Source organism: Patella vulgata, chromosome 7 (assembly GCF_932274485.2).
Source record: "Patella vulgata chromosome 7, xgPatVulg1.2, whole genome shotgun sequence".
Taxonomy (NCBI): domain Eukaryota; kingdom Metazoa; phylum Mollusca; class Gastropoda; family Patellidae; genus Patella; species Patella vulgata.
In genome coordinates, this window is record NC_065885.2 from 21,236,020 (window position 1) to 21,352,646 (window position 116,627).

General features: G+C 34.1%; 4 protein-coding genes across 5 annotated transcripts; 2 read left to right on the top strand and 2 right to left on the bottom strand.

Moving 5' to 3' along the window:
• Positions 1 to 2,179: 2,179 nt before the first annotated feature.
• LOC126826744 (ubiquitin conjugation factor E4 B) lies at positions 2,180 to 25,024 on the bottom strand. Its single transcript, XM_056102506.1, has 26 exons — positions 24,869 to 25,024; positions 24,306 to 24,429; positions 23,657 to 23,780; positions 21,918 to 22,008; positions 21,267 to 21,409; positions 20,824 to 20,967; positions 20,002 to 20,149; positions 19,379 to 19,479; positions 19,040 to 19,157; positions 18,540 to 18,680; positions 18,075 to 18,191; positions 17,849 to 17,953; positions 17,598 to 17,711; positions 17,132 to 17,221; positions 16,300 to 16,405; positions 15,118 to 15,359; positions 13,633 to 13,760; positions 12,384 to 12,482; positions 11,644 to 11,876; positions 10,020 to 10,146; positions 9,583 to 9,724; positions 8,582 to 8,716; positions 7,786 to 7,977; positions 7,012 to 7,186; positions 6,607 to 6,753; positions 2,180 to 5,037 (listed from the first exon to the last, which is right to left on the bottom strand). Exons 1-26 carry the CDS (start codon positions 24,890 to 24,892, stop codon positions 4,961 to 4,963), a joined length of 3,387 nt encoding a protein of 1,128 aa, XP_055958481.1. The 5' UTR covers positions 24,893 to 25,024; the 3' UTR covers positions 2,180 to 4,960.
• A 46-nt stretch (positions 25,025 to 25,070) lies between these two features.
• Positions 25,071 to 35,726, top strand: LOC126826742 (solute carrier family 35 member E2A). The gene is made up of 7 exons (XM_050555781.1): positions 25,071 to 25,098; positions 27,875 to 28,317; positions 29,276 to 29,411; positions 30,274 to 30,522; positions 30,832 to 30,885; positions 31,838 to 32,041; positions 32,745 to 35,726. Exons 2-7 carry the CDS (start codon positions 28,044 to 28,046, stop codon positions 32,950 to 32,952), a joined length of 1,125 nt encoding a protein of 374 aa, XP_050411738.1. The 5' UTR covers positions 25,071 to 25,098; positions 27,875 to 28,043; the 3' UTR covers positions 32,953 to 35,726.
• A 5,717-nt stretch (positions 35,727 to 41,443) lies between these two features.
• LOC126827658 (RING finger protein 207) lies at positions 41,444 to 56,735 on the bottom strand. 2 transcript variants are annotated; one of them, XM_050557103.2, is made up of 16 exons: positions 56,668 to 56,735; positions 55,040 to 55,333; positions 54,219 to 54,330; positions 53,348 to 53,492; positions 52,727 to 52,808; positions 52,427 to 52,502; positions 51,411 to 51,583; positions 50,533 to 50,674; positions 50,027 to 50,127; positions 49,419 to 49,520; positions 48,996 to 49,164; positions 48,522 to 48,707; positions 47,652 to 47,703; positions 47,408 to 47,525; positions 46,307 to 46,387; positions 41,444 to 44,064 (listed from the first exon to the last, which is right to left on the bottom strand). In XM_050557103.2, exons 2-16 carry the CDS (start codon positions 55,228 to 55,230, stop codon positions 43,884 to 43,886), a joined length of 1,911 nt encoding a protein of 636 aa, XP_050413060.1. In that variant the 5' UTR covers positions 55,231 to 55,333; positions 56,668 to 56,735; the 3' UTR covers positions 41,444 to 43,883. The 2 variants fall into 2 exon arrangements, with proteins under 2 accessions (XP_050413060.1, XP_050413062.1); XM_050557105.2 differs by lacking the exon at positions 46,307 to 46,387.
• A 12,461-nt stretch (positions 56,736 to 69,196) lies between these two features.
• LOC126827665 (protein Wnt-4) lies at positions 69,197 to 93,364 on the top strand. Its single transcript, XM_050557116.2, has 4 exons — positions 69,197 to 69,846; positions 72,234 to 72,472; positions 74,858 to 75,135; positions 91,815 to 93,364. The coding sequence occupies exons 1-4, from the start codon at positions 69,761 to 69,763 to the stop codon at positions 92,280 to 92,282; spliced, it is 1,071 nt and encodes a 356-aa protein (XP_050413073.1). The 5' UTR covers positions 69,197 to 69,760; the 3' UTR covers positions 92,283 to 93,364.
• Positions 93,365 to 116,627: the final 23,263 nt, after the last annotated feature.

The window sequence follows — 116,627 nt, forward strand, 5'->3', positions numbered from 1 at the left end:
ATCATCCAGTTAATAACGACCATACCGGATGTTCAACCACTTAGAAGTCGATACAGTCCTATCATACAGAAATCATTCATAATAGTTGACAGTAGTGACCTGCACTTTCATGTTGTCCAAGATGTTAGTTTGTATTGAATTACTTTTACTTTAAAGGGGTGTATGGCGGGAGAATGTTACGTGTGTGTTAATATGCGTATGTATTTTCTGAGTTAAGAAAATGAATTTGAATGGCCACCATTGCTTAGTCATACCACGACAATTCTCATCCCACAAAACAAACAATTACATAAATTATGATGAAATCCAATTAGTAAATCTTAAGTACGCTCTCGTTGTGTTATAGGGTGAATAAGCCCGGTCATAAATCAATTATATTATCTGTAACTATATCCTGGCATTAGATCGTAACCTAGGATATCCTCCATGAGACAATCAGAATTAAAATCACGATTTGCTTCGAATACTGGCGATAATATGCTTAATGGTGTCTAATGGACAAAACTTGGTTGTTGATTCGTGATTTGGTTTTGGTTTTCATTAATTTTCTGAAGTATCCCACTTAGTCCTAAATATTATGATTGGTTGTTTCCACGTGCGCTATCGGTTATCAGAACTAAATTTGGAAAAAAACAGATTCTAATCGTCTGCATTGTTGATAAAGCAACATACGTGTAACGTGCGACAATTTCTTCCAGACTCTGCTTTTTTCATAAAATCATGGATACCGAAATATATATGAGTGTTTTTACCATTCTTAACTACGAAAATGTTCCGAATGCTTCGCATTATATTATGGCATACATATTTCCTGTTATAGCTGGTTTGGCGATTTTAGGAAATACGTTATTTGTGATATCCATATTTTCAGACAGTCTAAGACGAAAAACTACTGGTATTCTATTAGCATCGTCAAATATATCTAGTATCGTCTTCACAATGGCATCTTTAGGAATTGTTTACTATCCCTGGATATTTACTGAGAAGACGGCAACATTTGGAAGTTCCTGCAATTTGATGGTGTTTTGTTATCATGCATTGGCAACATGGTCCGTACATTTGTTAAGTTGTGCTTGTGTGGAACGATACATTGCTATTTGTCACCCGATGTCTAAGTATGCTATTACCTCAAAAAGTGTGATTCGCCAAAGTCTGGAAGTGCTTTTGGGAACATTTCTCGGTTCGATGATACTAAATTGTCCAATGTTGTGGTTTTCTGGATTGGCGGTCATGGAGGAAATGCCAAGTTATGGTAATCTGACATTTTGTTATTACTTTAAAGATAATTGGTATATGTGTATTCATGAATATATAGAATTAGCTTTTTACTCCATATTACCATTTTTTGTAATAAGCTTTTGCAACATTGCCATATTGAGGAAGACATATTTTCACAAGAACCTGATGAGAAGCTTTGAAGAAGATGACTGTCGCTCTAAACCCATTGTCATTTCCAGATTGCGACGGCCACAAAGATCGTCGACTTTTAAACTGGCCACCATCCTTATGCCAATTTCATTTCTTCATTTGATATTTTCTCTGATTGTGGTTATAGCTATTATATTAGAAGCTGTCGTTACAAAGAAACCGTGTGATAAACTGTTATTATTAACCGTTAGCTATAACGCTGCTCAGTTACAAGCTGGATATCACTTCTACGTTAACATTGCTGTATCAAAAGTTTTCCGAATTATTTTTTGCAAGTTGTTCCAGTACAGCAAAATTTGTAAGCACGACAATAATTGTAACCAACGTGGAGTTTACAAATAAATGATAGGAGGTACCAAGTGATCCAGAAAAGGTATAAACATACTGTACGGCATTTCATACGATTTAACATTAACTGGGTCACGTTAAGATTCGTAATGCGATTCACGTGCTGTCATACCATTCGAATCTCAATTCATATAGGGTAACCAGGTCAAGTATTTCGACTGAAAAATATCGGATTTCAATCAGACTGAAATGGCAATAGAACTAGATTCTACCAAACTGTATAGTATTTGTAAAGATATCCGTATTTTTGCCATTAACTATTTTAACAGAAATTAATCACTTATTTAGTTTTTTTTACAGTTTAGTTTATTGTGTTTATTATCCAGTTCTGATTATCATATCGGGCTTTTTTATAAAATAGAATAAGATTCTCATTTGCTATATATGAATAAAAACAAGTAAATATATTTGGATCATATCCACATTTATTACAGTTTAATGATAGATAATAATACATATACAATCCAGTTTTACATTATATGTTTATTATATACATTGAAAATAAAAAAAAAAAATTTGTATCATAACTAACTAAGGGTAACGTTGGCACGCCACCTTTTCTGTGCATCTCCTCACATACCGATTTCTTTTATTTGATCAAATCAGTGACCATATTTAATAAATTTGGACCTTCTACCTGCTCTCCTTTTTGTCTGCCAATTCAACAGAAAATATAATGAAATAGGGTTTAACGTTCTACTGTTCTGCATCAACTGGGCTAATGAAGACAGCCAATTCAACAAAGCAGTGGAAATGGGAATTTTAATTTTTAAAGCCTAATTAAAGAAGTGTAAAAGATAAGGAAGTGGTACAATTTTCCAGAATGGCTGAACAGAATTTGTTCTTTATTGTCGTAAAGATGAGCCAAAAAATAGTAATTTCCTGTCATATTTATGCCCCAGTGTATACAGTGCCTGTATATATAAATACAGTACCTGTAGATATAAATACAATGTTTGTAGATATAAATACAATGTTTGTAGATATAAATACAGTGTTTGTAGATATAAATACAGTGCTTGTATATATAAATGCAGTGTTTGTATGTATAAGTACAGTTTTTTCAGTAAATAAATAATCTATTAATATTAAAAAAGTAATATATATGAGAATTATACAAAACGTTACATGAGATTATTAGAGTAAACTATCAAATGCCAGCATATTGTCAGTTTACTCCTTAAAATCAAAATGAATGCCGGTAAATTTTTAAAAAATAAAGGTTTTCTTCTTCAATTATGAAAATTAAGCATTATTAAATCTAGTTTTCATAGTATTTGTTTCTTAATGTTTCTTCTCAATGTGGACAAATTCGGGAGAAATCTGACAAAATATTATCTCTGTTAGGTATTCATCTTTGATACATTGTAGAAAAATTGTTTTGTTACAGATAAAGAATGTACCCAAGTTTTTTTTTTCTAAATGCAAAACTAGCCATTGGTTTGAAATAAAGTGTTGAATTAGGGTTTACTTAAGTGATCACTTTAATTTTTTATCCAAAAGCAAGGACGTCATGCTCCTTTAAAACCTAATTACCTTGGGAATTTAGTTGATAGGAAAGGTCAATTCTATTCAAAACCATAAGCAACATTGCTTTGTTATGCTTGTAGATAAAGCATGCACCAACATTTTTTACTAAATGCAAAATTAGCTATTGGTTTAAATGGTAATTATTTGTTGTGCATTAAAACATATTTAAAGGACCAGGACATTTTGATTTGGGTCAAAATAGAGTGTTGAATTAAGGTTTACGATAAATGGTCACTTTATTTATCCTAAATCAAGAATGTCATGCTCCATTAACCTAAATGTGACTTAGGAATTTAGTTGCTAAACTTCAATTCTATTGAAAAACATAAGAACTTTTTATCTATATTTCTCCTCTATAAGGTAAAAAAGTATAATATGCATTTGGTCTTTGTGCAAGAACTGGTATTGCAAACTGTATATTGCTTATAAACGTCATATATCCTTACTATTCGGCACACCTCGGAAGACTCTGCCGAATGATATCCTTACATGCCCCTCATAATAAAAACAATTATCAAGAGTACTTTGGTGATGTAGGTATATAAACTGAAGTAACAATAAAATTGAAAGTCAATTCTTTCAAACATGGGGCTTGTTGATCATAAAACATTTGTTTAAACTACCACATTATCTAAAGGCTACCAGAATTTAAGGAAACATTACCCAACTTCCACATTTCCTAAAAGGCTACAGAAATTCAAGGAAAAACAAAATGCACATTGACCTCCCCCACACCTCCTCTTATAAAAAATGTTTCAAAGCCAACGGCTAATAAAGTGAATCTTACCAAACAATAGAGTATGACTTTCACACAAACTTCAAGAGCCCTTATTTCTAAATGCTAATCTACTCGAAAAAAATAAGGTTAATATAGTTTCATCTTTTATCGAAAGTAATATTTGGGTATAAAAGTACAAACTGGGCCAAATCCCGAAATACGTAATTTACAATTTAGGTTTTATAATTCAACTACTATGAGTATGAAAAGACATGATGATTTCTTAAATACAGGTAAGATCTAGAAGGCAAACATTCTTGGAAACTTATTAGCTCTCAACCCTGGCTCTCTGACAGCAAAATCATTTGTTTTTTGTTGCTGAATACTTGGGAATTATTTCATTGACCAATTAGATCATTTTTTCATGTAGAAACGTGTAAGGATTTTTGTTTTATCACACATGGCCAAATAAATATATGACACAATGTCTTAAAACAAATGATTTCGGTATCATCAACCAAGACAGGCAGAATGGTTTTTCCAAATTTACAAATGCATTCTGAACATGCAAGGACAATATCAAAATCTAAACTAAACAAAATGCTTGTTACAATTCTAAAAACATTCAATTTTTTTTTTAATAAATAAATATTTTTAAATACGATTAAAAACATAAATTAATAAATAACCTACCCAAAATCAAATATTTTCTTCTTTTTTCTTATTTTAAATAGTTAAAAGTATGAAATAATTTACACTGCTACAATTCTACATGCTAAATAGTTCAGCCCGACAACAAAAGAAAAAGAAAGAAACACTGTTTTTTTTTAAAAATATAACAATATTCCGCACGAAAGAAACAATTTCACAGCATCATACATTCTTTATCTTACATCACAGACACACACACCATTATTATTGACTATTATTATATATTCATGAACTTTTCTTCTTTTTACACGATTGTTCTTTTTCCCTTCTCCAATCATCAATACGCTTTTTTAAGTTAGTGGCTGGAAAAATAAATGAAAAATCTGTTTAAATATCTTGAAAATTGGACATTCCTTAGCTGTTGATATCAATGGTTTGGTATTAAATGACTGGTATTGTTTCATTTTCTTTTTGATTGAACATTCTCATTTCAATTTGCTTTTACCCAACATTGAGAGATAAATAACATTTTATAGCCATTTTGGGCATTTTAATCAAATACATGTACACTCATGAACATGACAAACACCAGTTGTATCATACATAGTAATCTCTTATTCTATGTTCATTCTTAGAATGTCAAAAATATGACAGTACAAAAGTAGGAAAGAATATTCAAAATTAAAAAGATAGGTTGCCAGGCAACAAAACATACGCCCACAGCAGCTATATTGTCCGGGCAGTCAACAAGAGATGTCACATACTTTTACTTTTTTCGGTAATGAAACATTTATAATACATTAAAATCTGATTAAGAGTAACAACTCATTAAGTAATTATCAGAAAACCATTAGAATTTGTTTGGTTTTTATAAAGTTCTTCCCCATGCTAACGTTTAGTACGAAACTTTTAACATCATGGATTTAGCTGTTCAAGTCAAAAAGATTCATTGAAAATCAATATACATGTTTGTCCCAAGACCTTAAACTCTGTGTATCAATCTGAAGTCAATCGGATGATAACTTTAGCCTCTAGAGCGTCAATAGGCTTCTTCGTCTCATGACCTTAAACACAGTGTATAAATTTAAAGTCAATCGGATATTAATTTTAGCCTCTAGAGCGACCACAAGATTTTCCAAAGTGATCAAGAGCCATAACTCTGGCAGTAATTATCGGAAATTGATGAAAATCAATAGACTTATTCGTCTCATGACCTTAAACACTGTGTATATTTTAAAGTCAATCGGATATTAACTTTGACCTCTAGAGCATCCACAAGATTTTTTGAAGTGATCAATGGCCATAACTCTTGCAGTAATTATCAAAAATCGTTGAAAATCAATAGGCTTCTTCGTCTCATGACCTTAAATACTGTGTATAAATTTAAAGTCAATCGGATACTAACTTTGACCTCTTGAGCATCCACAAGATTTTTTGAAGTGATCAAGGGCCATAACTCTGGCAGTAATTATCGAAAATCGCTGAAAATCAATAGGTTTCTTCGTCTCATGACCTTAAACACTGTGTATAAATTTAAAGTCAATCAGATATTAATTTTAGTCTATAGAGCGAGGCCGAACGGACGGACAGACAACAATATACGACCACATTTCAATGTGGGCGAATAAAAATATTGAAATTCTATATGGTTCTTCCAAGTACTATATGACGTTTTCAAGTTTTTAATATAACTTTTAACGCAAACGGGGACATATCTCTGCTATTTGAGAATAAAATATTGTTAGGGTCCTTTCTTATCACCCAATGAACAATCACTACAAATTTGAAAAACATCTGACATGTTGAGTGTTCAAATACCTGGTTTATTTTTTAAGTTCCCATTTTAACTGTACTTTGACATATAATCCTAAAATTCTTCAAAGATCTTACATTTATCAAATATTTAGAATAATCAAACAATATCTATTTACCTGGAATGAGCTTATCTTCTGTTAATTCCTGACGATTAAAGGGGTCGGTTTGAGAGTTAAGTAAATGGCGGATTATGATGGGACGATCCATGATATTTCCACTGGGTAGTTCCACAGGGTCAGACATCAGGGTATCCATCAATGGATCTAAAATACAGGAATTACGAATAGTCAGAAATTAAATTATTTTTCTGCAACTGATTTTTTTTTTTTTTACAAATTCTGATTATTACTCTTCTACTACAATGGAAGAATGTCCTTCTTTGCTTGGAAGAGTGAAAACCAACCAGCCAGTAACCCTAACCAAAGTATTATATTAGTATAGCAATAAGAATGTTAATAGGACATTAAACCCCATTTCATTTCAGTATAGTATGTTAAGTATAACTAACTGCACAAATTTACCTTTAAAATCATCTGGTATTTCGCCATAATCTAGTTCAACTTGATTCTTTTTCTCCAGTACTTGTTCTATTTTTTGTTGTAAACTACGAAACTGTTCTATTTCACTGGTGGTTTTAATACAAGCTTTTGTCATCCTAGCTATAGCATCATCAAATAAAGCTTTACTATAGGAGCGCTATAAAACATAATATTACTATGTTAATATATATAATATGATCTTTTAAAAAGCAAGATCTCTTTCAGAAATAAAGTTAATGGGCGTATTGCTCTAGTCTTTGGAATCTCACATGGGTCTAAAAGCACATATTAATGTAATACAAATGTATATAAAATAATTAATCTTGAAAATATTGTAATTTCGTATCAATTATGTCTATATGTTTTTTCATTATTATTTTTGTCCTTTGGTAATTATCAGCCATTACTACCGGTAATTACTTCTGCATTGTCTTGGAGGATATGATTTTCTTTGTTCATTACAAATGACGCCCGAAGCCATAGCGTACACGACTCGTGTACTGATTTAAAAATGTTGATACTCAAAAGTAAGAAACATAATATACTATCGCCCTTTTTTGTTCTGCAAACAATTTTTTACTTGTCTGTTTTCTAGGATCATTGCACTTTCTAACAAGATTATTTCCACCACAAAAATATGTTGGGTGATAAAATTACTCCATGCTTAAAGTATAAGTGTGTATTTTTTTAATATTCGAATTGTAGTTCTAATAACCTCCAGGAAACACCCTTAATAAAACAGTTCATAATATATACCTCATCATTGCAGTTGGCTTCAACAAATTTTTCACAATCTAAATGAAGATAAATATCAGTTAGACTATTTAACAACTTCTTTGGTTCCCAACCATATTTCTCTGGAGTTTTAACTTTTAAACTTTTACATTTGGGACCACACAACTGTTGTAGATTGAAATTCATCATAGCTGCTAATCTATCTGCTAATTCCTGGTAACAAAAAATATAAAGTGTGAAGCCCTTAAAATATTATTCAATACCATAATTTCTTAAAAACATCTTATACTTCACACAGTGCTTCCTGTGTTAGCTTTACACCCAAAATTACTGTACTCGTCCAGTTAGGGTTTTTGTGTGTGTGTGTGTGTGTGTGTGTGGGGGGGGGGGGGGGGGGTTGATATGAAATCGAGAATTATAAGGGCAAGAGACAACATCCGTTTAAAGGGAATAATGTCCTAACTGAAAGAAAGTAAGAGCTTTGGTTATTTTAAAAACTTCTAATCTGAGCTAACAAATTATCTCACACTTTGCATATTCTGTGGGAAACGCTATCATATGCTTTGATGTTAACCTATTCAAAGTTCTGGTTAATTTCCATTTCATTTCTCTCATGCTGTCTGACTGATCGCTGAAATGCCTCTTAAAGCCAGACTCACTTTACATAGCTACATTACAATAGACCTAAAAATAAATTCATAATCCAATATTGCAGCCATCAAGTCATTATTTAAGCCCCCTTGACCACACATGATGTCTGTGTTAAACAAGAATAATCCAGTATATAAAATCGCAAATAACGATTGTGTTTACTTACAGGTCTTAAAAATGGTTCTTTGATTTCTGTAGTTAAATAATCAAACATATCAACTGTTTCTGAAGCTAGTGTTAAATAGCTACGACATTGTCTTTCATCAACTGATAAATCTTTTTGTTTCTGTTGTTGTTGATCCTAGAAAATGAGAGTTTATTAAAAATACACACAAGTTTAAATGTTGAAGTTTTATTTTTATGTTTGCTACAGTCATACTTCAAACTTATTCATTTATCTATTATTTAATTAAAGAGACTGTTTAAATAACATAAATGAAGTATTCTTTTCCATAATGTGATCTATAAGATCTGAAGATTCCTAAAAAAAAATTTAAATTCCTCGCATAATTTAGTTTTCTTTACAAGAACAAATAACATATGCTGGTTTAAAATCATTAAAGATACATATGGGAGATTCGATAACGAGTTGGCAGTTCTCATTATAATAGTTAAAAACTAGATAATGTAAAGGCAATTTGCTGAAAATTTCATTCAAATTGATCCACTATGAGTATGAACCAGGAACTAAGCGATTGTAATTTCCGCCTAGCCTCGACCATCATTACTAAAGTCAGTACGATAAACAGCATAGTCTTGATTGTCCATTTAATCGATAAATCGTGAAGGAAAGTTATGCAGTAAATCGGCTCATAATCCACTAAAAATCGCAGGTTACCGATGCCATCTAGAGTTGAATATGGTCTGGATAGGTTAATTAATGTCTAATTAATAATTTAGATAACATAAAGAAAGACCTGCAATAGACAGATTTAGCTCTTGCATAATGTATGTACATCAACATATTGTCTTTGGTATTTTGAAAAGGAAACTTCTCATTTTTTTATCTTAAAAGGGGTATATTTATCAGGTTTTTGAAGCATATTTTGTTTGTATGATGTATGTGTGTTTGACTTCTTTTTTTTTATGCACCATTAAATCACAACCAGAGCACAAAGAGCAACTAGAATGTCCCTCTGGTAAAAGATTATGTGTTGTTTTACACACCTTAGATAGAGTATTCCATTCTGAGCCATCCATAAGTTCCTGTACTTCATGTATTCTCTTTAAACAGTCTAAACTTTCATCTAGTAAAAACGTTGTATCATTCATCAACATATTCACAAACTTTACAAAATCTTTACCATTACTGAAATAACATCAACATTTATTACATTATTAAAATATAAATTAAACTTTTCACTTAAAGTTCCAGGGCTCCGAACTTTATAAGAATTTTTTAAAAAGAACGAATTTACTTGCAAGTAAGTTGTAAGGGTTCTAAAACCTTTGTGACACATATCATTATGGATTTTAAGAATTGTCTTCGTGGATTCTAATATTTTCTCAGAGATAATATTTAATAACTGAATACAAGTCTGATATAATTAAGGTCTAGAATGTTTCTCTTTTTCTCATCATGTTGAATGACAATCAGTACTTACTTGGCATTAGAAATAAATTTTGATTTATGTATTTGCATACTCCACAGTGATTTAAATATAATACTGAGATGATATCTAACAGTAAATTTATCATAAAACTCTGAACTAGCACCAGTTGTTTCAATCTCTGAAAATATAACAATATTACATTACATACAAGATTTGCTTAAAGCTAGAATGAGCTCAAATTGATTATTGACCATAAGGCTGTGCAAAATATCGATATAATCGATAATCGGTAGAAGTAATTTAGCGATACGATAATCGATATTGAAATTCAAATATCGATTATCGGTATACTTACCTTCTGACGGCAAGTTACGGTCACTTTCACATGACTGAACTTGCCGTAATCTGGCATTAGCAGACGAATGAATGAATACACAACGTCAACACAACAACTATTCCCCCCTCTGCTTACAAACTGGCACATTTTAAATATATATTATTGTAAAAAACTAAACTTTAAGATTAAATACATTATTTTAATATTTTCGTTGTTTTTGTTGTTATTACTAGTTGAAACTGAAATAGGTCACGCACTTTGTGAACAATGACAATCGCACGTGATATATAGTAAAATTAGAATTATCTCCCTTCTTTGTTCTTCATTGATTTGTAGAGAAATCGTCTGCTTTCATGATAAAACTAATTGTATTATTAATGATCAACTCCGCTTTTATTACTAAATCATGTCAGATACAGCCAATACAAAACACGTTTTAGACTTCCAGGGAAAATATCTATATCTCTCATAATTTCGTGAAAGAATTATACTTTTGTTTTCATCTAAATTAACCAATCATAAAAATTCTACTTTGAAAGCCCGTAATTATTTTTTTATTGTCCAATGAATAGACGCCTTCTATTTTATTTTATTCTATTAGTAGTAACACTGTGTGATCGCCAGTCACTTGCAAAGAGAAACCATGTATTGTCTTTGTATTTATCGGAGATATTGGAATAAAAAAGGTTCAAATGAATCAAGAACAAAACTTAGAATAATACTCAAGTTAGTCCTACATTTAACAACTACATGTAATTATTTTACATTAATTGATTTTTTTTACGTACATCGGCACAGTATTAGACTAGGATAATAACACTACTGTAACTCGATCAACACAAATAACAGGTCGGTAAAGTTCAGATTTTTCCGGAAAAATGATAATCGATTATTATCGATAATCGCTGACAAATTATTGCCGATAATCGATATTGAAATTTCATATCGATTCCCAGCCTTAATTGACCATTTAGTTAAACATACATTATGCAAGAGCTAAATCTGCCTATTGCAGGTCTTTCTTTAGGCCTGAAATGTTATCTAAATTATTAATTAGACATTAATTAACTTATCCAGACCATAATCAACTCTCGATGTCATCGATAGCCTGCGATATTTACTGGATTAGGATCCAATTTGAAGCTCAACTTTCATTCATGATTAAATAATGAAATAAATAAACGAGACTATGTTTTTTATCGTATCGACTTCAGTAATGATGATCAAGGCTAGGCCGAAAATTCAATCGCTAAAATATATATAAAAAACTTGTGGATCTGGTTTAGAAGTACATTACGGTACCTCAAACACTGCAAATTGTTCCAACTTTGCAATTACCTGTGTAAAATTTCATGAGGGCAGGAACTAGATAGTTGAGAGCAGTAGAATTATTGAGCAGCAATTCATTGATTTTATCAGCTTTCGGTTGTATAGACGGTTGGAAATAAAATATAACTTCCACAACTTTGGCCTTTAAATGGGGATTAGTTATACAGTCTGAACATACAAATACTATTATAACATCTCGGATCTTATTGATACTGATATCCTCTAACACTGCTGGCTGATTCCTGAAATCAGTTGTAAAATATGTAAGTAAATAAATCCACATCCTTAAAGTAACGGTGTGTGATTTGTATATTGGGAAATATCAAATTCTCATGGCTTAATCCACACTAATATATACTCAGATCAATTAATTAACATTCAATTAAGAAAACAAAATTAAAATATGAACTCTAGAAAATCTCTCGACTTGTTTATCAATTACATTAAATTAAGAAAATAAAATTAAAATATGAACTCTAAAAATCTTACGACTTGCATTCAATTGAATTTAATTTCAACTCAAATTAACTTTTGTAATATTGTAGTCTGCAAGTGATTCCTATATCGCTCAAATCACATCTAGTCTTTAAAGCCAATAATAGTTTTTGTCATATAATTTAAAGTTTCAACATTCCAAACTATAAGGCAAACTGTGATCAGTCAAAAAAATCTAAACCGTTAATAATATTTTTAGAGTTAATATTATACTAGTTATCCATAACAAAAAATATAAAAATCTCTGAACATACTGTAAGACAAATAGAAGAAAATCTGTTAAATCTTCTAGAAAGTATTCTGGCAGTGCTCGAAATTGCATAGGTACATCAGATAGATTGGGCAGACTGGAACTAAAATATATAAAAGAAGCGGTTGCCATGCAAGATATGCCCACATTTTGCAAGAGTGGACAGAGAACAAGCTAATAAAGCTATTTTTCAAACAATTAAGGGCCATAATCCTGTCTGTTAAGTTGTGACATGCGACAATATCCAATAGAACCAAAATCTTTTGGATATATAAAATCGGACAAAAATTGTAACCTCTAAAGGTGGCCACAAGCTAAGAACATGATGTTTTTGTACCATCAGGGGCGATAATCCCTGAAGTTATGGTCTGATATGCGCAAATATCGATAGGAACCAAGATCTTTGCAAAATGAACATACATTTTAAGTTTAATCAAAATTGGATAAAAATTGTGACTTCTGGGGGGTCCAGAACCTTGGTATTACATACTTTTACACTATTTGTGTACAAGGAGCAGCCATTTTGTTGGGCAATTTCGGTCAGATGTCCTTGAAATTGAACTTACCCATCATTAGGAATTAACGCTGATAAATTTGAACGGTTTTTAAAATCGGATAAAAACTGTGACCTCTAGAGGGACCATAAGTTAAAAACATGACATTTCATACAGTCAGGGGCCATAATTCAGGAATTTATGGTTCAAAATGCGCGAATATTGATCTTTGGTTTATAAACATACATTTTAAGTTTCATCAAAATTGGATAAAAATTGTGACCTCTATGAGTGTCTAACAAGCTAAAAATATGATTTTTCGTACAATCATAATCCATGGAGTTATTACGGTCCGATAAATGCCAACATCAAACGAAAGTGAGATATTTGGGATATAAATCTATATTTTTTAGGTTTTGTCAAAATCGGATAAAAATTGTGACCTTTAGAGTGTCCACAAACAAACGTGGGTGGACAGGGTTGATGACAATATACGTCCACTTTTAACAATACAATATTTTAGATTTTCACAATTTTGGGGATTGAATAGACAGAATTATCCAGTCAGACTAGATGAAATGGAAATATATGTTGACAGCAAATGTAATACAGACATCAGTACACGACATGAGCATACAAGTTAGTGCGCTCATGAAACTACAAGACCTGTGTTTATATAATGTAAAAATGTCTTAAAATTAGACAACTATGGTGAAAGCTCTCTAACTTTTATAAATACTTTAAGAATGATAATATTACCTGCTCCTTTGAGGATCAGCCAATGAGAGAAGATAATCTGCTACTTGTGAATAACATTGTAAACAACGCTGTAACAGAAGTGGATCTAATACACCAGCATCGGCACATAATTTACTTTTTTGTAGACGCTAAAACATAATAGGGTACAGTATTTATAACTATAATACAATTCAACCTACATTTACAAAGAATAGATCATTGAGTTAGTGATGGTCCGATAATCGGTTTCAACATCGGTAATTGGTCGATAAGTGGACTATCAGTAAAATCGTTATCAGCCGATTCTCTGCCATTTTGCCGATACTGATAGTGATAGAATTAGAGAATGCAGCAGTGCATCGCGGAAGCCTCTCTTCGAACCCATTTCAATGCCTGCCGATATCGTACATCATCATGCAGTGGACTGAAACAATGGTCCTCTTTTGATCACTGTCGCTGATGTGAAATAGTTCCAAATCTAACTACTGTGAGGCATTTTTTTTCTTCGTTTTATCTACAATACTGGTATTTTCTGCACACTGTCATACTACGTAGAAGTTTTAGAAAAGGCAGGAAAATATCACGTTGTTTACGCTTGATTGGGAGAATATCACATGATTGCCAGTGTTCACAGACGGAAAGCTATCGCTTTGATGTCGTATCATTACCGCATGAACCATTTTGACATCTATTATAGACATAAGGTGCCGACCAATTTTGGGAATTATGTTTAGTCAAAATTTAATAAATGAAAATCTCCACTTTATTTATTATTCATACTGCAAATAATTTTAGTTCACAATAGATAGATGGTGTATATTTTTGACTGCAAAGCAAGTGTGACCCAATTATTTTTTTCCTTCAAAAAAACATGGCATTCCTGTTTGATTCCCGAGGTAAAATAGAACCAGGCGTTTTTCGACTAACAATGACATGTAAATACATCAATTATCATGACATTTGAGACATTTTAATATGTAATAATTTTATATTCACCACTATTGGCCGATCTATTTCCCTGTCAATATCTGATATCGGTAAAACCAATAGTAGCCATATTGGACCATCACAACATTGAGTTAGATTACAAATACCAAACATAACACAGGAAATGTCACAGATTTTGGATACGGTACAAATACAAAAGCATAAGTAAGTATCTCATCTGTGTTCCTCAAACATTAACTTATACCCAAGCTCTTCATTTTGTCCATATTTTCAATACCCATATCTAGATTTATGGCAACAGATTTGTATGGAAAAATGATCACCAATTGGGTTTTATAAGATCAAAGTTATGTTTACAGGAAAACAGATTATGGTTCTAAAAATTAAACTAAGATACTGGCTAAAAAAATTAATATCAAGTCAGGCGGATGTGAATAGTTTGAAGCTTATTCAATATCAAATTATGAAATGGCTTACATATAAGATGACTCTAGAATATCTGGTTCTCTTTAAACAAAAACAAATTCCACATACCAACCATTATTTTTAAATTCTTACTTGTATTTGTGACTTCCAGGTTTTGAGCAATTGCTGATTCCGTGCTGAAGCTGCCGTTTTTTCCCATTGAGATTTCAAACGTTCTAATTCATCAATATTATGGGACAGCTGTCGTACAAATCGTATACGCCGCAGATATTTGACAATTATTGGAATAATAGACAGATGATGAGAATACAAAGTCAGGAAAAAACACTGTGTTGGAAATTTAGGATCTTGCCATGGTGGTGGAGATTGTTTTTCTGAAAATGAAAAGAAATATTATATACTTAAAACAGTTACAAAAATAGAAAACTAATGTCATAATTGGGTAACAATTAGGTACGCAGTTTTTGGGTGCACCATGCTTCGGGAGTTAAGCGGTCTAATGTGAGTGACTTAGATCAGAAGGTCTGTTATTGAGTCAAATGGTGTGGTTTCAAATCTAAGCTGATACAAGGGTCCAACTTTGTGAATTTTCACTGTATCCATAAGTTTCCTACCATTGCTAAAGACAATTACCAACAAAGAAAGACAGTTCAATTTTATTTTAATAATTCACTGGTGCATCATTGGGGTCTTTAGCAGTTGGGGGGGGGGGGGGGCGGGACCTGCGAGGTTGGACAGTCGACTCTAATCCTTGTCATGTACAAGCGGGGAATCAAAACCATGTCACTTGACTCAATGACAGACCTTATGGTCGTCCACCCAACCCCCCTCCCTACCATTTATTGAAATAAAATTGAACCATATGTCAGTCCAAAACGACCGGACATATGTGGAATAGACATTTCTGTGTCTGTCTCTCTTTGCACATATAACAAACTACAATAACAATTGATACACATATGGATGAAGGTCAGGAGAGAAAGAGAGAGAGAGAGAGAGGGGGGGTGTCACTTACACAAACTAGGTCATTGCGGGACCAACATATGGTTCAATTTTATTTCAATAATTCGCTGGCGCGTAGGGGTCTTCAGCAGTGGGAGGAAATCTAAGGATCCGGAGAAAATCCACACCAGGATGGACAGGCGACACTACTCCTTGTGACGTACAACAGGGGGATCTAAACCACGCCAGTTGATTCAATGACAGACCTTATGATACGACGCGCACACGCTAACCATTCAACCATCATTCCACCCCACCCCCCCATACAGAAATAAACATATACCCCACTGTAGTCTAGATAAATCAACTTACTGAGTGTATTTTTCCATTCACTGAGATCTTCAGTAGAACAATTAAAACATGTTTCTGTTGAGAAATCTATTCTACAGTCAGGATGGAATGGATAATATGGATCAACCTGTAAAAACATGTTATTAATACAAAGGTTAAATTCTTATTATATAATAAAATATATATATTTAGAGCAACTGACTAAATAATGACAAAATGCACATTGTGAATAAGGCAATGGGTACATTTAGGTTTAACTCTGCAACACAAGTTTTAATGTTTGCTCTTCATCAGAACCTCTTATATCTTAACAATGACATCTTGTTTGTGGACTTTTAAATTAATTCCGGAGAGGTATGGCATAATCAGGTTCTCAGGACCACAGATGTATTCATTAAATATTTTCATCCTTTTTTGGGAATATGTATTTAAATGTGCCTATATTGAAACCCTGTACATATCATTTGTCCTATCAGCGTTTTGTCCTGCATTATCCTCCATTATCTTTATTTAACCCCTTGACCCTCAAGTCCATGACCTGTAGACTGGATTTCAGTCATAGTTGTTGAGAAATGGCTAACGTAAGCATGTGAGAAGAAACAGTCACTCGTACTGTGGGTAGTACAGCATTGCTTTCCCGGTATATCTCCAATATTCCACCTTGCACATCAGTCAAACCAAAGGTTTCCAGGAGCATGGATTGTGGGCACTGAATTATCACAGAGAGAAATCCAGATGCCAGGTTACCTATTTCTAACTTTGATTATAGATAACATAGTTTTGAGAGTGCTGTTACGTTTCATCTTTATCATGGTTGCCGAATTGTTAACAGCAGCGTTATTGTTTAACTTACCTTACTAACGACAACTTTAAATGACAATTTTTGTAATATAGACAGTAAATTTAACATAAAACCATCTCCACATACTAACTTTTCATCTACCTGTTATTATAAGAAATGTAACATCAATTAATAATCAATTATCGCATGTGAAAAGCATATCTATCACCCCTATTGCCGAGATAGATCAGTGACCACAAAACTGATGCTTAATACCAATTCTGGTCATGTGTCAATACATATCACCGGGATAGAGCCAGATAAAAGTATTGTAGCTTGGAAATTCTGCTGGAAAACTACGACTCTTACCAGTAAATACTCCCTTAAGTGACGCAAGGATTCTTGTTTGAAAGACTTTAACATCAGGTTTCATAATTTACTTATCATTTATCTAAGAACCAAACCAAAAGGCAATTTCATCACAGTAACGTTGCCATAACGATAACAAAGACAATAAAAGAAGAAATTACTTATTTACCTGTAACTGAGATCTGCTAGAATTGCGCTGTAAGGCTGCAGTGAGGTAGACCATAGCGGCATCACGTGTATCACTATTAACTAACATGGCATGTATTATTTTGTGAAGTTCAGTCTGAAATTAAAATATCAAACTATTAGTACAAACTATAATACAAGAAAGGCAATCTCTTTTTTTCAAATTTAATTATTATATAGAATTTTATTCAAAAGGGAGTCAAAATTTGAACACCATTACAGAGAAAGATTTACCCTGGCATATTCTAGCCTGTGACGTAAGGACTGATAGGCTACGTTTAACGTGTCGGCTCGTAACATCTGAGGTGGACCAGCAAAAAACTTCTCAACCACATGAACCTTCAAAAAAATAATTATCATTAAATTTCAAAAACTTTTATACCCTACATATCATTTATTGTAGTCTCAAATAATGAAAAACAAAAAATTGACAATTAAATGAAAATTTAATAGAACTTACATTATCTTCAGCAAAAACTGAGAGACCAAGGAAGGGCCCGAGAAATGAGAGTTTTTCAACCTCCAAGCCACTGGCTTTTGATACAGCAGGGTAATTCCAGTTACCTTGTTCTGTTATCTAAAAATATACACAGATAAAGTGTGGACATCTAGGGATCATTCTAAACTCTAAAAGGAAGGATTTATTACAATTTATTTGGAGTAATCTCCCCTGACATTTGAGAAAGCAAATCAACACCTAAGAGATATACGATTGATTGAATAAAGAGAAAATAAATTCTCTCAATCCCAAGGTAAGTCAAAATCAAATAGCAGTCAAAAAATTCTCCACCGATATCCAATCACCCCAGCTGAACCATGTTTGAATATATATGTAACTACTCTACTTACATTACTTGCTTTAGATGGGACAGAATATTGTGGCTTTTACAGAAAAACATAAGATCTGTTTAAAAATACAACTTACAAGTTTACATATAGGTCTATAGCTAGTACTCTTGATCTCACATAATTCAGCTAATATAGCTAAGGGTTCTCTATAATCGTCTGTATCTAAATATACTGTCTGCATCATACGATGTAAACTTTGTAATAAAGGACTGAATACCTGTTGAAAAAGCGGTTAAAAATAATGAAATAAATCTCAATTTTTTGTAAAAATCAAATGACAAGTTTTGAGGCAAACTCGGTAATAATGAACCGAATATACATCAACAATTATTTGAAAATACATTTTGAATAGATTACGGTATTTGTTTTGAACAGATCACACAATTTGCTATCAAATAATGATGATCAAAAAGAAATATGATCAATATAAGTTTTTACAAATATACGTGCATTGTTAACATTTTACCTGACAACAAATTAACCTATTCAAAACATCTCATGCTTTGATACACAGAAGTAGTACATCCATATATACATACTCTATTTTGAGTTTAAATATTGTTTAACCAAACTTACCCGTGAGAACCCATCCCAGTCAGGGCAAACAGTCTGTACAAGTTCGGGTAAAAATCCTCGAGGTAGATTATGTGACATGAGATAGGGCAGTAAATGAGATGTACCATTAACACAACTCCTGTAAAATATTCATCAATCAAAAAATGAAATAATAATGCAATATCAAAAAATGAAATATACGTGGGCGTATAAAAATTGATATATCTTTAACACAATAGCAAAAATTGAAATAATAATAATACAATATTAAAAAAAATAAAATAATAATACAATATCAAAAGGAACTAGCTACAAATATATTACTAAGACAATGACAGAATTGATCAAATAAAATATTACCTGTTGGTAGAAAATGTTCCTTGTAATACGAGTGATGTTAAACAGACACATTGATTTCTAGCTATTGATAATACATCACTCATTGGTGGAATACTTGATCTCTACAAAATATAAACATTCTAAACATTTAACAAAAACAGAAGTTCTAACTTTTATATTACTAATAATAATGATCTTATTTCTTAAACAGACAAAATAAGGGTTTAGATTTTGTAACTAAGATTAAAACATTAGGTTGATTTAAGCCAATATTAATACAACCCAACCCATCTTGAATATAGTGGGATTTAAGATAAAAAATGATTGAATGGGACACATGGGTCCAGAAAGCAAAAGATAGCTATGCATAAATCTGAATACAGTATTCAAATACCTTAAAATTACCGATACTTATCACCAAAACGATATTCTGCTTTGAATTAGTATACGCCATAACATTAATTTACCGAAAAACAATAAACTGACTCATACATGCATTTGTTTTAACAAGAGTTGGTGACAAATATTGAATACATTATAACATCTGGTTAACATATAATATGTATTTATTAATGAACTTGCCAGATTTTAACTACAATGTTTTATTTTTGATTTTTATCATGACAAAAGCCTCAAAGCTATACCTTGGGTGCTGTTCTTTCTTCTATACCAACTCTTTCATAACAATCTAGTAAATAGTTTATCATATTGACTTCTTTACATTTTACTGGTTCACAACGTGATACAAATTCTCGTTTAGGTACATCAGGTGTTAGCTGCATTGGGCTTATACTATAAGAGATAAAAAAAAATATGTAATACTATGAATGAGTATATAGAAAAACGTAACACGGCAGAGTCAACTCAAAGGTGCAATTTATTTCATTTTATATTACAGTTTGTGACATTCATATTTTCTGTTTCATATGTTTGCGCAATATAGTCTTTGTCAGCGGTGCTGCCATGGCTAATACTTCCTAAAAATCACCGTAAGAAAAGAAAGACAGCTACGTGGAGTGAGCAAATAAAATTTACTCTAGCTCTCTGAAGCATGATAAATACAAATATACCCTATTACGACTCTATTGACTGTTTGTTTATATATCATTGACAAATAAATTGATGAAGACTATTATTATATAAAAATATTGTAAACAGTGTTAATCACATTGTGGTACACACATCTCTGTGGTTAATCCTGAGAAGCATTCCTATTGTACTAAAAACATATCAATAATAAAAAAGAAATGCCATCCATCCACAAAACCAATATTGTGGTGTCAGAACATTATCCAAGTGAATTTGGAAAAATCAGAGTTATATCCCTTCAATTGTCCCAGCATTAATAACCAGTTGTTTCTGAACTATAACATTTTATTTTATTTAGAAAATGTTGTAGATGAGGATTGATTAAAGGCCAAAACCTTGCAAAATATCTCTGCCAACATAACATTAAATTCACCAACCTGCGAGGGCTACTACTGTAGCTTTTCATAGGTGAGACAGCTGGGGTCACGGGTCGTAAGGTCAATAAGGGATTATCAGTACTGCCTTGTATCTTCATTAAAACCTCCATCAATATCTGGTTTATCACATCACGGAAATCTACACTACCTACCAATCGAAAATAACTTCTTCAGAGAATAATCTTATGATATTTGGTATCAATAATGTATTTTGGTGTAAGTCAAGAAATAATAGGAATACGTCGTATATTTAGATCAATCTAACACAACTCCTTAATCTTTCATTATTTTAGTTATAGTTTTAATTAAAAGTTCAAATTCTATCACTTCTGCTGCAGGAATAACGTGGACATAGAACATGCTGCCAAACCAGTGAGTTATAATCATGTGAACCTATTAAACAAATCTTTAAAAAATAAGAATGATTGTAGAGCTCTACAAACCTACCTTGCTGTTGCTGAATTACTTCCCCTAGTTCTGGTAAATGAAGAGTGTCTGTAGTAGAATCTTTCCATGACACAGTAAAAACACGACTAACAGCATTTAATATCTGATCTTCAGTAGCTTCTGATCCAATACTAGTATCCTGTAGGATATAAAACATTTGCTTTATAATATAAACCTGTGAATTAGGACCAGTAATTAAAATACAGGATCTTTACACAATCTAATATTCTCAATAAAGTTACTGTAAATCATTCAAAGAACCACAAAAATTATAACTCAATTTTCATTGCTCACTTTCATAAATATGATTCTCCAGGGGAAAGAAAACAAAACTTATTGATTTTCTATTCTCATGATTAAATTTTAGAATACCAAATGACGCTATTGACAATAAACCAGTGTACATTGTGTTATTTTTACAGACTTCCATGGATTATCCTAAAGAAACAGGTTATTAATAACATCATATTGATCATACTTCCATTATTTTGTCCATTTGTCATTATATATCCAAATTTCTTTATTATTATTTTCTTTTGTAATAAATGTGTCGATTTGTTAGAACTATAAATAACTATAGATAAGATAACAATGAATCACTGAAGCATGTCAACCTTGTTTGTAACAAAAGGTAAAACTTGTCATACCCTGTGTCTTTTAATCTCTGGTTTACTGACTTCACTATCTTCAGTTTCCATATTTTCTATACCAGAGTCTACATCCATCTGACACTGAGAACTTTAAACAAATTAAAATATACAAAGATTACAAAGGTACGATAAAATATACCAAGATTACAAAGGTACAACAAAAATTGTCAGCTATTTGAACTTTCTGTATAAGCTTACATGAAAATGATATACGGTAACAAAGAGTAATCCCTGCTTCTTCAGTGAAACTAAGGGGATACTCAATTGAACATTCCCGCATTAAATTCTTTTGATCGAGTAAGCACACAAATTTAGAATAGCAACGAACTGGCAAACTCAGTTTGAAACTGAATATGATACCATCTCAACCAATCACAATAGCTGTATTTATATCTATATGAAGTGAGGACTTCAACTTTAAACTGAAACTCCTTGCTAAGTTGTTGAGTGTAATCTTACACGGGCTAGCTGAAAGTTTTAAGCCTATTTGTGAAAAACACATACAAAATCGATGGTTTCCATTTATTTTTCTACATAGTCTCATTTGTGTACACACTTTTGCCAACGATGTTGCAAGGTGTGGATGCTGGTCAGGAAGACATTTTCCTCAGCCACTCTAAAAATGTTATTCACAGCTGACATGACACCAGCTTTTCCTTTTTCATTTTTGGAAACAGGTCTCATCCATGATTACAATTCTGGACAAAAAATGATCAGGATCTGCTTCAAAAAATGGCACAGGACGTCCGGAATCGGACACGTTTCTGATCCACAGACAAGAGCTTTGGCATCCATCTTGCAGAATCTTTTGTCATTCCTAACTCGTTGGCGATAATGTATTCTGGCAATATGTTGAGTGGTCAATCGTCGATCAGCCATCACCATGTCATGCACTCGATTAATATTCTTGTGAATGGTTGCTGTTAATGGCCTTTCAGGAAGCTGCTCATCGTCAAGGCTCTCTCTGCCACGTTTAAATCCGCAGCCCACTTCTTTACCGTGGAAAAGGAAGGGGCATCATCTCATAAAGTGGAGACCATATCAGCATGTATCTTTGTTAGGGTTAGTCCTTGCAGTTGCAGTTACTTGATGACTGTCCTATAGACACTTTTGTCCATTTCTGGTGATTTCAGGGAGTATATTCACAAGATGGTCTGATACAAAGACAATAATATCACTACAGTTGCAGTTATTATGTCAATGATTCATTCAATGATTGTACTTGTTGGTGGCAAAAGTTTGTTTCAACCAAATTGCTATATCCTTTTCAGACTTAGAACTTTTCAGCCAGCCCTTGTACATCAATGGCTGTAGTATTTTCTTTTGCTATTAGTAATTACAAGATTCTTAAAACCATTGTTTATCTTCTGTCTTCTGCACTTGCAATCTTCTGAATTCAGAAGTGTCAAAAATTTAGACGTCAAACAGCCAGAGAACAGTCAGTAGATTTGTTTCAAGCAAAACCAATTTCAAACTGTAATTGATTTTGCACTTTAAAATAGTTGTGTCTGGGTGGTCATGTATGATTAAAGTACATTTTTTCTGTGTTTTAAAAGGTTATAACTTATTAAATGCAACATGACCATTTATTTAGTGATGACAAATGTACGCAAGGTGGTATAATTATCAAGATATTTGGAGATATTTTTTTTATTGAGAGGCACTCAACCACAAACAAAGATATTTATGAATCATACATTCCCCAATACATAACTTTACCCAAGGCGTAATCTTACTTTTTCTCTGTACCCTCTGTATCTATTTCCATTGTTTGACTAGGCTGAGATTCCATTACAACTGTATCTAGACTAGGACTGGTAGCTTCAGATTCCATAGAAGCTGCTTCGATTCCTAAACTACCTGAAAACAAAATTAATCATTTACTGCATAATTATAATGTGCTGTTCTGAGGCACAAAAGAGTTCAGCCTACTTAGTAAAATGTTAAAACCTGTTATAACCTGAGGAGTTCAATCCTCTAATTTCTTAAGGATACTGACAAATATCACACACAGCAAATCCTTGTGAAGATTTCAAGTGTTTCAGTGTCTGATGTGCCAAGGTGGAATTGTCTTTCTGCAGTTTCTTCTTCTGAGATGTTTGCAAAACACGTTTCTGGCAGTCAATTTTTAAATATTTTTTGGAGGAGCCCCATACCCCCCATCGAGCTCAAAATAAGTTGTGGGAACGCTTGATCTAGCTAGACACATTTAAAATACCAGAATTCTGAATAGCACAATCAATATTCTGTCGACATAAAAAAAAAGTATAGAATCAACTCAATAAAAATAAGCAACAACCCAATTTCAATGAAGTTTAATTTCCTAATGACTCCAATTCAATTGAATGCATTCATAATCTATCAACATCTTGTAATTTTACATACTAGGAGGTGGATTTCGTGTAGTTTGTGGACTAGCTGAAGGTGATATTGAACTGGAAGTAGTTGGTACTGATACCGGTGTACTAGGTTGGATACCAGCAAGGCGAGCCAATCTTCTTCTCCTCATCTGCATTTAAGAGAAAAAAATATTGGATATAAAGTCCTACAGCAGTATGAGTCATATATGAACTACTACGAAATCCTACACTGGTTTCTTCAAATCTGCTCTTAAAAGCTGCTTTTAATATTGTGATCTAACAAAGATACGCCTATGAGTATGCTGCATTTAACTAAGAATAAGAAAGAAAAAACATCCTTTCTGCCTCTCTGGTAAAATATTAGGGCTAGGCCTAATATATTTATTGGAAACATTTTTTGTGGATTTTCTTGAGTATAGACAATTTGATGGGAACAAAAATATACGAATAAATTTTAAAAAATGGAACTAGATATTAGCCCTATGAAAGAAACTCAGAAACTGCGATTTAGTCTACCAGAAAAAAAACAGAAAAACAAAACGCTGATGTCATTCGAATGCGATTTTGTACAGAATTTTAAATAAACACCTCATCTGGAGTTAGTTCGCTCATTTTGATTTCTTTAGTATGTGATCTATTAATAATTTCTTCTCTAAGTAATCTAAGTGCGTATAGATTAAAAGCTGAAATCAAATACTTGTACAACAAAATAAATGTTCCCAATCATTTTGATTCTATGACGTCAAATCCTTGAACAAGCAGGAAGCTGCTGTAGTTATCTTCCCCTTCGTCTTGACAGATCAGCAAACACGCAAGCTGTAAGTATTTCTACTTGAACATTATCGATACATTAACTATTTATATTATTTAGACAGCAATTCAGCTGCTTTTAAATTGTGAAAATGTTCAAAAGCCAATGACGTTGTTTTAAACTGCAATTTTACTGGACCCAATCCGATCGCTTTCTTGAGTTCATTCATATGCCTGGGTTATCTGGCCACGTTGACGGCTGGATGATGGAAGGTCCTGCCGACAATGATACAATGATCAATCAATGGAATGAAATCATTTGTTAGTACTACTTGTATATCTATGGGGTATTACATTTAAGTATTTCTGTGGTTTCTGTTTCTGATATTTATTCTGGGATTTTATTTAATTAATATCAATTTTCGGTAGGTAGGTACCGTACATTAAATATATCATATCTAGCTTTTGAGAATTACCCCTTAAAGTAGCTAAGTCTCTAAATCTAACTCAATATCGTCCAAAGTCTTCAATAGTGTTGAAAATCGGATCGAGATTTGTGATCCGAATACTTTTGTTGGCTATCTGAATACTATTCGGATAATTCGGAGACGTGAAATTCTTGAACAAAATTACATCAAAATTACATACCGGTACTCATAATTTCTTACTTATTTCAATGTTTATGAGTGTATGCCAAGTATGAAATCGTACTTTCGATTTGCAAATTGTTTGAGCCGCGAAGAAAAAAACGTGCCTACCTTTAGCCGTAATTATTAAGACTATCTATGGCATCGGTCTGACATTCCAAAAAAATCAATGAGGTGAAGGAATTTGTATAGTATAACTACTCCTGTTATCCGCACCCCCCCCCCCACTTATCATTTTGCTCAATCAACACAAATGAAAAAAGTAAAATAAAACCATGTGCCATTTATTCCGACAAGGTCGTTTGCCTCATTCTGATAATCTACTACTATTGAACCAATCAGTGAGTGGGAATATACGTGACCTAGGCCGTTATTAATAAATTTCATTGTGGGAAGTCAAAACACGGTCTAAACTCGTATGCCGTAAACTAGCACCAGGAATGAATGAATATTTTTTTTATTTAGACTACTGTTTTCGTTGCACTGCATTAATAATTTTATTAGTTACTATCACTAAATAATACGCATAATGTTGACATTTATGCTCAGAGCTGCGTACATGATCAATTGCATTGGGGAAAATTTCAAAGTAATCAGACGTAAAAATGGCTAAATATAGAACATACGGAATGTCAGAATATATTGTAACGAATAGTAAACGGATAGTAAAATGATTCGGATAACCCTTATTTTGTATCCGTTAACGAATATCCGAATAGTAGTTTCAACACTAGTCTTCGACATTGAAAACACAAATTATTTGTCACTTTAAATCAACACTTATGTTGTGATCTTACCAGGAAAAGATGAGCTTCTGATATCCAATATTTAAGACAAAATAAACATTTTACCATTGGTACACGAATCGTGTACCATAATGCGTTTCAGTGCCTTGTAACAAGTGACTCGAAGAACGAGGCTAGACTGGAATTGCAGGCGCTAGAGGTTGCCATTCGATTGAGACTTCGGTCGTATTTCCCCGAACAGTTAGAGTAAAAAGCGAAAAGATTGAATGTAAATCAGTTTATATACCTTCATATTACATTATTTTATGTGTTGCACCTCATTTGTGTGAATTTCTAGGTCCCAAATATTAGCGATTTTTAGCTCCTTTAACATATAGTGTTATTATCACATGTATTTGCTCTTTGGTTAGTACCTCGTGGGTTTTCTCCGGGTCCTCCGGTTTCCTCCCACTGCTAAAGACCCCTACGCGCAAGCGAATTATTGAAATAAAATTAAACCATATGTTAGTCCCGAAATGACCTAGTTTGTGTCGAGTGGACGTTAAACCCCATTTCTCTCTCTCTCTCTCTCTCTCTCTCTCTCCTTTGGTTAGTTTAATTCAATCACTGTACATGCAGTGATTATGACATTATTTAACAACAGTAAATCATGTTGCATCACTCTCAAATTTGCAGAAGCTGTAACTCCAAAATTTTTTGTCTTTCCCAAATACAAAATTATTTTATAGATTTTTCGGATTCAAGATCCATAATAAATAATTACTATTTATATGTAATACAGTTAAATCAGGAGTTTTCAATTGGATTGTATGCAAAATTTGAAAGAAATTTTCTAGATTGATCGGTGAACTACAAAGATATAAAAAACCTTTCACATCATAAGTCGTCCAGTACCACCTTACCGATATCACATGTCAGCGAAGTATTTAGACATTTGGTAAATCATAGAACGGTTGAATGCATGTTTTAAAAATTAAATAATTCAGCTGTTGAACAGTGTATTCTCCAAAACTATTGTACCGTTGATAAGATTGGAAAAATTGACAAATCCAGGGCTGTTCCTATTACACTGGCCGTCAATAAAAAATTTGTGGTCACTTTTAATTTGATATGGAGTCAACACATAGGGACTTTTTACCAAGATTTACTTTGAGTGTCACTGTTCAATATCAGTATCTTTCACCCTTTGGTATTGTCAGCTTTAGTATTTTAAATGAAAAACAAGCTTTTATATTAAAGAAACCTATTTACTGTCTATTCACTACCAAGGTAAGATATAAGCATTCTAGTACAAAAGTATGGCAAATCATAGAGCCTAAGTGTACAGTTCTGAGAACTGCATTTAGCAGTTGGTTGCCATTAGTTTTGAAAGAGTCAGTTTATGGTTATTTTGAAGATATGTTAAAGTGTTGTAAATGTAGATAATAGATTGTTCTCTTTTTATATTTCAGATAATGGAGTTCTGAAGATCACCATAACAAATTGAAATGTTCCAGTTTTTTCTGGAAAACTAGTTATATTTTTGTTTAATAAGTTAGACTGAATTGTATTAATTATAATTAACACTGTGCAATTTTAATAGATTAACTTAATTTATAACTTACATTCTTCATTCGCACAATGAGTGAAAATGATAGTCATGAGAGAATTAATCATGTGAAAAGTGAAGATTCAACGACACAAAATTCATCCATGCAAGTACAGATACATTCCAAGATGCCATCCCAACCTCGATTAAGGAGAACTAGCTACAATGCTGATGATCCTGAGAAAATGGGGCTACTAAATGTGCGAGCCATGTCATTTCTTTTAATGTGGTATTTGTTCAGTGCCTTCACATTATTTTTGAATAAATATATTCTTTCAACACTAAAAGGCGATCCATCCTTTTTAGGTGAGCTTAATTTTTATTAAAATATTACTTTACTCCAAGATTGTGGGTTTATTATGAAGAATCACACTTGACATATACCCACCCAATCTAGAAACCTCAGTGCTGATTGTATAATCAATGTCTGACGTCATAGGGTCGAAAGCCGCTCGTACGACCTCTGACACGACCTTCCATTACAACTGGTCAGATCTTCATGTAGTGTAGGACGTCGAAAGTATGAAAAAACGAAACAAAATATAGATCTGTATTTTAATCAGATTAAAACCCACCCTAGAAATTGTTTAAACTAAAATATAGAGTTCATCTGAGACATGTCTTCAGCAGTAGCAACTGACAAAAAAGAATTCATAATTTTCTTGATTGGTTGGAGTTCATTGACTTCATTCCCTTCATTCCTTGAATTTGACACCACAGTTGGCTGATAGCCAAGTATTTTACAAGTGGCATTTTTTTTTTTTTCAGGAATATGAGTTTAGTATAATTATGATTTTATATGACTAATATTAATTTGAAATCTATGAAACTATTCTGGTCCTTATACGCCTTATAAAAATATGCATAGTGTACGCTCTAATCCGAGTGAAAACTATTTTTACCCCACCAAAACGAAATTGTTCAATTATATAACGGATTATGATCCCACTATTGTTGAATTTAGTAAGCCCTCCCAAGAGAAATGGCATCCATTAGCCCATGCCGTACACTGACTCTCCAAAAAAAGTAAAATGTAGTCATATCATTTAGAAGGCTGATATGCGAGTAGATATGTCACAATACAAATAATTTGGCTTTCATGACTGATCCCGACTGAAACATAAATGTCATGTCACATTGGATAATATTTGAACCATTTTAAATCGAAATGGATTCACACTTTTGCAACGACGGCTATACAATTTCATAAGATTTAGTCCCGATGGGTCCCCACATTCTTCATAATAATAATTTGTAATTGCAGGAGCAATGCAGATGGTTATGACCACTGTGTTTGGTTTTATACAAATGTACCTGCCTTTAGGAATGTACACGCCAGTTGATAGAGAAGGGAAACCACCTAATTTTTGGAGGAATATGATTCTAGTTGGAACCATGAGGTATGTTTTATTGTAATGTTTTTTTTCATGTTTTACTGATGGCAAAAAATTAATTTTGAATTAGACTGCACAGAAAAAAAATATTTTGGATTTAAACTGTGCTTGTATGTAAACTTTTGGAGCCACAGTAGCTCAGTGAGTAAGGTACTAGGTCACACTAGTTGATCCTAGTGGTGTAGGAATAAGGACCTTTGTAGGGAACAGTATTTAATTTTTGGCAAGGGATGAATAAACAACATCCTGTGGACATGTTGGCATGTTCCTAAAAGAACCATTGGCAGTTGGTATTTGACGGAGAGTAGTCAGAAATTCTGCTGTCCAGAATCCATCATACTACACTGCATAGTGTATACCCGTCTTCATTAGTCTGGTTGGGGCAGAAAAATAGGATGCTAAACCCAATTCCTTTTCATTTCACGTAACATTTCAGACATTCATGTATCTGTCAGAGGATCCCAGCGATGTAGATCTTTTAACATTCAAAGATTCATTTTGAGCTACACAAATTATAGTTAAATCAACACTCATGCAATAAGCTAGTTGCTAAATTCACAATAATTATTGCTGCCAGAGAGGCAGATTGAAAATTAGATAAAATAAAAAGTATGATATTTAAATATGAATTATTCAGCCAGAGAGTCAGGCTGTATTAAACTGGAAGTAAGATAAAGTAAATAATATGATATTGATTTTCTCTGTTGTAATGTGAAATGAATACTGAACTATTATTTGATTAGTTAGACTGCACACAATGGTCTGGGATAGGTGGCTTTCTATTCTTCTGGATAAAAAAAAATAAAACCTAATCTATCCCTTCATTAGTTTATTGTTATTATTTTTATCTGTTTTCTTATCTTTACAGATTTGGTACAGTAGTTCTCGGTTTAGTGGCTTTAAAATTTGTTGCTGTATCATTTACAGAAACTGTGAAAAGCTCTGCCCCATTATTCACTGTATTTATATCACAAGTTTTAATTGGTGAATATACAGGACCATATACATTTCTATCTTTAATACCAGTTATGTTAGGTCTAGCTTTGTGTTCTGCTTATGAACTCAGTTTCAACATTCAGGGATTTATTGCTGCTTTGGCTACAAATTTGACAGAATGGTAAGTTTCATATAGTAAAGTTTGTTATTAACTTTTAGTCTCAATTTATCGAGAGAGTCAGAAATAGTATTGTCAAATTTCTTTAAAAAAGCGAAATAGTGAGCAGGAAATAAATGTGCATGAAAATATGTAACAATGGAAATAAATGTAAAGTAGAAGCATTTGCCACACTATTAAACTCCCACATTTTGCAAGAGATGGACAGAGAACAAGCTAAAAAAAAAAAGCGTATCTCTCCTTATTTAGACATCATTCTATAATTGTGTAATACATGTACCGGTACTGTATATTTATGTACTATTTTTTTAGTTTACAGAATGTTTACTCCAAATTGCTCATCAGTGGTGATAAATATAAATATACGTAAGTACTTTGATATGGATGGACTACAAATCATTATCTTTATTCAGTAATATTCCTATGTTGAAAACTCATCTTTTCCAATATTAACAAGGGTAATATCAGTTGGTGCATGGCACTTTTCATATGTATTTAACAAGCAGTAGTACTTCCATCTTTTCATTACCTTCATCAACTGTAGAGTTGGGTGCAGAGTATTTGTACACTGCAAAATAATAGTTTTGGAACAGAACAATTGGAAAATATATTAGACTAAGCGATCCTGTTAACCATTAAATATGCCCATCTCATTTTAAGAAAATTCTTTTAATATGTTTTGTTATTTTCTTACAAATGATAAAAAAAAATAACCAATCTGGATAGCCATTAATTGTAATTGAAATTGTTCCTATTTAAAGCGGCTGGATTGCTATTCTTTGGCACATAGAAGTGAACACAGATGGGTCGCACGCATATAATAATGTATTATGAATGAATATAAACTAATTTACATTCAATCATTTCTGTTTTTACTGTAATTTCTAATCAGTTATGTTCGACGCCAAGAGTCCAAATTGAATGGCAGTCTTTGGCATCTGGTTATTACAGTCTACACCGGTAGTATTCTCCTGTAGGGTATATTTAGCCTCCTTCATCGAGTCGCTTCATTATAAATGGCGCTCGAAAGCATTCTAGCACAGGATTTGTGTGCCAGTTTTAAAATATTCATTTTGTCTTAAATATTGGATATCAGAAGCCCATCTTTTCACAGTAATGTGATTTGAATTGTTGATTTGATTTGAATGTTGATTTGAATTGACCAATAAGTCAAGTTTGCAATGTCGAAGACTGTGGATGATATTGAGTTAGAAACTTGCCTCCTTTAAGATCATTCGAAACTTGCCTCCTTTAAGATCATTCAAATCATAAATGTATGTCTTTCAAAAAACATCTAATCAATATTTTATTTTTTCAGGCCTGCTGAATTACAGTTTTATACCTCATTAGCTTCTATGGGTGTACAAATACCTTTTTTATTTCTCATGATGGACACTTCTAGTGTGAAAAATAACATGGACTATACTTTATTTTTAACTTATGTAATCAATGGAATATTTTTCCACTTTCAAAGTATAACAGCTTATGTATTAATGAGTTACATATCTCCTGTTACCCATAGGTAAGTATATATGAATATAATATTATTATTCATGGGGAACAAGCATTAGCAAGTGGTCAAAGAGTGACAGGAACTGTGAAATGACCTACCAGTATTGATAGTGTCATGTTTTAGTCCAAATAACTTCTTTATTGATCTTCAAACAGATTTTGTTGACACTTTTTGTACTGTTTAGTTGGTTTGATTGCACCTAATTAATACATTTTAAGATTTATTTGAGCTCAATCAGGTGAGAATTAACAAAGATTTTTATGTATTATTTTTCTGGTATAATCTAATTTATTTATCAAACAATATACATACATACATATGGCTTGGCTTTAATAGTACTAAGGGGGTGGGGTGGATGGCTGAATGGTTAGCGTGCGCACGCTGTATCATAAAGTCTGTCATTGAGTCGTGGGTTTTCTCCGGTTTCCTCCCACTGCTAAAGACCCCTATGTAATTAAATTATGTAAATAAAATTAAACCATATGTTAGTCCCGAAATGACCTAGTTTGTGTGGAGTGGATGTTAAACCCCATTTTTTTTTTCTCTCTCTCTCTCTCTCTCTCTCTCTCTCTTTCTCTTTAATAGTACTGATATTGGAATATTTATAAAGTGGAAGAAAGCAAAAACAATTTAGTTTATCAATCTACCCCTTTAAAACCAATAAAACCAAACATGTCAAATTACAACAAAATTATTATTTTTCTTATTTCAGTGTGGCTAATACAGTTAAAAGAGCTTTTCTAATTTGGTTATCTGTGGTATTATTTGGTAATCCTGTTACACTTTTAAGTGGTATAGGAACAATAACTGTTACCATCGGTGTTTTACTTTATACGAAAGCGAAGGAGTACGATCTAACGCGATACAATTTAAAACAGCAATATTCATTACAGCAAGGAACAGATACTAAAATAGTGTGATGTGGATTTCAAACTAGAAATTTAAAACATATTTTGTTGTACAGATTTGTATTTATTTTCATTAATCCTGAAAGTGTGAAAGTTCATGAACTATTACATAATAGACACTGCTGCACTTACTCTGGACATTCAAACCCTGTTATCTTGATATCCTAATAGTCATCTAATCTAATTTACTAAAGTGTTTTTTTTTTATATTACAATTATATATATCATTACATTTAAACAAAAATTATTCAAAATGTATAAACAGTCCCATGTGGTCATATTCAAAATTTGCATCATCTGTTAATTCATTCCACAGTCTCTTTTTGGATATATATATTTTTCAAAATGATTTTACAAGTGCATGAACTTGGTGAAGTTCCAGGGACAAATGTGGTGGTGAATATAATTATTCTGACTGTTCCATCCACACTGTGTATATATTGTGCCTGTGAAAGGTATTGTATTGTTATATTATTGGAAATTAAGTTAGGGGGAACAATACCTTGTATGTAAACTTGGTATACATACTGTATATATAAGAATATTTGTATCATATTATTGTGGTGGGATCATAGTGTATGGATCTGTTGCATGTTATTAAGCTTCAATAACTGGTATTAAATACCCCATTATTAACACTTACACTAATTTTTTGAAAAAAACAAACAAGGTATCTTCTCCTTTCAATGTCCATGTGTTTTTTTCACAGATTACAGGTATCTTTATAAAGTTACACAATGTGAGTGAAATTTGACGATACAGGTATACATGTGCTATGTGCATTAAAATGTCTAGACGACATAGGTGACGTATGTTTTGTAGCCTGGCAACCTATTTTGTTAAGTTACAGAACAGTAATGCTGAAATTAGTATGGTTACATAAGAGAATTGCATATTGAAATTATGGTTACACAAAATAAATGTGTATTGAAATTAATATTATAGTTACATAGGAGAAATGTGTACCAGTACTTAAATTATATTTTGTACATTCATTGTATTTAAGTAGATAAATTAAAGGCCACAAAAAACCTATTTTCATGATTATTTTTAATGTTTCTTATATGTAAATTTATACATGTGTCTGTAGCTTGAAAATACATTTGAAAAGCTGTTTTCCAAAACGTGATCAACTTATGCCAATTTCGGGCCAAAAACAGATAGTTTCTTTGAAAATTCCAATAACAAATCATGAAATTATATGTTCAACAACAGATGTAAGAGCTAAATCATCTGTCTATTGCAGGTTTTTCTTTTGGACTTAAATGTTATATAAATTATTAATTAGGCATTTATTGACATGTCAAGGCCATAATTAACTTTCTTGATGCCATCGGATGGCTCTGATTTTAAGTAGATTTGAACGGTTTGGCCATTTAATGATTTAATTTAAAAATGGAGAAGCAAGGCTAAGACTTGAATGACCAGTACGGCAGATGCATACATCTTGTCAAAACTACAACCATTGATAACTTCGCTCAAAATAAAGTAATGTGAATGAAATTTGCTGTATATTTATTTTGCATTATCCATTTTTGAAATATAGCGAGAACGTCCAGCTCTCTAAATCTTACATAATGCCCCTTTAATTAAGAAAGTGAAAACAATGATGTATTTATTCTTTTTGCAAATAAGTATTACCAGGACCCATATTTAAATATTTGTGATGTTTGATTCACCTAATGACTTCGCTCTGTCTCACTACCAAACTTTACATCAGGGCAGCTAATGCTATTAATCATACCTTCATTGATCATATTATCTTAGATATTTGAAAAATACGGCCAACCAGATGCACATGTATAACAAAGTCAAGTTAGTCAATGAATAGTCAAGATATGAATGTCATTACACCTTGTAAAGTTGATAATTGTGTGTAATAATAAAAAAACTTCATATTATATATTATATTAGTTTTAATTACACAATACTCATCTTAGTTTTAAAGAGGCATTGTAACTTTCAACATGAAAATGTATTTAGTTTCATATTATATAATTAAAGAACTGACCTACATGTACTTACAAGAAGTCTGAACTTTTAATAACATCTATCGCACTGATCCGCAGTGAATATTCGCTAGGCGGCTACAATCACTGATAAGGATGACTTTAATGCGACTTAATGAGTCTTAAATATTAACTTTTTTCCACCGACAAATTAAATTCTAAAACATTTTTTTGATGTATTAGAAAAATAAAGACGTTTGACGTATTTGTAGGTAAAAATTATTTCCTATTTAATGTAAATGGGTATTAAAATGACTAAAAGGCAGCATTCTGCCACGAAGCAGTAACGTCTTATGTAAACAATGCATGCGCCATTCAGCCAATGATTGACGCCTCGTGCTGTGATGGCACATGTTAAAGGCGGTCATCTTTTACAGAGATATTAGAGAAGACTCCTAATTCTCTGTGAAACAGATTGAACATCTATGTCATAGACAGAGTGGCAGATCTCATATTTTGCATTTAGTCTCCAAATGATGACCAATCAGAAATTAATTTTTACAGACTGACATAGACTTCCAAAGTTTTAATTCCACTGTATGGCATAGTCTTTTTCTTTTGCACTTTTCATTTTTGTGACATGACCTAAAGCAATTTTCTTTTATCATAGCATAATGTATTAATTGATGAAATATTTTCATGTATGTGATTGCTTTATATTATATCTTATTTAGTAATGTAAATATTTTATTCAAAGGACATTTTCGTAAGGATACAAATGGGAATACAAAAGCTTAATGACATATTTTTTAAAAAAATAAAATAAATATTCTTTATTTTATTTTGTTCTATTCTTTATTTATATTTCCATGTCCTGTTTCAGCTTTACTTATAGGATTAAAGGGAGAGTGGAGTCAGTGGACCCAATTTCATATGTTGTCTCTTCAGTCATTTTCTATCAGTCATTTTGGGCTTCATCAGAACTGTTTAAATTACTTTAATCACATTTAATTTTTATATGTAGAAATATAATAGTATTGGTTTTGGATATGTAGAATTTCCATACCCAGAGTGTGATGTATCTGTTAAGTTGTTTAACATCCAATACATTAAGTATGATGTTATGGACAGGTTAATTTAATTAAATTGTTTACACTTAAATGGTTGAAAATTGGTAAAAACACACAAAAAAGTCCTGGTATATCAAAAAGTCACATTAAAACACTCTTTTAAAAACCACTGTCGTGAGAAGAGAGGGCAAGTCATCTTTTCCCTTTGTCATAATAAAAACAAGTTAAAGCATGAGGTCCAGCTGACTGATGTTTGGCGTTATCAGTGCGGATGGAAAAAAAACCCATGGGGAAAAAGAATCTGGTTGCTTTATGTTGAAAAGCAAAGTTCTTGATCCATGGATTATTTACATATTAAAAACTGTTCCATATAAGTTCCATATAGTTAAAAGTCAATTAGGAGTCATTTAAAGCTGTTTACAACAGCAGGGTTAAAAATTTATAGTTCTCAGTCCATTTTCATTAGGGTTTTCTTGCATGTGACTCATCCCAGATAAAAGTCATCTGAAAAGAAAAGATGAGCCAGCAGCAACACAGAACAGAACAATTAAAACAAATTAAAACATTTTATAGAAACAATATATGGCATTAAATTTTTAAACACAAATTAAAGGGGAATTATGGGAGATTATATAAAGAGCTAGCTGTTATCCCTATAATAGTTAAAAACTTGATAATGTAAAGGGAATTTGCTGAAAATTTCAGTCAAATTGAATCATTCTAAACCGAGGTATTATCTTTTGAATTTTAGGCCTCGATCATCATTACTAAAGTCGGTACGATAAAAAAAACATTGTCTCGGTTATCCATTTTTGGATTTAATCGTCAATGAGCATTGAGCAGCTGATCGGATTCAAATCCAGTATATATCACAGGCTAGCGATGATATCGAGAGTTGATTATGGTCTGGATAAGTTTAAGATACATTATGGGGGATTAGATAAAGAGCTGGTAGTTCTCACTATAATAGTTAAAAACTAGATACTGTAAAAGAAATTTGCTGAAAATTTCAGTCAAATTGATCCACTATGAACCGAGATTTTAGCGATTGAATTTTCGGCCTAGCCTCGATTATCATTACTAAAGTCGGTAGGATACAAAAAAATATAACCTCGATTATCCATTTCATGATTAAATTATGAATGGAAGTCGAACAGCAAATCGGAACCTAATCCAATAAACATCGCAGGCTAGCGATGCCATCGAGAGTTTATTATGGTCTGGATAAGTTCATGTCTAATTAATAATTTAGATAACATGTCAGGCCCAAAGAAAGACCTGCAATAGGCAGATTTAGCTCTTGCATAATGTATGTTTAAATTATATTGATATGCACTGACATTGTTAATAATGGTTGTGTAGGTCTCTATTTCTTTTGTCATTATTTCCCCTAATATATTGTTAAACCATACAGTAGAATGAACCGCCATACTGTCTTACAACAATAGTCCCTTCCTTTGTAACCATGTAGTTCCCTATCTTAATGTCAATTTATTCTGATATCATTAAAGCATCCGGCTGGCTCAGCTGCCAACCTTGTCTACACAACCAGTTATTTGTCCATGATTAGTACTTTTTTTCGCAACTACATGTAACTTAACAGCTAATTCCCGATTCTGTCATGAATTTTGACAGAGCTTCATAAATTATACATGACATATTCCGAGTGGGAGAAGAGTGTATTTTTGAGAGTATATTAAACTTCTTACAGGGAGTCTTTTCTCTTCCAATTTATTGCACGCAATAACGACATGATTTACGGTTAAAATGGGCCGCATTCGCACTTCACTGGTATATATTTATGGCAGGTAATTAAATCTTTAGTTTTTAGTCCTGTGATTAAACCCACAAATTTTGCGCGATGGGTTATTGACCTCCGTCTTTACAATTTGAATCTAAAAGAATTTGCTTTGGCCAATTTAAGTTTTAACAAGTTCCTGAACGCAATATTTTATGTCTTCGGACTCACAGAAGCTGAGTCCTTTGCGAGCCAGATTGTCTGCATATTCCTGAAGCAATGGCCCAAGAAATCCCTTTCTGGTCATTGCTGGATTGGCTTCTGGTACTTGTGCTTTTGAGGGAGTGTGTCTATTCTTCCCATTCAATCAAATCTATTCCACGTACAGCAACACGACAGTCCTTTGTTTAATCTGGGGTCTTCCCTAAAACTTTGGACAGTGATTTAAGCTATTAAAAAGGTGAAAGTATTGTTCGTCTCCAAACAGTTTTGTTTACATTGTATTCGTTTTGATAGTCTCGTTTGTCATGCAATGAGTTTTTCTGCAAAATTCTGCTATGCACTGGGTAATTGGGCGTAATAATATCGTGAGTCGTGACGTAACGTTATGTAAACATATTTGGTCCAATTTGGAGTTCTGTTTAAAGCGCAATGATATTGCTACGCAGTTAGCTGTTGGTTGTTAATCGGACTATTGACTAGTCATAATTTGGAACCGAAATTTGCTTCCATTACAGCAGTGTTAAGTAGGATTAGCTCTAATCAAAAGAACCACTGCTAGGAGTATGGATTGTCTGCAGACTCATTGCCTACGATGCCAACATGGGATAGCATCCATGTAAATTCTACGGTTTTATTTTTGTTTCGGAGGGAACAAACATTGCTCGAATATTCTTAACAATTTCTGGTCTAGATGTTGTTTTATCGTGTATTCTAAGCAGCAAATGAAACGCCAGGTTGGTATATTACTCTTAATAGACGCATTGCATAAAACTTGCCAAATGTTTTATTGTAAATTTGTGACCACATCTCCAACTTTACCTGAGCAATAAGGCCCCTTCCCAAACACAGAATTGAACCCAGGAAATTTTCTCGAAAACGCAACCTGACTTCTGAGATGGTAATGTGTTCTCCGTGATTTTCATGTAACTTATGCTGCACGTGTTGTTCACCGGAACCAACCCTATAAAATGCACCCCCATACCCGGTTAAATCATTCACACTACAGCGTCAGCAATATGCCACGACTTACGACAGCTCAGAGGAACCAGGCGCTTGGAAGACTCGACGCTGGCCACACTGCCCAAGCCGTTGCCAATCATTTCCAGGTCAATGTTCGGACCATCTACAGGCTTCGGCAACGCTTTCGGCCCACCAACACCACGGATGATCGCCCCCGAACTGGTAGACCAAGGGTTACCACAAGGCGACAAGACCGCCATGTTGTGCGACAGCACGTGGAGAATCCCTTCACACAGACATTTGAGAAAGCACGTCAGAAAGTGGCAACACACGGAAGACACATCAGTACCGATACAGTGCGCAGACCTTTCACCAGAGAGAACATCCATTGCCGTAGACCTTACCGTGAGATTATCCGGTATTTAATCAGTGAGGCATTTAAAAGTATACAAGGTTGTTTTTGTTTTTTTTTAAAAATGGATATACATAAAGTTGCCTAATTAACAATAATTTATTTTACCCAAATATTTTTGTATATCCTTTATATGTTATAGTTTTCACATGTTTTTCAATTTCCACTCTGTTTCTCAATAATTTTTTTAAAATTTAGGCAAATTTATGTATATACATTTTAAAAAAAAAAAAACCTTGTATTTAACTTGTAAATGCCTCATTGATTTAATACCGGATAATCTTATGTTCTGACACAATGACAGCTCTTTGAACCGTGGATGACACAAGGCACTAGAGCTGTGGATACTGCCTTTAATTCTACAGTATAGATGGAACATCGATCTGGTAGCCTTTTTGATATAGTAACATTAAATTCAAGAATGGCTGCACGTAATGCAGTTTTGGTTGTGTCTGGGTCGTGAGATCCGTCCATGTATATTTTCACATGAGATGGCAATTTTTCGTTCAAGAATTCCCTCGATAGCATTAATTTGAGCGTGTTTTGGATTTTCTTTCTTCTTAAAATAGTGTGGGTTTAATAAAGTCCATGGGGCTTGATACGAAAATACCTTGTCAGTAATCTGATAGTGATCTAATCTTAGGTCTTTTAATAGATCATTAAGCAACACAGCCATAGTCACCTATTGGTCTTATCATAGACCTATATATCTTTAGCAAAGTGGTTTTATTTGTTCCCCAGGATATGCCCGTCAGGCATCTCATTACATTCGGAACATTCTGTCCTCTTTTAACAATATTTTCAATATGTGGTATAAAAGTCACCCCTAGAAGCTTTGCCTGTTTTTGAATTAAATTTGGATTTTGTTCAATTACAGTTTCATAGCTGCATGCTAGATTGATCTGTCGTCTGCATAGACGTCTACGTCAATAAGTTTCTTAATGTAGTTATTAGACTGAAGGTCATTAATCATGACATTGAAAAGTGTCGGGCTTATAACGGAACCCTGTGGTTCTGTTAAGTCCCTGGTATGAATTATATAAGGAAGTACATGTACAACATTTACATGGATGAATCCTATTGAATTTCAAGGTTTTCTGATCGCAAGTTACCAGAGTTTTCTTTCACGGCACATTCCGGATGCTCAATTGTCAGTCCAGAACGTTCCGAATTGACGGAACTGCAATCGTGTGACGCGGAATTCAGTCCTGTAACTGTTCCGTCAGTCCCGACAACTGAGATGGTTTGAGTAAATCGAGACGTAATTAAACACAACCAATTTCTTTCAGCTGTTATGGTTGGTTGAGATATTCTCTCAAGCAATCGGCCCATGGGTTCTAGCCCCAAATTTCCATTTTCACTCATTTTTCACTACGTTTGGATTTGACAGGATTCAATTCTGAAAGAATCACCCACTATGCACGCAATGAAATATTTGTTAAGTGAAGTCCCCGGCATGAATTTTATAAGGAAGTACAACATTTACGTGGATGAACCCTATTGAATTTCAAGATTTTCTGATAGCACTAATTGCAGAGATATAGTGACATTTAATTCAAATAATTAATTGTCCTAAGTTTAGAATTCTATAAAATGTGATTCTATAGAATCAACCCCATCTCCAATTTTGAACTAGTTTTCACCCCATTTACAGTGTAGCTTTTAAACTTTATTGTAAAACACAACCAACATTCTTTTAAATTTTACTGTATAGTAGGATCATCTATTGAGGTATAAAGAAGATATTTAAGCAATATTGTTTTGGGGGACCTAAGGAAGAATTATCAAAATTCCAAATTTTGTTTCAACAAATCCTGGAATTATAGCTACATGTACAATGAATATCTTTGCTGCATGTGGTATATAAAAAGGGCCCATGACAAACCCTGGTCTGTGTAGTGTGCATTATGATCACTTTCAGTGTTACCAAGAATTTTATATATCATAAAACAAGACTGACTTAATTATCGAAAAAATCAAGACCTAGCCGACTATATCCTCTATATGACTTGTAAATTAGAACATAAAATATCTTGCCAAAATCTATTAGTATATTCCAATTGAATTTAGCAATATAATCAATTCACTGTTTGGGGGTTGCTAATGCCTCTCTAATAATAAGATTATTAATAATCTGGACAGAGAAACAAAATACGTTCTTTGAATACATTATTTAATTCCAGGAATAAATGGGAATCGTACATTTTACACAGCAAATAAGCTGTAAAATATGGTTGTATGAAAATAATATCACTATTTTTATTAGTATTTTACAAACAGCAGATCTTTTCTATTAGAAATCATGAATATGTTTTTTTACATTTATTATTGTACAGATTAAAAAACTATTGTATTTACATGTAGATCAGGTTGATACAGATTTGGTTGACCCACTCATATTTATAATAAGAGGACATTAATAATAACAGAGGACAATTTTACAGAAAGGACGCTGGTTTGGGTTTGAAAAAAAAAGTGTACAGTCTTTCTATTAGACAGATTAAATCATAGTCTAAACTAAGAGATTTTTACTACATGTACCGATACAAATACAAGATAGAACATAACAGTACAACCACATTCTATATGCCCAACAATCGGCAACAGATTCAGACCATTATATGCAGAAAATCAGCAGTACATCCATCGGAATACCGGTTTTACATTTTTTCATAAAGTGGACCGAGGGACCATCTCAAAAGGATATTTTCCATAGCAATGAATTCTAATAGCATGAAGTCTAGGCTTCTGTGAGTAACAAATAAATCAATCACCGACATAATTTCAACCAATTCCAGTTGATATATCCCATGAATGCACAATTAGACAAAATTTAAAAATGAAACAAAGTATTAATGATATATACATGGACTGTATACACTGTACACCCGCAGAGGATCAGAAATTCTTCTATTGTGAATTGTAAACTTGATGTAAGTTAACAAGAAAGAAAAGATAACAGTATAAACAAACCATTTATAATCTTTGATTGCATTCCAATCTTCTTTAGAGGATGAGCTGATGATACATACGACACATAAAATGTGGTCATACTGTTTGTCTTGATCATAAAATTTTAGCAAAATCAAAAAAACATGTTCGGGGTAACAAGATTTTAAGTGACATCACTGGTTCATAAAAGGTTTGACATACAGTTCTTTAAATATCGAAATAACTCATTGTCAATATAAATATTTTAAATCAAGACACAATTTATACAAGAAGTAGCAGGGTAACAAAATGTGACCTTATATAAGAATACGCATCTTATGAGAGGCCACCTAGTTTTCTTATTATTTTTGATAACATTAACTTTACATGTATCTAGTAAAATAAATATGGCATTTCCACCATGAAAATATACTCTTCATAAAAAGTAAATATGTATTATGATTATATGTTAGACTATAGTATAGATATAGAATTTATTAGTATACCTGAAACCAATGATATTTTATAAAAGTCTTCAATAAATAAGTTTACTTTAAATATTACACTTCACATTTATCAACTTCATTTTGATTTGAATGCTATCTATTCTAATCTTATATCACAAAGATAAGTTGATTTAAGTATTGATAGAGATTTGAGTTCACTGACATATCAGTTAATGTCATTTGGTTTGGTTTTGCTCAAACACAAGTTTATGTAGGTTCTGAAATCACTTCTTTAATAATGAAAATGAAAGTTATCTCATGCAAAGTTCCGGCCAAAGAATTGTAAATTTTGTTAGGAGCTCCAATATCACTATAATAGTAATAAAATATAGATATTATATGACCATAATTGTTTAAAAAGTCAAGTACAATTACGGTACTAATAAATAAAATAAAGAAATTGTTCCTTATCTATGACCTTATAAATTCATAAATATTTATAGAAAATTATATAACTAAACAAAATAACTAATATCAATTATTAAAGTGGAATTCAACCTAATGAAATAATATAAAAACAAAGTAAGTTTTTTATTCTCTGAACAATAAGTTACAAAACCGATGATGTATATTCGATGTTATGAATTATGATATGAGAGACTATATACATATTATACAATGGAAGTATTTAAATGATGCCCATAATGACCTTGAGTTTAGTTTGATATAATGCACAGTCCGTGATATAATTGCACTCCGTCTAGAACCTGATCAAATTTACATATAACTATTTCACATAACTACTGACCAATCCAAATCACTTCTATATTAACCACATTCCTCGTTTGTTTTGTCAAACATCTGTTCCCTGTTCTGAGAGGAATTGAAAGGACAAGTCTATAATCTAATATCACCATAGAGCCAATAGCTCATTTATAGATGCATGAAAAAGAATCCTAAGTAAATTTATTAATCAGGAAATATTTTAAAAATCGGAAAACATAGTAAACACTACTTAATGACAAAATATAATATCAAAAGAACGAGAAATAATTAGATTTGGATTGGCCACAAAACAATCACCTACATTCGTAAAAACAATAATATCAAAACATTATATAATATATAACAAGCCCCTAACCATTAGCCCTACTATAAATAAGTCTACAGCTACATATATATTATATCTTCCTGAGGCAAATGGCAAGACAAAGTCTAAATCCCATCGGAAACTGAGATTGGAGCATCTATTGCAGGGTTATCTTTCTTCGTTTCTTTCCTGAAAGATGGTGCCTTCAACAATCCTTTAGTTTTGATGAGCTCATCATCCAGTGGATTGGTACGACTGGCTGTCTGTACTTGGCGAACTACTTCTGCTGACTGTATTGCATCCACCCTAGAAATAATTCAAAATAAAATATAATATATATCCTACATTAATATTACCTATACACCATCCAGGAAATATTAACAATTTTTTTTTAGATGTGCACATGTGTATTAGTTGGTGACATTCATTCAAAAAAACAAAGGATTATTGACTATTTTGACCAAAAAGCTGAGTTGACAGGTGAGAATATGTCAAAAACACTTGTGTTCACAATTTATACTTAGTGTATCTGCATTGTTAAATTACCCCAACCTCATTGAAATCTTTAATACAGGTCATTTGCATATAGCTACTTGCAATGTTAGGTGTGCAACGTGAAAAGGATAATATTTGCCAAAGCATTTTTCCGAACCCTTCATATTTCAATTGTCAGGGTTGACAACTTTTTTTTTATTACATCAGATTGACTAATTACACTTTCCATGTCCTTGAAGTGGGAACCTGGATTATTAGGGTTATATCTGAAGCTGAGGAAAAGCAGATCTAATTTCTTTATTGTTAATCAAATTTAAACTTTTGTTTTTAAGGAAAAACTTAATAAAATTTTGTTTCTTATTTTTTTAAACTCTTTTGGTTACATTTTTAAATTGATTAGGTGGCCATTGTTTTTTAACAAACTAAAAATTAATTTGATGTGACCTTATTGCATCAAATTAAATGGGATAATATACTATTCAAAAAAAGTAGGGGATATTTGATTTTTAAGTGTTATTAAAGTCACCTAATGAAACTGACGAAGAAACAAATGACAAAATGAAATGAAGTTCACATTCATCGATTTATTCCAAATGATCGTTAGACTAAGTAAGGCACAGACTGACCATTATAAGGGTAAAATGATACCCGGGGTCAAACAGCAAAGTTACCACAGCATCACAACCAAGTCAGTAACGGGTAAATCCTCCTCTGTTTGCCAAACAAGCATTGATCCGACGTGGCATACTCCTTATGAGACGTCTAAGGTCATTTTGGTCCAGATTGTCCCATTCCTGTTGCAACGCAGCAGCAAGTTCTTGGACATTGGCAGGACGTTGTTGACGTTGACGTAACCTCTGTCCAAGCATGTCCCAGACATGCTCGATGGGGGAGAGGTCGGGACTCAGTGCTGGCCAAGGTAATGTGGTGATGTTCTGTTGTTGGAGGTAACCTGTAACGATCCTGGCCCTGTGACATCTTGCGTTGTCATCCTGGAAGATGAAACGGCGGCCATGACGTCGTGTGAACGGCACATGGACTGCCAAGATGTTGTCCCGGTAGTACTGGCCTGTAACACGCCCTGCAACAACATGTAAAGCCGTTCTTCCAGCAACAGTGATGCCTCCCCACACCATAACAGAACCACCCCCAAATCGATCATGTCTGATGACGTTAACGTCTTGGAAGCGCTCGTTTCGACGACGCCACACCCTCTTACGTCTGTCCAAAAAATCAACAGTGAACCTTGACTCATCTGAAAACATCACATTGCTCCAGCGTCGATTATCCCAGTGTTGATGATCCCTACACCAACGACGTCTTGCCTGAATGTGATGATCTCTCAAACAAGGGATCACGCGAGGACGTCGGGCGCGAAGGTGACCCCTATGCAGTCGATTCCGAATCGTCTGGCCACTCACTCTCACACCAGTGTCTGTTTGAAGACGAGCGCTGATCTGATTTGCTGTGATGACACGATTTTTCAAGGCCAAGGTACGGATAAATCGATCTTGGGCTTGAGTTATCGCCCTTGGTCGACCTGAGCCTGGTCTGTCCTGTACAGATTGTGTATCACGGTATCTGGACCATAGCCTGCTTATGACAGACTGAGAAACATTCATCGTCCGCGCCACAACCGCCTGTGTTGTGCCGATCTGTAGCATGCCAAGGGCACGTAAACTTTCATTTTGGGTAAGCCGACGCATATCAAAATTTGTTTTCTGGTCACTAAAACAATTAAACTGATGTTTCCACCCTGGAATTCAATGCCACAATGACTGTAACATTCAGAGTCAGAGTCGTGCAAATCTTGGGTTGGACCCCCATGATGATCCCAAGCATCACCTGCATTCCATGCGGTAGCTATTGGTGCGTTTGGGCGTCACATGTAACTGGAAATGTTTCTTCTGTTAGGTTCTATAGTGACTTTTTTCGTAGTCATTTGCATATTTTAGTATTATGCCCCCAAAATCAAATATCCCCTACTTTTTTTGAATAGTATATATTTTATGTTAAAGTGTAGACAGGTTTATTGAGTTGATAACCAGCCTACCTTTGTTGAGAATCAGGTTGTACAGCATTAATTTCCTCTAGCAGAGCATGCAGCTGATTATCTTGATCAAACTGACCTAGTCTGTGGAGAGAGAGATAGTAGAAGTCAGAGAGAAGAATGAACAGATAGACTTCAGTCTCCATAACCAATATAATTACATACATGTACATTACATGGTGGCAAGGTTAGTAAAGGATTGTGCATGAATGAATTAGTTGTTGTTTTACCAACTTAATACAAGTCATTAAAGATGCATTCCCATGAAAATGTAGTTATTTCCAATAAAAGTATGGCAAATTTGGTACATATGCAAAGCAGAACCCGCAACCTTACTACAAAAATACTGGATTCCTTGAACACCCATGCATGAAGCATGACAGGACAAAAATGTATGGGTATCACAAAGTGACTGTCCGCAGAGTGTCTGGTCTGGTATGTGTTGAACTGGTATGTGTTGATCGTCTGGCTAGCACTTATGAGAACAGTGAGATATTTAAGTGGTGATCCTGGCTATAACTTGTGAGAACAGTGATATACTTAAGACTCGGGATAGTTCCTTGCCATTAAAATGTATTGAGAGGAATTTGAAGTAAACTTTTGATAGATAAAGTACATGTAGTTCGAATATGTTTTTAATTCAAATATATCATCAAATCACACAGTTTGGATGTGGGGAGGTATCTTTAAGTACAAATCATGTGATATTTATGATAATGAAAGGTCAAAGGGTCCCTTCTAATGCTTGTCTAAATCGCAGTACAAGACTGGGCTAGAACAAATAATAAATAAGCATGGGTATAACTGATAATGAGCTTTACTTAATGCACAGCAAACAATCAATTTCCCAAAACCATGTCTGGAATTTGACTTTACAATGGGTGGGTAACCTTAAGTTTTTTATTGGCAGCATAGTATATTTTAAGTTAAAATGAAGAATTTCATGACTTTACAAGCACGGTGATAATATATCATTTTTAAAGAATGGTGGAAACACTGATCTCATATAATACTGTGCTTAGACAACAGCATATTGTCCTACCCCCACCCCCTCCACCAACAACGTAGCAATGAATAACAATAAATATCAAGAAATAAACTTACTTTGGATCAATACGTTCTGTGACAGCAGTAATTGAGGCCACAAAAGAAGATAGTTGGTTCATTATAACCCCAAGATGTTTACGCTCATTCTGTAGACGTGTAATGTCATTTAACTGAGCTAATGAAACAAATATTCAGAACATTATTAAATCAATATAACACCAACTACATTGTTCAAAGTGACTATTTAAAAAATGTTAAGAATAATTTATCAGTTTTAAAATTCTACCATACAAAAACTTACCGTTATAAAGTTCTTGTTCATTGGCTATTCTTTGTTGACTATCTTCCCAGTGCTATAATACAATGGTCTCTATTTTATATACTGTTTAAACTACATTTAGTAATTAACCACATCAAAAAACAAAAAAAAACAGTCCTACGGAAAGCAATTACTGAATTTAAATCAGAGCTACCATTCTACAAGGATCTCTTTCAAGCATAATATATAAAGAAATTGACGTATTTTGTCAAAGCAATACATCAAAGATTAACCCTGTCACACTAATCCATTTCATCCCTTGAATATTTATTCCATAATGCAAATGGTGTGACAACTTTAACCATAGGTTGAAAAAATTATGTTTTATTAAGTCTTTGTTAGTAAATTTAATGAATGTGACTAATTTGCAAACGTTACAGCACTTATTGTATTGCAGACTGTCATTCACTAGCACACAATACATCAATCAATCAATCAAAAATATTGGTTCATAATTTCAAGGGTTCAATTTACCATTGTATTTGGAGGATGATCAGAACCAGGCTTTTGATTTTCTATGGCTATATACGATAAGCAAAATATTGGCTAGAAAATTATACAGAGCTACAGAATATCTGAAAATTTTCCTTGGCAAAATATTTCTTAAAATAAATTATAACTTGCCTGTTCTTGTGTTGGTTGTTTTTGTTCTGTCGTAACATAATGGCTACTATTGTTCTACAACTGGTATAACCTACCTGTTCTAGTGTTTGTTGTTTTTGTTTTGTAGTGACATAATGATTAGCTAACTGTTGTTCTACAACTGGTATAACCTACCTGTTCTAGTGTTGTTTTTGTTTTGTAGTGACATAATGATTAGCTAACTGTTGTTCTACAACTGGTATAACCTACCTGTTCTAGTGTTTGTTGTTTTTGTTCTATAGTTAAGTAATGATTAGCTAACTGTTGTTCTATAAGTTCTATATCTTTACTTATTATAGATACATCATCATTTCTAGCTAAACATCTACGTAATGTTAGATCTCTCTGTAATTCTTGTACTCTTATCTTTAACTTCTCGCATTTTACAAGTAAATCCTGCAACATAAACACACACATATATCACCACTGAATGAATAATGCTACATTTCGATGAATGATGAGCTGGGTATAGATTGATTATTAATGATCAAAATGGTTTTAAATTGCTAGATCACCAGCCCAGTCAAATGGTGGGGGACATCATCCTCATTATCCATCACACATATTGGCTCTTAATTGGTATCTGTTAACTAATCAAATGGTTATATATTGTATAAAAATTCAACTCTTTACTATCAGATCATATCACAGTATATCATATAAAACATATTAAATGATGTATACCTTATGTACAGTTTCAAATTCCTTACAGTAGTCAGCAAACGGTCCTTTAGCATCAATAAACTTGACCTTTAATCCATTACTATTACCTCGTCTACCTCCACCACCTGATGAATTCATCTTATATATAACAGGTGTAGTGCGACCATCAGATGATCCACTTCCATTTTTACTATAATTAATTAGATTTCAATCATTTAATCATCAAAATATCTAAGACATTCTATTAAATTTTTATTTCAAATAAAAAAATTAGCCGAGCTCATAAATTTTTCTTGGGAGTATTTTGTAATGGCACTATGTGAACAAATTTCTTACCCTCCATAGTAAGCCCCTAATCTGGAGAGGAAACTCTAGGTGTAGTTATATACAAATATTTCAGTTGTATGTAATATGGAATATACAAAAAAAATATATTTAACTTACCCATTAACTGAGTTACCTGAACCATTTCTCTGTATAGGAAGACTATTATTAGAAAGACTGGAATAACCTGATCTACCATTAAATAACAGATTTTCAAGACTCCTGTAATAATTAAAAACATATCAATTAAACTTTACACAAGAAGGAAATCAGTACAGCATTTTAGCCAATTAGATTTATCAGCATGGTTGAATCAACCGCTAGGGAACTAATCATTAGTCTTTGAATGTGATACTTTAATACTTATCCATGTATTCCTATCTACATATTTGTAGCAGGAAAGCATCAGTTCTATAATGCCAATGAGTCAGAAACAAAATGTGGATTAAAATTACATTTCACTTTATTTACTAAACACTCAATAACTATTCAAACAATTCACTCAATAGACCAACAAAGTTTTCTTTAATATATGCTGTAGTTGAACATGTACAGCTGCCTTCATAAAAAACATATCCTTTTCACTTGTCACATTAAATATTTTTATTTTACAGTGTAGTGAATTGGTATTCTAATCTTTAGTCATCCATTGCTAGAGCTTGACACTATTACTGGTAGTAATTTGTACTGAGAGAAGGCAATGAGCATGCATTAAAATATCATCTTACCTGGCAAATTGTCCTTTAAAATCTGTATTTATTATGCTAGTTTGTAGAGGATGAAGAGGATGGGGTTGTCTAGTTATAGCCTTTAAACGACCCATCATAACCTAAAAAATTATAACAAACATTATTAAAATCATTAATGTAACACAAAACACACAACAGCTTATGTATTCATTTATGCAATGTCAATCCCTACAGAGGAATAGTATAGCTAGGGCCGAAGTAAGGAAAAAGTTTGGTATACTAATTGGAATGCTAACAGCCCAAATTCGACATTTCTATGGGGCAATAGGGGAGTGTGTGAGTCTCTCAACACACACCCTTTGACTTTGCTATAGCTTTGGAATGATATTTTATTGTAGCACTTGGTTAAATTCAACTTTAAACTAGATTTGTCACTGTGTGACCTTTATTTGCAAGTCAGTGGCTGTCATTGTTTTTTCTTTGAGTAGTTATATCAAATCTTTTTGGGTCTTTAGGGAAATTAATTTAAAAGAAGAAAAACTTACATAAGCTAAGTCAAGAAATTCAAATTTATTAGCAGAACTTGAGAAAGCAGCAGAAGTAACAAAATGTACATGTAAAGTGGGTAGTAGAGTTGTTAGAGTATTTAACTGAGCTTTTAACTGGCCTTCTTTGTCTTTAAATTGTCTGGAAAAATATATTAAAATTTTAATTTTCTCAATAGGTAGTGTAGCTGTAATATCTGAATTGGGGTTAAGATACAGAATAAAAGTCATTTATGATTGTTTCTTGGCACATTTGCACAAAAATACTAAACATAGAATGACATTGGGACAAGCAATGGAACATATGCTCCAAGACCATTAAAATATCACAGCAGCATTGACAAGATTCTATGACACAATCGAGGGTAATAACTCTGAAAGTAACTATCAGAAATTGTTGTAATTTGACAGGCTTTTTCGTTGAGTGAATGGAAACAAAGAACATAAATTTAAAGCTAATCACAGATAACAACTTTTGTTGTTAAAGCAGATCAGGTAGTAGCTTTTGTCGTTAGAGCTATCAAAATTTTCTACAAAGTGTGCAAGGGCAATGTCTCTGAACAATGCACATAATGCAGATCCAATGATAAGTTTTGATGTTAGATCATTTATTCTCAAGATTCTACAATGAGAAAAAAAAGCCTTTAACTCTAGCAGTACTGTAAGAAAATTGTTGACATTTGATCTGAAAAATGTATCATGATTGCATATGATAACTTATGTCATTACAGCTTTCACAAGATTCTACAAAGTGATCAAGGGTAACATAAAAATATTAACATAAAAATTTGAAATTTAATAGGTTTTTTCACCTCACTGAAGTGACCAATTGTTATGCTTATTGGATAACAATATTCTACAAAAAGGAAGTATTGTACCTGTCAACTTCTTCTAACAGGGTATCTTTGGTTGTATCTATTTTCTCCTGCATGGATTCATACATAGCTAAAATAGCTGTCCTTTCTCTCTCCCCATTCTTCTTTACTTCTTGTAATAAGGCTTTTAAAGATCCAATACTATCACGTACTGAATTCTGTAAATCTCTCACAGTCTGTATAAACCAATAAATTATTTAGAATAATAAAACAAATGTTTTATTAGACAGCAGAAATGTCATTAAGCTTCAATGTTTCATTTCTAAACAGCGTAACAATTTTAGAACAGCTATATTTTGTACAACAATTAGGAGTTAAATACTGCTTGTTTAGAATTTAGAGGATTGTTATAATTCCTTTGTGTCTGCTTAAAGACTCTATACTTGGTTTTAACACTATAGAATCCCTAGCAAACTAATATTGTGAAGGTTGAATCTCTAAAAGGAATGTCAGTCCAAAATTCTTAAATTCAGTTCAGTATTTTACAAAGATAGGACGAATAGAATATGCCATCAATGTATGCTGCTCCCTATGTAACAAGGCACTGCCATCTTTATTTGCTAAGAACCAAATTGATGGACCTGTTTTAAATCCAACTGAAATCAAATTCATGATATAATCTAGCATTGGTAGTGTGATTTTGTTTCTTTAATTAAATGTTAAATAATCAAATTAAGTACAAATTAGCATGGATCAAGCCGTGAGAAATTTGATATTGTTTGAAAAATGCAAATCACATATCGTCACTTTCAGTTTTCTGTTTGACTTGCTGGTACTATTGTGAAAGTATTCTATTTCTAAGGAAGTAGTCATTTGAAGCAAGTCGAGCCATGAAATTTATAGAACAGTTATTATACTCATTTGACACATCTTTTCGACCAGACCGAATCAGAAATTTCTATTTTAGACTACAATATAAAATTAAATATTGACCCTGATAGAAAGTTTTTATCCCAGTGGAAACTTTGTTTTAACTTTTTTTTCCGTATAAGAAGTCAAATCAGATTAAAAGAAATTACCTGTACACTTTGATCCAACTTTTTACAACTTTGATTATAAGCAGTTTCCATATCAACACAATGAGTCCTACTCTCTCTGTAAATAAAATATAATAAAATGTGAATGCATCAAAATATCTTTAAAAATCAGATTATAATCTGGAGCCTGGACATATTTCATAACATACTTATTCACTAGTTTTAATTTGATCAGATGGTTTCCATTCATATTAGAACAAAAATCCCGGAAGTTGCAAATGTGAATTGTGCTGAACTTCCTGAACTCCATAATGCCTTATCACAATACACTTATATACTTACACTCTCATATCTCGAAAACATTTAATACACAGCATAATCTTCTTCTCAGAAGAAAACATAATATATGGTTCTCCATGTAAAGCTGAAAATGAAAAAAAAAAACAATATCTATTGAATATCTCCTTTTTTTTAAAACTTAAACTTTCCTGAAACTTTTGAGCATGAGTGAGTCATTGAAGGTAGAACAAACAGACAGAGTGAGTTTAATGTCAGATTGATACAAAGTAGGGACAGATCAATGATTTTCATCAGGTGGGGGTGGGAGGGGAACAGGCAGAAATTTTAAATCTCCATATTCAAGTGTGCAATGACAATTTGCGGGAGCCGAAGCCTGCCACAAAGAATTGGGAAAAATGTAATGCTGTAGATGCCATTTCCGCCCCCCTAAATCGAGTCTACATTACAAAAATACTGCATTTGCTGCTGCGAAATGGTCTAAAATTTTCATTTAAAAAATTTGTTTGCACACTAAAGGAAACTCAAGGTTGGACATTAGACAGGCAACACATACATTAATAACAGCCTGTATGATCTACAGCACACCCAACCTCATAATCTCAAGCCTATTAACTGATTTGAACCTATATTACCCAGAAATATGGAATGCTTAGTGATACTTACTGCATTTTTTATGTATGTCTTTGGTACGTTTGGAAAGCATTACTATATCATGTGCTGAAAACATTTTAGCTTGATGTGTGTCATCTCGACAACCAGCACATAATGGCTGAGCACATGTATTACAAAAATACATATGTTCAGTTTCCTGAAATTATGATCATTCAGTTTCTTTATCTTTTATTATTAAATGACATTCTACAATTCCGATGGATAAAATAACAGATCAACAAAAAAAAATCCTGATGTACAAAACAGGCTATGACAGTGTGCAGACAACACCTGTAGTGAATTAGATAAACGAAGCAAACAAATGCCGCAAAGTAGTAAGTATTGGAACAATTTCACGATCAGTGACAGTAATCAAAGTAAAGCCAATCGTACAACTTACGACACTTCAATTTCCCGAGGTGGCACTAGTGAAAGAATCATACTACATCAAATTTTGTGAGCCATCTACGCTCGAACCACGGAATAGAATTTGTGGAATTCCAATGTACGTTAGTGTCTGTTTGCACATGTATTCTTAAAAAAAAAAAAATGCACTGAGAGATTCAAATTCTCAAACAATGTGTGAATATGGATTAAAAAAATTAACGTAGACAGGTAAGGATTTGCACTGTTTATTCTTTCCTTTTTACATCCTCCATGAAAGTCCAACTAAAATAAAAGTACTGAGTGTCAAGCAAAATAATGATTTGTTTCCAACTCCAACATTATTTTAAAGCTATTTACTAAGTGCTTTTGAACAGTAAATGGCGACTCCCGTATTGGGAAAATGGCCGCATATCTGCCAATACCAATTTCTACAGATCAACCAATTATCGATGTGGAACCGATTATCGGACTATCACTAATGCTCATAAAAACTTACATCATCACAGTTAGCACACTGAGCTCTTTCATCTAGAGATGACTCAACCATAAACTTCAACAGAAGGTCTGCAGGTGGTAAAGTTGAACCCTCCTTTAATGTAGTCGTTGCTCTAAAAAAAAAATATTAGAAATTTAAAGATGTATTTCAAGTCTTTCTTTTGCCTTCAAATGTTACATAATTTTTAATTAGACATGTATTCATATGACAAGTCCATAATCAACTCTCTAGATCATCGTATGGCTGTGATTTTAGCAGGATGAAAACATGATCGTCATTTAATAATTTAATTTTAATCTGGATAATCAAGACTTTGTTTACTATCATAGCAAGGGTACTTGATTGTCAAGACTATATAGTTAAAACTTCAAACACTCATAACTTTGCTCAGAAGAAAATAATTTGAAATAAATTTTTAATACATTAATTTTTCACTATCTATTTTTTAACTATTATAGCAAATAGGCCTACTGCCGGCTCTTTATCTAAATCTTACATAATGCATCTTTATGTAAAATGTTCTGTTAGAGAGAGAAAGAAATGGGTTTTAACATCCAGTCAACACAAAGTAATTTCGGGACTTACATATAGTACAATTCTATTTTAATAATTCTCTAGGGGTCTTAAGCAGTGGGAGTAAACTGGAGGACCCAGAGAAAACCCATGACTTCCGGAGGGCAACCCTAATTATCTAGTAAAACACTCATGTTAGACCTTTAAGACATTAAAACTCGCAGCACACCTGATATCAAGGGCTCACCATAAACTTAAGATAAGTTCCATGTAGGCCTACATGTGTATAAGCAATAAGATTTACTTACCCACATAAAGGACATCTCATCTTATTATCAACAGCTCTTCCCCGTAAACAGTGAGTACAGAAACTATGGAAACATGACAGAATACATGGATCATCATACTGTTCATTACATAAGTAACACAACAGTGGATTAGATTTAGATAAATCTATCATATCTAAATTTTCCATTGGCTGGAAAATTTCCCCAGACATTTTTACCACTGACGCCAGGATTGATGTCCAATCATTTAGCCTATCTCTTTTACTTTACATAGTCAAGGTAACAATTTATTTTTGTATGGTCCCTCTACACAATCTGAAAGTGAAACATAATGAAAAAGTCAAATGTACATGAGAAAAGATCATATTCAAATTATTATCTATCATATAAAGTTCAGCTAGCACTACACAGCTTTGATATGAATTTGGCTTGTACATGTAAAAATAAAAAATAATCCAGTGGAAATTTTTTCAAAAAGGACAAATTTTATAGAAAAAAATGCAGTGGTTCCTACAGTGAAAGAAAGAAGCAATTGGTTGTGCTCAACTATTTATGGGCCTATTTGATTCATTAAAAAAAATAAACAATTCACTTTTTTACTAGTAATGTGCGTAATTCAGTCTATCGATGGAAACACTGCTTTCAAAGTTTTAAGTCTGTTCTTAATTATTATATAATGAAATAATATGGATAAGTTTATCATGGATGCACAGTTAATGCAACAGAAAATAGTATCTTTTTATTTGTTCAATTTTTACTCCACACAACTGCAATCACGACAATCTACAATGAAAGTTTCTTCCGTGATTCGTTGCAACTACGGTTACCGGTACCAGATTATTCATTGTTATGAGTGCCCTAAAGGTGTGATGTAAATGAGTGTTGATTGAAAGCGCAAATTTACTAGTGGGGTTTGGAGGCATGCACCCCAGAAATTTGTTCATTTCTAGAAACTGGGAGATGCTTTTTCCACCATTTTGTTGAATTGACCATTGACGTATATCATATAGATTTGTCAACTTGTAGACTGTTTACAAGTCTTATAAAATGTATTGTATTGTGTTATAAAGTCTGTAAACCTATACGTCGTTAACCAATAAAATAATACCCAAGATTTCTATAAGCGCATTGCAATTCCTGTTTATGTCTGTATTATGCACTGATGATGAAGCACGAGTGTTTGTAGCAAATGCAGTACACATTAATCAATAGTTTATGTACATGTTTTGTGTTATTATTTTCAACTGAAAAACACCTGATGTAAAAACCGGGACTTAGGTGCAAGCGAGGCAGAGGCCTCGGGACGGGGTGGCAAAACCGGGACGTATGGTAAACCTAGCTGCAAGCTCAATAATAAGTTCAGGATTACCACACCACACACAAACAAACAAACGAACGAACAAGAAAACCTCTTGGAGACTGGAGAAAACATACTAGATAAATAAGGAGACATTCCTACAGTAACAGAGTACAGCTTGAGAGTAGAAATAAACAACCATCAATCAACATGAATTCTACCTTAACTTTTAAGTCATTTACGTTTTGCCTATCTGCTTGTAAAAAATTGATAGAAGATCCATTTAACAATAGCTTTGTGGATATTATTTATGTAGCAAAGCTACAAATTATATAAAAACTTTTATATTTACCAAATTCTTTTCCACTTTCATGGGCGCCGCCATCTTGCTATGGTGAATGAGTCACCCGAGGAATTGGCCTAAGGGACATAACTCTGTAGTAACTCCATGGATGCAGACCACCATTAATTTCCCCATTGATTTCAATGTTAATGCTGTCTCTTTACCATGCTCTAACTTCTTCCACTATTTTTTGTTGGGGTGAAAGCTTTGAACTACAGACAGAGAAACAAATGGTCATATCTTTGAACCAAAATTTGTTTGAGGTTGACACCAAAATTTTTAGATATAAAAACTTGAAGTAGCATATAAACTAAAACTGTAACCAACCTGTTAACTCTGTTATCCTTCCGCATTTAATTCTATCTCTTTACCCGGCTTGAACTCGTTCCCCAAATTTTTGTTGGGCTGAACGCTTTTAACTAAAGACAGGGAAACAAATGGTCATGTCTTTGCACCAAAATTTGTATGAGGTTGACCACCAAAATTATGAGATACACAAACTTGAAGTAACATATAAACTAAAAACATATTGTTGTTGTTTTTAGTGTTTAACGTCCACTTCCACCGAAGGTGATATCGCAGACAAGATGTCTTATTTTCATTTCTATTATTTAGCGCATTCGTAGGGGTCCTTCCTGCAAGCCAGAGATGACCGGCCAGCTAGCCCCCCCCCTCCCACACACACACACACACTGCTAAAAACATGTAACTATTCGCCGTACATATCACGGTAACCAACCTGTTAACCTTCCATATAAATCATGAATACTTACTAAAACCTGACAGAAAATGTTAATTTAAACTCTCTTCGTCCATTCTAGACAAAAAATGAGCATGCAAACGGGAACAAAAGAGAGAGAGAGACAAAAAATGAGCATGCAAACGGGAACAAAAGAGAGAGAGAGACAAAAAATGAGCATGCAAACGGGAACAAAAGAGAGAGAGACAAAATTGCTATTAATAGCAAGAAAGAAAAACGACACCTACGGAGGACTCTATCGAATTTTCGCTGAGCTGAACGCTCTGAACCAAGGACGAAACAGCATCTGACAGCGCCTTTCTCCAAAGATTGTATGCAATTGACCATTTTGGACATAGCAAAGCCAAAGTGGCATACAATAAAAGTAAGTGTCCGCCGTACATATTACATGACCAACCTCTATTAACCTCCCGCCTCAAAATCCTGAAAATTCACGAAAACCTAAACGATAATGTCAATTCAATCCACCTTGCTGCAATATATGTTACGGTGGTAATTGTCTAAGCAAAACGAAAGACATCAGTAGTGGAACCATTTCTACCCCCCCCCCCCTCCGGTTGGATTATAGACCAAAAAGTCAGCATACGGCGCAAAGGGGAAGCATAGGCATAGGAGTCTGGTGTATTGGGTGTGGGGAAGGGGTAAGGGTTTTATATTATAGCCTTGTTTATAAACCCAATCCCAACCCCTCCCGCCCTGAATTTCAAATTGTGTAAAGAAAAATTCGTTGTATCCAAAATTGACTTACGTGTAATCAATGCCCGTAAAGCAAAGTGACTATATACTAGAGATGTGGTAGATATTTTTATAAAAATTGATGAAGACATAAAGCATGTGTCCACACATGTTCCTGAAGCAACGACCTCGAGTTTTACAAGATCTAGACGTTGCTAGGGTGGTGTTCAATTCCTGAACTTATAGCTACGTTACCACCCTTTACCACAGACACGTGACGAATAGCGTCCAATCAGAGGTTGTGACACAAACACACTCAAATCAAGCAAGGCGACCTCCACGGAAACCTTGACATTGAACGAACCTTGAACTTCGCAACTCGATTATCACCGGCAGACATTATTTCTTGGAAGGGCGTGACTTGGTATTCGCGATGAACGAGGAATCTGATAGGCCCCAAGCTGGGTCGGTAGACAATCGAAATTAGTACAGAAATATGCAAGGTATTACGTGAAGGGCTTGAAAAGATGTACGGAGTCCTTCTATTGAAGATGGTTTCTACAAGACAAAATGCTTTAATCCATATAGCCAATTCAGGATAAATATGCTTTTAACCTAATACAATCAATTAATTGCAACCAAGATTGATAAATATGCAGATGCTACAGTTCGTGATTATTCGGATTTATTTAAAAGATGTGTTTCGACAAACTCTATTCAGATGGATGATTAAAGACCTTTTCCGCAACTTATTGTTATTATTAATATTAAACTGTATTTTTGTTAATATATTTCTTATTTATTTAAATTTTTGTTAAACTTTTTATTATTAGACCTTGACAACAGAATTGTATGTGTGCTTACCATTTCATAAAAATGTCAAAAACCCAAGGTGACTTTTTTTTTTGTAACGAAACCGAAACCCTGGTTTTTGTTAAACTTTTTATTATTAGACTTTGACAACAGAATTGCATGTGTGCTTACCATTTAGTAAGAATGAAAACCAAGGTATTTTTTTGTAAATAAACCGAACCCCTGGGTTTGGTTTAACAGGTTCCTTACCCACCAATTATTATGGATAACAAATAAAATTCACCAGGGTTGTTGCAATGAAATTGACCAACTGGAGAATTTACCTGTTAGTCCATTAATGTCCATTTATATACCATAAATCTTAAAACACAGTAAATTTATAGTTTTTATTTACAAAAGCAATTAAAAATTGATAAAGTCGTCTTATTCTTTAGAAAAAAGGCGGTTGCCATGCACGATACGCACACATTTTGCATTAGATGGACAGAGTACACGCGAAAAAAACGGTTTTTCGTACAATCAGGGGCCATAATCCAGGAAGTCACGGTCCGATATGCGCGAATATCGACAGGAACCGAGATCTGTGGGATATAAACACATATTTTAAGTTTCATCAAAATCGGATAAAAATTGTGACCTCTAGAGGTCCCACAGCCTTGGTTGTATTACACACTTTCACACTATTTGCGTAAAATGAGTGGCCACTTGTAGTGTCCAAGAAACAGGTTTCGGTCCGATTTTCACGAATTTCGACCTCAACCATCATTAGGGTCATCAAAACCGTATCAACATTGTGACCTCTACAGGGTTCACAACCTTGATATTACATACGATGACACTATTTGCGTAGGGGAGCGGCCATTTTGTCAGGCAGTTTCGGTCCGCTTTTCTTTTACGAAATTCGAACTCAACCGTCATTATAGTGTAACGGTAATATATTCGAACGGTTGTTCAAATCGGGTCAAAATTATGACCTCTAGAGGGACCACGAGCTAAACACGTAATTTTTCGTACAATCACGGACCATACTCAAAGAATGGGTCGAGATCTTTGGGTTATAAACAAACATTTCAAGTTTTCATCAAAATCAGATACAAATTGTGACCTCTATAGTGTCCACAGCTAAAAACGTGATTTTTCGCACAATCCAGGAAGTTATGGTCCTATACATGTCAATATCGAAAGGATCCTTTCGATATTATAATCATATATTTCAAGTTTCGTCAAAATCGAATAAAAATTGTGACCTGTAAACTGTCCACAAACAAAAGACGGACGGACCAATAGGGGCGACGACAATATACGTCCACATGAAAATACACATGGGTGATCATGCCAATTTGATACCATTTCTTAGTAAAATGTGGATCACCATTCGTTATATTGATTTATTTACACCTGCATAGCATTCACAAAAAATAAAATCCATATCCAATTCTGTATTCTTGTTTTCTCTTTACCGCTAGATAAGAGGGAATTTATTCCTACTCGTCGATGAACACATAGGGGGACAATGCCCGTGTTTGATTTTTCACCAAGTGTACCCACGATCCACCTAACATAATATCTATAGGCTATATATCTACATTTCCTGTAAGTATAAAAATGTGGAAATAAATGTGGTATAAAACACTAATTTTAATTTAGCTTTTTTATTAATGTCCCTGAAAGATTTATGTTTAAAATACGTTTTATTTATACGTTCACAGATTACGAAAGAATAACGTCTTTACCTATACAATGTCTCTCGACGCAAGGCCTCGGTTAAAGGTGTTTATCAAATTAACTCAGATATATATATATATAATGAAATGAATGAGGTTTACCGTCTTAACGACGACGGCCATACGCCCGGAGAGTGGCGTTTCGGCCAAGGCACCAATGTCTAGAAGTATGGTCCGTTCCGGTTTCAGGGCAGTTGGCTCCCTCCTCCCACCACCCGACTGACCAAAAAATGTAAAATTTATTGTATGTGTTTTTCATTCGAAGCTAGTGAATCCAAACGCCTTTCTGTTCGATGCTAAGTTGCAATTATTTCTGCTGATAGCGTTACTTATTCAGGACATACTCCACCCCCACTCCGCTTCAATAAAATTCTGACGCTGCCACTGACGATCTATACGTGTTTCTTCTATTAGTGATATCGCAGACTGCACTTGGTGATTTCCGTTGAAGCCGGAGTACCCGGTGTAAAGCCACGGGGTTGTGAGGGCGTCCCTGTCTCCAAGCCACACATACGCTTACACCAGGGGTCAAACCACTAAAGCAAGCCGAGGTGACCGACCAGTTATAGCTCGAATCGCGACACTCTAGGCCACTAGGTATGCCCCCCCCCCAACCTCTATACCACGTGCCTCTTCCATAATACTTACTGGTTTATATCACCTAAAATCTTTTCCTTGGTTTCCATTGCTGATTTGATTTCATCATTCTGAAGACACCAGGTTTCAAACTTAGGATGAAGTGTTACACACCTGGATTTTAATTTATCTTCTTTCAGTAACTTATAGGAATATTTTTCAGATAAACAGCAAATATTTCTTTTTCCTACCATTCGAATACAGTGGCCACAATCACACCACCGTTCACACCTGGAAGATAAATAATAACTAATTAAATTTTGTTACTACATACACTTTCAAACAAGGTTGTGGCATTGTCGAAGTTTTCATTTAATAGTGAATTCTGCGCCTGTTGAAAAAAATATGCGGGAACGTCAATGTCGGAGTAAATTCCTCCCACATTTTTTATAAAAATGATCATGTTAGTTTCAAAATGATCAAAGTATTCTGTTGATCAGATGATAAAGCCCCAGTTTGTTTTCTTTCATTATAATAGTGAAAATGGCATAAGTGTAGCATACTTACATGATAACAAAAATACTCTGTTGGTCTACAATGAATAGGTCGTTTGATTTAATTGTCGCTAAGCAGACATAACCGTACCTACACTCTTAACCGTTTTGATTACGATATGTATTGGTAATATCAAGTATTAAATATATATAATATTTCTGTTTCAGTATGTAGCCGAGTAATGTGACTATGGATGTTGAAATGTCTATTGCGCCAAATTGCGTGTACCTTTCATGACCTGATTATGCTGTTATCAATTGATACCTAGGTTTGTGTTAAACAAATGCAATAAAATACGCCCACTGGTAGCCGTATTTCTGACGCATTGTTTACGGGTATGCTAAATAAACAAAATAAATCCAAAATTAAAAATAATGATAGGATATAACCGTTGTGACGCAAGAAAATATTAATGTGAAGCAATGATTACGAATATGCTAAATATGAATTGTGTCAAATACGCACATTCTAGCTTGGGAACAAAACATTCAATGAAATTCGTTGAGCTATATATATACCCTAAATTATCTCCCATACACAGTTATATGGTAGAATTGCAACTATTCAAGTAACGTAGGGATGTCAACATATTTCAATGCAAAAAATCGTTAATGGAGAAGACTACTTTTACAGTGTACCTTAAGTGCATTTACTGGGTTATTTGTTTAACTTTACGATTGATAAGTGACATAATCAAGGAGCGATAACTCTTGACATTTCAAATTCCTTTATCATCTTCAAGTACTAATACATATTAAATGACTGTTTAATATTGATCTGACAGTTTTATAATAGGTCATTTTATTCTATTTTCATATTAATACGTAGTCTAGTCTAAATTGATCTATTTAAATATTTACATTACGCAATTTACTGAAGTGTATACAACTAATGGGCGATTGACACTCAAGGGAGACTACCTCGTCGGTTTTGTCTACACAAAACTCGATGTTTGAGAAATATTCAAAAATATCACCAAAGTATATAATGGGTACTGATTTGATTCTGGTGGCTAATCTTTCTGGGCTAAACTATGTTATATCGTGCCGGTATGTTGAAAATAAAACAATAAATGGCATTGGTTCGCCGCTGTTTTTAGAAATGAAACCTAGCAGTCTCTCGCTCTAAATGGATTTATGTGCCAAGACCAAGTCAGTGATTGTTGACATCTTAAGATATTCCTAATATTACTCCATCCCCAATTTTATGATTCCTGTTAAAAAGCTACTAACGCAATAAAGAATAGGTTTACTAACACGAAAGAATGTTTGGGGAGTTTTTGTTTTTTCCTTTATATTTATAGGCCATTCAGTTCTTAAATTACGGAGGAGAGGGGAGGGGGGGGGGGGCTGAATGGTTAGCGCGTGCGTGTTGTGTTATAAGGTCTGTCATTGAGTCAACTGGCGTGGTTTCGATTCCCTATTTGTACGTGACAAGGATTAGTGTCGCCTGTCCAACCTCGTGGATTTTCCCGTCACTGCTATATTAGATTTCTACGCGCAAGCGAATTATTGAAATAAAATTGAACCCGAAATGACTCTCCCCCCCCCCCCCCTCTCTCTCTCTCTCTCTCTCTCTCTCTCTCTCTCTCTCATAAATTACGGAATCTTAAACAGGTGTAGGCCAGGCAATAGTTCAGTATACCACTTTGGGAGAATCTATTTTTATATTTTACATCGGTCAAATAATTTCAAAGCTTATAGACATGCCTCACACATACTTTTTGTACTTTAATAACAGAGCCCCGAGGCACACTCTTAAAACCTCCACGTGCTCGCGAAATAATACACCAGTTATAAAATTAAAATCGATTCATGGCATATCCGTAATTTTTTAATTAGATATAATTAAGCTTCATATACCTAGATAGTAATTCATCTAGGTGTAAACGGATTAAGACTACATACTCATACTTTCTTTTAATTTTACTTTGAAATGTAGAAAAACAAAAGATGCGCTAATCTGTTTCACGTAGCACCTCGATATAATTATGTAGAATTAACTTGTTTTACATTAAATTTGTCACCTCGAGAGATTAAAACACCTAAAAACAAATGTGAAATATGTGGCACTTTTTTGGCAAAAGCAAATAATATTTGTAGAAAAGCATAAGGGTTTTCGAAGATATGAAATACGCATATTATCAGTTACCAATGAATTGTTCACAACTATTATAAATAAATTGAATCTTGATTAAAGAAAAAAAAATAAACACAACTTTCTGGATTCCTTTATTGATAGAGATACCTGTAAGAGTATTGGAAAGTTGTATGAAATAAACTAAGAAGTGGTAAATTCATAAATTTGTGTTTATTATTGATGTTATAGATCTATTACTAAATGTCATTCAAGGAAACAGAATCTTCATTGATATTCCTCGTGATTGATAAAACGCACATAGCCACATGAGTAGTATTTTCATCAGTAAAATGATACTATATACAATCCCGTCTAAATTGTGCAGACGAAATAATATTCTGTCGTCTTAGTTTAGTTGCCTTCTGTCTTAAACAGATTACGAATACTCTAAACACACTTTGTATGTGATTAATCCATTCTCAAACCTTTGATCATTTAACTTAATAGTCTAATGTTATGTCGCGTACACTAATTTTATCCACTATATAGACAACAGTATACATACTATACTTATCCTTCACTATAATTGCTAGATAAACAAAGACGACGAGTGTGCCACGGTCGGCTGTGGCTTCTGTGCGGCTAAGTAAAAACATTCGCAGCATCATAAAAGATGTATAATAAAAATTAAACATTTTAAAAATACTATAGATTCAAAGATATACGCCATGTTTAAGGATATTTGGAGATAAGATCTGTAGTTCTGATGCATGTGTGCTAGCTTTGTAGACTGACAGGTGCTGTTTATTTATTTATTGTTTTACGTATACGTTTAAATTTTTAGTATTACAAATTAATGCATTATTAATCAACTGAAGTAGGGCCGTAAGATTTATTATTCAAACCATATGCTTCTTTTTTTTTACTCAAACTTACACTTAATGATAGCGGCAGCCCACGGGGTGAAATGCTGTCTCCCCACCTATCAACGTCGGTCACCAAAACATATGTACACATTGTTAAAAAGGTGTCGCAAGATTAATCTAATGTAATTAACTCCACAAATGAAGTTTTCCTAAGCACTTGTTATCCCTTTGATGTCTTGTTAGAAAGTTTGAGATAAATCTGTTCGTCTGGACATATTTGATTAAGGGGGTCGCTTGCTCTTTTATTAGTTTGTGTAGTCAACAAAAACAACACTGAGTAGTCAATGGATCCAACTTTCTTACTTTCAGTATTCTTTAGGTTTATTTGTTTTATTTTATTTATAGATACTCAGTGTATCTATTTATTCATTTCTTGTATTGAGTAAGTTAGATTATTTTATTTATTTGAGAGATTGTCTGAACATCTTAGCACGGATTGTATGTTTTACATAAATAAATAAAAACACAGGAAAAGTCTGAAATCTATCTCTATACATCGTAGTTTAAAAAAACACACTTATTTCCTACATCATTTTAGTCAAGTAGATATTAAATCTATATTATTTTCAACACAATTATTTATTATTCCTGTATAATTGCACTCAAAAATAAGTTGTTTTTTTCTGCATTAGATCTAGTGTTTTGTTTACACTTGCCAATTCTCCGTATTTTTTTTTATTCAGTTAGATTTAATGTTGTTTTGAAATAAAGTGGGGTTTAATGGCTTACTTTTCCTGAACCAACCAGGCTATTGAAGACTGTGGGGGGTGCGGGGTGCGGGGGGGGGGGGTGCGGGGGGGGGGGGTGCGGGGGGGGGGGGGGTCGTCCCGGACCGCGGCTTTTCCATCTACTCTTCGTCTAATTCCATTAGTCAATGGATATTTTACTTGCAAGCCAACGTGTACATCGGATCTTGGTGTTTCTTCCCACCTCAATGCCTGACAAAGGGATACCACGCTGGAAAATCCCTAAGAACTTTCTCAGCCAACATTCGGATTTAACCCCGGGACCTCTTGATTATTGAGCTAACGTCTTACTGAGTTACCGCGGGTCCCCTGTGAAATTATACAATACAATACTATGGTGACGTGAGTGTATTACGTCCTTTTTCGCGGAACACGGAAATAAGTAGGGTTTTAAGGACTCTTTCACATTCGGATCACTGCTTACCATTGGCAGAAAGAAGAGCAATGCATATATATTGATTTCTGTTTTCATAATTCAAACGGAAGCCATGGCATACACACTGTTACACGTTTGATACATAGCGTAATATACAAACACATGTAATACACATACACATGTAAAACACATACACATGTAAAACACATACACATGTAATACAAATGTAATGCACATACACATATATGTAATACACATGTATATATGTAATACACATGCATATATGTAATACACATGTATGCATATATGTAATACACATGTATGCATATATGTAATACACATGTATGCATATATGTAATACACTTGCATATATGTAATACACTTGCATATATGTAATTACACATGCATATATGTTATACACATGCATATATGTAATACACATGCATATATGTAATACACATGCATATATGTAATACACATGCATATATGTAATACACTTGCATATATGTAATACACTTGCATATATGTAATACACATGCATATATGTAATACACATGCATATATGTAATACACATGCATATATTATGTAATACACACGCGCAGGTAATACACATACACATGTAATCGGCATACACGCGTGATTTCATACTTCTCAATCTGGTCTGCTGCTTACGCATTGAGGTATTTTGAGTACGAGGTTGGTTTTGTGAGCATCGTATGACCTAAAAATTTAACAGTGAAATTTAATAAATGTCCGATTGTATTGAATGTAAATAAAGGGTTTGGTAGATGCTTAAAACATTGTCTGTGAATAACTGAGAAACACGGCAACCGGAAAGTTTGGGATTAGTTCATGTCGAGAGGTTAGAGAAGTTTGTTCTTGTCACAGATTAACTTTAATCTCTACACAAATTGCCTACTAACAATGATAAATAACCTTCCGATAGTAGCCGGTGTTTACATTCAACGTATCTCACAATACACATTATAATAGGTCTACACAGTTTATCAATGACTGAAAACTCAACTGATATTCTCAGCTAGTGAGTGTGGGAAATCACATACTTTATGTCATGATCTGTATCCATGTTTTGATGTCGCGAAGAAAATTGAATTCAATTATAGATTTGCGGGGAGGTTAGCGACAAATCGATTAAACCCAATGGATTATGTTCAACGTTTCACCATATCTTTACGTTGCTTTGTTTGACCACCAACAATTTCATTTTCACTGATGAAAACGACCCAGCCAGAATCCCTTTTGGAAAATAACAGGTATAACGAAATGCCGATACATGTATTATGTCTTGTCTTCAAATGTGATAATAAATAGCCATGCCAGAGGTATTTCGACATTGTCATTAAAACATGAAAAACAAATCGGCAGATTATACAAATATGTGCATCATCATAAGCACAACCCTACTAATAACATAATCGAAAAGTGTTAAATATTAACTTATTACAGACGTAGTAGCCTTCGCTTTCCATACAAAACAAATCCAATTGATTATAACACGACACTAGGTAAAAAGATATTCCAGCCCCTCCCCACCGCTTTTTCAAAGCTACTTACAAATTCGTCTTAACAAAGTCTTGTGTCGATTTCATAACGTTAGCTACTATAGCGGTAATGTGAAAAGTCTATGAAGGTAACATTACATACAGAAGTCAACTGATTACAATTACTGGTGACATAGAGTTTATAAAAAGAAACTGACACTCAGTTGTGAATGATAAGTAAAGACATGTCCTGAAGAACAATAGTAAATATTATATATATAATTAGATATTGACACCAGCCATAACTAGCTATTGTTGTGTTTACTTAACTTCTTAACTTTAACTGTTTCATCTATCCATATAAGTAAGTATTTACTGTATCTTTCTATTATGTTTCCCCTCTACATTTGTTTTCTCTAATTCTCACATTTTCCTTTTTGTGATCTTAATAGCCTTCCCTCCCAACCTCTTAATATTCTCACCATCTTCACCATCTTTGTTCTCGTTATCTATTATAAAACGTATATTTCCCACCTCCAACATATACGCATTATAAGCGCAACAAATACCGATTATATATTGTGATTATAAAAATTATTATAAAAATAGCATTGTAATGAAAGTTCCCAAACTAAAACCTGTATATCTCATATGCTGTTAGTCAAAATCTGATCAAGTGCTTTCTTGCTATAAGCGAGGCATCTATATAGAACAGAAAGAATGAACGGTGTCGGGGTATGATGTTAATATGGATATAATTCGGTGTTCACTTCATGTGTAGTAAACTTCAAGCTTACCCTCAATAGATCTAGTTTTAAACTCTTTCTTGATAAAGCACAACTATCTTATTTTGGATGTTAGATTGGATGGTATTAAAGAACCATTTTTTTTTTATTCAATGATTTTGAATTTAGGAAAAGGTGTATATGAGAATCTAGTATGTGTATTCATGCTGAAATCTCGTTATCCTTATATCTCTGGGTCTTATGTCTATTTAAAACAATCACTTGGCTTTTACTTGCTATCATTTCTTACAAAGAAAACATTTCATGGGACTGAGTTTATTTTACTTTAACTGTGCCTTGAGTATAGTAATTGTATTATAAATATGGAGAAACCATCAGATCCAGGGTCTGTTAAAACGTTATAGGGGTAATTAACAATACGGATATTTCACAAGGCAATAAAAAATTCTAGTTTATAACACCTCGTAAAACCCCTGCTGTACTTCTTCAAATTATCCCCTCATTTTCTCGCCTATTTCACATCTTTTTCATTCGATTAAAAACTCGTTAAAGCTGTTTTTACGGCGTTACTTTTAAAATTAGGTGGTTATTGTTTATTTGGTATACTTAGTCATTCAGAGATTAATGCGACTCTGACCTAATTAGATTTTTTTAAATTTTAAAGATGTGTTGGATTTATATGACAATTTAACAGTTTTTATTTAAAAAAAACCCAGTTAAATTTCAAAAAGAAAATTTCTTTATGATTAACAGAATTTTGTAAATTCTGGAAATTCTGCCATGGCTATCAATAAACAAAAACCAAAGTGAGTTATTTGGAAAATGTGCAGGCGATTTAGAATCCGAGTTCCATATCATGAAAAGAAATAATTTATCAACAGTTTTATATTTTTTGTTTCAGTAATGTATCATTCATCTCGATGAAGATATTTGGTAAATAAAAACATGTATTCTGGTTTATTGGTACACCACGTGCTTACAGGGGTTGTTAATAACACACGCGCTAGGGGCGGAGCTAAAACGACGACTACGAGTGGTTGAAAGTTGAAGTAGACCAGGCGTATCATATCCAACACGGTGTGAGTTTCTCTTAAAACACTCTCAAGTATCACTAAGTGAACATATCGTCAATAGTTGAAGTGTCCGAAACTAAAGGATCCGTTACATAAAAAATAACAACTCGTCGCCGTCGACGTCTGATATCGAACTCGCGATTGGCCGATATCGTTTGAACTAGTGAAGTTTTAGAGAGTGTTACAATAATCGAATTATCGATGACGTATATATAATTTGAAAATATTGGTACCGAGGTGTAAATCGTGTCTCGTTTATTGTCTTGTAATTAGTTGGTGTCTTTGGTAATTTCTATTGTTTGGGTAATTGGATTAATTAGCCATGGAGTTGTGGTATTAATTGATGTTTTAACTGGTCAACTCTATGTCTGACGGGACCCGACATGGTGTTAATACATGGAGATATAAGATTAAATAGATTTAAACTTGCTACTATTTATCAGTTGACGTCGACCAAACGTCGGATCAATACCAGTAACCGTATCCGCAATAACAATCGCTATCTATGATCGGTTTGTCTTGGAGTTAGGTCGGACGTGGATTATCTAGGATGTACTACACAGATGTGTTAAATATCATATTTGGACTGTGTGTCTTGTACCATACCTTACCGGCAGTTGATAGTGTTCGTTGGCTGTAAGTATACAAACTTTTATTTCCATTTCTATATTTAAATCAATCAAACGTGTGAGCATAAAACATGAACACAGAGTTTTATACCCTTACGATTGTGGTCACATAAACAAGGGTGTGCTGTCGTACAGATTTCTGCCGGTTCTTAACATGCTGCTGGAAGGTTATTAATGAAACATTTACCATTCTCGTTCATTCATCATCATTTGGAATATGTCATGTCATCACTCAACTTAATAACGCAAATTTTTACCAACTGAAACATTTGCAATCTGGAAACAGCATGTCGATGACTTCTTCTTAAAAGACATTTAAAAGATAGAGAGAGTGGTATAGCTTTATTTAAGACAGTCATCGTTTAAAATAGTTTATAACTATATTTGTGTTTCCATTCTAAACTAATACCATGTCCCCAGCACCAAAAAAGAACAGCACAAGAACGGATGGTGTACTACAATTTATTTATTTTGATTATTTTTAAAATAGATATCAATGGTATTCGAAAATTGTAAAAGTAAAAACCAATACTAGATATAATGCCCAGTGTACACATGGTTTGATTACCCAGTAGGAAATATTTATGTTCTCCTTCATTATAAAGTTATTAATCTAATTCATTCGTATCTCTTCATGATAAATGTGACATTTGGTCGCTGTACGTTAATGGATTTCAATTTTTAATTCATTTGTCGTAAAGATTTAGACTTATTCGTTTTAAACTCTCGTTTATATTATTCAGGGTATAGCAACCAACAAGTAATTATATAGTTAATACTCTCTAAGAGTGGGCTCTTATATATTTGAAACGGGGGTCGACCTGGAGTATTTATGATCTGATATGCTTAAATTTGGGATCCAATTTCAAGATATTAAACTTAAAATATCAGTCAAGAAAGTAAAAAGGATCGAATTTGTAATTTCCATACACCCTTGCCTAGCCATGCAAATAGATAGGAGTGAGGTATTTCACTCATTCACGGTTATTATTATTTCTTTAATCACCTAGCCCCCTTTACCTTTATAAAATGGCCCCCATAAATCACTCCCCTTTCTTTAATGTTGACATTTTAAGTTTCTAACGTCTGATTTTATCGTCTGCGTTAATCAAAGGATTTCTTCAGATATTTTGGGCGGACTGGAAGGTTGCGTTAACAGAAGGAAAGGTAATATTGGACGGAGGAAATAAACGCGTCTGCTAAAGTCCAACACGGATGCCTTCTTTGAATATGTTAATCGTATTTCTACGTGATTTCTTTCTACAGAACACAGATCTTTCAACGCGACTCATCATCTGGTACTGTTAGTTAATATTGGGGAAGTTACAGTTACATTTGACTCGGTGTAATGCGCATCACGTAAAATTAAGTACGAATCGCAGAAATGTTTCAGAAAGGCTACAAATAACGGAAAATCAGTTCGAAATTGTAACTTATTGCTCAAAGATTAACTGATTATTTTGGCGTGCCAATTTATTTGGTAACGTATGGAATGCGGGGGGACAATTTCGCCAGAACTTCTTTGTAGTATTTTTGACTGCAGACGAAAACGAGAAGCTGCAAAAACAAAGAGTTCTCGAGTTGAACTAAAGAATTGTGTTTAGTAATACATCTCAATAAGTGTGTAAACGTAGACTAAATACGACATTTCGTTCGATAGAAAAAAGGTTGGAAACTATCTGTTGTCTAGGCCGGCAAACTAATTCTCAGTTGATCGATGAGTATGAACTCGGTAGTTTGCATTTTCACATCTACCCGATACAAGCAGTTTTATCTTTTATCTCACATAACCTAATGCCACAATATATTAGCACAATATGCTAATAAAATATACATGTTTATCGTATTCAAGTTACTTTATCCCTACATTCATTTTGTTTCATCAATTCTGTTTAATGAAGCTTCCTCTATACATCAAAAATATCGACTATCAGTTTGATCAGAAGTTCTATACTCCTCATAAAGTTATAAACGCATTTTTAGTTTGTCCATGCCAATCACTTTTTTTTAAAGAAAATAATATGTATGCAGTTTAGGTTGTTACAAATATCAAAACATGGTCCTGAAAATAAATGCAAAGGCCACATATCATCAGACGACGGGGGTTTCCGCTGACCAAATAAAGAGTCAACTGAAATCTCCACATTAAGGAATTCACTGAACATAGAGTTGCTTCATAATTATGTAGATAACTGATAAACGACGTCAACTGAAACCAGTTTGTGTTTCATCAATAAATAATGACTTCCTGGAGTGCAGATTAGCATTGACACTGTTCAAGAAACAGTTAGTGGTATTTTAGACACATTAATTTAGTTATTAATATATTAACATGTTAATTGATGTTAAAGAGAATTTAAAGTATGTTTTTTTTTTATGTTTTTACCATTTCAGGGCTTTAGCTAAAATGACTTCAATAGGAAGCATCGACAGTGAAGACCATTGTGATTCCTTGTACGGGTTTGTTAAAAGACAAAAGAAATTATGTCGTAAAAATTTAGAGATTATGGACAATGTTAAAGTGGGCGCTCTTGTAGCCATAGAAGAATGCCAATCACAGTTTAAAAATAGACGCTGGAATTGTTCTACAGCGGATAATAAAAAACTTTTTGGAAATGTGATTTTAAAACAAGGTAAGTAAACAGGCTATTCCTGAAATAAAAATATTTAAAAAATGCATTTTGAAAAACATCTTGAAGAATTTAGAAACTTGAAATTCAATAATTGTATACTATTAACAACACATTTATGAATTTTATATCAATATTTGCCGTTTAATGCATTCAGTTCAATACTAGGATATTAAATTCTAACTAAATACTCTATATGCTTATTATTCACACTATATATCGGTTGTGTCATGAATTAGATCGAAAGGTCGACCTACACATTAAATAGTTATTTTAAAAACATTTTTTATTGAAGTTGTTTCAATTAAGATAGATAAATTTCAATATGTAAACACATCGACAACTACATGTTGATGTAATTGTTTCTAATTCAATATCTAATGAACATGGTGTATTTGAAATTACTTTATTTACGTAATTAGTACTCTTGTAATAACCTTATACACACGATAATGATCTGATTTGTTTTTTAAAATATATATGCAATACGTAGGCAATGTAAGGTTTTGTACGGTTTAATGTGTTTATTAGATATAAATCATAAAAAATGGTGTTGAAATACGAGAAACATAATGAAATATTCAATCATTCAATAAGGAAAAAAACGGATGTTGAAAAAGTCATGTAGGTTTCATGTCATTGAGTCTATCGCATTACCTATTCATAGGTTATTTAATATACCATGTTGTTATTTGCACGTGTCATGTCATATATCATTCTATATGGCTAATTATAACTGATGCTGCGTGTAACCGTTATGCTTAAATATATTACGTCATATATACATCTATTGTGTCTACTATCTCTTATAAATCTTTCAATACGCCTACAATCATGCAAAACATTTCTATAAATTGTGAGTGCTTTGTAGAGTGTTCTATTTTGGATGCCATTTAGACCAGCGTGCATTACATCATCGATGATGATGGTATCGGGCAACACAATTTGAATATACCACCCATTCATCACATTATATTAATATTTTCGAAAAACTGCATTTAGAAATAACGACAAATGTCTATATCTGTTACAAAACAACGAAAACATGTATTAGAATCAATACAGAGTTTTAGATTGAAAATCACAGGTCCCAAAAGTTCTGGCTTACAATTCCAAGCTTGCTGAGATAGGGCCCAACATTCTGGCTTACTATTAAGCATGCAGAGGAGGATAGACATTTATTAATTTTCAACAATAAATTGTACAAGATAAGACAAGATTATAGTGATATGAGTAGTAAGGTTTACTAGGGTTATGCTAACCAAAATTCCGTTTTCCATATTTCAGACCTCGTGCTGATAACGTCACTCAACACGCGCCATATTTCACGTGCTTTACAGATATAAACATTTCATTTACTTGTATATATATCTTTTACATATTGCAAGAGGCTTTTTTACGCTAGACGGTGTATATGATATTGTAATGCATATGAAAATTCCAGTTAGCTTCGTCTACTTAAAATGCTATAACCATCGTATAACTTTTACTCCACAAATAAATACATTCAAAATCTTTTGATTTACATTTAAAATCGATATATAACATTAACAAAATTAACAAAGAATAAATACCAAGACTTGCAGGTCTGAAATAATTAAAAAGAACTGATAGAACTATGTACAATAAATCCACACACTCATTTTATTTTATGTTTAAAATTTCATGTAAATATTTTTATAAATTCTTATAAATGTTTCCATACAGTTGAACTTTTGTTTATGCATTTATTTACTTATTACTGGCGAGTAACAGGTCTAACGACATGTACTAAGTTTAATAGTTCATATACCAGCCTGTTTTCACATCAAAAGATTTTTTCCCTTCATTTAATGATGAATAACTGACTTAGATTTAGGGTGGATTGTCAAGTCAAGAATTATTTGGGAGAAAAAAATTACCGAATGAAACTGTTTGGTCTACAATTATTAGAGACTTATTCTCTTTCATTTCTTTGAAGTACTAATTATGTGTTATTATAGCGTTGCAGTGACTAAATAATATACTGATAGACTATTTAGTTTACATGAAAAAATACCCCTTTTATCAATCATGTATAGGAAAGAGGTGATGTGAAAATGATCAAAATGACATTTTCTAGAACAACATACATTTAATCAAGAATTTAATAATAATATAATTTGGGATTAATTTTAGAATATTCGAGAAGGAATATGACGTACTTGTATTGTGGTATATTGTCCCTGTGATTTGTAGCATTTGAAACAGAAAATTATACTATGTTTTTATTTTTCATTCAATTTTTTTTCACCGGAAATGTAATGTTACTCAGTTTAATTTTCTATTATAAAATATTAAATTTCAATTCGCCCATTCAAGTCAATCAAAATGTAACAATTATTTTTTTCTTTTTTTTTCTGTCAATAGGTACAAGAGAAGCAGCGTTTGTACATGCCATATCGTCGGCTGGAGTTGCGCATTCTGTAACACGTGCTTGCAGTAGCGGTACACTTCAAAAATGTGGTTGTGATAGAACTGTACGGGGACGATCTAAAGAAGGATTTGAGTGGTCCGGTTGTTCGGATAACGTGGACTACGGGATGGCCTTTTCCAAGGCATTTGTCGATGCAAGAGAAAAAGGGAAGAAAAGAAAAAATTCGGGTCGAGCTTTGATGAACTTACATAACAATGAAGCTGGTAGGAAGGTAAGTTGGAGAATTTTCTTAACAAAAAAAGACAGATTTAATCAAAACTTTTATAGCCCAACTAAACCCTCTCCCACCAAAACAAATACATACTGCCTCACAGAAGTCACGTTTTATTTAACCCACAAGACAATGATGTTACCATTTTCATCTAAAAAATTATCATGCTCCTTAAGATAGATAAATTCCTGAAGGAAAACGTCACCGGTAACGCCTCTATGCTATTGTCTTCTTTTCGCGCATCATTGGTGATGATTCTGTTTTCCTATTCCCACATATCATGATTAATACATTGGATTCTTTATCCATAAAAGGAATAATTGGTTATTCATTTGAGAATATTCGGTCTATGACGTTTAGAGGATGGTCTCTCGCCGACCAAGATCAAAAAGAATCAAATAAATAGATAAAATAGGACGATCTGTATGATATGGGTGTAGCTTAGACTGTCATTAGAATATGAATAAAGCCAAATGAAAGTATTTAGCTCAAGATCCACACACTTTCGTCTTTTTTACAGGGTCGTAAATTTTTTTTAACCCTTTCGTTCCGTTTTATGGCTGTGGGAGAAATTTGTTTTTGAATAGGTTGACCCTGTTATATCTTTGTTAGTGTAGTTTATACAAATCCCGTCCAACAAAACGAACAGTTAAAAGTGGTAGAGTATTATTAGCATTGTTCACTTTACAAATCCCTAAAGCCCACGAAACGGTGAATCTTATAGAGAATGCTGGGTTAAGGTCTCTTGCTTATTTACCGTCATTTTATACTCGAATCTTCACCAAGCACGTTTTATAGTGTCATTAGTTTAAAGTTGGTGATGTTTAGGAGTCATGGTTCAGATCATCCACAATGGCTTGTTGCTCGTTCATCGTGCTCACCATCTAAAGATAGGGTTTAGGTCGCACCAAACAATTTGGTACCGTCTCCCTTCTAAAGCCACCAACAACAACACCACAAATCCCAATGTAGACATTTTAAGGCCGTTAAGGGTTGGTTTGTCAGAATCTTTTTGTCAAATGACTGAAAAGGTCTTGAACTTGGTCATACGGTTTTGCGATCTCATCAACCTATACCTGCAACTCGCGATTATGCTCACGAGACTTGTCTCGGGGGTATCTTAATTGCTGTCTTGGACTAGTGCATGGATAATTCAAATAACCACTAAAGGAAAAAAACACAAACTATTCCTGCGTGTCACGGCCCATTTGTTTAGTGCTTTAAAACAAACTGATTTTGTTCTAATAGTTACTTGCAAGTTCCCGAGAAAATGTTAACATTAATATAGCGTTACTACTAAGTTAACGTCGTAAACACAAGATATAGATCATAGTAACATCAGACATTAGTTCTCAATTAACACTAGTATGATTGATGGTCTTCTCTGTTTGATAAACAAATATAAAGTTGATTTAATTTCTAACAGTATTTTTTATAAACAATGATGCAGAACATGTTGATGCCGTGTCTGGGTTAGATGTTATAAGACCTACATCGTATTTTACTCTATATTACCCTATCGTGACTCTCTTATCAGTCGTAACTAAGGTACGCAATTAGTTTTATTTCAATAGTCGAGGTAATTTGGTAAATATCTGTGACATAATCAGAGCTGTTTATTTTAACAATATTGTGTTATAATTACTCTGAATGAATGATTACACTGCAGTGTATATAATGGCTCGTTTCAGAAAAGGGTGATATAAATGTCGTAATGGCCCTCATATACCTGTCATATACCTACCATATAGATGTGCTTGACACCTGAAAGATGATAGGAACTGTGATATAAGAAAACAATAGTACCTGAGATTTCCATGTCTATGTTACTTCTCACACATGATTTATTGTATGGAGTTCCCACGATTGGTTTAAGATACAGCACATTGCCTATACCCCATTTCACCTATATTTAACATCTACAATACGTTTTAAATATATCTGGCTGAATGCGTGGAATTTTAGCGACTCCATACTAATTTGTTTTTAATTTACTCTATATATCTTTTGCTCTCGTTTAGGAGTTTCTTTTAGTTTGTTTATCAAATCATCGAGGCATTTACTTTCTAATTTGCTCCCATTCAGGTGTGTTTTTTTTTATCTAAAGATATCATCGTATACCTACTCACAAAGCTAAATATATAGGCTATATCCACTGTTCTTAAAGTTCTTATTAAACTTTTTCTTTAAAACGACATTTTACATCTGTCTAAACGATTGTAAAACCGATTTATTTATGCATATCAGTACAAATAAACTCACGACATTTCAAATAAAAATGTATGAATTATTCATGAAATATAGTCTAGGCAACCTATTTGTCGTGTAATTCAACAGCATTAGAAAAATAACCCTTTTAAAGATATTATTTACGTTTATTTCCATGGCTATATGAAATTTAAGACGAATGTTGTAAAGCTTCGAGCGTTACAGCACACGGCATGTTGTAGTAACACGCCATGTTTACAAGTTTTACCGCCCCCTACCACCTTCCAATCTGACCACAAAGAACTTGTTTGTATCTCAAGTGACACTTTCATGCTCAATTAAGCTAACCTGACATATTGCCTACACGTATTGACAACAATAGCATGTCTGTTGAGGTAATCGTTAATTAGACCTTATAATATACCAGTAGCCTCGGGGTTAACCTTTTAAATTTTATTCGTTTCATTTTATTTGATAACTTCTGGTGTGCAGCTTTTTCTTGTAACACCCAATTCGTGGTTACTAAAAGATTTGAATTCCACTGTTCAAATTCAATTCTAAATATGAGTTCTTACAGGGATATGTAATGACTTTTGTGTCATAATAAGCTGGGTTGTTTTCGCGAATGCAAAACCATATTTTTTGACACTTGAACTAATGGTTCAGCCCATATCCCCAGAGCAGATTGTGGGTTGTCGTAAATCACCAATTGACACTTGGTGTTGTGGACAGTTCTTTGGACGTAAATAAGTTTATGGTTTATGATGTGCCATGATATCAGTATAATTTCTAGTGTTATCATTGTTCAACAACTCGACTTTACACACATATTTACTATTCTTTATTTATCAGCTCTTAAACCTGTCACCCTCTTATTGTCCCCCAAGTAATAATACCTTATTGACAGTGCCAAATTTTATGAGTGCCCTAATCCCCGTGGGGATAAACCCGTCATAATGGGGATAATTGAAACTGCCCATTCTTTGCATATGGAGTGAATAATTAGGTAAATTTGAGACTTTAGGTAGAGATTTATGACTTTTTAAGTAATTATCAGTCAACGTTAAAAGAATCAGGCAAGACTCCTCATTTCAAATATCAGAAAATTCATTCCGAAATTTGTTGTTGATAATACGAAGCAAATGTAAACTATATTTAAAAGAGAATATATAGCATTTGTTGACACCCTAGAATAAACTGTGTTTGTTTTCTAGTACGATCTTTGTAAATATCCTTTATTATACATCAAGGGAATCCGATGACATCTCGAGAGAATAAACGGCTTTCATTGAGTATCTTTAATTTAAAACAGGTTGTTTTTGTTGCAACCCCAGTTTTCGTGGCATGATACCCTGGGACCAGCTACTTGAGTTGTTCATGTCTGCTATATATATTTTATCTATCAGTAATGTCTGACAAGGGACTCATAGTCATCGATTGTCATTGATCAAAAGACAACACCTTAAATGATACTGGTTCTGCCCAGAGGGTTAAATAACACGCCCAAAACAAAATTGGAGAAAAACATGGGTATTGTTAATGGAAACGTTTTGATCCCCGGTGAATAGAAATGGGTTTATTAAACTCAACTTGAGAATATCAATTTGTTGTCATTATCATCGCATACAAAATCCCCTATCTTTGTTTGTAATGATATTTATATCATGAGTTATAGTATAAAACATTTTTAGGCTAACGAGGATGTTCAATCATCTTGGGTGTACGTTCGACCATGATGCGTCTCATTGAATTAAACAAACAATATAGAATTGTTTCACATGGCAATGAGGAAAACTGATAGTCCCTTCGCGCCATTCAACTCGTTCGTACAAAGCATATGTATATAATTGAATTGCCGACATTTTAAGATTTGATTGAGTAAGAAGACTGAGACAAGTTGAGATTTACCATGTGCTAAGTAAATATATTTTGTATATCTACAACATGTGTTAGAAGTCTTTGATACATGGAGTCTGGAAATGAACAAGTGCAACCTTCACCTTCATTGAGAATTACCAGAAATTCCAATATGTCTTGTGTTTTTATAATGAAGACCTACTGTTTTATAGAATGTGGTGGTCCTTTGATTTTTTTCATGCCATTCTCTATTAGGTTAACTTTTTTAACCACAAAATTGACCTATAACTTTATTTAGATAGATACTGGATAGAAAAGCTTCCCGTTAATTCACAAATTATAGTTGGTCAGGTTGTTTATTTGTTTAATTTGACATTTGTTTTGATGAAGGGCAACTGGTGGGGTGGGGGTAGAGGCTTGCTTGCTCTGAACCAAATGATGATCACTTCCCTTTTGAAACGACCGAGTAGATAATAAAGTTTTTAGGCATACATAAGATTAATACTCCATGTTTGAAAACATGTATACGTATATTAAGTCCTTGTTTGTCTATCGATCATTATCTTAAAACCCGCCTGATAATTGATCAGATGGTAATTAACCAATTGGCTAATTAAAGGAACCGCCAGTGATCGTTTTACCCAGAAGCTTAAGATATATTTAACCAAATCTATGGTCAAGCAGAACAGCAACCATCTGATTACTCATTGAAAACACTAAAGGCGTCTAAGGGGATCTAAAAAAAATAACACTGCTAACTCTATCCTTATGGGACGCTTCAGAATAAATAGATGGAAACTATTCCCAATTGATCCAATCAACCCCAATTTAACACCGCTCATTAAGGTATAAAATATCAGAAAAGTGTCTTTGATCTGATGTAATTGTGTAATTATGGTAGAGTTTCTTTAGATTGTGTAAGAATAGTGTGAAGGCAAAAGAAACGGTTGCAATAGACACTATAGTAATAATGAGCACAAAAATACATAGACACAAAGGCCTCACAAATAAATAAAAATATAAAAAAAAACGAAAATCAACCACGATTTTTAACGCCGTGTTTTAAAGTGACATTTTCACATACAAGAACTCCTTTTGTATGTTTTTACCCCTTTTTTATCATTTCTTCATGTAAATAATGTTAATTAAATCAACCTGTCCATAATACCATACATAATGTATTGGACGTTAAATTTGTAATAGACAATAACAACATGGGTTCTCAAAGCATTAGTTTTCTAGCTTAGGTTTGAATTCAGTTTATTTTTCTCTAATACTTAAGTTTCCGGTTTAATTTCCTATAAAAATAAATTTTTGCCATTGCACCATTCGTCAGTAAACTTATGTATCTCTCTCTAAACTGGTCTTATTTGATATCAAATATATCAAAATTCCCCTATAAGTAAAAAAAAATCCCCGAAAGAGGCTCAGATTTGTTTTGAATGTTATCAACTCTAAAAGGTTCTCTGTTTCTTTAAAGGAACGGAAAGGTCAGGATACACTCGTTATTACCAGAAAAGTAAAAACAATTAAAGTTTTGAAACAGAACGAGTTTACACACATGATAGATGTTACATAAACCCTAGTAATAACAGAAGTTGTCAAAATGAGAATATGATTCGAATGCCAAAGATTGTGCAAGCTGTCAAAGTAATCATGTCATTTCTATGTTAAGTATTTAAACATAGCTATAGTTCTAATTATCACTTAATCTAGATATATTCAACGCGTTGGTGGTGAAAATATACACATTCATAAATATATATTCAGAAATTTCTAGAACTCTCTTTTTTCCGTCTTATTTTGATGACGACGTGCGTATGGGCAGGGTACTAATCATATGCAATATATCTATTTAGAAACCTGTAGTTTTCTTTTAATTTCTGACACCGAAAACCTTAACAACGCAATAAACGAATTATTCTAATTTGACGGTCACGATTTCATTCCATACTGATATTTTAGAGATACCCCTCCATCCATTAGAGTCAGCATGTGTCATATTTAATTCGGGATTTGAAGTATAACATATCCATAGAAATTCAGAAAGTGCATATAAAATAATTTGCCAAGAACATTTCTAAAAGATGCATTGAAACAAAACATAAGGATAAATTTGCTATTTTTTTTATACAAGGTTTCGTAGAAAAATCACATGACGTTTTTTTTCTGTTCGAATGTAAAGCTACATTGTGTTTGACAAAGTTTGTCAGATCAGAGTAACTTTTGTTGAAGCGGTTATTGGGTACCTTTTCAACCTTACATCACGTCCTAAACAGTCACCCCATGAATGTGCGCAAAATATTTCTAGCTATTTCGGACATTCTAAAAATATGCCCAAATCTCAGCACCGGGTGCCTAGAGTGAGTGAGAATGTAGCTAAATTCTAATCTCTTGTCAACAAGCTTCTGTTTATTTGGCCTCACGGTATTTCGACATCTTTAAGAAGGCGCAAAGGCGTTATTGTCGCTGCTTTCACCACGAATTAAAGTTGGCTCACCAAACAATCGGCCCGTTCTTCTAAAGAGCTTAAAACGTTAGTGTGTCGTTCTGGATAATTTCGGCTATTAGCTCCTATTTCACCTTTGTTTAGAAGAGAATTAACGAGGCTCGTCTCAATTGTTTCAAATCTTGGAAACAACATTTCTGACAGTCTGTACTGAAATGTGAAACGCTGAACCCATTTCCTGCAAGAAGTGCCTAATAGTTTGTCTCTTAAGTAACACGAGCAGAACACACAATTTCTTATGGCGAATGTTGAAGATTAGCTTGACAAACATTTTTTTTTAAATTTGAAATTCAAATTAAATTTATTGGTTTTGAGTTATTCAGAGATCTGAATTCGAAAATCGAGCTAAATTACAGATAGATACAAAGAAAGAAATCTGTAATGAACGCTAAATCAAAATGACAATTGAAGCTATATAGGTAAAGTTAGTATTTAGACCTATATTTTCTTTATTCTCAGCCTCTGTGTTATTTACACGCAGTTAAATTCCCCTTAATACGAATTTAACACCACTTTGATTTTCTTTATAAAAAAGATCATTTTCTAAATTAAACATCATTTTAATTTTTGTGATGTATTATGACTTGTATTCAGACTAGCACAAGGTCAAGTAGTACGATTAGACAACACAATGCAAGAAATGTAGAAAATAACACGTACTTGACTTTTTAAAAGTGGCAATTTGACCCCCTAATAATGCCCATTGTCTTTATACCATCTTTTGTTTAGGGTAAGGTTAAATGGTACACCAGTCATTAAGTTTAAAAAAGAGATGATGGTAATCTATCTTCTTGTTAAACGTAATTTGATCAACAATTCAATTAATGTTTGGGGCGACCATTTTCTCGTGTAACGAAAACGAAATTATGATATCTCACAATTGAAAAAGTAACTACCTTGAGTATTTTCTCACCTATTAATATATTAAATCATTTAAAATAAAATAACAGGTGGCCATATTACTTTTTTCTATATAAAAAAAGAACATTTATAGAGATGATTATGAATTTAATTGATTAAACGTTCACACCTATAGTATTTAAGTAAAGATGTTGTTCGTGTCAAAACAATCATGTAAATAATCGCCTATTGAATCGCATCTTTTTGAGAATATTGGCCACATTTAAATGACTATATCATAATGTGTACGGTGCGCTTTTTATTTGATCAATACGTGTGAATTTTATTAAGCTATGAATTGTAAAAAGAAAGTATTGTTTAATTCCTACTGTGGATAAAATCCCCGTTTAATAAATGTCACGCATTTAATAAACATTTTGTTCATTTCATATAATAGCGTGAACATTGTGAATACAACCACAAACGATAAAAACAGATTTATTCCATGAGAAAAACATGTCTATCTTTTTATTAATTGGTGACTGACTGACAATTTATTGATATAAGTTCTGGATCAAAACTTGCACCGAGCAACCGATTTAAATGGAACTATTTCAATTTTAAAACACTTTTTTGATAGAAATTCTCTTATTGGTTTAAACGACTACGCTTCAGTGCGTTACGTGTAAAGCGTCGTTTTATCGCTGTTTTAATCAAAACTATTTTAGAGTAATTCTTATATTTATCTGCAGTTGTAAATATGTCTCTGTTGAGTTGGATAACACAACAATTTGTCATTATATTACCTGTTATAAGCTCCACTGAACATTCCAAAAAGGTGTGCATTAAATCTCATATCTGGATTTATTAATTTAGAGGTGTTGTTGTAGTAAACAATCTTTCAAACATCTTTAAAACAAGGTGGGATATTATATATTCCGAAAGGAAAACGCATCTTTTAATTCTGATCAAAGACACACAAAAAGATGACCATTGGACCAAAATTCAACAGGTGCTAACTATTCGTCTATTAAAAACAAAACAAAGATGGTCACCAAAGAATTAAACTAAAACATACTGTTCATTTTGAAGTAAGTCCCTGAGGGCACGGGATGGCCAACTTCATATTTATTTATATGAAGGTAGTCTCGCCAGAAGAGGTCTCTTGAGAGTCGAATCCATGTCATTGTTTAGTTATCCATACACTTCAACAACTTCTTTATTAAAGTTAGGTCTGAAGGCGTTGTATTTCAGACCAGGCTTAGCATGGCCATGTAATATTTGCTAATGTTGTAGTAATTTTGACAAAGGTGTTTGTTTTTTATATTTATTCAGGAACATCGTTCTTGGTCATTATTACCTCCCTTGCTCTCTAACAAAGAAAGGTCGGGAAAAGCAGTGGGTCTGATCGTGATATTATCTTATTTTAAAGAATTTCGCATAGAGGTATTAATGGTTTAAGTATGCACAGATATAAAGATGGCAGGATTTACTGTATACAAGGCATGTGAATAAGTTGATATATATGAGTCTAGTTTAAACCTTTGATATACTTTAACTCGCATTATCTTTAAAGACCCTCTATTGATAATAGTAAACCACAAATAACATACCGTCATTGATACTTCCACATATTTCAAAAAATAACACGGTGTATGGGCCGCACATTGAATGTTAATCATTGCTTTGACATTCTAAAACGTAACAGCACACTACTTTAAATAAAAATTAACAAAATCTATCTTAATGAATGAATAGATTTTAATTCCGTTATTTGTCAGGTACAGATATCCATCTTACAGAGGGTTAATAATCGTCTTGATTATCAATTAGCGTTTTAATTAACTTATGCAATACAGAAATCTTAAATGCCATCAAGTTCCGGGCACCAGATAACAAATTGACTCTCTTCCAGTGTAGTTATTATTGGTATTATATCTATTAACGATTATCTCGTTATCTGATGGTCTGGTTTACATATACCCTCATATACACTCTAATATATCATAGCCATGTCAAACAACAGCTTGATGAAGGAGAGGCATCATCAAATTCATGTTTTCTGTCTTCTACAGTGTTAGGTAAATTTGTAACAGGATTTGTTTACAAAATAAACTAAATTCCCTGGATTTTCTTCGGATAATCGGTTTCTTTGTTGAAGGATACGAGTTGACTTAACATCTTATACTTTATCTTTGTTAGACAGATTACATTGTCTATGTCTAAAGGTACGATCAGGGGGACGAAGTGACATACGACTCTTTATGACATTTTCAAGTACTGGGTATTTAGGAAGAAATGGGGGGGTCAAACAGGAAATATATGTTAAATTCTATAAATAAATCATAGTTAGCTTAATTCACGATTTTATTTTTCTTCCTTTGTGTTTATCTGGGGGATTATATTAGACAGTTGAGCAATATTGAATATCGCAACTTTTATAATATTATCCTTCCTCCCTGCTTCTCTGAACATATCGAAAAATGCATGTTGAATATTCGCCTAGACGAGAACGGAATACGGGTTAAGAAAACGCGATGCACTTTCGGCATATTTGTTTGTATAAAATTGTTAACGGCCAAGCAAGACGTCGACTTGCAGTAGACAGAGAATAGATCAAGCAGCTAACTATAGAAATATTTCATTCACAGATAACCTTAGTACAGATGTGCAATTCTAGTTACACTATGAATCAGCGTTACTCGGGGGTTTGGTGGGGTTTTTTTTCTTCTTTTTTCTTCCGCGACTTTTTGCTCCTGTTAAGTTTAACAGTCTAAATCCTGTTTTAGTTGTAAAGGGTGTCCTTTCCCTGTCTGAACTCTTTGCCATACTACATGTTATTGTGTTACTTATCAGTGAAGTCTTTACACATGCTTGTTACTAATACATGTAAAGATACGCCAGTTAGTTATACACCCTTAATCAGAGAAATACCACGGTGTTAGAAAAGTCATTTGTCATGTAGACCACCCCGTTTGACATCTCTAGTACTCTACCTGCTTTCAAGCAGCAGTACAGGGGGCGTGGTTGGGCGGGGAGCGGGGAATGCAAAGACACTTTGATAAGATCTCGAGGGAGAATCTGCCCTAATACGTTGTGGTACAAGGCGGTAGCAATGCTTGGCATTTCTTTTGTTTAAATATCACCCCTTTTTTCAGATGCGACCAATTAAATTTGATGCGTAACGCGATAAACAACTATTGATGTACTATCGGTTTTGACATTTATTTGTTTCGAAGACATCCATCAACATCCAAGATTGCTGTTGACGTTTGGTAAATGTTAATTAAAAACCTCTTCTTTACAACTTAAGAGTTTTGTACGTAACTAAAGAGCGGTTACCCTGTAATGAGTTTAGTTAATGTCGAACTACTAAGAAAATGAGACCCAAACTCGCACGTTATCTTATTACTAATTCACTGCATATTTAATAAGGATTTTATCCTTCAGAATGTGATTTAGGATTACAGGTTAATGAAATATCAATAATTACCTGTGATTTATTTTTACATTCGTGAACGGCATCAGGCTTAATGAACAATCGATAATTATACGTAAGATAATGCTTATCAAGCATATTGTATGTTCTCTCAACTAGACGCTATGGAATATTAACTTTTACCAGTTGATGTGCTGTTGATCAAACCTGCCTAGTAACCGCCATTCGAACGTCGCCATATTCTTGGCATAAAACGTCACGTCACGTTTTCATGTGTACTCAATACGTCCATTAATCTCGTAAATCAGAACTCGCGGGCTCATTAACATCCAAATCATCTCATTAGCACGCGCAATCCATTCCCAGCACGCGCTGACAGATGGCGCTCATAAACGTAAAGAGGTTTAGATAATTTGATCTTAAATTTCTCAGACAACAAGCGATCACCAGAAATAATAATAATATAAAAAAAATAGCCATATTAAATATGGTATATCATGCAATTATCAACTCAACAGTGTATTCTATTTATGAAATGCATATTAAGCCTACTTCATCTTTAGTTGCTAGCTAATTTATATGCCTATAGTTTTAATAGAAAACCAACAACGATTTTTTTCTTCACAAATTAACTTCCACATATATCATAGCGTCTGTAAATTTATTATCTAAAATGTACGTTCTGTTTCACTCGTACAGATTCTTAAATAAATACTCATGACAGGCCTACTTGAACCATCACCATTCGCTCGTAATTAATGCCGACACAAAGCAAGAGGTCACTAATGATGTTAAATGTCAGTTTTAAAAGATGCCATCAAAACGATGTATCCCCTTTAATATAAAACATAATGGCATTTATATAGGTGGCGGTCGCGATCTCGTTAGACGAGATATTGCGAGACGTCAAAAGATCTCGTTTAAATCTTGAGATTTGACAGCTCTCGCCCAGTAAACTTGTCAAGAGAAGAACACCGTTGTACGTCATTGTTGGTTTCTGGTTTCTTCTTGTGTTTATGTTTTTCAAACTTTATATTTTATCGGTCATCTTTATATAACTTTTTTTCGAAAAAAAAGCAAACATTTGTTTTAACGATGATGTAATTTTTCTATTTATCTGAGATTTCTAAGATGGTGGGTGGTAGATGGCCGAATGGTCTAACGCGTGCGCTTTATATAATAAGGTCTATCATTGAGTCAAGTGGCGTGGTTTCCAACCTACATATGTACGTGTCAAGGAGTAGGGTCGCCTGCTTAATCTCCTGGGGTTTCTCCGGGTTTGTCTCTGTGACAATATTTTTGATTTTGGAACCAGTTTCCGTTTTCTAGGGTTAAAGTGACTAGTTAGGTTAGTGTTGGTAGCCCTGAATTATTTAGCAGCATAATATAGTTATAGTTATTAATATCTACAATACAAAGTTGTATTCAGTACAACCAGTTTGCACCAGTGACATATCGGTACAACTAAAAATACACTTCTGTTCAGACACAATATTCCTGGCTAAGTCAGCGCATGATTGATATCTTGTCAGCATTCTGAAACTGCCGAAGTAGTTTTTGAAAAGGCGCGGATTGAAAGACGGCAAAAAATCAACAAATACAGGGTCCATTTCAGCGATGATAAATGAGTGTCTGAAACGTGTAAATAAAGTCTAGGGAAGTGGGAGAAAGTGATCCGATGTTCCAACACAGTCCCAATATGTACCAGGTGGTTTAACTATTGTATTTTCTAGCCACCATTTCGCATTTTCTCGTCTCGTTTGGCTGAAGTGTTTTGGCAGAATAAAGCAGTTTTTATTGTTGCTGTATATGCTATCAATAAAGAGAGGAGCATTGGTGTGAAAGATGAAGGTATATAGTATACTGTCTCTTGAAATGGATCCAATGTAAATGTATTTGTACTTGTTAACATTATTGGTACCGTATCAGAAATGACACGTTGAATGCTAAAGGGGTGTTGAAGCCCGAACAGAAGTCATTAAGAGGTGCGGTGTACTCGCATTCCTTGATATTTTTGTCTATATTTTTCACAACCGATATGAAAAAGACAGTTAGTTGTCGATGAGAGATTCATTATGTTCAAATCCAACATGCAGGTTGTTATAAACATATTGTTTTGATTTATAGTACGGCTTGATTAGACTGATAATGTCTTCAATGCCTTTACCATTTTCATTGTACTTCATTGATATCAAAGTTAGGCATCCGAGGTTTGCTATTCTTGACACACGAATTCGCTCCCTTAATATGAGCGCCCTTTGTTTTGTTTCGTTTGGTTGGATTCTCAGCAATAAATAATCTGGATGTTAATTAATATCCCAGAAGGCACCTGTCTAGGATTGATTATCATGTCATCAGTTCCAGATATTGGTTTTTATGGCGGGAAACTGCACGTGTACCCAAGATAAAACACGCCACAGATTGAAATTAAATTTCAAGACTTTATTTGCAGAAAACAAAACAGGATCGTTTAACACAGCGGCACATGCTGGCATGACATCAAGTATTCAAGTGTCACGGATTGTGTAAAATGGAAGTTTCATAGACAACTAAATAATCTTCTAAATAGTTTATCTATTTGTCAAATACATTTTGCGTTATTTGAATGCCAGTCTGGATATTTTGGCTAGCTATTTTCAACATGTCAATATATCAGAATAAAATATAAACGATTTCAAATCTTGTAGTATTTATTTGAAACTTTTGGATGGCTTCTTATACAAATATTTCTGACCAAGAAACAATTTTTACTCGGTGCATACATTAGTGGTGAACCACGTTAGTACACATTCAGTACTTTTCATCATGCAGCGTATATAGCGTGGGCGTATATCTACATTAAGTATTTTGTATATTGGAATAATTACTAATATCATAGAGAGTTAATTCTAGTACTACATGCTACATGCATAGATATGCATTTCTGTTCTTAATTTTAAAAACAGCAACTAATTATCCTAGAAGTTCTAGATAAATAAATGATAGTTCTGATAATGTAATGAATAAATGAATCGTTTATTGATTAATTAATATCCAATGAGCGCGCCGATGAGTTGGTTAATTATCAAATAAGAAAGTGAACAATAGAATGAAAACTGAGCAATTGAAGGTAAATATAGTAAAATAAATCATGTTTATCAAGACATCTATAATTATGACAGTGGGTGAGTCGTATTACTAACAGAGGAGCTTTATCTAATATTTAAAATACACGAATGACAATAACCCCTCATCATGGATAGTAGAGTTCATTGATATAGCATCACATTTCACCATGTCGAGACCAAATAGCCCATGAATCACCCCTGATGAAATCTACACTATACTTATTATCTACCTATTACTCAATGTATTAGAGATAAATATTATAAAATAACACTTAGATAAAATATATATATAATACGTGCTTTAATCGACATGGTATACAGAAAGGTTATCAATGCCAATTAATGGCGGGGAAGCAGAGTGTGGTATATAGATAAAACATTGGGGTATATTGGATGTAAGTATAACGGGATCTCGAGAGGTCTGGACCAAATAGACCTTGTTACCAATAGACAGATTCTATCGCTGTCTTTTATTTATTGTAATATATTTAACTAGTAACGGAAAAGGCTTATTATCGTCCGCATTTTGTTCGAGCCAACAAATGCCAGTATATGTAATAAATGCATTTGTTATGCTAATTTGCTGGATTAATTTCGTTCATTTTACATACTTGTAGATTTAAGTATATCACCAGAAAAAGATTAATCTGAATTTAATGTTGATATTTACTGATAGTTTTGTCAATGGCGAAGGATTATTTTTATGTAGGATATTTTTACGGTGTCCATTCTTCATAGATATTTGCGTATATCTATGCAACGTTAATTGTTTATTCTCCTGGGTATTAAATAATTAATACACTAGGGCATTCTCTACCATATTATTAAAACTTATCCCTTCATGGACCCATGCTTGGATTTCATTTCTGTAATCTATAGATAGGCGGCATGTGGCAAAGAGGCGGATATTTTTCAAAGGATCCATTAACAGAACCGAGGATAGTTTTATGAGTTTCGCTCGCGCTCTTAACTCCAAATCTTTTCTATCTATGAAAATGACAGCCAATATACTTAACAGTCATAAATAGGTTTTGTGGCTAATAAATGTCTAAGTAAACCGAGTGTATCGTGTTTAGATCTATCCCATCGCTTCTCCTTACTATCAAATACACGATCATAAAATAGATTTAAACCCACCTTAAACCCTATGTCATAGCACATAAAGACGACAGGAAATAACTTCAATTAACACCAAAATGTCCTTCCCACATCCATAAAACTACCGCCCATTCACAGCTACAGCCTAATAGAAAAACATTTCCAAGCGCAACGACTAAGAAGTAAACTTTATGACTTGATAAAGTTAACAAATAGGGTATTCTCTCTTTAGTGTGAATATTGCTTTCAGATGACAAATAAACCGAGCCTCCTGGTAGCCTCAGTACCAGGCAATCACACCATCATAAGAACTAAATATTGTCAAAATTGTGTAACAGAGCGCTTGGGGTTAGTAAGGAACAAGGCAACATAAACCTTGCCAATCGAACCCCAAAAGGCGTGATCAAGGTGTTCGGTGTGCGTGTGTGTGTGAGGTCCGAGCAATAAATAGCCAGGGGGCTTGTGTAGTTCTAAGCTCATTGATACTAAAGCAATCTCATGTCCACTAACAAGACCTCATAAAAGATGACCAATTCAAACTGTGTTTAATTACCGCGGGAGAGTAAAATCCTTTTAAGCAGTGAATGGGTTATCGTTCCTGAAAATCTAAAGTCGCTGTTGATGAGGGTTTTATGCGGTGATTTTCTAGTGTATTATCGGTGTGGTGGGCGATAAAATTGATGGTCCCTTCGTATTTCTAATTAAATCTCATCTTTATAACCTCTCGTTAATGTCATATACTTTTATTTACTTCATAAATCGCATACCATTGTCTTCAATAGCGATCGATAGCTGGGTTACTCTTATTGGTTCGTGAAGGGCATATTTTAGGGTCATATGGTGTAGGTCGCCATTATTTTTAGATGAATTTATCCTCTCTGATAATTATTACAATTTCAGAGAATAAATAGTAAAAGTTGTGTTCGCTTAAGCCCTAATTTCTGATATTTAATATCATAAATTAGGACCTAAAAATGCTATTCTGAAACACTTGGTACCACTTTTCATTTGTTAAAGAGTTCACTTAGTAGACATCTTTGTATTATATTCAAGCAAAATGTGTATTTCTTGACTTCTCAAAGTTGTAATTTCACATAAATGTAGGCGACATAGCCTCATTATTTACGATTACACAAATTTTTCGAGCTATTGATATCTCGCTAGCTATGCTCCAGGAATTACCGGTGGGGAAAGGGCTGGCAAAACATGGCGACACTTTAGATGTTATGTACAGTTTCCCTCGCCTTGAGCACAGTTCAAAGACAAGCATATCATTTACATATTTTCATTATAGTAGCCACATGATACACACGTGTTGTTGATATCACGGAGTTCAGTTATTTTACTCTTATTAGTTACCGTTTGGTTTATGGTTTTCTTTCACTTTGATAGTTTTCACTTTTATTAATTAGACAATTTTGGTTGTTTATGAGATCGTTGAATTAGAAAGGATTTAATGTGGTGCCGAACCCCTATGCCATAAAATGGCCAATCCCTTGCCCATTGACATTCCAAAAATAATTGATTTGCATAAATCTTGAAAAAGAGTAAACTATTTTATATAGAGATGAAAAGTTAACGATTTCCCCCTACTAATTATCAAATGTTTGATGTTTTTCAGGCTGTTGATGCTAATATGAAGGTGGATTGTAAATGTCACGGTGTATCGGGATCGTGTGAGATGAGAACGTGTTGGAAAGCAATGCCATCATTCAAAAAAGTGGGAGAAATATTAAAAGAAAAATTCGATGGAGCCACGGAAGTCAAACATCAAGTAAAAGGAACCAGGAATGAATTGGTTCCGTTAAATCCACAATTTAAAAGACACACAGAATCCGATTTAGTTTATATGGTGGCTTCACCCGATTTTTGCGAAGCCGATAAAAAGACTGGGTCATTAGGTACCCACGGACGTATTTGTAACAGAACGTCGAAAGCGATAGACGGTTGTGAATTATTGTGTTGTGGGCGTGGTTACAGGACTCGTATTGTGACAGTAGTAGAAAGATGTATGTGTAAATTCTTATGGTGCTGTTACGTCAAGTGCAAAGAATGTGAACGTAAAGTGGAAGAGCACACGTGTCTGTGAAATTATTTTGGACGTGTTATGTTATTGTTTTCTGTTACTTAAATCGTACACTATGTCCGCCCAGTTGTAGTCCCATAAAAAGTCCCTTTTAAAAATATGGTGTTCAAAAGGCCATAACCGTGAAACACCAACCTTCAGTTCTATAGATCTGTTATTAGAAAAGAAAAAGTTTGAAATTCACACTCTACAAACTTTATGTGCACTTCGTGCTAAAAGCAGTGTTCAAGATTGACCAATAAGACACGTTGAATGAACACAAAATGTGATGACGTGTCGATAATGGACACGAAGATGATTGTCAATACATGCAACGATTGACCTCAGTTTTATTTAAAAATTTGTAAATATTGTCGCATTTTTGCTATGTTATGTGTAAATGTTCGCGCTCTATTTATTATTGTTATACGTATGTGTTTAATCTATGAGTGCCTATTGTATAGAAATTAGACTCAGGAGACAAGGACGTCAGTATTTTAGTGCTTATCTCCCCTTTGTTGTAGACCAATCATATGGCCAGTTTTATATCACGTGTTAGTGACGTGTAGGACCAAGAGTTCTTGTGGTAGTGATGACGCCATTATTTGAATCTCAAATCTCAAAATAGACTAATGATATTCATGTAGATGCTAATTGTTTTTATTATTTATAGAGTAATACTTTACTTTCTCTTAATTCAGAACTTACAGATTCTACTATGTTCGTTTAAGTGAATTTGTGCCTAAATTAGAAACCCGTTAATAAAATTTAAATAACCATAGATCCCAATTATTTATTCTTCCAGGAAAAAATGAAGTACACTTCCCGAAGTGTACAATGAGACTGTTGGTAACTGTTCTTCCTCTTCTGAATGAGCATTTATGATGTATAAATTTGTATTGAATCCTGTACTGACCAGGGTAATTAATGCCGTATTTGTTAATTATATGTTATTGTTAGATATATTATCGTTTTTGTACTATTTGTATAGAAAGATTTTTTTGTATAGTATCATTTATTGTAAAATATAGAATATGTAGTATAATGAATCGTGTAAACAATTCTGTTTGTAAAATATGGAAAAATAAGATAAATTTTTGATTGTATATATTTTGTTTGTAGTTTGTTTTATTTGGAGCGATGTTCTTGTCATATTAAATATTGCAGTTGTTGACATCACGTTTGTCAGCCTGCGGAGGCGATATATTATGTGACGCATCAGTATCTGAAGTTTATTTCGGATTTTGATCCAAGTATAGTTTATTTAAACACAGACCCTTCAATTAAATTGTTGATCTTTATCTGAAGATTTGAGTACAGACTCAGTGAGGACACGTTGATTCAATAATCCATGTAATACCCGCCATCAGACCGGGGTGGCGTCCTTACTGCGCTGCTACAGCGACGGAAAATGGTCCCAGAGCGCGCCAAGATCGCCATAAGCGTGCCAAAGGCGTGTTGAACGCCAGATATCGTGCTGTGGTCTCCATGGTCGCCAAAGATCGCCGAGTCACGGCGTTTGTTTTGAGCATGTTCAAAACAAACGCCAAGGCTCTGCGATCTGACCTGGAAATCTGTGAGAACGCGACTTTTTTCAAGTCTGTAATTTATGGGGACATTTTCTCGCGTTGTGTTCACGTTTGCCGACGATCTGGTGCATTTTCTGGTCGCCGTACAGCCGCAGCAGCTCAGTAAGGACGCCACACCGGTCTAACGGGGGCATTAGAGAGTGCACTAGCGTCTTCTTGAAATATATTGCTGTTCTCGAAAAATATTCTCACTGTCCAGATATAATTATTGCACTACCACCAAGAGCAGTCTAAGGCTCAGTTGTATATCCACACAGCACCAGCTAGGAACACCCAACTAAATTCAAAAAGAATCATTTTGAAGTCTCCAATTTGAATATACTGCAGAGAATGATAAGTTTCCATTCAAAAAGGATGCTGAGGTTTATTTAGATCAACCTTGTAGCATTGGAAACATCCCCTTCTTCCACGTTGTTCGGATACTGCAGTGGTTCCCAATGCATTTTCGTTCGCAGACCCCTTGGGTCATTTTACATATCTACGAGACCCCCACACTCCTATACACATCTGCATATACTATATTTATTCAGATTTCTCCATATAATAATAACAAATTTATTCGGTAATACACACATAATAAATTGATTATAAAATTATTGTGCAATACATGTATATATGTGTATATTAATAAAAAAAATAACATGCAGATTTAATGCTCCTGTCTCTGAAACCGTTTACACATTCCAAATCTCAGATATGTAAGGATATTGCCACACGTCTGGATATCACTTCGGTGGAAGCGGATGTTAAGTAAAGGTATTTCACACACACGTTTGAAAGCAATGTAATAGTATGAAGTAGAGGAATAAGCTAATAGTGCACCTGATCGAGGGAAAAAATATATATTGATTAAATAATGACCATCCCGAAGAATGGAGGAATGTGCAATTTGCTGGGAATGTAGTTTTCAGTCAATAAATCGCATTTCACTTAGCATGGAGGTTTGGTATCGTTAAGAATGTCAATGACTAAACCAAAAAAACAACAAAACAAATCAGTATCAGAAACTTTGATTACCAATGTACCTTATCTGCTCATTGATCATGTTCTTTTGAATAGATATTAATTGATATTAATTTACATACCAATGATTGGAATTTGTTTTTTATTTCGATTTATATCAAATATTACATATTATCACGTGTTTGTAGTAATGTAATTAATAAATAATCAGCAGAAGTTTTCGTCTTTAATAACGTAATTATTTCGGTGTATTGCGGTACATAAAGAATACATCGAACGAGTTGACTATTGAACATTAGCTTTAGGATGCTGGTCGGAGATTGGTTTTTGAAGATAGGTCTGATCAAATTCTAAATTTTATTCATTTAAACGAAGCGAATTCATCGTGGAAATAGACAGCTGCGGGCCCTTTCCAAAGTGTCAGTGGAACTGTGGAAGCATAGCTTATGCCCCCGTCAGACCGGGGTGGCGTTCTTACTGCGCTGCTGCGACCGTACGGCGACCAGAAAATGCACAAGGTCGCCAGCAAACGTGAACATAACACAAGAAAATGTCTCCCAAAAATTACAAACTTGAAAAAAGTCGCATTCTTATAGCTTTTCAGTTCAGATTGCAGAACCTTGGCATTTCCTTTGTAAATGCTCAAAGCAAACGTCGTGAATCGGCGATCATTGGCGACAATGGAGACCACAGTACGATAGCTGGCGTTTTTACCATGCTTATGGCGTTCTTGACGCACTCTAAAACCATTTTTCATCGCCGTAGCAGCGCAGTAAGGACGCCACCCGGGTCTGGCGGGGTCTTACATTTTAACTTGCATTGTTCTTCGGCGTGTCAGATTGAACCGATCAAATGCGAATCCCTCGTTCACGTTCTAGAATTTGCGGAGGGGATTGGGGGCGTTCATATTGAACGTTCAAGCATAGGAGTTTAATAGTAACCGGCGTTCGAATACGCCCCAATTCGTCCCGATCAAAATGTTTAGCTTTATCCAAACCCCTAAAACTCAACTATATCATTTAGCACAATCAACAACTAAAAACATGCACGTGTTGCTTCTTAGACCTTTCTTTTCGAAAAACTTTAAGTAAATTGTTAGACATAACGATCATTCCATACGTTGTTCAAGTACTGTGTATATCTTTTTCCTAGGCCATTATATTAATGACAAATCAATTTATTTATACACTGATAATTTATACATTTATAGAAAAAAGGGGGTAGAATTTATTTTATTTAGAGAAAACGTCTATTATAATTAATTCTAACACAATCTCAGCCTGTGTGATAAAGCTAACATCAAACGTCAGGTAATTTGTTGAGTACTGGAAGTGAAGTGGCAAATTAAGTGGAATATATATACATAAACAAGAACATCTTTATTTTACATGAAAATACGTTTTAAGATAAATAATTGATACCGAGAAGATGAAATGTAGTTGAATGTCTCGTCAACATTACAAAGGCAACTTTAAAAGTAACATTCATGCATTGCAGTGCTAGAACATGTAACTTTGATATCCAACAGATCCATTGTTATAACCATTTTATGCTGTTAATATTGATTTCAGAGACAGTATTTCAATCTGATTGATCAGAGATAAATTTTGTGGTAAATTTTTAATATTGTAGACACTGCATCGCAGATCGATAGAATGCATGCCAGATAATAGAACGTGTTTCAGATCAAACGAAGTCATCTCTGATCAAAAGAATGAATCCCTCATCAGCAGAATGTACCTTGGGTCTATAGACCGAATCTCAGATCGAGAGACAATATCATTAAAGAATGTATCTCCGATCACAGGGCAGTATCTCCGATCACAGGGCTGTATCTCCAATCAATGAAATGTAAACACCCTGTATCTCAAATCGGCGGAATGCATTTCAGCTTAATAGAATATATCTCAGATCAATAGAATGCATTTAAGATTAATAGAATATCAGACCAGTAGAATGCATTTAAGATTAATAGAATTTATCTCATATCAGTGGAATGCATTTCAGATTATTAGAATATATCTCATATCAGTGGAATGTATTTCAGTTTAATAGAATATATCTCAGACCAGTGGAATCTATTTCAGTTTAATAGAATGTATCGCAGATCACCGGAATACACTTCAGATTAATATAATGTATCTCAGATGAGTTGGATGAGTGTACTTGCGATTCACAGACAGACGCAGCAGCCACACCTATAACACAATGTGATTGATTTATACTGCCAGATCAACGACGAGACCTGAAGCTTCCTCTCAATTGAATAATATGTATTGCAGATCAGTACCGTGTACTTGCACCTCGGCTATCGATGATTTTTGTACCCACAGTATATTTAATGGAAATAAAGTTGATAGGCCCTTAAATCCAGTAAGTATATTTCCGATCTATTGAACTTATAATATACAGAGATCAATATATAGCTTCAGGCAATCCATTTTATATCTCAGTAAAATATAAATGCATGAAATGGCGTTTAACGTCCTACTATTCTGATCCGATTGGACAAATGAAGACAGTGAATAAATATTGATTCTAAAAATATCGATTATAAAACTGATAAACTCTCTAATCGATTGATTGGATTTACAATATCTGCATAGATATAATTAAGATACTAATTTCTTAATCTACATTTATTATCTCTGATAAATACTTATGGGCTTTAGTAAATGATTGGCCAAGTATATGGAACTACGAACATTAGAATTATACATCCACGCCTCTACAAGATAACGAGATATTTGAAACGACTTATTAATGTAGAGTTTCTAGTTTCTAACAGAAATACACATACCATACATGTTTACACCAGCTTTAACATATACTGATCAATATCAGTAAGAAATAGTAGCTTCTTTCCTTCTATTCTAAATAAACAACACAAGGAAAGTCGCAATGGCGGAGTTGACAATTACACCCACCCCCGGCCTCGCCAACTCCCTATAGTAGATTTATCTGAAACGCCCCCTGTCCTCGCCTCTTATAAACTTCCCATGTTAAAAAAAAAAATGATTTCTAGTGACAAGAACTGTACCCACAACCACAACGTCGTTGACGCCATCCATAATGATTGAGATTAACTGAAAGCTAATATAATCTTTGATTGGCATTTAGCAATCGGGAAACACATTAATCGAATACAGTTTGTATGTGGTACAATCACTAGTTTTATTCTTAACGTCGAAATGTCGTGCTTTTAGAATAAAACTAGTGATTGTACCCCATACAAACTGTGTTCTATTAATGAAAGCTAACAGAAGACATTATTCCTGCCCAAAAGAGGAGGTGGTGACCCCCAGTGAAGTTTACAACAGATATAATAAAGGGGAGTAACTCTGGGAGACGGAAATCGTTCAAAACTGAACAATCACTGGCATTGTATTTTATATGATTATGAATATCTGACAACGTGAAACTGTAGCCTACTGTATGGTCTGGAAATAGAATAATTGAAAACGATTTACCAGTGTCCTATTCATGGGGGCAAATAGATAATATAAAGGTAGGTAACACGTGGTTTTCATTAAGATAAAAATGATAACGTTTAACTTAAACTGCATTTCTTTCTTTAAATTTATGTTCATATTGCTTTAGTTGTTACAACATATCATTCATACATGATAAATTTTATTATTTATGAGTTTTATTAGGTTTCCTATTTTAAACCCACTTATCGAGATGTATTTTTTAAATGCAACCGTGTTTGTTATATCAACAGAGGGCGCATACATCTGATTCGGCTGTTTTAAGTATCTCATAAATAAAACAAGATGAGCAGAAAAATGTCAGGTCTATTCTTGATAAATGAATACGTAAATACTCTAGGGGGCCCTTGTTATGAGTGATAATAATATTTAATTTATATAATAATATTCTGAACTAATATAAGCAAACAAACCGTGTTGAGCTTGCCGCTCCACATCCATGTTCCTGAAATGACGACTGCGAGTTTTACAACATCTAGCCATTGCCAGAATAGTCTGAAATTCCCTAAATGTTAGGTACGTTACCCCCCTTTACCACAGACACTTCATACAAACACATAAAGGAATAGATTCGTTTACAGCCGTTGAAAAGTAGCCTTACTAGCATAATGGAAGAACAAAAAGTAAATTAGAAAGGTTTGGATTAAGTTGTGAAATGGGTCAAAGCATGAACATAGCCGAAAAGCGGAAAGCTCCAACAACCTTGACACTGAACGAAACTCTGAACTTTGCAACTCCATTATCACAGCTAGACATTTAGGTTGGAAAGCGCGGTAACCAATCGAAATTAGTGACGGAAAATGTAGAGTATTGCGTGATGGGCTTGATAAGATGTACTTCAATACTTCATTTTGATTTGATATATTTTGACTAAAAACCGATTCAAACTAATTTATCTATCATAAGTTTGCTTCAAATCACTCTCAAATAATTTTAATCTCAAGAAAACAACCAAATGCCGCATGAATCTATTTTAAGCCTCGTTGTTTGTCACGTGACTTGATGAAGGGAGAATCCATTTCAGCTTTAGTTAGTCGCTATCGTTGGTCGCTGTCTATTACTATTACTCATAACAATATCTAAGCCTAAGTAAATGCTTGGATTATCTTCTACCAAATTATTTTAATCACAGGGTCTACTGGATGTTGAAGCCTCTCAATGTTCTCTCAGCCGTTAGCTATTAAATCAATACATAGGAAGCACCCCTCGCGCCACCCGAATAGACATGCTGTCATTTAGTGACAAAATTGCATTTTTGTCCTGTGCGCTCACCATGGGTGTTTTTTTCAGGAAATACGGTATTTTTCCATGATTATACCAAATATGCCATATTCTATTTGGAAATAACTACCCTATAAATTTGTTCGTGAGAATGTATATTTAATAACTGCAAGTCTTGGACTTGGGTCAAAAACAAATTGTTAACCTGTTCCTAGGGATGGCAGTGTCACCGTTGAATATTTTACGCTTATAGATAAAGCCAGTGTTGGGGTATAACCAACAGTGTGTGTAACTGTCGCCACAGTAGACCGCAAATGAAATAAAATTAGTAAACGAGTCGACTTCGAAACAAATATGAAATTGTATAGAGCCTATTTCATCACTAATCGCAATAATACCCAATCTAATACTTTATTTTGACCCGAATCAATGAGGATTAGCTCACTGTCTGACCACTGAATGTCGACTGAAAAGGTATCGGAGGCTTCGCGTGGACATTACTAAAAGTGACTTCATAGATCGTTAGAAAGCCAAGACAACTGTACTATTTTAAACAGTAATACAAAGTAAAATATTCAAATAACCGAACTAGAAACCACCCAAGTTATCATTGAAAAAAATGACATGTTGACATTTGAAACAATTTTGACGCGATAATAATGATTATTTTTCATCTTTACTCATTCGAAACTAAAATAGACTGACATAAGCTCCCGGGCACTTCTTCTTTATACGTCTGCGAATATTTGTAGGATGGTAAAGTTTGACAGAGTGTCAATATTTTGGAGATTTGCACATATTTGCCAGCCATTTATGATCCACACAACACGTGGTTTTGTTGTTTTCTTACAAAATGACGGATACATTTACCGGTAAAAACTCGAGGTGATAATAGATCTCGCGAGAAGTAACTGGAAGGCACGAACTGCGCCATATCAGGTTTTATTTTTTCATCTGTATCAATAGAATTAGTAAGACAAACTAGAGTTTGGCAGGTTTTAAGAGCGAGATACGAGTGTAGGCTAGACTATATTTGAATACAATATATGTTGTGTACACGTCTGTTTGGCCCGATCTGCCCTCGGGCTTTCTTAATCTACAGCACTGTTCACACCTGATATTTTGAAACCCTTTTAACTTATCAACATGTTTGACTGTGTTAACTAGCTGTAGTTAATGAACATATTTTTGTTTATTTTGCATAGATCGAGATCGACAACAAACAAGCAACTTTTCAACAAGTATTTGAAATTGTTCCAATCCCTGGGTTTGATGTAGCAAGCGTTCGGATTGATGGTACCACTCAAAACTAAGGTAGACATGTTTTTACTAAATGGTTCTACTGGGAGATCAGGCCCTTCGTCCTGCGTGGTTGACAAGGGGTTAACTAGGCTGGATGCATTGCGAGGATCGAACCGGGGGCTCCCGGGTTAGTAAGCCAATGCCATACTCACCGACCCACCGTGGTTCCCCGGTAATTATGAATGTGGTTGTGATAATAATTATAAGAGTCGATTAATCTTTGCCGGTGATTTATGATAAGTGACTTTGACTTTTCAAAATCCAAATTCAAACCTTTACCCCCAATCAGAAGTTGCTCTTTCTAGAACGCTTCCTTTTGAACCTTTGTCCATATAACTGACAAACTTAATTTTATCCACTTTCCTAGTTTTGTCGTACAACAAGGGCCGATCTCCTGTTAGTCCCGTCCTTTACTTCCCGGAAAAATTTCAAAAACCCGAATTACTCGTGTTAAACATACAAGCGGTTGCCATGCAAGATACGCCCATATTTTGTGAGAGATGGACAGAAAACAAGCTCAAAAATACAAGAAGCGTTTTTTTTGTACAACCAGGGGTCATAATCCAGGAAGTTACGGACCAATATTTGTGAATATCTACAGAAACCGAGATCTTCGGGATATAAAAATATAATTTAATTTTCATCAAAATCGGATAAAAATTGTGACCTCTAGTGGGTCCACAACCTTGGTATTAATACTTTTACACTATTTGCGTACAGGGAGCGGCCATTTTATTCGGCAGTTTCGTTCCGATGTTGACGAAATTCTAACTAAACCATCATTATGGTGTAACAGTAATATATTTAAACGGTTTTTAAAATCTAATAACAATTGTGACATAGCAGGTCCACAAGCTAAAAAAGGCGACTTTTCGTAAAATGAGGGGCCATAATCCAGGACGTTACGATCTGATATGCACTAATAGCGAAAGGAACCGAGATCTTTGGGTTACAAACATATATTTTAAGTTTCATCAAAATCTGATAAAAATTGTGACCTCTAGAGGGTCCACAACCTTGATACTAATACTTTTACACTGTTTGCGTACAAGAAGTGGCCATTTTGTGAGGCAGTTTCGGTCCGATCGAACTCAATCATCATTATAGTGTAACGGTGATATATTTAAGTTTTTGGGGTTTTTTTTTTAATCGGATAGAAATTGTGACATCTACAGGGACCACAAGCTAAACATGCGATTTTTCGTACAATCAGGGGCCATAACCCAGAAAGTTGCGGTCCGATATGCGCGAATATCGACAGGAACCAAGATCTTTGGGTTATAAACATACATTTCAAGACGCATCTAAATCGGGTAAAAATTGAGACCCCTAGGTTGTCCACAAGCTAAAACCGTGGTTTTTCGTACAATCTGGGGCCATAATCTATGAAGTTTCGATCCGACACATGCCAATATCGCAAGGAACCGAGATCTTTTGGAGATAAACCCATATTTCAAGTTTCGTCAAAATCGGATAAGAATTGTGACCTGTAGAGTTTCCACAAGCCAATTGTGGACGGGCGGACAGGGGCGACGACAATATACGTCCACATGAAAATGTGTGCGTATAAAAAGTATCTAAACAAATATGCTAAGATTGTGTCAATTGTCCTTGGAGGAAAGCACAGGGGGAGGGGTGGGAGGTGTCTTAAGTGCCAAAATATGTTCGCATCTGCGTGTGTAATCCCTTCTTATGCCTCGCCGCCACCATTTAAAGATATTACAGGATCCGCGCTTATATCGATAATAATGGTAAACCGTTCATACACTCTTCTAATAAACCTGAACTGAAAATAAGAGCATACGGGAACCAATATGGTAGCTGACATTCCATTTACATTCCATATAGACCATCTGATATCCATAGCAACCTGATAAACAAACATATATTAGAAGCCAACCTGCACACAAACTTTCTTTACAAGTTTTACATATTGTAAGTTCATAATATTTGTTCCTGATTTAGATTCAGCTTCCGACAACTTGCTGATGGTATCTGCACTCACTGGCCTTGACATAAAATAAAACAAATGGTGGGTAAGGGTCACGGGTCAATAACAGGTAAATGGAATGTAGACTACGTTTACAAATACACATTTTACAAACTTTAAACAATCGACCAAAAGCACTACTTTTAAAATTCTCTGGTGGCGTTTAAGGAATTCGCTGGGCTGTCAGTTAATATTAATATTCGAGAAATAAGACTTACATGTAAACGAAGCGCAAAAAGCCATGAATCTGATGGACATTTCAATGAACCACGCTGGTTCCGGCGTGAAGTTCTGACATGATTTTATAAGCTTATATATTCTGTGCCGTGAGTATACTCCTGCATATATTGACATTTTACTCTACAGCTCACTTATTTTTTTTCCAGCGATGCTTCGGTGTGCCTTATTAGAATATATTCTATAAATTGATAAAAGCAGAAACAATTATTTCTCAAATAACTATACGCAACATTGAATAAAACATCTATGTGAAGTGCTCTATAGAAACTGTAAGTATACCTTGCATTATGTACGACACCGACATATACCGCTACACATGGTCAAACAATTCTACCAGAATATGATAATCAATTTGAACTTGCATGTAAATTCTCAAATTCAAAGACTTCGCTCAGAATTAAAACCAACGGTATTAGCAGTCGATGGAATTCTTAATTGTGATTCTGACACCCTTTCTACTTTGTCGGTGAGAATGATATTAAGAAATTAGTGAAATAATCTTTTAAAACCTCATATTCCTTGGACCCAATTCAATCCAAATTCCTAGTGGATAATCTTAATCTTTAATCAAAAAGCACAGACTTGACAGAATTCTTGAGAGAAACTACAGACAATTGTCTAATTTAAGTTTCATATCAAAGCTTTTAGAATGTTGTATATCAAAACAGTTACATCAAATTATCTGTAGATAAGAGTGAATGTCTTCTACTTGTACTGTTGGACCTATCCGCAGCTTTCGATACTGTTGACCATCCAATACTCCTAAATCGACTACAGAGTGTGTTTGGAATCTTATTACTGCGTATTTGACAAACCGACATCAAAAAGTTGTAGTTCGTGATCACATTTCGCCCAAAAACATGCTTTCTTGTGGCGTTCCACAAGGGTCAATTTTGGGACCAATACTTTTTAGTCTATACTGTTATACATCACCTCCTGGAGATATAGTACGTAAACATGGGTTGTGTTTCCAATTATACGCTGACGACACTCAGATTTATCTATCATTCAAACCCTCTGTTGACAATCATTTCATATTTTCTAAGTAAAACTTGAACAGTGCATAGATGACATTAAAATTTGAATGACTTCAAACTTTCTAAAGTTAAACGGTGAAAAAACTGAATATCTACGAATTGGTTCTAAAAATGTGCTTAGTAAATTTGACGCCGATGCTTCAATTCGTGTGTGTAAAACTGATATATCCCCATCACAAACTATAAAAATATAGGAGCCATCTTTAACTCATATTTTACTATGGAGACTCATGTTAATAATATTTGTAAGAATGGCTATTATAATCTGCGCAATATCAGAAGAATACTAAATATTCTGTTGATGCTTTTATAATTCTTATTGGTTTAGCTCCTCCATACTTGTCCGAATTGATACAAATCTGCACTTTAGTGAGAAGTGCAAGGTCTTCTAGTGATGATTTACTGTTAGTACAGCCTCGAGCCAGACTAGCATCCTGTGGCGAGAGGACCTTTTCATTTTATGCACCGTTACTTTGGAACACGTTACTTTATTCTGAAAGCACCTTCTATTATTACCTTCAAATCGCATTTGAAAACTCATTTATACAAACATGCTTATTTTTTTTACTGATTTTATACATTTTACTATTTTATGTGTAGTTTTATATGATTTTACATTGTCTTTTCTTTTACTGTTTTAGGGCAACTGTTTTTGTTATTTTTTATAATTTTTCTTTATATCATAAATTGTAAAATTGTATATTTACTTCGTTATTGTTAAGTGCACCTGAACACTTCGGTGAAAGATGCGCTATATAAATGTATTAAATAATGATAAATAATAACAACAAATATTGTATTCGATTTTCTTGAGCATGGTTCTAAAGCACCACAATGCTTAATTTTCTCTATACTATCTTGATTTGTTGAACCACTACGATAAACAATACACATTCTTGTTAACATTAAAACATTCAAACTGATAATGTAACAAGAACGTAACGCATGTCTTGATACAATCAGGCAATGAAAACTGCAACGAGCATTACTAATGAAACTTCTCTCAATTCTGCACCAACTGGGCTAATGAAGACCGACAAGCAATATGCATTGTGATATGAGGAAAATCCTGCCCAGGCAGCGGAGTTTCAACTACTCTTCGTAGGGTTCTTTAACCTGCATGCCAATGTGTACACGGGACCTCTGTTTTTGTTCCCTCCAAACAACTAGATACTGTACTTTTGATAGGACCTCCTATCTACCTTACTGTCAAGGGGGAAACCAAACTTGAAATCCTAACCAATCTTTCTCGACCAACACCGAGATCGAACCCGGGACCTCCTGGTTAGTGTGCCAGCGTCTTATTCACCGAGCCACCGTAGCTCCCGCTGAACATTACAAATGCCGAACTAAGAACTGTGCTCATGAATATGATGTCTGGCAACATCATTCACAGGTCAATTTCTGGTCAACTTATATTTACAGCAGCACGGGCGATGGACAGTAAATGGCCATTATCATGCTAAGCATGATTAATATTTACTCATCCAGAAAATCGCCAGCAATAAACAACATACAGACCCACGAATTGTGGATCATGTTTAATTCCAATGAGAGAACCATGTCAAATATAAATTCTCGTTTCGTAAATATGCGTTGGAGGATTTGATAAGTTTGATTTGACAATGAACTGTGATAAATGTGCCACGATGCGTTCCGGTAAGTGTAATACAATGTCCCGTAATGAATGTGCCACGATGGGTTTTGGTAAGTGTGATACAATGTCGTGTAATAATTGTGCCACGACGCGCTTTGTTAAGAGTGACATAATGAGCCACAGTGAAAGATTTTGTTAGACCTATCCATTACATTTTCCTTTTATAAATGCAGGCTACGAAGGTGAATATACGAATAGATAGAAGTTCTGACCAGTAATACCTGATAAAGCACATACTCATGTTATTTTATACAAAGGATTACTCCAAAACCTTTAATTGGCGTTTGCATTATTTCCTAAATTTAGTGAATCTGACTAAATAGCTTCCGAAAACAAATTCCACGTAATCGCCCCAATTAGTTAAGAGTTGTGACAAGGGTGGTGCACCGGGTTCCACTTTTCAGTAGGTTTGGGAAGTTTAAAGGACAATCAAAGTCACTGTCATCTTTCTCCGAAATTGTTGTATTCCTTGTTTATACAGTTCCTGATAGAGTAAACATACCCTGCAATGTGTACAGCACCCACTCCACTATCATACGCTTCCTCCAATCAACCGAAAGTCAACTTTGTACTTTTGTATTTAAGTTTATTTATCAAAGATACACTGTGTTGGGAGGTTTGTTGGCATCAGCGTGTTTGTTTTATTGTAATAATAAATTTAGATCATGGTAATAACAACGAAGGTGTTGATTTAATCATTAATTATCTGGTTACATACTATGTATTTTAAAAATGTCTAAATTTCTCCGAAAAGTCTATAAGAAACTTGTTTGTCGGTTTTAATTATGTTCTGCAGATACACATTGAGAAAATAGGTTGGCATTTTAATGCTCAAGTTTGATCATAAAAGTGGCGAGACACTGCCTGGTATATCGCATTCTGGTCATAAATAAATCAAGAAACTGCACGCCTTGCTTAATTACCCATTAAAAATCGTTTTCACCGAACATTACAAGGTTAGCGTTTTATGGTCCGTTCAGATCATTATTACATTCCTTTATTTTACATTCAAACCGTGTAATAATAACGTGACGGGGCCTTGCTTCCTTATTTTTAACTCTTTCATACAGAGAAAGCGATTGGTATCAACATTCATTTACTATCCTTACTTTCAGATAAGTGTACCAATGAGAGAACTGACAATATTTTCAAAATGTAATTGATGTATTATAATATGATTTACATATTTAAATAATATATTCTTACTGTAGAATAATACTTAACTTGATTTCGTGCCCTGGATCAAGGGTACTATACGAGCCCTGTAGATGCCAGTAACCGTGTTCCAATAGGACATTTTCGGACCTTCATAAAGAAATCATGTAAGTGTTGTTTCAGCGAAGATGACCAGGTTCTGCTCCTATCCTATACTGGGCTAATGAAGACGGGCATACGCCATACAGTGTGCTATGAGGGAAATTTTGCCCGGGCAGCGGCACTATCGCCTACTCAGACAGCTGTCCTTGTCAGGCCCTCCGTTCTGCACCACTGACAAGGGGAAACCACGTCGGAAAATCCAGATGAACTTTCTCGGCCAATGCAGGGATCGAACACCCGACCTCCAGGCTAGCGAGCCAGCGTCATAACCACCTAGCCACTGTGGCTCCTAGATGACCAGGTACGTCGTATTATGTTGAACTGAATTAACTAAGCGGTCATTTAAATTTAAAAGTATTTTCATTAGCGACTGTCATGTTGCGATGTCAAGCGAAGTTGGTCGCAAAATATTCTAGTTCGATAATGTTGCATATTGTTTAATATTTGGAATGGTCTGATGATGATGGTGGTTTCCGTTTGCCGAACTCATTGCTTCCTCCGGGTTATTTAATTGATAATATTTAAAATAAAATGTGATTACTGTCTGATAATTCAGAAAACTAAATTGATATATTTCGCTTTACTTGGTGTCATATTTTGTTAACTTTTGTTATTAGTAATATTTGTCAGTTTGTCGATTGTCTAGAAGATTAATTTCACGCCGTGTCAATAAAGGGCTATATAATATTTAGTTATGGGCCAGCAACAGCTATTAATATAAATTTATGAGCATAAAGTAAAGACTGTAGAAAGTTGTTTTAATTAATCTTAAGATTGAGTTGGCCATCATGCCCACCATAAATCTACTTACCACAGTTGTTAAGGTACGGTTGTGAAAATTACTATAGGCGAAATTCCAGTGAAGTGTAAGTCATTAATTAATCCCTAAACAAATAACGAACGACTTGCATGCTACATAGTGGTGTTGATGGCCGAGTGGTCTAACGCGCGCGTTTTAAGTCTCTTATCGATGCTAGTCATGGTTTCGATCCCAGGCTTGTACTTCTCTGGTGCTGAAAAATGAGATAGACACACAGCATCTACAAAATTTTATCAGATTTCCTACTATGAAACTGATATCATGGATAAAAAAGGTGTTATTGCGTAATAGCTACTAACTGATTCAACATTATCTCGTGACATAATTACCGTTATTAAATATATATTATTACAATATTGTTCACACAAACCTTATTTTATACTGACATATTAAAAACCAAGAGACACGAACAGTACCTAATTCTTTCCAATTTAAACCGGTCGTGTTTGGTCTTGGGAACCGCAACTGATTTATCCGTTCCGAGGTTTGGGCTTAAAGGAGCTAAATCGCTAATATTTGGGACCTAGAAATTGACCCAAATGGGTCGCAACTCATATAATAATGTAATATAAATGTATGTAAACTGATTTACATCAAATCTTTTCCGTTTTTACTCTAATTTCAAATTAGCTATGTTCGGCGAAATACGCCAGATGTCTCAATCGAATGGCAATCTCTAGCGTCTGGTTATTACAGTCTACATCGGTAGTATTTATTGCTCATGCTCTCCAGATAAAAATATGACGTCACTGTTTGACATGACTTGTGGAATATGTCTAGCCTCGTTCTTCGCGTCTCTTTTTACAAACGGCGCTGAAACGCATTATGGTACACGATTCGTGTACCAATGGTAAAATTAGATATTGGATATCAGAAGCCCATCTTTTCCTGCATGGTAAGATCGCAACATTAATGTTGATTTTAATTGACAAATAATTCGTGTGGAAGACTTTGGATGATTTTGAGTTAGCTACTTTAAATGCTACAAATTGCGGCATGTGTCGTGCTTTGACTCTCTTGACTCATCTACGAGTGAGACGCTTAGATTTTTTTCTTGGTGCATGTTCTTTATACACTGGTATGATTTCTACTTTATGACAAGTTACGTTTTACCCCAATCGCCGCAAACATTTGTTGGACCAGTCGACACCCCTTACGATATGTATGGGTATGAAACAGAACTATACCGTTTCGTTCAGATTAAAACGGTTGTATAAAAATCCTACCATCTTTATTTAAAATCAACCTTTCCGAACACGGACATTTTTTTTTCAATTTGGTCCAAACAAACTCTACACTTATATAGATTAGGGAGTAACGGCGATGCAGTTGTTTATAGATTAAGAAAGAACTCTCATTCTTAAACTTCAAGTGCAACCAAATTGGTGGATTAGGTTATCTCGATTTTATAACGTCATAATCAAACAGTGATAGAACAAAATATATAGGCAAACATTGGAGTTCCAAAGATCTGTAACGCGGGGATAATCATGATAACTTTAAAACAGTACTTACAATCGTAATCGTTCTGAAAATTGAGAGTAACATGTACAGAGTTTTCCATGGCTAAAGTGGCGAAAATGACGTTGTTGGTCTCAGAGCATACGTGGTCAATTGTTTTGATAATGCGCTTTGCGGTTGGTGGGTGTTTATATTACTGACAACTCGTATCGATTTACCTTAATCTTGCGCCCCTTATCTGCTGTGAGATACCCTTAAGTGATTTTGATTGGTCAAGCTGATTTCTAAACGGCGGAATCGTTAGCTGTGAGAAGTGATATTCGATGTTCTAGAACGAATCAGCGTATATCAGTTCTTTTCGGTTAAGGTAAATATCTTCGAGAGGGTCTCGGATTTTTGTTACTTTTAACAGGGAAGGACTGAAAAGGAGTATGTGAGTATGGTAGGCTATGGTTTGGTACTCAGGATATACTCACCATTTACTGTCAGTTTCTCAAAGGTTTTCTGGCGCCCGCGGGTAGAGACCCCCCCCCCTTTCAGCACCACTCCCGCACCCTCGAAACCCCCTTGGGTAAGGGCCCCTCGCGGATCAAGGCCTAGGGACTCCATCTCCAGAACGCCCCTACTTTGTAGTCGTGTGTTGATTATCTGTAATTTTTATAGTAAATGAATGAATGGAATAGGGTTTTACGTCATACTTTTCAGTTCCAGTCGGGCTAATAATGAAAACGGACATACGCTATGCAGTGTGTTACGAGGGAAAGTTTTAGCCGGACAGCAATTGGATTCCAACTGTCAAGGATTATTAATACAACTAGACGCTGTACCTTGCCCGGGAATGCGCGATTTTTATAAAGTAATAAAGAAGTAATCAGTAAATAACTGGTGTATAATAGTCATAAAATCTTTATCTTTACTATAGGATAGTTACGTTTCAACACTCAATACCCAAATTATGTAATATAGTCAACCGAGTGTGGTAGTGTTGGAAGGCAAATGTTGCTTTTATGACCATGGATTATCTGTCGCGGTTAGAAAAACTAATATTTATGGCGCATATCAACAAGTAAAAGATTTGATTAAGATGTCTAGATTTTGGACGAACAGGCTAAAAGGAATAAATGGTTGTACTTTAATGGAAATCGCATCTGTTATAAGAGTGAAAGAGTCTGTGCGGTGCTACTTTTACCATTATAAATACAAAATGAAGCATTTTATGGCCCGAAATGATATCGGTGATGTGTTTACCATTTGTATTCCCGCTTCTTTCAATCTGTGGAGACTGTGAGAAGTCGTAAAACTTCTCCTTAATGACGTCACCAGAAGTGCAAAGATAGTGGATTACCAGACGTCAATATGAACCGGAAGTTTAAATTCATCACGATTATTTATTGTCGTGTTCTATCAAAACATGTTCTATCATGTACAAATTTATTTAAAAATCAACGTTTATTTAACCGGTGTAAGTTTTGAATTTGTTTATGTGAGATTTTGTACGCATTTAACCAGGCAAAGGCTACTGGTAAAACCGTAAAACCATCCTTTTTAAAGTGTACGTAACGTATCCAGACGAAAAGACGGGTTACTCACGACATGTTAGTAATCAGTGTCGTTTTAATGGGCAATCTCGATTTATTGTTACCAAATCTTGTCTGAATGGTTGAACGAGTTTACATAGTTTTTTAATTCTCCAGAATAGAAGGCCACTGAATGCTGATTATTGAAATCGATAGGGTTCGTCACTGACTGACGTCTGTAGCAACTAAGCAAGAATAGACACACGTTTAATGCTACAGAACTCACTTCTTTGTGAATGTATCATACTTCTAATGAGCAGAAAAAAAATTAAATGTCATACTAAGTTTGGATAATATATTTCTGTCAACCTTTAATATATTTCTGTTAACCGATGCAATATTGTTTGTAATCGGTCGAGTGTGCGTGCATTTAGGTATTGCGTTAAACATGTAGAGCTTATCCAGTCAATGTCCTGGGTTAAGTATGCGGTACAAAATTGCTACACTTGAATACGGCTTTAACACACATATACAGACTTTATTCGATTCGATTTGATTTGTTATTTCATACTTAAATCGCATTCATTTGTCAACATACATTTTCTAAATAGTAAAGACGCAAATGTGTTTACGCACTCGGTCATCTCAACTTTGCATCTTGACAAAGAGAGTGAAGTAAGAAAACCGAACGAGTTGCCTCCCTTGTACAACCGAACAGTCACCTGGAGACTTTGTTCATGGCGGCGACGGTGGGGAGAGAAACCACTTTTTTTTAAAATGATTGTCTTCAGGTAATTTTCAGGTTTTTTTTAGGCATTTATTTTTACAATTTGCGTTAATATTGTCATTTACTTACTGCGGTAATTTATTCACTTTTGCTGATGTTTCATGTAGGCCTAGAGCGGGGTTGGATGGCCTTATGATTAGCACGTGCGCGCTGTATCATCAGATCTGTCATTGTTGTACGTCACAAGGAGTAGGGTCGCTTGTCCAACCCCGTGGGTTTTCTCCGGTTAACCTAGTTTGTGTCGAGTGGACGTTACCTCACTCTCTCTCTCTCTCTCGTGTAGAAGTAAATGCTCTCTTAAATTTGAGTTATTTTACATTTTAGGGCTATACACCCTTGATGATACAGTCTAGTTGTAGTGTCTGTAGCTGTTTATCAAAGGATAAAACTGATAAACCGCTAATCGACAGAAGCAAACTTTACTGCATAAAGGGTAGCTATTGTTTCCAAACTGAACTGTCAAAATATATTCCTATTTCAAAAGTCGCATAATGGATGATATAATGTCGTGATATAAGTGAGATACTTAGCTTAGTATGTCTTTTGTTATGAGGGCTGGCGATATATAAAATCGTCCAAAATTAAGAAAATTCTCACAAAATGTAATGTTTTTTTGCTGATAATTTAGGAGTTGCTACAAATAACACAATACCAGAAGGATTAACATTTAATCAGACGTTGGTAGAAACGATCCCATAGATTGAGCAGTAAATCCATCAACAACGTCATAACCATTTTAAATGGACAATCCTACGTCACTGGCTTTTATTGTAACACTTGTTGGTGTTCCTCTATCACTTTTATTAAGCGAAGCAACTGCTATTCTGTTGTTTGTCAGTGGTCTAGTAAACACATAAATGGTATTTTTAATCATCTGTTTTAAAAATAGAATTATGTTTGAAAATGCAAAATATGACATGCATGTGAGAAAGTGTTATCCAGAGATGCAGTGTCGTGCAGAGGTTTGGCGATGCCCGGGGCAAAGCTCTTGGTTATAATCATGCCATCAAAACTCAAGTGTAGGCCCCAGTATTCAAACATGTGAGAAGAGGGAAGACATTTTAAATTTCCAAAGACAGACGAAATGAACTTTGTTTCAAATTAAATAGGACAGTCAACAGCGATAATTTCAAAGTTCAAAAACTTAATTTTAATTTTACTCTTTAATAGGATGCCCCCCCCCCCACCCAAATGGATGCCCGGGGACCTCGCCTACCCTCTCTCTGCACACCACTGAAAGTTAGTACAGGTCTTGTCCATCCAAGTGCTCCAGTTTAGGTAGTGCTGCCCAATAAACAAATACAATCATTAGCCAATTAGTCTCATGTGCACCTACCTGCTAAGCTTGCCATAAATTGGAATATCATTCAGATTGACAACTTTTGTTTGTAAGTTGAATATTTAACCTGTTGTGCTCAAAATCATTGTAATTCTGGTTATTACAAAACAATTATATACTTACCTTCATTTTTAACGTAGCTTGTTTACCCATGGATCATGATTGATAGCTAGGATATTTTTATTTTGTAATAATTTTTTTGATTCCCTGCTAATATGTCGAAGGTCAACAGACATCAGAAGAGGTGAAGCAAACATGGCCCACATTCGAAACTGTGCTTTCTCTTGTTCATAACTCAATCCAAAATCACCTACTACCAGCTGTAAGAGACAAATTATTTGATGAATTCACCCTTCTACAAAAACACCTACTACTAGCTGCAATGTAATTGGTTCAATTAGCTCAAATATGTTTCTAAAAGTTTCTCACCATGTCAGGATCTGCCTATCCACCAGGACCAGAATATTGGCTGAAATTTTCTATGTCATCAGCATACACATCAATGACACCCATAACACTGTCCCAAGAATCTTGAACGTCTATGTCTTGTTTTCCACATGTTACACGTATTTTTGATGGCAGTATAATTACCCTGAAGCATCAGATAATTAATACAAATTTATAACATCATTTTGTTACCTATATCAACTTCGAATAGTTATCTGATGCAATAGTTTGGATCTGGATTTAAGAAGTCAAACCTATGTGATAGAATGTAACCTCAGGGTCAAATATCTCCAGCAGACTTATCAACCCATTAATTTCAATACTAAAGCATACAACATGTTTGTTCCACACGGAAACGTGCTTCTTCTGGAGCTGGAAGTATTCAACCCGAACACAAAAAATTCGTAATATTAAAATGCAACATTAATTACCCGAGCAAATGGTCACAAACTATAGTCACTGGACTGAACGTGTTTGGGGTTAGGTGATACTAAATCAAGTTTAAACAGGCATTATGAAAGAGCTAAATCTGCCTATTTCAGGTCTTTCTTTAGGCCTGAAATGTTATCTAAATTATTAATTAGACATTAATTAACCTATCCAGGCCATAATCAACTCTAGATGGCTGCGCTAGCCTGCGATCTTTAGTGGATTGTAAGCCAATTTACTGCATAACTTTCCTTCTCATTAAACGATTAAATGGATAATCGAGACTATGCCGTTTATCGTACTGACTTTAGTAATGATGACCGAGGCTTATGGGAATTTCAGTCGCTTAGTTCTCGGTTCATAGTGGATCAATTTGAATGAAATTTTCACCAAATTGCCTTCTACCTTATCTAGTTTTTAACTATTGTAGTGAGAACTGCCAACTCGTTACCGAATCTCCCATAATGTATCTTTAATATCTAATATTAACGACTGGGTAATTAAATACATTGAGTCTAGATAAATATAAATGGGACAAAGATTTATATTACAGTTGTGTGAACTCTTTAAATGAGAAGTTGTAAGGTGTCTTCTAGAAAGTATCATACCTTTTCATTCTCTTGTCAAACTGAAAAATGTCAATTATCTCTAGATACTTTAAAATCTTCAAAGGGGCGCGCTTAGGAGCCCTGAAAAAAATCTCGAATAAAAATGTATAAAATTTGATTTTACCTTACCATGCTGTCCATGTGGCCATTCACAGGAAAGAATTGACCTCCCTTTTTGATTTAGATAAAATTCCATTGCAGGAAAGCCTAAAATTCAAATTAGGTAGTCAGGGGGAATCAAGAAACCACTTTCCAGAAAATGAATCGAGGATCGAAAAGACCAGTGGCAAAGCCAAACATTACGATTGGGATGCCAGGCATTGGAAGACTGAAGGTGGGAGATGGCTAAGAGAGTGGGGTGGCATGCTGCCCTACGGAATTTCGACACAAAGAAAACGTTTATTAGCCATTGATGCGAATTCTTAAGTGATAAGTAGTATCAGGTGTCTCGAGGAACTCTGAATGGTGTCTGAGGAATCGGAACTGATCAGCTATTTTAAAGACAGGGAGAAACGCCCATAGTTGAATGCGCCAGAAAGTGAAAACAGGACCAAAGAGATATACTTTTTATTTGATTGCTCATCTGCAAACACATTACTCTAGATTCAATCACAGTGTGCTTATATGGAGAAACCGTTTGCCCATATTACTAAGAGTTGCGAGCACTGGCTGAAAAGTTCTAAGCCTATCGATGGTTTTCTTTAATGTTTCTACATAGTACCCTTCACCCTTACTAGGAAAATGACGACCTGCTAGTTCTTTTTCATCCATGGTTATCAGGATTTGCTTTAACACGACACAGATTGTCACGGGACATCAGGAATGTGACACGTTTCTGATCCACAGTCAAGAGCTTAGGCACCCATCTTGCAGAAACTTTTGCCATTCCAAACTCGTTGGCGATAATGTGCTCAACCCTCTCATGAGAGATACCCACAATACTGGCAATATTTATGTCGATTGGTCAATCGTCGATTAGCCATCATCATGTCATGCACCCGGGTAATGTTTTCTTGAATGGTTGCTGTTGATGGTCTTTCAGGACACGGGTCATCGTCAAGGCTCTCACTGCGCAAGTTTAAATTCCGCAGCCCACTTCTTTACTGTGGAAAAGTGGAGACCATATCAGCATGTATCTGTGTTGGGGTTAGTCCTTTCAGTTGCAGGTACTTGATGACTGGCCTATAGTCAGTTTTGTCCATTTCACAAGATGGTCTGGTACGAAGACAATTATAACACTACAGTTGCAGTTCTTATGTCTATGATTCATTTAATGATTGTTCTTGTTGGTGGCAAAAGTTTGTTGCAACCCAATTGATCTATCCTTTTCAGGCTTTCAACTTTTCAGTCAGTCCTCATTGCTGGGAGGCGAAGGATTCTTTCGTGACTTATGATGGATATCAAAAACTATGACCAAATTTCGTCATTATATTTTCAGGAAATCTAATTAATCCAAATTCGTATTTGTAATGCAGACAGATTTCCTAAATGTATGAAGGCAACTGTCTTAAGCAATTACAATAATATTATTATATCTATGTACAGCAATATAGTATTACCATACCAAGTTCAGCATTATGGCACGTATTTATCCCAAAATCTAACAATTACTATTGATAATTTGTGGGTATTTCATGACCCTGTTACACTAAACAGAACAGTATATTCTCCCCCCCCCCCCAATATGTTTTGAACATCTGGTGCAGGGGGCATTTGCATCCATAGCCCCGCCGTTCCGGCGCCCCTGGCCTTGTCGTGTGTACCCATAGGCTTGTCAGACTGCATCCTAGGGCTTATATATCTATGGGGCCTCCAGCCAATGCGTATGATATTTTTGACACCGTCATAAGTCTTTCTTACACGCACTGTAGTCTTTTGAACACCCGTCACCACCCTCGGCTTTACTCAATTGTGTTTAAAACACACTTTCATCTTCCTCCAGTCCTCAATGTTTGGAATTGGGAGTGGTCCCATAGGTGGAATAGCCAAGTGCATCTCTTCATCTAAATATGGCATTAATGATGGGAGTTGCATCGGCTGAACCTCATATTGGTAGCAGGTTGTGTCTTGTAAGACATTTTGTCAAAGCGTTGACGAAGTTATTGATGTGCTTGTCATGTGTTACGGATCTAAGTCTGAAAATGTCTATTCTCT

Bases quoted from the DNA above. Each gene is read 5' to 3' on its own strand.
- LOC126826744 (XM_056102506.1), bottom strand. From the start codon at position 24,892: ATGAGCGAACTAACTCCAGATGAG. The intron at 19,158-19,378 runs GTAATATTTTAT...AATATTTTACAG, and splicing joins GGAACATTTTCTACCAACAG to GAGTTGTGTTAATGGTACAT. The intron at 18,192-18,539 runs GTAAGTTGTATT...GTATATTTTTAG, and splicing joins ATAGACCTATATGTAAACTT to ATAACAGAACAAGGTAACTG.
- LOC126826742 (XM_050555781.1), top strand. From the start codon at position 28,044: ATGAGTGAAAATGATAGTCATGAGAGAATTAATCATGTGAAAAGTGAA. The intron at 29,412-30,273 runs GTATGTTTTATT...TTATCTTTACAG, and splicing joins ATTCTAGTTGGAACCATGAG to ATTTGGTACAGTAGTTCTCG. The intron at 32,042-32,744 runs GTAAGTATATAT...TTCTTATTTCAG, and splicing joins ATATCTCCTGTTACCCATAG to TGTGGCTAATACAGTTAAAA.
- LOC126827658 (XM_050557103.2), bottom strand. From the start codon at position 55,230: ATGTCTGGGGAAATTTTCCAGCCAATGGAAAATTTAGATATGATAGAT. The intron at 52,809-53,347 runs GTAAGTATCACT...TTTCATTTTCAG, and splicing joins AGACATACATAAAAAATGCA to CTTTACATGGAGAACCATAT. The intron at 49,165-49,418 runs GTAAGTTAAATA...AATTAATTATAG, and splicing joins TCAGGTAACTCAGTTAATGG to TAAAAATGGAAGTGGATCAT.
- LOC126827665 (XM_050557116.2), top strand. From the start codon at position 69,761: ATGTACTACACAGATGTGTTAAATATCATATTTGGACTGTGTGTCTTG. The intron at 69,847-72,233 runs GTAAGTATACAA...TTACCATTTCAG, and splicing joins GTTGATAGTGTTCGTTGGCT to GGCTTTAGCTAAAATGACTT. The intron at 72,473-74,857 runs GTAAGTAAACAG...TTCTGTCAATAG, and splicing joins AAATGTGATTTTAAAACAAG to GTACAAGAGAAGCAGCGTTT.